General features: G+C 50.4%; 5 protein-coding genes and 1 pseudogene across 6 annotated transcripts; 4 read left to right on the forward strand and 2 right to left on the reverse strand.

The window, feature by feature from the left end:
• The first annotated feature begins 753 nt into the window (after positions 1–753).
• Positions 754–17948, forward strand: SH3GL3 (SH3 domain containing GRB2 like 3, endophilin A3). 2 transcript variants are annotated; one of them, XM_049783266.1, is made up of 9 exons: positions 754–922; positions 5010–5078; positions 6144–6216; positions 8806–8949; positions 9940–10073; positions 11230–11388; positions 12261–12364; positions 13244–13353; positions 17387–17948. In XM_049783266.1, the coding sequence occupies exons 1-9, from the start codon at positions 878–880 to the stop codon at positions 17590–17592; spliced, it is 1044 nt and encodes a 347-aa protein (XP_049639223.1). In that variant the 5' UTR covers positions 754–877; the 3' UTR covers positions 17593–17948. The 2 variants fall into 2 exon arrangements, with proteins under 2 accessions (XP_049639223.1, XP_049639224.1); XM_049783267.1 differs by lacking the exon at positions 754–922 and having other exon boundaries at positions 5029–5078; positions 8813–8949.
• A 5880-nt stretch (positions 17949–23828) lies between these two features.
• On the forward strand, positions 23829–60917 carry ADAMTSL3 (ADAMTS like 3). The gene is made up of 28 exons (XM_049783277.1): positions 23829–23923; positions 31242–31361; positions 35528–35655; positions 38685–38730; positions 39710–39946; positions 40434–40554; positions 41121–41195; positions 44337–44494; positions 44809–44920; positions 45391–45529; positions 45612–45662; positions 46134–46338; positions 48429–48576; positions 48824–48905; positions 49366–49652; positions 49758–49887; positions 50206–50386; positions 50469–50648; positions 50818–50971; positions 51246–52260; positions 53501–53628; positions 54266–54394; positions 55531–55716; positions 56612–56795; positions 57649–57853; positions 58841–58932; positions 59693–59907; positions 60281–60917. The coding sequence occupies exons 1-28, from the start codon at positions 23855–23857 to the stop codon at positions 60286–60288; spliced, it is 4785 nt and encodes a 1594-aa protein (XP_049639234.1). The 5' UTR covers positions 23829–23854; the 3' UTR covers positions 60289–60917.
• A 4672-nt stretch (positions 60918–65589) lies between these two features.
• Positions 65590–66789, reverse strand: SAXO2 (stabilizer of axonemal microtubules 2). Its single transcript, XM_049783268.1, has one exon. It carries the CDS (start codon positions 66763–66765, stop codon positions 65800–65802), a length of 966 nt encoding a protein of 321 aa, XP_049639225.1. The 5' UTR covers positions 66766–66789; the 3' UTR covers positions 65590–65799.
• A 6712-nt stretch (positions 66790–73501) lies between these two features.
• EFL1 (elongation factor like GTPase 1) lies at positions 73502–110365 on the forward strand. Its single transcript, XM_049783279.1, is given in 21 exon segments — positions 73502–73592; positions 74810–74877; positions 76250–76334; positions 76530–76663; positions 77629–77766; positions 79028–79242; positions 79623–79746; positions 81451–81527; positions 82656–82792; positions 83456–83578; positions 83873–83972; positions 91865–91898; positions 91900–91917; positions 91919–92018; positions 92329–92511; positions 94426–94566; positions 103103–103234; positions 104289–104436; positions 105559–106526; positions 108134–108318; positions 110120–110365. Coding segments are annotated over 21 exon segments (3390 nt in total). The 3' UTR covers positions 110309–110365.
• LOC126022869 (PRELI domain containing protein 3B-like) lies at positions 88330–88886 on the reverse strand (annotated as a pseudogene).
• A 5364-nt stretch (positions 110366–115729) lies between the features above and the next one.
• On the forward strand, positions 115730–119124 carry MEX3B (mex-3 RNA binding family member B). The gene is made up of 2 exons (XM_049783255.1): positions 115730–115982; positions 116919–119124. Exons 1-2 carry the CDS (start codon positions 115730–115732, stop codon positions 118367–118369), a joined length of 1704 nt encoding a protein of 567 aa, XP_049639212.1. The 3' UTR covers positions 118370–119124.
• The last annotated feature ends 22167 nt before the right edge of the window (positions 119125–141291 follow it).

Consider the following 141291-nt stretch of genomic DNA (forward strand, 5'->3'; position numbering starts at 1 on the left):
AGGTGGTGGTGGAGGAGGAGGAAGAGGAAGAGGAGGAAAAGGAAGAGGAGAGAGGAGAAAGAAGGAAGAGAGGAGATGGAGTAGAGAAGGAAAGAGGAAGAGGAAGAAAAGAGGAGGAAGAGAGGAAGAGAGGAGAAAGAGGAAGAGGAGGAAGAAGAGGAGGAGAAAAAAGAAAGAGGAGGAAGAGGAGAAGAAAGAGGAGGAGAAGAGGAGGAAGAGAAGGTGGAGGAGGAGGAAGAGGAAGAGAGGAGGAAGAGGAAAAGGAGGAGGAAGAGAGGAAGAGAAAGAGGAGAAAGAGGAAGAGGAGGAAGAAGAGGAGAAAGGAGGAGGAAGAGGAGAAGGAAGAGGAGGAGGAGGAGAGGAGGAAGAGAAGGTGGAGGAGGAGGAAGAGGAAGAGAGGAGGAAGAGGAAGGGGAGAGAGGAGGAGGAGAAGGAGGAGGAAGAGAGGAGATGGAGGAGCAGAGGAGAAGGAAAGAGGGAGAAGAGGGAGAAAGGAGGAGGGGCGGGGGGGCGTCCTGGGGAAGCCTCTCCCACGCCCGCGTCTGCGGCCCATCCGTCGCCCTTCCCGGGTACCACCGGGGGCGCCCGCGGTGCCCGCGCCCGCCACGCGGGGGCGCCCCGCCCCGGGCCACGCAACAATGAGGCCCCTCATTTGCATGCCGCGCCTGGGCTCCTCGGGCGGCGGCGGCGCGCGGGCCCGTTGCGTGCGCGCCGGAGCGCTGCGCGGGGACAGCGGCGGCGGCGGCCGGGGAGGCCGGCCCGGAGCCCAGCGGCGCGGCGCGGCGCGCGGGGACCGCCCGGCGCCCGCTGCCCAGCTCGAAGCTCCGGCCGGGCCCCGGCCCAGCACCACGGCCCCGGCGAGCGCGGCGGCCCCGCGATGTCGGTGGCGGGGCTCAAGAAGCAGTTCCACAAAGCCAGCCAGGTGCGCGGCGCGGGCGCGGGGCCTGCGCCCCAGAGCCGCTCCCAGAGGGGCGCTGGGTTGGGGAGCCGAGTCGGGGGTCCCAAGGATCTTAGGGGGTGCTCCACCCCACCCTCCTGACATCCACCCACCCTCCCGTCCGTCCATCCATCCATCCATCCATCCATCCATCCATCCATCCATCCATCCATCCATCCATCCACCCACCCACCCACCCATCCAACCACCCATCCAACCACCCATCCAACCATCCATCCATCCATCCATCCATCCATCCACCCACCCACCCACCCATCCACCCCGTCAATCCACCTACCCATCTGTCTACCCACTCACCCATCATCCACCCACCCACCTACCACCCACACATCCATCCACTCACCCATCCATCCATTCTTCCATCCACCTATCCATCCATCCATCCATCCATCCATCCATCCATCCATCCATCCATCCATCCATCCTTCCTCCTTTCCTTCATCCACCCACCTGTCCCTCTCTCCATTCTCCCTCTCTTCCTCTGTCCATCCATCTGCCAGTTCATCCATCCAATCCCCCACCCAGGGTGTATTCCGAGGTTGCTTGTGATTCCTGGGTTGCTCTCGGCTCCCTTGTGCTCCTGGGATGGATTCTTCAGGTTTGCGGGACAGCTGCCTACACCCGCAGCTCCACTGTTGCTTGTTCAGTCTTTAGTGGAGATGGAGAAAGGTCGTGTAAAAAGCTGGACACTGCCAGCTCTTGCACACCTAGGGTCACCAGGTCCCAGGTCATCGGGCAGGGGCATCCTGGAGGAGTGGGTGCAGCTGGGAAGAAGGTAGTGTGAGGAGGTGGAGGCAGTGTGTTTGGGGTGGGGGTAGCTGGATTGTCGCCCAGAAAACAGGAATAGAGGAAGGCAAGAAGTGTAAGTGTATGAAACATGAAGCATGTGTAAAGCATGAAATGTGTGTGTGTTCTGTGTGTGTGTGATTGCAAAATCTGTTCCAGTCCTGCAGAGCCCTCCATTCCCACATCACTGTTTCTTTCCCTCCCCAGGACCTCTGTTTTTCCCAGAATCAAAGGGGATCAATTTTGGATTCTTCCTTTCTTCCCCTTGGAATGTAGTTGGGACATGCACCTTCTCTCAGTGCAAAGCTCATGGTGTTGGGGACCCTCCCTAGTTGTTCCATGGGGAGATGGGACAGAAGGAGAGGCGTGCTGTTTCCGGTGGTAGGGAGCCCCAGGGTGGTGGCTGCTGCTGTGACAGTCTGGTCTGTGGATGGTCACGTGTGAATACTGGGCTGGGGGGGGGAGGGCAGAGGAGGCTCTGAAGGTTTGGGAATTTCCAGCCTAACAGCAGGTTTGGAAACAGAAGAGCAAATGAAAGGGAGAGAATGCAGTGGGTGTCATATGTATTTGCATGGAGATTAAGAGACAGATTCAGGGGCAATATTTGGGGAGCATGCCTAGCAGTGCACTCAGGCCAGTGAACATCTGGCCTGCACTCAGGAGTGACTCCAGGGGATGCTCTGAGGACCCCAAACAGTACAGAGAATAGAGCAGGCATTCCCCCATTTGGAAGGCAAATACCCTGCCTAGGGGCCATGATAAACCTGGTGTCTGAGAAGTGGGACTTGGGGTGATCCAGGAGGGAGAAGCGGCAGGTGTGCAGGGGAGGGTTGTGGAAATCCCAGAGGGGGAGTATTGGGGCTCCCCTGCCTACCCCCTGAGTCAGGGGTGCTGAGTACGGCCTGAGTTTGCTGATATGGATCCCAGAGCCACGTTTCCACTGGGGAAGTGGTAGGGGGATGTGGCCCTCCCACACTGGCAGTGATCACAGCCATGTCGCCCGTGCAGAACCTGTCTGGTCACTGTGAACAGAGCGTCCTGCCCTTCTGCACGCTCAGCTTCTTAGAAACTTCACACGTCATCACATGGACCAGATGGTACCTTTCGAGTTGCCAGACGTGCATAATTTGGAAAAATGGGGTTTCACTCTCTGTGAACTGGGAGAATTGGGAGGCATCTCAGGGAAGGGATATCAGCAGAAATTTCCATGCCGCCCACACCCTGTCTGTGCAAACACTCTTTGGAGCCGGACTTCCAGGCACAGGGTGAGGATGGTGGGGTGAGGTCGTCAGAGATGAGACAGAGTGGAGAGCGTCCCTGCTGGGCTTCCTTCCTGTATTCCCTCGATTGCCAAAAGCCCCAGAAGCTTGAGCACATCAAATAGAACCCCCCAAAGCCAGTTTCTTTTTCTAATATATAATTATGTTAAGCACTGTGGTTACAGAATTGTTCATGGTTGATTTTTTTCAGTCATAGAACGCACACCACCCTTCACCGGTGCACATTTTCTGCCACCAGTGTCACCTCCCACCTACCTTCTCCTGCCTTTCTCTTTCTCTCTCCTTTCTCTCTCATTCTCCCCTTCTCTTCCTCTCTCTCCTTTTTTGATACTGTGATTTGCACTTTGTGTTAACTAACGAAGGGGTACCGTGCATATTACTTTATCCCATTTCAGCACCCAGTTTTTGTTCAGAGTGATCAGTTCCAACTACTATTGTCACCGTGGACCATTCACTGCCCTAACTGCATTCATTCACTATTCTTTGTTATAAGCTTCCTATCATGGGCTGATCCTCTTGATCCTCATCTCTATTGCGAGGACTCGTATCTTTAATGAAGCAATTGTTTTTCTCACTTTGGGGTGCTTTGGGGTTAGTATGTGGTCCATGGTGGAATTGCACAGCCAGAGCAGGATGGGGAGGGATCCCTGAGCTCCCTACATGCTCCAGAATCAGTTCTTTCTCTCCCTCTCTGTCTCTTCCTCTCTCTCCCTCCCTCCCCCCCTACATTCACACACATCTCTCACTCTGTCTATAACATAATTGGAATCCCACATGACAAAAGTAACAAGGAGGTGCTTTTCTTGCCCATGAACAAAGTCGTTTTATTCATATGTGAAGCGATTCTGCGTCGCTCTTCAAAGAGGTTTCAGTGCCAGGCACAGCCCTGACGGGACAGCGGCACTGCTGGGGACGGGGGCGATGGCTCCCACATGAGCAGGCGCCTGGGTCACCCTGACATGCCAACTCCTCACACTGCAGGCCAGGACCCCTTTTCTATCCCTGGGGAGGTTGAGGCTGATGGCACAGGCTTCCTGGATCCCAGAGGACATCCAGATTATATATATATGTTTCTTGATAAATTTGACTTACATTTTGGATGAGGAAGGATTTGGATTTCTTGCATGGTGCTCAGGGACTACTCCTGGCTCTGGCTCTCTGAGTTTGGGGATCACTCCTGGTGGTTCTCGGGGAACTCTGAGGTGCCAGGGATCAAACCCTAGTTGGCCACATACAAGGCCAGAGCCTTCCCTGCTGTAGCTTTTCTCCAGCCTTCATTTCAGAAGCTCCAGTTATTTAGATTCTTCTGTACCTTAGAGGATATGAAACAGCTTTCAGGAAAATTTTAAAAATAAATGGGGTTGGGGAGGAGAGATAGAACTGCAGTAGAATGTTTGCCTTACACACAGCCAAATCAGGAAGGATGATGGTTTGAATCCCAGCATCCCATATGGTCCTCTGATACAGCCAGGAGCGATTTCTGAGTGTAGAGCCAGGAATAATCCCTGAGCGCTACCAGCTTTGACCCCCCAAAAAAACAAAAAATAAATAGGATGGGGGCCAGAGTGGTAGCATAATGGGAAGGGCTTTTGAGTTACACATGGGGCTACCCAGGTTTAATCCATGGCATCCCATAGGGTCCTCCAAACCTGCCAGGAGTGATTCCTGAGTGCAGAGTCAGGAGTAACCACTGAGCACCACCGGATGTGGGCCTCCCCCGCAAAAGAAGGTCATGAACTGGGAAAATGCATACAGGCTATGGGTGTCTGTATGTGTCTCTGTGGCTGCCTGGGTCTCTCGGAGACCTTAGCCTGCAGGTGCGGAGGGTCCTCAGGTGTGGAGCTTCCATTGGGCTTCCTCCTCACCGCTCCATGCAGGCCTGCAGACCTTCCAGTTGTCTTGAGGCAGGAACACAGCTGGGCTTGCAAACCCGAGTGTGCAAAACCTGTATGTAGCCACTCAAGAATTTCCATCTTATCCCATAGCTGTTCAGTGAGAAGATAACCGGCATCGAAGGAACCAAACTGGACGATGATTTTCTTGACATGGAAAGGGTAAGAGCGTGTTTCTGTGTCTGTTTTAACTGCAAATCTGCTTTGCTGGAGATGCGAACTCCACTAGGGCAGGGACCAAATGTAGACCCCTGGTGGAGGCTGTTTGCAAATGGTTTTGGAGCATGGGACCCCAGTTTGGTGGGCTTCCATCTCTAGGTTTCATCCAGACCCCACTGAATCACCTGCCCATCCCCAAGATACAGGTATTGTTGTTTGTTTGTTTGAGCCTTGACAGTGCTCACTTCTAGCTCTGCACTCAGAAATCACTCCTGGCAGGTTTGGTAGACCCTATGGGATGCTGAGGATCAAACCAGGGTCAGCCTCGTGCAAGGCAAATGCTCTCGCTGCTGTGCTATCACTCCAATTCCGATACTGGTTTTGTTGTTGTTTATACCCCAAATATTAATCTTACTTTTAAGTATAGATAATGTTCTGGATGTTTTGTACTCACACACACTCATGCATGCACAAATGTACACACATAATACACTCAACTCATGCAGACTCCTACACACATATACATTCACATATCTACATGCTCACATTTATACACACACACACACACACACACACACACACACACACACACACACACACACACACACACCGGGAGCTGTGGTTTTCAACCAAAGGAGTCTTTAGTCAGCCATGTCCTGAATATGCCTGTTTCCTTTAATCCAGAATATGGGTCTTCCAGGTCTGGGTCTTAGGCTGGCCCAGGATGTACCCTTCAGAGTTACTTTGAGTAGGACATGCAAAAATCAGTCCTGGATCTAAGACACCAGGGGACACCCAGTGTACAGTGGCTTGGATTGACTACCAGCTTCCCTGAAGAGTGCCTTTCTACTTGTCTTGATGTGAAAGGGAAAAAAAATCCACCAACCCCTACTCTAAGGAATGATGTCCCTCAAATCCCAAAAGTGACAGAGATGCTTCCTAAGTACGGAGACATTCCCACAGACTGTCACCATCCCAGGAGGGCTGATGGCCACGAGTCAGGACATGGATTTCTGCAAAGCTACTGCAGTACTGAGTGATCCACATTTCTCCATGTTTCTCTTTAAGAAAATAGATGTCACCAACAAAGCTGTCACAGAACTTATTTCCAAAGCCACAGAATATCTCCAGCCAAATCCAGGTAACGTCACAGAATGTCTTAAAGCATTGGTAAATGCCCCCTGCCCTGCTAGAGATCCCCCAACACCCCATGTTTATGTGCTCTGGCAGGGGTCAGCTCTACTTAGAGTTAGTATCCTCTGAGCCTGATGCAAAACCTTCTAGTTTCAGACCTGAGTTATCCTTGTGTGGGGGCTGGGATCTGAGCAGCTTCTGAAACCTGAGGAAGATACAGGAAGGTCCCTGGCTCAGCCCTGTCATCTCACACTTAGTGTCACATCTATGTTCCTGGAAAGGCTCCCACTAACTGAGCTCGGTGTTGTAAGTTAGAAGGACTTATTTTACCCCCAAGAAAGAATGTAGATTTTAATTTGCATCTCAATTGATCAAAGGAAAGGGTAAGATAAATGAGAAAACTAAACAAAGCAAAACCAAAACAGGAAGACTTGGTAGTGGACTCCCTAATGGTAGGCATCTGAGTACAAAAATGAACACAGGTGGTTCGAGTCCCGGCATCCCATTTGGTGCCCCGAGCCTGCCAGGAGTAGCCCCTGAATGCCACCGGGTGTGACCCAAAACAAACTAACAAAAAAGAAAAAGACTGCTCGCCCTCCCCCATGGACTTGCTTTCCCGGTAGTACAAGGAAGGATTGAAGGTCCAGCAAGGCAGATAGCCCAGCTTCTTGGACTCATAGAAGAAAGAAATGAGATCAAAGGTGGAAAATGTGTTGTGCAGCTAGAAATTCCTTTACATTCTAGACCATTCTAGATTTGTAGAGAACCTTTAAAGCTGCTTGGGGCAGAGGAAGAGTTTTACATATCTTTGTCCCAAAACAAGCAATCCTTCAACTAAAAGGAAATCAAAGCACTGTTATGAAGTCTAAGATGTAAAATGCAATGACATCCTTGAACACAAAAATTTCCTGACCTTCTAGACACGTTCTGTACTAGAAGTTTTACTTATACTAGAACCATGTATACATGAGAAGCATGTATACTAACATCTACTGGGGAAAATAAGATATATTCCAGTCTTTGGTTTATAGAAGCATATAGAATCTCAATGCGCCCTAGTCATATGGAGTTTTCTCTCTCCACATCAGTGACAACAATGGGGTAGTCCAGAGGAGAGAAAATAATAGGGGTTGAAAATGAGCAACAAATGGGGATAATTTGTTATCTTGGGATCTTAGGGTCAGGGTTCCTAGGAAGGGCCCCAGAGACATGGTGTGAAGTGCTCAATGGAAGCACAGAAGGATAAAGATATAAAAATGGCATCCTGGGGAAAATGAGAAAATAAAGATCTTTGCTGTGATGAGCAGGCAGAAGTGACTTTCAAGCCACCAACAGCATTCTTGGCACTGAGACATGTCATCTCTCAATGGAGCTTAGATGCCTTTGTTATCCTGTTGACAGAAACCTCAACACTCTAAGTCAGCACTTGGACGCATGGCCCTGCCTTGTGCATGGAGACAGCAGGGGGCTCTCATGTCCTGCAACATGAGGCACCTGAGCCTCCCTCAGCTCTCCTAATCCTTCTTCCAAAAACTTCCAGAGCATGAGCCCTGAAGTGATACTCTCCTAAAACAGATGTGCAGGGAGGGCTTGGCAAGCACTGCAGAGTGGGGCAGAATATTAGCTAGAGGGCCGTAGAGATAGCAAAACGGTAAGGCATTTGCCTTGCATGCAGCCGATCCATAACCAATGGTGGTTCGAATCCTGGCATACCATATGGTCCCCTGAGCCTGCCAGGAGCAATTTCTGAGAGCAGAGCCAGGAGTAACTCCTGAGCACTGCTGGGTGTGGCCCCAAAACAAAAATAAATAAATAAATTAATTAAATAAAAAATTTAGCTAGAAAGAAAGACTTTTGTGACTTCTTGTGGTTGTTGATTTGGTTTGGGGGGCCATACCCAATGGTACTCAGGACTGACTCCTGGCTGTGCTCAGGGATTCCTCTGAGTGGGGCTTAGGGAACCATGTGAGATGTCAGGGCTTGAACCTGGGTTGGCCACATGCAAAGCAAGTGGGGAAGGCATTTGTCTGGCCACTGGGGGTGAGGGTTGTGGTAAGCTCTGTCTTAGATCCCCAGTCAGGCTGGTCAATTTGGAAAATGGGGGTCCTTCCCCTGCAAGAGTGGGGGCACTGAGCTCCCTTGCAGGCCCCAAGCTCACTTGTTGTCTCCCCCTGGGCCCCTGAAGAGTCTTTCACTTGGTCCTGACTTCCTGTCCTTCCTGTGCAGGTGTGAGGCCTGGAAAAGGGGACACCCAATCAAGCATAACTGTTCATCCCTGTGATAACACCCTGAGAAAGAACGCGTAATCAGGAGTGTAGGGTTCAGAATGGAGGAGCCTCTACCTAGCATCTGTGAGGCCCTGAACATTGCCAGTGTGATCTAGGAGGGTCCCAGATGTGCCAGGGCCTGAGCCACTAACTAGCAGGCCTGACCCCAGAGCTGAGGACCATGAGAGGATCCCTGAGTGAAGGACTCCAGAGCCAGAGGGCAATGGAGCAGTGGGAAGGTGACACTTTGAATGCTGCTGAGCCATGTCCCATCCCTGGTACCACACGGGCCCCAAGCATCACTGCCGCTGCCAGGCACCTGTCCTTAGCTTACAGGGCGAAGTTGGGCATGCTTAGCACCGTGTCGAAGCTTCGGGGGCAGGTGAAGAACACCGGGTACCCACAGACCGAGGGCCTGCTGGGCGACTGCATGCTCAAGTATGGTCATGAGCTGGGAGACGACTCCTCTTTTGGTGAGTGCCTAAAGAAGTAGCCCTCTCCATGCAGGGCCCTGGGCGTGGGGGGGGGCAGGGGCCTATTTCTATAGGTTTGCATGAGCCCTAGGACAGGACTAGTCACTGCCAACTGCACAGAACTGGCCCCTCCATGACATGGCACCACCTTCCATAACACACAATTGCGTGTTTCCCATGACATGCGAATATGTGGTCCTCTGACATGTGGCTGCATGGGCCCCATGACACATGGCTATGTGGCCCTCTTGTGACTCTGGCTGTGTAGTCCGCATGACACATAGCCCTTCCAACTCATGAGTGGCTGAGTACCAGGAAATGGCTGTACATTCCTGTGTGGATGACATTGGCTGTCCTGGGTGATGGTGTGGCTTCTTGGATCCCCGAGAAAACTGAGTGGAAATGTCTCTGCCCAAACCCACTTGGCCCTGCCATCTTACAGGAGATGCCTACCCGTTCCTGGTGCGTGTGTCTGGTCAAACTGCCAGGTGCGTTGTGACTCCTCCCGAGATGGAGCTGCCAGCTCAGGGTCAGGGTGTGGCCTGCACAGATGTGGTGGCCACATGCTGAGAAGAGGTTTTGTTCCCCAACTTTGCTGTAGTCCCGACTCATCACTGCTCAGCCCCTCACACTCACGTCCTTCTGTCGTTTACAAAGAGCAGTGTTGTTTTCCATCCTCCAACAGGCTCTGTGCCAGGCCCCCCTTTCTGGAAAGGAACGTTACCTCCATCTAGCGGCCTGAGTGGCCTCTGTGTGCCCTGGTCCCTTTTCTGAGTCTGAAAGTGCAGAACCCAGAGATGCAGGTGGACAGAGACATTTCTCTCAGCTCCTGAAAAAAGCAAGTCAGGATTTAAAGGTCCCAGACACCCTTGGCCTGCCTCGCTTGCACCCTCCACCAAGGACAGTGTTTTGGAAAAAAAACAAATAACAGTATTTGTTGACCTACTGCTTGTGGATCAGGAACCCTTTTAATTCCTATTTCTGTCCAAGGCAACGCCTTGATAGAAGTTGGGGAATCCCTGAAGATGATGGCTGATGTGAAAGATTCTCTGGATATCACCATCAAGCAAACGTTTATTGATCCCCTTCAGCTGCTGCAGGACAAAGATCTGAAAGAGATTGGGGTAAGACCTTGCCTTGACGGCTGTCTTTCCTTCCCACATTGGACTGGGTCATGCAGATAGTGAAAGATCCATCCTGGGGGCCCTCTGCTCATTGGGAAGGAGATTTGGCATCCATCCTGATTTATTATTTACCACGTGTTTCATTCTGTTTTCACTGAAGCCAGCCAGAAGCCATAAAGTGCACTGGGCCTGGCCAGTGGGGTCACTGGCCATTAAAACAAGTGTGAATCTCAGTGGCAAATGTGAGAAATGTATAAAATCCCCTCATTCTTCATGCACATGCATCTATATCCTACATACTATTGCTATTGGACATAGGCCTTTGGTATATATATGGAAACTGTACCATATATGCATATACCTAATCATTTATACACACAGCCACTCATACCCACCCATCCATCCATCTATTCATACATACATACATACATTCATACATCCATCTATCCATCAGCCATCAACCCATTCATCCAATTGTCCATCAACCATCTTCCTATTTTCCTGTCTGTCCATCTACGCATTCATTCCTCCATTATCCACCCAACTACCCATTCCCTAATCTATCAGTCATCCATCCATCCATCCATCCATCCATCCATCCATCCATCCATCCATCCATCTATCCACCCACCTATCCATCTACCTGTCTATCCACCCCTCCATCCATCCATTCATACATAGATCTATTCATCTATCCATCAGCCATCAACCCATTCATCCAATTGTCCATCAACCATCCTCCTATTTTCCTGTCTGTCCATCTACGCATTCATTCCTCCATTATCCACCCAACTACCCATTCACTAATCTATCAGTCCATCCATCCATCCATCCATCCATCCATCCATCCATCCATCCATCCATCCATCTATTCACCCACCTATCCATCTACCTGTCTATCCACCCATCCATCCATCCATCCATTCATCATCCACTGACCCATCCATCCACTCATCCCTTCATCATCTATCACATGATAATCCTTGAGGGTTAGCCATGAAGTGAGTATCTAACAAATGTTGAGGTACCCACCTGAACCCTATGAAATGCATTCCTGCTCTCTAGAATTTAGACTGTGAGGTAGCCTTGGATGCTTCCATGGGAGCTGCAGGTTTCTTGGTGCTGGTTTCCAGTGTTACGTGTTTCTCACTTCTAGCACCACCTTCGAAAACTGGAGGGCCGGCGCCTGGATTACGATTATAAGAAGAAGCGAGCAGGTAAGATTCCAGACGAAGAAATCAGACAAGCTGTGGAAAAATTTGAAGAGTCAAAGGAGCTGGCTGAAAGGAGCATGTTCAATTTTTTAGAAAATGATGTAAGTATTTGAACACCAGAGATTTCTGATATAAATAAGAATCCTTGACCAGGATTAGGGTGTCAGCAGACACTTGAACCACAGTTGTAACTAGAGTTTCCAGACTTCATTAGCCAGTGTCTCCTGCTTGGAGGTTCTGGGAAGGACTGCCCGCTGCTGCATTCCTTGGAGCTGCTCTGTGATGGCTGGGTTGGGGTTTTAGGGAACTTTGGAGTGGGGAGGTTGGTGCTTGTGATGTGGGAATGGAAGGCCCATCAGAGTGGAAAATGGTCAACCAAGAAAATGCTCAGTCTTGTTGCTGGATGCCTCCACCTTGTCTGTGTGGCCTCCCGCTGATGGGGAAGCAAAAGCTACATTCTCAGCTTGGTTCGGAATGCAGACATGGCCCTCAGAGATGCCAGTTTTTGTGGGTCAGAGCCACATAGGACCGTAAGGAGGTTGCTTGCCTTGTATGTGGCCAACCCAGGTTCTACTCTCAGCATCCGTTAAGGTCCCCTGAGTACCTACCACCAGGAGTGATCCCTGAGCGCAGAGCCAGGAGTAAGCCTTAAGCATTATTGGGTTTTGTCCAACCTCCCCCAAATGCCAGTTGTGTTGAGGTTTGTCACCAGACTGTACTTCCTTTACCCAAAGGGAGTCAGATTTCTTGGGCACTGTGGGGGGCTTTCCCCAAGCACCATTAAGGCAGAAGGCATCTTTCTCTTTTGGGACTGAATAACCTTAGGCATGTCCTATAGCTTGTGTGCAAGAGCCCGGGTTGCCCACTCTTTGTGCCCCAACCCACCTCCAACCCACCCTAGTACTGCTGCATAGAGCAGTTGCATCAGCCCTTCCTCCAGGCCCCCGTGATAGACCTGTATCTGTCTACATAGATAGAACAAGTGAGCCAGCTGGCTGTGTTCATTGAGGCGGCACTAGACTACCATCGACAGACATCCGAGGTGCTGCAGGAACTCCAGGACAAGCTGCAGCTTCGGTGAGCACCGGAGGCCCCATGTTCACCTGAGTTGTCCCTGCTGGCTCTCGGGGCTTGAACTAGGGCCCCTTGTTTTATCCATCATCTCCCCAGCTGGCGCTCGGGTCTGCGCTGGGCTCGCACTGGGGCCTGATGCTAAAAAAGTCCCAGCTTTGGCCGAGGGGAGCAGAGCCTGGTAGTGTCTTTTCCCCAAGCTGGGATGTTACCCACTGTAGACATGCCCCTCATGACTCCACGGTCAACTGTGAGAAGTCACGCTTCCCACTTGCAGCCTGGGGTGGCCATCGCATGTGCCCCTCTTACTGTAGACTGAGATGGGAAGTGAGGATGTTCGGGAAGTGACGGGGTCCCTCCTGCTCTGTTACTTCATGGCCTCAGATTTCATGAGGAGTGGGAGAAGCAATGTGCTCGAGTAGAAGGAGCCCGAGGGATCCCAGAATGCCCTGTGAGGACCTGTGTCAGCCCTGGCTGCCAGCCCCTCCTGTAGGCAGGGCCCCAATGCTGGACTCTCTTTTTTCTCTCTTCTCTTCTCTTCTCTTCTCTTCTCTTCTCTTCTCTTCTCTTCTCTTCTCTTCTCTTCTCTTCTCTTCTCTTCTCTTCTCTTCTCTTCTCTTCTCTTCTCTTCTCTTCTCTTCTCTCTTCTCCTCTCTTCTGTCTCTGTCTATCTCTGTGTCTGTCTGTCTGTCTCTCTGTCTATCTCTGTCTCTGTCTCTGTCTCTCTCTCTGTCTCTGTCTCTCTCTGTCTCTCTCTCTGTCTCTCTCTCTGTCTCTCTCTCTGTCTCTCTCTCTCTGTCTCTCTCTCTCTCTCTCTGTCTCTCTCTCTCTCTCTCTCTCTCTCTCTCTCTCTCTCTCTCTCTCTCTCTCCTCTCTCTCCTGCAGGATACTGGCTGCCTCCAACATTCCCCGCCGGGAGTATAAACCTCGGCCCATCAAGAGGACATTGAGTGAACTCAGTGGGCTGCCCTCCTCGTCCTCCACCAAGACCACAGGTGAGAAGCCCCCCCCCCACCCCCCGCTTTGTGTGGCCATTGCCACACCTGCCTCTGGGTGGTGTCTTACCTGTGCCCCTGTTCCCCCTTCTCTGCATCCTGCGTTATGTGCTCATGGCTTGTGCTGGAAACTGGGCATCAGAAGCCCCTGCTACACGCGCGCTCGCACACAGACACACACACACACACACACACACACACACACACACACACACACACACACTTCTTGACTATGGAATGACATGCATGACATATGGAAATTGTTCTGAGAATTATCGATCCTTCAGAGGGTCTCCCCTGGTTTCCTGACAGTGGGACAGAGTCAGCATGGCAGAGTTGGGGACCCAGTCGGGATCTGCCCTATCTGGACCTGCAGGGCACTTGACAGAGGGGCAGTGGCTACAGAGAAGGGTCTGGGACTTTTGAATTCTGTGGGACTTTTTTTCCAAGGGCTCTGCAGATGGAGTCTCTGGTGTGGGTGAAGAAGTGCGGGTGCTAGCCTGGCATTTCCCATGGGCGCCAACGCCCCAGTGGGTGCAAGTGGCTCACACAGCTTGTTTATAAAACCCAGGAAAAATGTCAAGCGTTTTGCTAACAATTTTAAATCTGAGCTCCCTGGTCTCTGCCAGCGATGGAGTCCAAGAACATTTTCCTCATCATTTCTCATCCCAAAAAGAAGAAAGTTGTGGAGCTGGGGGTGGAAGGTGTGTCCCACAACAGAATTGGAACATGCACAGAAGGGCCCCTCGGTTCTGGAAGGGAACGCAAGAGGTTGGGGTCAGAGAGTGGAGCCTTGAAATGCTGGCAGCACACGGCTCCTGGGGTCAGTCCTGGCTGGGGCGGTGGCCACCTGGCCAAGCGCCTGCGCCCATGTCCCCGGAGAGAAAAGGCAGCCAGGAACGTCCTTGGACCAAGCGTCTGCCCGGGGCACTTCCCAGAACTCAGCAACTTTGGAGGAATGAGCCGAGAAAGCTGTGGGCGAGCCTGCAGGGGCCCCAAGTACCCCGGCGGACAGCAGCTGCTGCTCCTTGCACTGCTCTGCTCTGGGAAGCTTTTGTTCCCTCGAATTCTCAGCGATGCTGCTGCTTGGTCTCATCACTGCCCAGCACTGGTTGGCCCTGAACAGGGTCAGCTTTGAAACCACATGGTTCCCGGACATGGGGCAGTCACTGTTTTCTGGCGAGGCCAGCCAGCCCCACCATGGGTTCGGCTCCTTTTCCGTGAAGAGGCTTGTGCTGCCTCCAGGTGCTTCTGTCAGAGCTGACTGCTAACTTGCCTTTATACGGAGCTAGAGCTCAGCTTTTGGCACTTGGGGGAAAGGCACAGGGCAAGCAGACATCCAGGCGCTGTGTCTTCAGTCCCTGGGGCATTCGGTGGCATTCAACAGCGGTGCAGTGGGTGTCCTGGCCCAGCCCTGTTACCTCTTTCTCTGCCTACACTCCCATCTTGGGGACTAGAAACACCCCTGCCCCTCAATGCTGGCACCTGCCTGCAGATGGGCCCATGCAGATGGCCCCAGGATGCATTTCTCACCCTCTTCAGACTGACTGGACATGCTGTTTGTGCTAAGATGAAGGGATTGGATGTGGCTCAGGTGGGTTCTTTTCTGGCCTCACACCTTTGCCCCTCCAGCACACTCAGACCTCCAAGATGGTACTCAATACATCTTCTGAACTGGAAACCATCATTTTCTAAGACGAGCTTGAAAGTGTGCATGCGAATGACGGATGATGGGTGGAGGATAGGGAGGGACGAGTCCCTCTCAATTTCCTAATGGAGGAAGTGCTAAAGGGAGGGTCCTCTCTGCAGGAAATGGTCTCTGTGACTTAACTGGTCTGGAAAAAGAGGGATCTGAAAGCAAGACTTTCCAGTTGGTGGAGGGGCCTGAGCTCTGCCTGGTCCTGGTCTTGATCATGGGCATGGCCACAGTATGTTGGGCCCAGCCCTGTAGTTGGAAATGTTAACGGGTGTTGCACTGCCAAGAGGTTTGGTGTGGGTGCTCCCTGGCCCTCACCGTTGCTAAGCTGAATGGGATCCCAGATAGAGACCTGAGCCTCTTGTTTCTGGGTAAAGTAAATACATGGAATGTGGCCTTGGGCACCCCAGCCTAAAGCCATGTCTGGGCAGACCCAGGGCTGATGTTAGGACTACAAGGAAGCTCTCACCAAGGCAGGAGTCACCAGAGATGGGTGAAGGCACCCCAATGAGAAAGGCACTCCACTTCATCTTTGGGGCACTAAAGACCCCCTTCCTCCTGGGCACCCCTGGATTGTGGGCTCCTCCCAGGAAGGGGCCTCGGGGCCTGTCTTTGGCCCCTGTGGCTCTGTGGCAGGGCCCGGTTAATGCCTCCCTGGTTGGTCCCCAGCCTACAGCCGCCTGCAGGCCTCAGACTAGGAAGCCAGGAGCCGGCCTTGCACACAGCGAGGTAGAGACGAGCTAGCCGAGCAGCAGCGAATGCGGGGTGTGTAGGGAGACGAGACTCCACAGGTCAGTGTCCCGGGGACTCAAGAGATGGGACCCAAGAGGTGTGGGCACAGCTCCCGCCCTATCTGGCAGGTGCCTCTCCAGGACTCAGTGGGGAGGAGCCTTCCTGGGGCCGAGCTGATCAGATGCTTCAGGAGCATGAGATTCCCAGATAGGAGCTGGGAGAGTGCAGCTTTCTGGAGTCTCAGAACCAGCAAACCCTGTCCTGCTGCTGCCCCATTGACCACCACTCCCCCCTCCCCCAGGTCCAGGAAACACTTGGCACACTCACTTGCCCCTCTAATGCCCCTCACCTGGGCTCCAGATTCCTGTAGGTCATTGATTTTTTTTTCTCACTTTTTTGGTTGTTCCTTGAAGCAGGAGCTCAGAGCAGAGATCGAACACCTCCCAGGTGTGAAGTCTCAGACATAGTAAGGGAACTTGGGAGCTGGGGTCAGGGTGGGATGTTGGTGCCCCCACCAGAGGGCGCCATGCTTTATGCTGGACATCAGCTCTGCATGGCCCTGGCCGTTGGCCCTGGCTGGCTCAGAAATTGAGGATTATCCCCCCACTCAGCTGGTATTAAAGCAGACATGGTCTCACCTAGATGGAGACTGAGTCTTGGTCCTTGGTATTTGATTGCTCTGGACCCCTGACCCTGGCCTCTATTTCCCTGGCTGTCAGAAGGATGAAATGATGACAGAAGGGAGTGGATAGAGACCTGAGAGAAAGCTGGAAGGTGTCACAGAAGGAGCCAGCCAGAGGCTCAACATTTGAGGTGGCATTGAGATGGGGATGCAAGTTGGGGGTCAGGGAAATCATGTTTTCCTTTGCTGGTGCCACAAGTACATGGCCAGTTTTGGAAACTGCATGGAAAGGGGTTTGGCTAGGGGCTGAGAGTTTCTGAGAGCCATGACTATGACCCCCTTTCCAGAAAGGAAACCCCCCTTAATGCCCCCTGAAAGGGACCTAATTTAAGAAACAAACAAAAAGTCGTCCTACACTCCACACAGACTCCATTTGCACCTAAGGCAGCTGGATCCTTGTAGCACCTTTTAGAATACCCTAATTTAGGCAGCACTGAGAGAAAAGCCTCAGTTTCCCATGCCCCAGCTGTAGGCAGTCTGAGGGTCACCGTCCTCTGGGGGCTCCCTCCTGTGTGCTGGCTCTTCCTGTTCAGCCTCAGTTTCACTGTGACATCCAACAGATCCCATAGAGCCTTATAGCGTGGGGGGGTCCGCCCACTCAAGGTAATGCCCCCTTCCCAAAGACTGGTGCTGCATAGTGCCCACCTGCTCACCCGACTCCTGTCTCAGATGCGCCAGCACTGCATCCATGGGCAGAAACAGGTTTGGGGTCAAGCTCATGACTTGATCTGGGGCGGAGCTGGGTAGGACTGAGGGGGCTGGAGGGTGTGGAGAGGGCAGAGCTCCACGGGGGCGGCCACCATGTGCTGTTTCCCAGCTCCTGCCCTTTTAGTCTCTGTTCCTCTCTGTGCTGTTCCCCAGCCCCTAGACCCCCACTCCTGGACTCACTGCTCCGTGTCCTCTGTCTCCATGTGCCTCGGCAGGTTCGAGCACTGCTCTGGACCAGCCCTGCTGTCGGGGCCTCTACGACTTTGAACCCGAGAACCAGGGTGAGCTGGGCTTCAAAGAAGGGGACGTGATCGTGCTCACCAGCCAGATCGATGAGAACTGGTACGAGGGCATCAACCGCGGGGAGTCCGGCTTCTTCCCCATTAACTATGTGCAAGTGATTGTGCCTTTACCTCAGTAAACCAACCCGTGGCTCGGCGTCTGTCTGTCATCCATCCATTTGTCCCTGGCTGCTGTGAGTCCTTGCGCTCCGTCCCCCCGCCCCCCCCTGCCCCATGCTCTGCCTACCCGTGATGTTTTGTACGTGCACTCTTTATAATGGATTTTGTACTCACTGACTTTGTATACTCGGCCTTCCTGCCGTGGCCACCTTAAAGTAGTCTCCTGTACTGTGCTGGTTGTTCGGCCCGTCCTCGGCAGAGCTCGGGATACAGAGAGCCCGCAAGGCTGTGGTAGCACTGGGCCCTGTTGATGGCCGTGGCTGTGTCCTTCCTCCAGCTTGTGAGCACCCAATAAACATGAGCACTGTGTTGGCAAGAGGCCTTGGGGTTCTTTTTGTCCAGGGGCCCATCCCACACAAGAACTTTCTGGCATCCCTCCTGTCCACAATCGGACCCCATTTCCCTGCTAGGGGTGTCACAGCAGCTCCCCTGAGCTCTGCTGCTCATGGTGCTGTCTTTCCAGTGGATTCTGTACAAAGCATGTGGGGTGCCAGGGAAACTGGCCACTCAAGAGCAGAGTTGGCAGATTCAATGTCTGGAACCTCCCTGACCTGGGGCAGGGCTCAGCATGTTGGTCACTGCTCTGTCTGGGGTTACGGAAGGGAGGGGGGGGGTGCTCCCAGCTTACAACAACTGATTTAATCTCCCGCTGTGGCCCAGATGCTTCTGCAGTGAGGAATAGAGTCAGGGATTAACACATGGGTGCCCGCCATCCTGAAATCAAAATTTGGGTGTGGGCTGGAAAGGACAGCAGGGAAGGCATTTGTCTTGTACTCAGCTGCCCTGGGTTTGATCCCCAGTAGTTGATATGAGCCTCTAGCCCCACTCTGAGCACAGAGCCAGGAATAAGCTCTAAGAACCACCAGACGTGCCCCCCCCAAAAAAAAACCCGCTCAAAAATAAAGCATAACTGGGAGGAGTCTCCAGTACCTGGGGGTGTGGGGGCTCAGCAGGATTCTCTGAAGTTCACAAAGGAGCTGGAGCTCCTGGGGCAGGGCCTGGCTCACTCCTTCATCGGCTAGAGGGGGCTGGCAAGAAAGTGGGTGCGGCAGCCCCCCAAGGACCTGTAGGAGGCTGAGTCTGGGTTTGGCCGAGACGGGGCTGTCTGCCCGCTGCAGGAAGACGCGGTTGCTCAATTGGAACCTTCATCTCTGGCCTTCACACGTTTTCCGTTTTGTCTGGAATTCTGACTTCACACCCAGACCTGTTCATGAATAATTCCTGCCCAGAACTATTTCTGTGAAGGAATGTGTGAGGATGCCAGGCCAGATAGAACCTCGTCATTGGGGGGGGGGGGGGGACGGAAGCCAGAACTGTCTTCCAAAAACTGCCTCCCTTGTCACCATTTCTTTTTTGGTTTTGGGGTGTTTTTTTTCCACTATTTTTTTTGAAATTTTTTTCTTTATTTAAACATCTTGATTACATATATGATTGTGATTAGGTTTCAGTCATGTAAAGAACACCCTCTTCACCAGTGCAACATTCCCACCACCCTTGTCCCAAATCTCCCTCCATCCCACCCCACCCCCACCTGTACTCCAGACAGGCTTTCCAGTTCCCTCATTCATTCACATGATTATGGTAGTTCTCAGTGTAGTTATTTCTATAACTGCACTCACCACTCTTTGTGGTGAGCTTCATGAAGTGAGCTGGAAGTTCCAGCCCTCCTCTCATTGTCTCTGAGGATTGTTGCAGAAATGACTTTTATTTTTCTTAAAACCCATAGATGAGTGAGACTATTCTGCGTCTCTCTCTCTCCCTCTGACTTATTTCATTCGGCATGATAGATTCCATGTACATCCATGTATAGGAAAATTTCATGACTTCATCTCTCCTGACATGGTTTTGGGGTTTTTGAGATCAGAGATCACCCCTGGCAGGCTCAGGGGACTATATGGGATGTCAGGAATCAAACCACTGTCTCCTGGGTTGGCCTTGTGCAGGGCAAACGCCCTACCACTGTGCTATCTCTCTGGCCCCTCCCTTGTCATCATGGTGTGAGATGTGACCTATGTCGCTCAAGATCTAATGTTCCTTCCATATGAGACACGTTTACAGGCAGTCACATCCGTCTGTGGGACCACAGACATGTTTAGATGTTTCTGAATTTCTGGAAGTGAGCTGTTTCCCAGCCCATTTCTCAGTTGGTACCCTTGAGACCATTCTGGGAAAGAAGGATGTGGACAAGGAATGCATAACATGTATAAATGCACTTACACATAAACATTTGCATGGTCTGTTCATGCACGCGTGAACATGATAGGGTAATCAAGACATTCAAGAATTTGCAATCCATTACTCTTTCCGAAATTCCCTCACTCCCCTCACTCCCCAAGTTTATCACAGTGAATTGCCATTCTGGTTCCAGAACTCATTCCCCCCGGGTCCCCTGTTTCCAGATGGCTGTGTGAGCTCCAAGAAGGGGCCATAGCCACCCCACCCACTGCTCCAGTTACTCCAGCTCCTTCCCCGCCAGGGCCAACAGCCACACCCCGCTTGCTCCTCTGAGGATGGAGCTCAGCTTCTTGCCCTTCTCAGGAAGTTTTCAATTACATTGTGTTTCAATGCATTGACCTGAAGGCAGTTCGGACCCGTGCTGTCCAGAAGAGGTCGGTGGGTTGGAGGAAAACGGATTCCCCGCTTAACAAAGGACGTTCTTGCAGGCATCTGAGTGAAGATGGGACACGCTTGCTTAGTGGCTGATCACACACGGCCCCGGCGATGCATGCATGACAGAACCTAATACATGGAAATGTTTTGATTAAACTTATATTTGAGGAGGGACTGTGGGGCTTCCAACCCAAATACTGTTCGCTGGGAGGGAAAGGCACAGAAGAGAGGCAAACTAAACAGGCAGAGGGGCGGTGGAGGGTGGGGAGGAGGAGTTGGGCTTCGAAGCCCCTGAAAAGCACCCCAGTCTGCAGTGCGGACTGGAAAGAACTGGTCATTAGCCAACAAGGACATGGCTGGAGGGTCCTTGTTTGGGGGCCAGTTTTGCTCTGATTCTCATGGCTGAACCCTGCCTGGTCTCTGACAGCTACACAGAACCCACCGGAGATTTGGTTCTGGATTTGGTTCTTGTCTTCAGCCACATCCTATGAACAGCACTTTTTGAACAGCTGCACGGCTGTATGCCCTGAGTGTCCTTCCCCACTCTGGAAGTCACCCCCTCTTACCCCCACTTCCTGGAGCCCAGCATGTCCACAGGCTTAGAGCGAACGACCCCAGAAAAGCATCCAGATAAGAAGTGAGTCCAACCCGCCAAGGAATGAGTACCTAAAGGTGGGGGGCTTGGGAGAGAGACTGCAGGGGGCAGGACACTTGCCTGCTGAAAGCCACTTAAACCCCATATTGTTCCCCCAAAGCACTCCCAGGAATGACCCCTGAGCCACTTAGGGGGAGCCTGGGAAGGGGGAGAAACGGGAGAGAATGAGGCCCCCAAACCAGTCTGGGTCCTGTGGTGACTAGATGGGGCTGCCCACCCAAACCACCTTTGGGGGTTCAGACCCCTCCCAGCTAACTGAATTTTCCCCCGAACCCCACCACGAGAACCCCAGTATCTGGGCTCTAGAATGGAGTGGGAGTGGGAGGTGCCTGGGAGCTAAACCCCAGAGACTGGAAGGCGGAGAACCTTCTTCCGTCTCCGTGAAGCTGGACAGAGTGTGGGGACGCTCCCCGCCCGTGGCCCACTGTCTCTCCCCCCCAAAAAAAACAGGGGTCATGCAGCAGCCACCCCACTCTGCAAGCGCCTGCAGTCTCCAGAGGCCGCTCACTGGACCTTCTGTCCCCACTTCATGCTCTCTCTGCGAGCGCAGCTTCCGCCCAAAAACACGTGTTGGGGAACTTCCGGCCACGCCCCTCTCAGGGCCTCCTCTGACGGAGAGGAGAGTGGCAGGTCGTGTCCTGCGCATGCTCAGTCAGGGCCAGACGGCACTGCTTCCATCCATTTGGCACGTGCTCATGCGCAGTTAGAGCCCAGCACGTACTTCCGGCTGCCAAAGCACGTGCATCCAGGTACACGATTCTGGCTGTCACATGCACGTGCACCAAGTAGAGTGCGGCCCAGACACTTCCAGTCATTGGTGCACGAGGGCTGTTGGTACGGATTTCCAGTTGTCACGACGCGCACGTGCCCGTGTTTCTAGTGGCCAAGTGCATGTGCACATGCGAAGCTGCGTGCTAGGTGACACCGCGAGGGCACCTGGTCAGCCACGTGCCCAGCACTCTATGGGCGGGCTCTGAAGCGCCTCAGAAAGAGGAGTGGCGTGCATCCGGTTGGGATTCTGGCTGTCACATGCACGTGTGGGTGAGTGAGAGCGTGTGTGGCCCAGACACGTGTAGTCACCGGTGCACAAGGGCTGGTAAGTATGTCTGGTTGTCACGAGCACATGTGCCCAGACACGTGTTTCTAGCGCCCACGTGCACGTGAGAAGACCACTGCGCCTCAGAAGGTTCCCGTAGAGCCCTGAAGTGCTTCAGAAAGCAGAGTGGCGTGCATCCGGATGTGATTCTGGCTGTCACATGCACGTGCACGTGAGTAGAGCAAGGCGCAGCCCACGTGCTTCCAGTCATCCGGTACAGGAGGGCCCTGCGGGATATTTCCGGTTGTCACGAGCACATGCGCCCAGACACGTGTTTCTAGCGGTCACGTGCACGTGAGAAGTGCACTGCGCCTCTGAGGCCCTTCAGAAAGAGTGGCGTGCATCTGGATGTGATTCTGGCTGTCACGTGCACGTGAGTAGAGTGCGGCCCAGTCCACATGCTTCCAGTCATTTAGTGCACGAGGGGCCATACGGTATTTCTGTTGCCACACGCACATGCGCCCAGACCGTGTTTCTAGCGGCCACGTGTACCTGCAAAGCCGCTCAGCAGCCTTCTAATGAAGGCTCCTGAGAGCACCTGGCCGGCCACGTGTGGGGGCTCTGAAGAGCTTCAGAAAGAGCAGCTGCATCGGGATGAGATTCTGGCTGTCACATGCACGTGCACGTGAGTAGAGCACGGCCCAGCCCACGTGCTTCCAGTCATCCGGTGCACGAGGGCCCTGCGGGACATTTCCGGTGGTCACGAGCACATGCGCCCAGACACGTGTTTCTCGCGGCCACGTGCACGTGCGAAGGCTCCCGAGGGGGCACCTGGCGGGCCACGCGCCACGCGCTCTGTGGGGGCTCCGAAGCAGGCGCCCGGGGCGAGCTCGGTGTGAGGAGACCTGAGGGGGGGCTCCGGAGCGGAGGCCTGGAGGGGCCGGGCCGCGGCCGCCTCAGGCCCTCGGAGAGGGCGGGAGGGAAGGAGGGCGGGCGGGCCCGGGGCGCGGGCGGAGGCGGGGGGAGGCGGGGCGCGGCTGGCTTCCCCGGACTCGGCCGCCGGCCGCTGGCCTCGAGCCTGGCGGCGCCTCAGGAGGAGCCGAGCTGCCTCCGGGAAGCGAAGCGGCGCCGCCCGCCCGCACCGCGCTGCACTTGCCGGCGGGGCAGGTGGAGGCGCCGGAGCCGGGGCGCGGGGCTCCCTCAGGCTCGCACCCCGCAGGTGGGTGCGGGTCGGCGCGGACCCCGGGGCCACCCCGGCAGGCGTTCCCCTCGCTCGCTCCGGGACCGTTCGGAGAGCCTGCCTGGGGCGCGCCCCGCGGGAAGAGGCGGCAGAGCTGGGGGCTCCGGGGCGCGGCGCGGGGGCGGCCCGGCCCCTCCTGGCCCCTCCTGGCCCCGTCGTCCGCGGCTGGCCGCGCGGGTGGGAAGCGGCCCATTTGCGGATCGCATTAGGCGGCGATGCCTTCTCCAGACGCGCCCCGCCCGCCCGCCCGCCCTGGCGCCCGCCGGGAGGCCCCGACCCGGGCTGCTGCGGCTCCGCCAGGCTCGGGGCGGGGAGCCCCTCGTCCGGCTGCAGCGCCCCCGGCCCCAACCTGCGCCGCACACCTGCCTCCGAGGCCCTCACGGCCACCCCAGGGAGCAGAGGCCAGCGGTTGCCAGCGGTTGGGACCTGGCCCTGGGGGGCCCGGGAGCCGGCTGAGAGGCTTTCAGCGCCTCCACACAGGCCTGGTGCTTCCCCCCTCTGGGCTGACCTCCCTCCCCAAGGGGTGTGCTCCTTCGAGGAGAGCCCCACAGGGGCGCGCGGGGCTTCAGGCTGTCTTCCTCCTTCCTTCTCTCCCTCCCAGGCGCGCAGCCCTGCAGCTAGAGGTGTCTCGAGGGCCTTCTCTTGCAGACACAGACACCCCCCCCCCCCGGAGCGACCCCCATGGCAGCCTGGCTGAGCCCCCAGCGTCTACGCGCGTGGATGGTCTTTCTGAACCTGGCGCTGCTGCAGGTAATACGGTGCAGGGCTAAAGGAGGAACGGAACGGAACGGGGTGTGCCCCCAGCCCCCGTCAAGCCAGGGTGCCATTTGTAGTCACCCTGATTGCAAAGAGAACTGAACTCTCTGATCTCCTATCACGTCTCTGACAAGTGAGTTTTCTGACCGAACTGTGGGAGGGATCCAGGGCTCTGCGGTCTTGGGGTCAAGCCCCAACATGGACACAGAGGTCTTGGATCCTAGACGGGCAGAAAGCTGGGCCCAGAAGAGGTGGGACTGCACGGGGCACCAGTTCTGGGCCAGTCGAGGACGGTTTTGCGACTGCAGCCCCTTGGCTGGGTCCTTTCACCCAGCAGGAGCAAAGCCTCCCAAGCATGGCCTATCCAGTGACTCACGTGAGTGAGGCTGGCACTGGTGGACGGATGGTGGGTGAGGTGGGCATTGCTGTCCACAGGCAGCCTTGTCCCACCTAGCTCCAGCTGGTGATGCCAGTGGAGAACCAAACCCTGGAGGGCTAGAGGGTCTGATGCTTCAGCAATGTCGGCCCCGTCTCGATTCAGCAATGCTATAGGGAATCCCAATCCCAGAAGGTGGCATCCTGGGGACTGCTGGCTCAAGCGGGGAGATCAAGAACGTGCGGATACGAGGGCTGTTCTCACTCCATGTGAATGGGAGCATGCTAGTCTGCCCAGGATCCCTGTGGACAGGCACACTCTGTTCTATGTTCCCGAGAACAGGGATACGTGCAGTTCCCTTGCCCAGGTGCATGGTGCCCACTTGTCTGTCTAGCACTGCTCTGAGGAGGCTCCTGCTCACTAAAGGAGGACTCTTTAGTCCAGGGGTCTCAAACTCAATTTAACTGGGGGCCACAGGAGGCAAAGTCAGGGTGATCCTTGAGTGCAAAGTCAGTAGTAAGCCTTGAACATTGTGGGGTGTGACCCAAACAACTAAAACAAAACAAAACGAAAAAAGATTCCTCTAGGACAGGGCCACAAAATGTTGTACGGAGGGCCGTTTGCGGCACTCGGGCCACGAGTTTGAGACCCCTGCAGTTTAGTCCCTGTGCCAGTGAGAACCTAGCAGCCTCCTTCCTGGGCATCACTTCCCAGCACGAGACTGCAACCCCTCAGTTTGGCTGCGGGCCTGTTTTTACTGGGAGCAGGGCCCCTGTCCCTACTGTTGGGGTGTGCCGAAGTCGTTGGTTGGCCACACTGGCAGACTAGCTGGCTCATGGTCCAGCCTACCCAGTGGTTCTGGTGGGAAAGGCTTCCTAGGCCCACGGAGCAGTCCTTGGGACCCAGCAGAGTTGAGAACCTTGCACTCTCCTCGCGGGTATGGTGGTGCCGTGGTCTCAGTGGGGTGGGGATTGGTGGGGAGAGGCTGTCCTCTCATCACTGCCCTGGATGGGGAACATGCCTGCAGGCCAGCCGTGGATATTGAGCCAAGGGCAGGCTTGCCCAGCTGGAACCACTCCCGACCTCTTTTGGCTTTTTCCACGCGGCGCCTTCGCTGACTTGTCCATGTAGGGGCAGCGAGTGAGGAAGAAGTGAAGGCCGGCGGCTGTGGGCTGTGCTCTCTCAGGCTCCTGCCAGGGTCCTTCCCCATGCCTGTCACACCACCACCTGGGCTGCCTGGGTTCTGGAGCACTGTTGGGGGGAGCTAGTCAGAGAGCTCTTCAGAAGAGGAGCTTGTCACTCCTGATCTCTTGTCAGGAGTGCTGTGGCTGTGGGGGCCACTTAGGAGGCACCCAGCACCGGTTGGGCTCAGAATGTTGGGCCTTGAGATTTACAGGTTCCTCTCCCTCTCTGTTGCTCTCTGACCTGGGGGTACCTTTGAGCCAAAGGTCTCTGGGACCAGCTGTTCATGCAGAGACCTGGATTCTGAGGATACCTTGATGGAGTTGTGGGTGTAGGTGAGAACAAGGCATGAAAACCCTTTAGGAGCCCAGAAAGGGTTGTGCCTAAGGAGCACAGGGAACAGGGGACAGGGGGAGGCCCTGAGGTTCCGGGCTGCACGGGATCGACAAGCCCGGGCCGGTACTTCGGAAGCTTCAGACACTTGGGCACCAAGTGCGGAGATGAGTTGCACTCTAGGAGGGAGACATGGGGAAGGAAGGCAAGGAGGCTCAACACTGGACACTCAAGGCTTGTGGAAACCACATTTTGCCATTGCGGTGGGGCTTGTGAGCTTGATGGCTCTCCGTTTATTTTGACAACACACTAATTTCCATAATAGCAGGGAAGCCTAAAGCCAGCTTCCTTCCCCGTGTTTGATGCACTTTAACTTCTGGTATTTGTCAACGTTGAACCCACCCCCAACCCCATGGGCAGCCCATGTGGGGAAAACCCTCCTCAGATTCTCAGAAATATGTCTCTTCTACAAGGTTTTTCCTGAACACAATTCACACAGTCCTTTGAAAAGCCACTGATGAGCTAGGCAGAATCACTCTTTATCAGCAAAAGCCCATATGGGATTTGAAGAGATCCCTGAAGTTCTTGTCACTCTTGAAACGAAGACTGCTTTTTTCTTTCCCTTCTTGATTGAAATATGTAAAACATTTGTTCTGAAAATGTGGAAAGCGCTGCAAAAGGCAAAGGTGTGTAGTGGCATTTGACCCGTGTGAGGCCTGGGCAGTGTAGACTTCTGACCCTCCTATGGAAGAGCATGTGGTCTGGTTGTAGGAACTGCTCAGGCTTCGAGGGCCTCTTCTGTCTTCTCGAAGCAGTGGGGATGGGGATACCCCACCTGCTCGGAGGCAGAGCCTGAGTGTTCACATGTACATCTCTCAGAACGCATGTCTGTGCGTATGAGTGTGCCTGCACGTATGCAAACATGTACTTGTGTGTAAATATGTGCCCGTATGTGTGCTAATGTCCATGTACGAGTGGGTTCTTGCATCTTTGTGTGTGAGTGCGAGGGCAGTAGTAATGATCGTCTCATGTTTTCCCATACTTTTGTAGGCATCAGGTGATCCAGCAGCCCCTCTACTGGGTGTCACTGTGGTTATCCCTGTGGCAGACGATGCTCGGTCCCCTAAAAGAGGTGCTTTTGTGGGGTGAGGAGGACTGGGCTCTTTCCATTGACTCCTCACCTGCACCCACAGATCATGTGAAGCAAATCTAGGACATGGTTGTGGTCACTTGTGTGTTTAATGCCACTTAGACTTTCCTACTCTGCCATGAAAGCCTCATGCCTCCCCCTACCCGTGCATCTACAGGGTGGGTCTCATGGCCATGACTCTAGAAAATGAGCTATCCTGCAGCAATTGGTTCAATTTGCAAAGCACCAGGAGGAAGTCAGTTTTTTGCCCAGCCTGTGACTGTGCATTGTTGATAGTTTGAGTCTGTTTCCTACTTTCTTCTAGGGTGCATTGGTGGAGGTGTGCTCTCCGCTGGCATTCCCACTGTTGCCCATTGTGGGCCTGCAGAGCTGCCTGCCACCATCATTTCTCTAGCTCAGCCTGTGCTTGGTGATTTCCCCAAAGCCAATTGTTATCAGGACTATTCTAGGCTGGCCAGACAGTTATGTTCTTTACTTCTCACCCTGACATGACGAATTATATTAACGGTTTTCTTAAAACTGAATCATCCTGGTGTTCCTGGCATTAACTGTGCTTGGCGACAATCTACAGCCTTTTTTTTTTTTTTTTTTTTTTTTTTTACTATTCAACTGTCTTTATTTTGCAAGGGCCTTGCTGGGATATTCTACAGCTGCACCCATAAGTCATGTTCATTAGTGCTATTATTTTCAGGTTTTCATATCAAGCTTTTTGTTATCTTCCTGAAAGGAACTGGAGCCCTTCCAATCACCCAATCACTTTTCCTTTTCTGGCTCTGCTCAGATGGCTCAGGAATAGCTGTTTCCTCGAAGGTTTCATAGAATCCACAGTACAGTAGCCGGGACCCCAGGCATCATGTGGGGGATAAACACTTTATTTGCTGATTGGATTATTCCGCTTTTCTCCTACTCTTGATTTCAGTCTTTTGTCTTTTACAGAAAACTTGCATTTTTGTCAAAAGTTTAAAATGTTGTGGGATGGATCAAGTGGAAGTATTCTGTAAGAAAGAAAAGGATGTGACTAAGATTTTGTTCTCATCTCTGATAATTTTCCCTCACCAAAAAAAAAAAAAAAATCAGAGCCTAGAAGTTAAGTTTCAAGCCAAGGGTCAACTTAGCAGCTTTGGTGTCAGGAAGGCTGCAGACCCTGGGCCTTCCTGACAAGTGAATCTCAGTGTTACCAAGAACTGTGCTAAGATCACAGGTCCAGGAAGGCTGCAGGACCATGGGCTGCATCACTGACCAGGACTCTCACGGTGTACATCAGTGCCACCGAGAACCATGTGGTGGTGGTGGCAGGTCCCAGCATTTGGGGTCTAGCCTCCTCTCTCCTAGACCCTCTTCTTTTCTCTACTCCTTCCACATCGCCTCTCCCATTGGCTCTAGCCTCTCCCACATTGGCTCTAACCCCTCCTATTCCCTCTTCCATTGGCTCAAGCCTTCACTCCTCCCATCGGTTCTAGCCCCTCCACAACCTCCCCATTGATTCTGGCTCCTCCCTCTCCCATTGGCTCTAGCCCTCGTCCTCTAATTCCCCTGTTGGCTCTAGCTTCTCTCTCCTTCCTCCATTGGCTCTAGCCTGGTCTTTGTCTTCTGGCAGTGGCCCCAGGAGTGGTTTCAGGAACCCAAGGCACAGTACCTGGTGGGATTACCGACCATGAAAACCTCTCACTTTCTTTACCCAGTGTGCATGAGGACCCATCTTCCCATGTCCTGTCCTGTTGATAACCCTGGGCGCTTCCTTTGGCCCTGGATACAGACCCCTTGCTGTATGCCTACAGTCCACACCTAGGACTGCCCTTTGTGCTGCTTGTGCTTAGGCCGAGAGCTCATTGGGGTTCAGGGTGCAGTGGAGGAAGCCTTTACTGTCTGGGGGAGATCGTAGTATTTCAGGGCAAGGGCCTATTTATTGATGTGGGAGTGTGCTTCCCCCCAGATAGGATGAGGTGGCCTTTCCCAGGCTCAGCGGCCTGTTCTTTCTATAACTTTCTAAGTGGTTGTGGCTGGCCTGTTTATTTTCCTAGCGACAAGAATGTGTTGTTTGTGATTGGGGAGAAAAAAGAATCACGGGTTCTCACTTGCTTCCTTCCAGCATTGCTCCCTCGGCTTCCAAGCCAGTTTATGGTCACAGGGTCCCAGCTGCTTGAGGACCAGTGAATCTGAGTCGAGGGGCATAGGGGAGAGAAGTCCTTGGTCAGGCTGGGATGGGAGAACATCGAGATGGGCCTTGGGGGGCTGGAGAGGTGGCGCTAGAGGTAAGGCATCTGCCTTGCAAGCGCTAGCCTAGGACAGACTGTGGTTCGATCCCCCAGCATCCTATATGGTCCCCCCCCCCCCAAGCCAGGAGTGATTTCTTTTTTTTTGTTTGTTTTTTTTGTTTTTGGTTTTTGGGTCACACCCAGCAGTGCTCAGGGGTTATTCCTGGCTCTATGCTCAGAAATCGCTCCTGGCAGGCTCAGAGGACCATATGGGATGCCGGAATTCGAACCACCGTCCTTCTGCATGCAAGGCAAATGCCTTACCTCCATGTTATCTCTCCAACTTCCCTCCCCCCCCCCCCCCGCCAGGAGCGATTTTTGAGCGCATAGCCAGGAGTAACCCCTGAGAGTCAAACTGGTGTGGCCCAAAAAAGACAAAAAACAAACAAAAAAGGGTCCGGGAAGGTGGCGCTAGAGGTAAGGTGTCTGCCTTGCAAGCACTATCATAGGACGGACCTTGGTTCTATCTCCCGGCGTCCCATATGGTCCCCCAAGCCAGGAGCCGACTTCTGAGCGCATAGCCAGGAGTAACCCCTGAGCATCAAATGGGTGTGACCCCCCCAAAAAAAAACCCCAAAAAAACAAAAAAAATATGGGCCTTGGGGGTCTCACTTTGCATTCATGGGGGCCTTGCTAGGACCAGTATTCACTGCCCCCATGCCATCTAGGGCAGTGGTCGGCAAACTTTTTTTTCAACTGAGCCAAATCTCACCAAAACCACGACTAAAATTTATTTTGAGAGCCACACAGGGTGCGCACTGACAGAGGCTAGGAGCAGAGTCCTGACTCCTGGAGCGGCCACTGGCACACAGAAGAGCCAAATTCAAAGTGTAAAGAGCCACATGTGGCTCTCGAGCTGCAGGTTGCCGACTACTGATCTAGGGTGTCCCCCTTCTCCATCCCTTATTTCTCCCAGCACCGTAGCCCCATTGTGCCTCAGAGAGGAGTGACTTTCCTTCCAAGGTTTTAAAATCTTAAGTCTTTTGTGAGGCTTAGCTTTACCTGCCAACATGTGTGCCCTCATTATCACCCCCAGTGTCCACATTCCTGCCTCTAGCCCCGTCCCTCTCAGGCACACCATGCTGCATGGGCCTGGGCACTGAGTCCTCACAAGGTCTTGCCTCTCCTCACTTATTCCACCAGAAGAGTCATCCTTGGTTCTGCCCATTTGGTCCTAGGACTAGGGAAGGGGGCTCTGCCTGGCCTGCACCCCTGACCTTGAGCTCAGCTGTTTTCCCTCTGGCCCAATTCCATGCACCCCATACAGGTGAGGGTTCTTGGGCACACCGCCTGCAAGGTAGGTACACTAACCACTGGACTTCCTGTCTGTGCCACCCTCACCTTCACCCAAGTTCTCAAGCTAGTACAGCAGTTCCTGTGACAAATGTGTCCCCCACTGTGACTAGGGGGGTCTAGCGTCACTGATCCACTTTGGTATGTGAACCAATAGCCAAGCCTTGTCCTTCTCCAGAGTGTCTAGGAGTGTGTGGTGGACACAGCTGTGGCCTCCAGGGCCATCTGGACCCCTCCTGTCCTGGCCCCATGACTCAGCAGCTGTGGACCAGGCCCATGGGACATTGTTCTGGCAGCTTCTATCCCACCCAGAACCCAGTCCCAGGAAGGCCGCACAGTCTGGCCTTTTTCCTCTGCTCCTACCTTCGCTGTCTTGGCTGTCTTAGGCCCTGGATGTGCATCTGGGGCCATGACTAGGCATCTGGGAACCATTGATTGGGATGTGCATCTTGGGGCCATTGATTGGCATTTGGAGGCTGTGAATTTCTGATCTGGACCTTTAGTCATTTGGTCCCTCCCTTTGCCTCTGAAGCAGGAAAGGTGGGTGGGGAGGGGAGACTAGACTGGTGCATCTGAGGGGCCTGTGTGGGATGAGGCCTTCCAGAGGCCTCTGGAGCTCAGCTTGTCTCTGCTCTTTGGGGTCTGGCCTAGAATAGGGGTCCCTGGCTGAACTCGCCTTCCTCAGCCTTTCTGGCCCGTCCCTAATGGGCTCTTTCCTTGCAGAGCATGGCTGAGAAATCTCCCGGCGCCTACTTCCTGCCCGAGTTCGCCCTCTCCCCCCAGGGGAGTTTTCTGGAAGATACCACAGGGGAGGAGTTCCTCACGTACCACTATGATGACCAGGTAAGTGTATGCTAGGGGAGCTGCCTTGGCTGTGCCTTTTCCTGCTGGGCCAGGAGCATCAGCATCTCACAAAGTCCTTCCAGTTGGTTCACTTCCCTTCTTGGACACGTTGGTGCAGCAGCCTGATAACTGGCGCCTGTCCTTCCAGGCAGCCCTGCTTGTCCCTGTGAGCCTGCCAGGCCAGGGCACCGCCGCACTGCCCTTTTGCTGCCCCCTCAGGATTTATGACTCATGTTCATGTTCACCGCCACCCGCCTTCGTTAGACCCCATTCTCGAGTTCCCAGAAAACTCTCTCTGAGTCAGCATCACTTTCTTGGCTCCCTTTGCTTTGGGCTTGCTGCACTCAGCAGCAACATGAATTCTGCCCCTACCCATTTTCCAGAATGGGGCAGTATGTGCACATGTGTGTGTTGACACCTGTGTGGACACATGAGCATGCATTCTGCAAGCTCCATGTGTCCAGATGTGTGTAGACAAGTGTGTGAGCATGCATGCACAGCCATGTTAGCTGTGAGTACTTGTGTGTGCTCACTCACCTCTGGTGTACATGTGGTCTGTCTGTAGTCTATATGTATACCTTTATCTATATGGATGTGTGTACACATCTACATGCGCATATATATCTCTGTGTGTGCATACATCTATATTGCTATATGTGTATGCATGAACATATCTGCATGTGTGCACACCAGTGTGTATATACCTGCACATAGTCATCCTTGTGCACATGTCTCTGCATATTGTACCCTGTTGTGCATACACTAGAGTTATGCACATCTGTATGGATATGTTCGTGTCTGCATGTGTGTACATGCCAGTTGTAGTCACATACCTGTGTGCATATACATGCACATGTCTGTGTATGTTTCACATGCATGTACACACATATTTATGTGAGAAAACAGCATGTACATAGCTGTACATATACACACCCATGTGTACATGATCGCGCACATCCTGTGTTGTCATACTGGTGTGCATTCACATACCTTGTGTATGCATGGACATGCACACATCTGTGTGTCTCTGTACCTATATGTGTGTTTATACACACATGTATGTGCGCATCAGAGCACACATGTCTATGTATTGTATATGCCTGCATATGTGCTTACACCTGTGTATGTGTGTGCACACCTGTGTATGCATGTTTCTAAACATGGGTACACATTTGTGTGTGTGCATATTCAGTGTGTGCACATGTCTCTGCATGTGTTCATGCATCTGTGTATCTAAGTTAGTGTGAGCATGTGCCTACTAGAGAAAAGGAAAATATTGTATGATTTGATGTATGCCTAGAGACCCCAGAAAGGCCTGGTGGAGTGTTGGAGTAATGTATTTTATTCAGAATAATTTTTCTTTGCATGTGCTTGTCCCTTTTGGATGGGAAGTACCTCAGAACGGGCCCCCGATCCCTACCTGTTCTCCACCCATGGGGGTGGTCCTAACTCTTGCCAATAAAGACCTCAGGTTAGAGAGATTTCTTCTAATTTTGGTCCCACAACTAGCTTGTTTGCCTGCCAGTATCTTTTGCCTGCTTGCAGATAGCTTGTGGTGGAAATACCAGAATTGTTTTATCTCCCTAATCTTGTGTGGATTATTTCCTGTGTTGGTGTTATTTCCAGACCCCAATCCCCCCAGGATGGGGCATGAAGCTTTTACTACAGGAGAGGGGATGAGGACTAGACCAACGTTTTCTTTAGGATCCTCAGAGTGGTCCAGTCCATTAATTAATGAGGAAACAATATCTTTTTTGGAATTTTCATCCCAAATGTTCCCTAGCTAGAACTTGGACTTAGGAAACTCTGATTTCCTATGAGACCGTCCAGCTCAGCCATTTAAACAAACAGCATGAGGCCCTCTTGGCTGCCTGTGGGCGTGTTTTCACAGTCTCCCTTCCAGGGCGTTTGTATCTCCCCTCCTTTAGAAAAATATATTTATGAGGTGTTTTATTGTATAAACTGGATGTGGCCATTGTCTGTCATGAGGAAGTGGAGATGAGCACAGAGTAGAAAGTGAGGTAGGGCAGTGATGTCATGCTTGATGGGAGGATGATGGGGGGCTCTGAGCTGCTAGTCAGGACACCCCAGGGAGATGCTCCCCACCCTGCCCACAGGACTCTACAACCCCATGGTTTGTATGGGGGCGAGAACAGCTGAATGAGGTGTTGTGGTGGATGATGAGAATCTGCACCTGGGTCACCACCACAGTCGTTCGCTAAGTGCCATATTTCATCAGGACACAACAGGGAGGAGCAGCTGTAGCTGCAGGGCAGGAAGGGTGAGCCGGGGTAGAGGCAGGCTCAGCTCCATGGTGCCTGGAGCGGCCACCCACCTGGTGGGAGAGACACAGGCTCAGACGAGGCTTTGCTGCCCTCTTGTATATTTGTTGCTCCACTTCCTGTCCCCAACACTAAGCAGCCTCTGTGCCTGTTACGTCCTTTTGTGTGTGTTTCCTATTAGGAGATAGACTCAAGGATGTGGGAGTTGGCCATGAGTCCCTCTTTGGTCATGGCCTTGGCAGTGACAAAGCCTTGCAGGGGTTGCCATGGGGTGCTGAAGCAGGAGATGCTTCTGTGAGGTGGGGCCACAGTGCAGCTAGGAGGCTGACGAGCTCAAACTGCCACTGCCCCTTGTAAATGTGGTGTCGACCTGTGCTGGGGTTTGACTTCTAATAGGAGAGGTGAGCATGACCAGGGGTATCTCTGCGCTCTGAGGGCTGAGGAGAACTTCGAGAGGGCAGCAGGGCTCAGAGCTCGTCAGGAGAAGATGCCCAGGACCCTTCTGCTTCCTCAGGGGGTAAGGCCTCCCTCCCAGCTAGAGTGGTTGTGAGCTGGTCCGTTTACTCATTTTAGAATTGAGGCAGTTTTTTCTTCTTTTTCCTAAGTAAAGGTAGAGAAGTTATGACAAGAAGTCTGTGTCTTAGTAAGAAACTGAACAGATGGAATAAGGGAGCAAGGACAAATTAAGCAATATTGGAAAGAACGCTGTTTTCATTTTTAAACATATATGATGCTGACAATGATGGTTTTCAACTTTTTAAATACAGACGATTTATGGGTCAGATGACAAAATGGAAGTTTTTGTCCATGTTCGTGTGTGTGTGTGTGTGTGTGTGTGTGTGTGTGTTTGAGAGAGAGAGAGAGAGAGAGAGAGAGAGAGAGAGAGAGAGAGAGAGAGAGAGAGAGAGAGCCTCTGTTCTCTGCTTCCTAAGCGTGGAGAATGGGGTGCATGTTGGGAAGGATATGAGGAGAATCCAGCCCAGGACACACAGACACACACACAACTGAAATGGGACCATTCTCAGCCAGAGATTCTACTCAGGCCAGAACCAACAGCCTGCCTGTGCCGTGCTACATGACTGAGGGTCTAGCAGGTCCCCTAGAGCCAACCTCTGACAGGTCTGCATTCCAGAGGCTGTGCTGGTGATACAGTCATCAGCAGTCTGAGAAATGGAGTTAGTGGCTCTGGCAAGTGGCTCCTCCATATCCTGCTCCCTAGTGCTGGCTTTGTTGGGAATTTAATGGCCCGCTTACATCAACTGCTGCTAAGTTTGCACCTTTTCAGTTGAAACCGTTTCCCACTCACTTCCCTCTTGCAGCATTTTTCCTGGGCCCCTGGCAGAGCCCAGTCTGCCAGCTGGACTTTAGAGCCATTTGGTCGGGTGCCAGAGTACTTCCCTCTGGATTTTAGAGAGAGTGAACATTTTACAGGACTGAGCCTATCATGCATGCTTGCATGTGTGTTTATGTATATACATGTATTTATGTATATACATGCAGTGGTATGTAGATGTATTGGTATACACCTATGTGCTGCAGTACATGTGTGTATACGCAAGAGTATATGCAAGTGTATGTAGGTGTAATTGGTGTGTGTAGTTTATGGAACATGTGCATGTATATACGCAAGTCTATGTAGGCATGTTGATGTGTTACATGTACGTGTGTGTGAGGCCTGTGTGCATGTGCCTGATGTGGGAATGCAGGAAGATTGTGTGTGTTTGTGCATGTGTGGATACATATGTGCATATGTGTGTGTACACTCTGTTTCCATCAGTCAGGCATTTCTAGGGAACTCTGTAAGAGCTCAGCTAAGTTCTGAAGCAGGTGGGTACTGTGGCGGCTCCCTGATGCCCTCCTCTCAGGCTCACCCTTCTATTCCAGACCTCCAGGAACGCCCGTGCAGATGAGGACCCAGAAGGCAGTTGGGATGCCTGGGGCACCTGGAGCGACTGTTCACGCACCTGTGGGGGCGGGGCCTCATACTCGATTCGCAGGTGCCTGGCCAGGAAGTGAGTGTTTCCAGAACCCCACGCTCAGCCTTAGCATCCACCAGGCTCTCACTGGAAGGGAAGGGGCCCTGCTGTGAAGTCTCAGTGAGAGTTGGGGTTCTGATCTGGGCCTGGGCCTGGTGATCTGGTTCATGTCCTGTGAGAAACCGCAGTGCTGTGGGTTCGCTCATGGCTCTGTCTGTCCATAACAGGCATCATGATGCACACATTGCAGTGTGGCTTTCACCTGGTGCTGGCAAACATACCCATCCTGAGCATCACAGATTCATTAGCAGTTAGAGACCCAGCCCCAGATTTGATCCGGATCTTAAGGGTTGCTGATCAGGGGATGCAGCTGCTGCCTGCAAGGTGTGAGGTGCTATCCTTCTCAATTAGGGGAGAGTTTAGGAGTGAGTGAATTTTAATACTGAAGTGGTTTTTAAAAAGTCCCCCATGATGAATTGCATCCCAAGTTTGTTTTGGCTTCACCCAGCAGTGCTCAGGGGTTACTCCTGGGTCTGTACGAAGAATCACTTCTGGTGCCTATGGGATGCTAGGGATTGAACCTGGGTTGACTGTGTGCAAGATACCCTCCTTGCTATCCTCTTTGCTATCCTATTACTCTGCGACCCCCCTCCCCACCCCAAGTCATTGGAGAAAAAAAATTGATGTAAACTCTGTGATGATTCTGTGGTAATCCTAGGGGCCCTAGGATGGGTGTGTGGACCACAAGGGGAGCTGCCTTTAAAGGAAAAGAATCCTGTCTTTGCAATTGTTTGAAATTGCAGATAGACTTGCACATAATCGTTTTCAGCCTTTCAGAATATTCAAGCCTTTGTGGCCAATGAGTATTTCTAAAAGACGGCCCCCCACCCCAGTTGTCTGAATGTGGGGCACAGGGGACAATGATTAAACCATTTGTTTGGTGCCTCCCACAGAAACCAGGAATGAATGTTCGAATCTTTACCCTCCTTCGTGGGTTTAGCTGCTGGGATTCCAAGCCCCGTACTAGCCCACCTGCCTGTCTTCTCTTTATTTTGCTTCTTTTGTCAGGCTGTGTGTTCATATGGCCCAGAGCTCCTGGCTTCCCTCCCTTCTTCTTTGGAAGCATTGTGTGTGGGGTCTCATCACCCAGCACCCGGTTAAGACAGAAACTTGGGTCAAGTCGCAAATTCCTTGGGGCAGTTTGAGAGGCTGGTGGGTCAGCTTCACCCCTCTTTCACGGTGGCTCTTTTGACCCCACTGTGCAAGGTAGGCAACTGTGATCCTGAGTTCCTCAGGGCAGAAGACCTCCGCAGAACTCGATTCAAACCCACGGGCCGGGCCGTGTGGTCTGCAGCAGCCTGGCGCCCAGCCAGCCCCTCGTTCTCTTGCAGAATCCTGCAACCTGATACTCTAGGCTCGTGCCAGCCATGGGGGAGGCAGGTCTGGGTTAGCTCCTATTTTTAAAAATATCAATATATTTTTTATCCCTCCAGACATATGCCTCTAAGTCTCCCAGACCCCAGTATTTGAGTCAGTATATCATTGAAGGAGTGCAATAAATTATAGAATGCATACTCCAGGGAAATTTTATTAATGTTTTTCATGTACCCCCATGTGCAGTCAACATGTGTTTTATATATATATATATATATATATATATATATATATATATATATATATATATATATATACATATATAAATTTATGACTTTAATACCTTCCACATCAGGGTGTTACAAATGTTGTAATGGCAAGAAAATCCATAATTGTGAGATGATGTGCTTGTGTTTTCCTTGCACCCGTCACTGATGAGAAGGAAAGGGCCATTTCTATGGCTCAGCTGCTCCAGCGTCCTTAGCCGAGTGTCCAAATAAGTGGCCTCTGGGTCTCTGATCCGGGAAGAGGCTCTTCCAGCCCTGCTCAGGGCTGGGAGGCCAAGGTCAGCAGAGACCCAGGACTGATGCCGTGGCTGCCACCTCCATCAGACCAGGCCCCTCAGGTCTCTTATTTTTTTCTAGTGCCTCCCAATCTGCAGTTTGCTCCCCTCATCTCAGGCCAGGCCCTCACTAATACCTTTCTCACCTGGGGACCCTCGGAATGTCCAGGGACCCAGGTATGTGTCTTAGATGGCCCCAGGTTCAAAATGAATGGGCAGAAATGGTGCTGAGGCCTATGTGCATTTAGAACCCCTCCCACCAGTGTGCTCACATGTCAGTGTGTCCCCAATGTCAGGCTGCCAGCCTGGAAAAGAGACTTATAGGAAGGGCAGGGAGTGGCTGTCTCAAAGTACTGTTGAAGCCAGTATAGCACGTTCAGTACAACCCTCAGAGCTTTGCTCCTGGAGCCAGACTCAAGTTTTTGGCTGACAATTCCAGGCGTGGGATGCAGGAGGTATGACACAGTCAATAGTACTGTGGTGTAGACAGTCTACACTGCACTGCTGGCTTGACATAGGGCTACAATCGAGTATCTTTTCTCCTTTTCATCCTGAGTTTCTTTTTATATAAATGGTTGTAGGGTTTTTTGTGCGTTTTTTTTTTTTTTGACTTGCAAAATTTAAACAGCAACTGGAAGAAAGTATCTGAACAGTGACATTTGACATTCTCTTCTGCTTTAAACGAAATGTCATTCTGAACTCTCATCAGTTCAGGGGTTTCTAATATTTACACCAATTCAAATCAATTTTATTCACTCCCAGGAAATTGGAATGGAAGGTTTCCTGGGTGCCGGCCCACCCTGGCTCCATCTGGGCCTTATTTCTCCTGTGTACCTCTCCTGAGAGGAAAGCAGATAGGAACAGCATTATCCCCTGCTCTGGCCTGTCTATCTGCCCTCTGCTCCCCAAGGCCTGAGCTGTGGGGCCGACCTTCCCCCATCAACAGCCTCCTGCTGGCACTTTTTGTATCTCTACAGTCTGCGGAGATTGGGTCATTTCTGACTTAGTGTCAGAGTTGGGTCCTGGACCCCAGCTCCAATTTGAGCATAGCTCTGGGCACACTTTCTTGGGACTGCCCGCCATCTTCCAGGCATTGCTGCTGAGGCATCTCTTTCCTTCTCTACTTCAGGAGCTGTGAAGGGCAGAACATACGGTACAAGACGTGCAGCAACCAGGTAGGTTCTGCCCTAGAAACTTCTCTCTCTCTCTCTCTCTCTCTCTCTCTCTCTCTCTCTCTCTCTCTCTCTCTCTCTCTCTCTCTCTCTCTCACACACACACACACACACACTCTTGCATATACACAAAAGGTTTTTGGTTCTTCTTCCATGGTTGGGTGTGTGGGAGGGATGGGGGACCATTGGTCTGAGTTGACCAGACCTTCATTCTTAACACCTCTGAAGTAGCTCAGTCATGGGAGCTAGAAGCCCCTTCGAGCACCAGGCCCTTCACTTGCTCCTGTGTACTGTGTCTGAGACTGTGCAAAAAGGTGGGGCCCAAGGCTTCAAAGTGGTATAAATTAGTTTTAGCCTTTCTAAAAAGAAAGGACAGAGAGTGAGTGCACAAGTGAGGTGACCCCCAGGTGGACCATTATGATTACAGGGTTCCCCTAGAACCCCTCAGTGTGGCCTGGACTTGCTCAGCCCCTGTGCCATAACCCCCTTCCTTCCTCGCCTTCCTTCCTTTCTCTTCTTCCTCTCCTTCCTTCCTTCCTTCCTTCCTTCCTTCCTTCCTTCCTTCCTCTCTCCTTCCTCTCCTTCCTTCTTTTCCTTCCTCTCCTTCCTTCCTCTTCTTCCTTCCTTCCTTCCTTCCTTCCTTCCTTCCTTCCTTCCTTCCTTCCTTCCTTCCTTCCTTCCTTCCTTCCTCTTCTTCCTTTCTCTCCTTCCTTTCTTCCTTCCTCTCCTTTCTTCCTCTACTTCCTCTCCTTCCTTCCTCTCCCTCCCTCCCTTCCTTCTTCTCTTTTTTCCTTTCTCTCCCTCCCTCCCTTTCTTCCTTCCCTCTCGCCCCTCCCTCCCTCCCATCCTCCTTCCCTCCCACCCCTCCTTCCCTTCCTCCCTCACACCCTCCTTCCTTCCATCCCTCCTTTTTTCCTTTCCTCCCTTCTTCCCTTCTTCCTTTCCTCCCCTTTCCCCCCTCTCCCTCCTTCTTTCCTTCCAGGACTGTCCCCCCGACGCTGAAGATTTTCGAGCTCAGCAGTGCTCAGCCTACAATGATGTCCAGTATCAGGGGCATTACCATGAGTGGCTGCCCCAGTACCATGATCTTGCTGCCCCCTGTGCCCTCAAGTGCCAGGCACGGGGCCAGAGCCTGGTGGTAGAGCTGGCGCCCAAGGTGCTGGATGGGACCCGCTGCCACATGGACTCTCTGGACATGTGTATTAGCGGCACCTGCCAGGTGAGCACACCTGCCCCCTCAGGCATCTGCAGGTTAACCATACTTGTCCCATCAGGCAGCTGCACATGAGCCACACTTGCCCCTTCAGACACCTGTCAGGTGAGTCACACCTGTATCCTCAAGCACCTGTCAGATGAACCACACCTGCCCCCTCAGGGAGCTGCCTGAGGAGGTCATATGCCTCGCTAGTACCAAACAGGTCCCCCAAACTTTTCAGTGGGATCTTGAACCTGCACAGTACTATAGGGAATGAGCAGCATCCCAGGCCTGGGCATTGAACCCCAGCTTAGAACACACAGTGTTCTAACACACACACACAAATCAAAGCTGCAAGAGGATGAGATGCTGCCACCCCCTAGGGTCCTAACAATGTGCACACATGCATGATGGATGTGGGAACAACACCCAGGGGCCCATTTGGGGGTGTCCTGACACCTGAGCCATGGGCACCGGCTTGGCCCACTCTGCAGGGTCCTTCTGCCTGCAGGCAGTGGGCTGCGACCGGCAACTGGGAAGCCAGGCCAAGGAGGACAGCTGTGGCGTGTGTGCTGGGGACGGATCCACCTGCAGGCTCGTGCGGGGCCAGGCCCACGTCTCCCCACAAAAGAGTAGGTCTGAGTCTTCCTGTCTGCTTGAGAGAAGGCTAGGAGCAGAGAGGGGACCCCACTTATATGTACAGACCCCAGACAGGCGAGCCTAGGCAGAAGGAGGGAAGATCGGTGCTTCCTGAACAAACTGCTGCTGCGACAGGGCCTAGGCCAGGGCAGGAGGGTGAGGAAACTCCTGGTTTGTCTCGAGGCTCCTGTCCGGGGGATGCCACATCTCCAGCTTGGGTGGGGGACAACTGTTCCCCCAGAAGTAGTGGTTTTCAGGACCTTTTGCCTCACAATCACTTATTCTACCCCCGTGACACATCTGAACCCCTCCATCCCTCAGAGGCAGAGGGCAAAGCTCACTTCCTGACTGCTGGGTTTCAGTTTCTTGGGTCCTGAGCACAGGACAAGATGTGGATGTGCTGGGTCCTACACACATGCTGCTCAGGGGGTGTCCAGGACTAGGCTATGGGGTCACCTGGCCAGGCTTGAGAAGGGTCACGTGTGTGTATGCATGCCTGTAACTGCATATGTATGTGCATGTGAGCACATACATGCCTCATGGCCTCTCTCCTGTGTAGGGGAAGAGAATGTCATCACTGTCCCTCTGGGGAGCCGCAGTGTGAGAATCACAGTGAAAGGCCCCGCACATCTCTGTGAGTAGCTGTCACCCTACCTTGTTCTGTTGCTTTACCAAGTCTTTCTAACTGAGAGAAATGTCTTTTCGGTATTTGAACACAGGGCAATGGCCTCATCTCAGGCTGACCCACGTCTCTCTACTGCTGGCTCTCTGCGTGGAAAGCTGTGCTCTAGGGTCCTTTTTTTGGCCTGTGCTGGGGACACCACAGTTTGACCTACGTCTCTGCCACTGGCTCTCTGCAGATAAAGCTGTGCTCTGGGGTCCTTCTCTTAGCCAGTGCTTGGAACACCAGCTAGTTTGTGAGCCACACTGGAAAGACAACACAGTCATGTGTGAGCTGAGCTCAAGTGGGGGAGTCTGGAGTCCTCCCCTTGCCTCTGGTGTCCTCCCCTCATCTCGATGTAAAACCCAGCACTGTATAAGGAGTACAGTTAGCCTGTTGGGGGGTGTGTGTGTGTCTCTGTATTTGTCTGTGTTTGTTTTTCTCTGTTGTCCTCCCTTTGCCTCACTGACACAAAACTAAACTAGACTAAACCCCAGCACTGTATCAGGAGTAGAGTTAGCCGATTGGGGTGTGTGTGTGTGTATTATGTGTGTGTGTCAATGATTGTTTTTGTTGTGTCTGTCAGTCTGTGTATCTCTATGTATGTATGTGTATGTGTCTGAGTCTGAGTTTGTGTTTGTGTCTGAGTCTGTGTGTGTCAGAATGTGTGACTGTGTGTGCAGGAAACGTGTGCTGTGGTGTGTTTGACCCCACCTTAGCACAAGCCAGTGGACACTGAGTTTTCCGGAACATGAGGGGGAGCAGGGAGGTTGCAGATGGATTGTTTCCTTGGCCAAAGTCCCATATTAGCTCCTCCGTGATCATTTTCTGGCCTCTTAGGACCTACAGGAACTGGAAAAACCAAAGTTTTCCTCTTTTTCTCTCGAGTCTCCTGAGCCAAAACAGGTCTCTGCCAAGACTGGCCCCTCGGCCTTGATGGGGCTTCCTGAGTTCAGCTCCCTCTTTCCAGAAACAGGGCAAATTGCTATTATAACAATCTTAAAGCCACAAAAATTAACGCCTGCTGGATCAGAGTGTTACACTTTTTTGGCTGAGCAGTTTTTTCTTTTGGTTTGGTAAACCACATTGAATTTTTAGATCATTACAATTTCTCAGGGTCAGAACCATTTTATACTTTTGGTAGCTTTTGAATATATGTGTTTGTATATTTTGGATGCGAAATGAAAAGCTCAGCCATCAACATCCTCTGAGAAAAAGCAGCCATCGAAATGTTTCAGTGAAAATGTTGAAGGTCACAGGAATGCGACTGAAATGGTGAGGGAAGGAAGAGGCCTTGGAGCACAGCCGCAGGGAGACGGATGTGCCTCTTTGAGGGACCATCCCAGGACATTGCCTGCCTTCATTCTCCCGTGAGTTACAGCTGAAAGAATGTGGCTGGTGCTTCCAGCTCAGCTGCAGAGAAGCCTTCGGCCAAGTACAGATCGTTCCATTCAGGGCTATTTCAGCTGAGGCTTGAAAACACTGTGACCTGGACTCTTCTCAGGTGCTGCCTCCTATAAAGCTGCTGCTTGCCTCCGCCTTATCCTTATCCTGAAGGCCCTTGTGGACCAGGACATTACAGAAGTGCCTACATAAATGACACAAGCACATGTTGCTCGGAGAGACTCTGCCATCGCCCTCTGGGCCTTCCACACAGCTCCTCATGGCTCATATCTTAACTGTGCATCTCTTGTTCACTTTTAAAAGGCCATTTTGAACTCAAAATTAGGGAAGCACTGAGGCGCACTAGCGGTGCCTGTGCTGACAGCCCACCCAACCTGTGTATCAACCAATGGCTGTGAGTCCTTGTGTGGCCCTCAGGGATGGTCCCTGGCAGTACTGAGAGCCAGGCACCCATATGTGGTGCCCCAACGGGCACTGAGTCCCTCACATCATCTATGTACCTGCGTCCGGATGAGATGCTTCCTAGATGGGAGGGATTGGGTATAGGGGAGTAGAGGCTGAGGGGAGGGGGCTGCTTTGAAAGCTGACATAAGTGACAAGTGACCTAATGGTAGAGCTCAGGGACCATTTTCCAACTCTGGCACTTGACTGAAGATGAGGGCCTTTGGAAAAAAAATTTTTTTTTGTTTTGCTTTTTGGTCATACCTGGCAGTGCGCAGGGGTTACTCCTGGCTCTGCGCTCAGAAATTGCTCCTGGTAGACTCTGGGGACCCTATGTAATGTCAGGAATCAAACCTCAGTCCATCCCAGGACTACTGCATTCAAGGCAAATGCCCTACTCACTGTGCTATCACTCCAGCTCCAGAAATGGAGGATTTTTATGATGACCACAAGATATTTCCAAAACACCACTGATTTGGGTCTGATTTTCTCATTATGCTCCAGGCAGCCCCCGCCCCCCCCCCCATTTCAGCTCCCAACAAGAGTTATGGAAGTTCTAAAATGGAGCAGTGTGGATCAGAAAGAAATAGCTCCGTGGTGAAATGCATGGTCGGCTCTGTGCCCCCTGCCTGGTATAGCATGTCCAGTGGCCTGTGGCTGCGTGGAGTCCCTGACCAGAATTCATCCAGATCCGTACAGGCTTGAACAAAGAGAGGGAAGGAAAGGGAAAGGGGAAAGTTAGTCTTCTTGAATCAGCAGCACTCCAAGTGTCCTTTGGCTTCTATACTGACAGGTTGGCACCGGGTCCCCCCTTGACTGCTTAGCTGACAGGGTCTATTTCGGAAGAGTGTGCCAGGTCATCTCTGTCAAAGGGTGTGGATGGCGCAGAGGCCAAGAGTATAGCTTTGGGTGAAAAAAAAACCATTTACTTCGCACTGAGCACAGAGCAAAGGAGTTGGCCTGGCACTATATGGGTAGTGCCCCCCAAATCTGCAAAAACAAGTCATTTTCTCAGGCAACAAGGCATGGATAGAGCTGTCTGCAGGAAGAGCAAAGGCACCTTTGTCCTTCCCTGGAAGTGGAACTGGGCCTGGCGGGCCTATGGTGTGCATGTGCGTGTGCATGTGCAATATGCGTGTGTGTGTTCAGCTGGGTGGACACATGTGGTTCCTTTGTCCCCTCTGCTGGCAGTGGCCTCGGCCGCAGAGCATCAGAGCTAAGATGTTGCATAAGCCGAGGCCTTAGTGTGGTTCACTCCTTGAATTACAGTCGTTGAATCGATAACACTGCACGGTCACCACAGTGAGCACACCTTCCCCCATGCTGGTGCCTTTGTGGTGGACAACACGTCTATGGAGGTCCACCACGGCCCCGACAAGCAGACCTTTCGGATCCCAGGACCGCTCATGGCCGACTTCATCTTCAAGGCAGGGCACTGACCCCCTATTTTGAGGGTGGCCCCTAAAGTACTCATCACCCTCAGGTTCCTGCTGACATGGGGCTTCTCTGTCCAGATAGCCCAGGGTAGTTGTGTCCCATCCCACCCTCCCTGCTGCACTTCCCATCTGTCCCAGAATAGGGAGGTACCCCTTTATTCTTTTTTTAAAATTTTCTTTTGGGACCACACCTGATGATGCTCAGGCCTAGCCGAGACAGCTGCGGTCCTGCAGGGGTGTGAGGGGGTTTCCCAGGAGATCCACTGAGGCTATCAAGTGAGTCCTATCCCTGATTCATTCTGCAGGCCCAATACCCCCTGGCCCGGGCCAGCATGGTCCAGTTCTTCTTCTACCAGCCCATTAGTCATCAATGGCGGCAGACTGATTTCTTCCCCTGCACAGCCACATGTGGCGGAGGTGAGCAGGTGCTGGCTCAGAGCTGGGACATCAGGGACAGGCTGTGGGGCAAAGGCCAAGGGCCCACCTCCTTACCTTCCTTCTAGAATTCTACAAGAGGCTGGCCTTGGAGAGTTTTCAGCTGCCAAGGGCAAAATGTGAAGGTGGTGGTGAGAAGAGGATGAGGGAGTTCAGGAAAGCTAAAGAGCAGAACAGGGGCGAGCAGGGAGATCAGCAAAGCCTCCAAGATAGTTGCAGAGTGGTTCCAAATGGGCTGGAGACGTGTGCTCCTGGGACAGCACTCTAAGAGGCTGTCAGAGTCATGAACTAGGCCAAGCTGGTACCTTCTCCAAAGTCTCAGAGAAGGTGCTTCTGGAGCTGGCAAACTTGGGGTGACGGGTGAGGGCTGTGCTGCAGAGCTGGGGTTGGGGCAGGCAACCTCTGCTGGGGAACACTGCACATCCACGGTCACCATGTCTACCGGCACCCAGGCTACCAGCTCAACTCTGCTGAGTGCATGGACGTGCGGCTGGGCCGGGTGGTGCCTGACCACTACTGCCACTACTACCCTGAGAATGTGCGACCCACACCCAAGCTGAAGGAGTGCAGCATGGAGCCTTGCCCGGCCAGGTGGGCACCACGACTCAGTTGCTGGATGTGGGGGACCATAGGAATCACTGCCCCAACTCACCCCCAGCCCCTTCCCCTGCAGTGACGGCTTCAAGGAGATCAGGCCCTATGACCACTTCCAGCCTCTGCCCCGGTGAGTCCCCCTGCATGGTGAGTGACCCCTCCCTCTCCCCCTACCTTGAGGAGTCCCCCTTTCCCTCCTGCTCCACCCACCTACCCCCATCCCTTACATGGTGAGTCTCTCCTCCCTTCACCCTACGCAGCCCCAGTCATGTTCAGGCCCAAAGCCTAGTGTGAGCTGCCTGGCACCCTTTGTGGGAAGCTGTCCTGCTCAGAAACTAGAGTGTTCTGGAGGGAAGTGGACAAAGTGTGCAGGACTCTATCGTTGGAGGTGCCCATCATGCCTTTCCTGGTGGGGCACCCTGAGGGGCTGGGGTGGGACCCTCCTTTCTACCCAGGGTCCTTGGGCCCTTGCCAGCCCAAGAGGTGCCTGCATCCCATTGGCCTGACTGCAAGACTCTTCCACACTCCTGGGACTCTCATGGGGGTCATGGGTTAGGGTGTGGGAACCTCTCTGAGCAGCATGCCTGTCCCTGTCCCCCAGCTGGGAGCACACGCCCTGGACTGCTTGCTCAGCATCATGCGGCGGTGGCATCCAGCGGCGTAGTTTTGTGTGCGTGGAGGAGTCAGCACAGGGCACGGTGCTGCCGGCTGAGGAGTGGAAGTGCATGTATGCGCCCCGGCCCCGCATCCTACAGACCTGCAACCTCTTCCCGTGCCCCCGCTGGGCTGCCATGGATTGGTCCCAGGTGAGGTGAGCAGTTCAGAGGCCTCTCCTACTGGAATTAAGTTGTGTGCTCAGTCCCAGCAATACTGGGGATGCCGCCCAGTACCTCCTTTGGGTCTACAAGGTACATGCTTCACCACTGAGCATCTCCCATACTTTCCTGCACCCCAAACATCTCAAAATGGAGTAAGCTGACATCAGAACACTCCCTTCAGGCAGGCAGGTGGAGACATGTAGTTCCTAGGCCTGTGCACACACCAAGCATCCCGAGAAGGGTGCATAGGGCTCTGGAGGGAAACATGAAGTGCCCTACATAAACTTGGGGCCTCAGGCTCTCTCTCTGCACTGTTTCTCCTGACCCTAGTTCCCCCTGACTGCCCACCTCTGTCCTCTTCTTTGTGCTTGGGGTCCCCTGCACATAGCCCTGAAGAGCCTTTGGACACTCCCTGCCCTTCCTCTTACACATAGACTGGCTCATCTCAAAATTTTTAGTTGGGATTGAGATGAGGATGTTAAGGGGTGTTACTGCTACCCAATGTGTCCAGCAGCCTTTCCGGCTCAGAGATTGGAGCCTTTTACAGTATGCTCCAGGACAGCGGAAATTCCCTCGTGGTTTGTATCCTTTGCTTTGGTTCTATTTTCTTTTGTTTTTAGTCTTTAGGGCCACATCCTGCAGTGCTCAGGCCTTGATCCATGCTCCATGCTCAGAGATCACTCCTAGCTGGATTGAGGAATCTATGTAGTTCAGGACTCAAACTCAGACAGGGCAAGCACCTCCCTACAGTCCTGTTTCTCCATATGAAACACACATACACGTTTCTGAAGCTTTGCCCAACCTGCTCCCCTCAGGCTCATCCTACGGTAAAGCAGTCTCTGTGCCCTGACATCTTTGAACGATTATGCAATTCTCCCTTTCTCCAAAAAATACATATAATAATTGAAATGAGTATATAATTCTCCATGGCCACAAGGCTTCAAGCATGGAAAATGCTCCCTGTTGGGGCCGGGCGGTGGCGCTAGAGGTAAGGTGCCTGCCTTGCCTGCGCTAGCCTAGGACGGACCGCGGTTCGATCCCCCGGCGTCCCATATGGTCCCCCAAGCCAGGAGCGACTTCTGAGCGCATAGCCAGGAGTAACCCCTGAGTGTCAAATGGGTGTGGCCCAAAAAAAAAAAAAAGAAAATGCTCCCTGTTATGGTTATTACATTGGATCTCAGTACACAATCCAGACAACCCAGATATTTTTTGATTTCTTCGGGTCATTATTTCCTTGAAAGATCAGTGCTCACTTCAGTCTTTCTAGAAACTGACAGAGCAGGACTCCCCGGTACCCTTGTTTTCTGTCCCTGCTGCCTCCTTTGGTGGGTATGCCCCCACCAGCAGAGCTTGCTTACTCCACCCTAGAGAGGAGAATATAGTTAAGCCTGAGAAAGGCCTCGTTTCTGTGAACGCTGAGCTGATACCTGGTGCCGGCCCTGCTGTCTGCTGAGTCTGGGCAGGGCTCCTGCAGGCTCCTTCCCATTTTGGCCCTGTCCCTTCGGTGTTCCATGTTTTACCATCATAATAAGCCACTTATACACTACATTCACATCAGGACTGGAAGACTGTGAAGACCGTGATGTTGCCTTTTCAGGGTCACACACGCATCGTAGTGTACTGAGAGGCTTGTCCTCATTGTATCACTGTCCCCTCTTAGGACACCAGCCCATCATATTGTCATTGAAAAGTCTAGACTATGGGTAACTGGGCTGCTTGACTGTCCAGACCCTCTCGGGCCAGAGCTGGTGTGCTGGACTTCTGGCCATTGCACCTCCCATTTCTGAGAATAAATTTGATGTCTTTGGGGAGGGGTCTGTACGCAGCCACGCTTGGAGCTACTTGAAACTTGTGCAAAGGGTTCACACCTGGGGATGCTCAGGGACATATGGTGCAGAGCATGGGACTAGCGGGCAACTGGTCTGCCCGAGCCACTGAAGTGGAAGGACCCAGAACACCAGCCTGGATCTCGATGATGATGACTAAAGAGCTTCAGGCTTCATGCTCCCCTGCTGCCATAGTGGTGTCGCCCCATGGGGCTCGGTGATGTGCTCACAGGGCTGCTTCCCTCCCGATAGTGCACAGTGACCTGCGGCCGCGGGCTGCGCTACAGGGTGGTCCTCTGCCTCGACTATCAGGGTGACCACGTGGGCGGCTGCAACCCACAGAGGAAGCTGCACATTAAGGAGGAGTGTGTGGTGCCTGTCCCATGCCATCGACCCAGAGGTGCGTGGTCCCTGTCCCATGCTGCCTGTGCCATGTCACCAGCCCAGAAGTGTGTGTGCCTTGTCCATATCCTGTGTCACTGGCCCACAGGTGCATTGTCCCCACCTGAGTTACAGGCCCTAAAGGTGTGTGGCCCCTATGTCATCAACCGAGAGATGTCACCAGCCCGGAGGTGCAAAGCATTTCAGGAGTACTCCCCAATGTCTGGATGGTACTGGACTTGCTCACTGGACTTCTTTCCCCACAGAAAAAGACCCTGTCGAAGCGAGGTCATGGCTAAAACAGGCCCAAGAGCTGGAGGAGAGAAGAATCGTGTCTGAGGAACCCACGTGAGTTGAAGTCTGCGGCCGAGGGGACACATGTTCTTATCCTGTCCAGGAGACCCAGCTGGTTCATGTCTGTGTGACATAATTGCCCAGTCCTGCGTTTGTGGACTCCATGAGAAGCACTTCTGGCCATTGCACCTCCCGTGCAATGGGAAGGGCTTTCAGTGTGGGGGCTGTAGTGCCACAGGATATGGTGCTTGCTACACACATCTAACTAGGTTTGATTCCTGCCACTGTAGGGTCCCTCAAGAGTCACAAGTGAGCCTGAGCACAGATCCAGGAGTGATCCCTGAACGCACAGCCAGGAGTATGCCCTGAGCAGAGTTCCGAGCACAGAGCTGGGAATGATTTCTGTTCATAGAGCCGGAATGAGCCCCAAGCACAGCCAGATATCCCAAGCAGAGCAGACTCCTGGTGTCTCTGCCCTACTTACCATTGCTCACCTACACCTGTTGCCCCGTAGGCTCATCGCTGAGCCCTGGTCCCCCTGCAGCACCACGTGTGGGCCAGGTGTCCAGCAGCGGGATGTTCGGTGCCTCGTGCTCCTGACCTTCTCACAGACAGAGACAGAGCTGCCTGCCACTGAGTGTCCAGGCCCTATGCTGGCCACCCAGCGGCCCTGCTTCCTTGGCACCTGTGTGCAGAGCCCAGCCTCCCGCCAGCCACTCTCACCCCCTGCACCCGAGGACCCAGCCACCTACGATTGGGAGTACTCGGGCTTCACTCCCTGTTCGGCCACCTGCCAAGGAGGTAGCTGACTGGAGGCTCCAAGGGAATCTGGGGATGATTCTATCTCTTTTTCCCACCAGGCCTGCAAGGCAGTGTTCCATCCTTTGCGGTTCTTCCCCTCTCCAGGCCACCAGGAGGCCATCGCTGTATGCTTGCATGTGCAGACACAGAAGGTTGTCAGCGAGGCCTTGTGTGACAGGGCACACCGGCCCCCTGCCATGAGCCAGGCATGCAGCACAGAGCCCTGCCCGTCCCGGTGGGTGCTGGGGAGCCCGCAACCTGGTCTGAGCTCAGGCGAGGAGGAGCCAGGCATGCTTCTCAGCAGCTGCATTGTCCTCCCTTCTCTTCTCCTGCCTTTCTCCCCCTCATCCTCTTCTTTTCCCCCTTTCCCCCCTCTTCTATCTCCTCTTGTCTCTCCTCTCCCTCTTCTTTCTTCCTTTCGTTTTCCTCCCCTCTCCATTCACTTCTAATCTTTCCCACTTCCTCCTCCCACTCCTTCTTTCTCTTATCCTCCCCCCTCCCTCTCTTCCTCCTCCCCATTCCCTCCCAGCTCTCCAGCCTGTCTCTCACACAGGTGGCAGACAGGACCCTGGAGCCCCTGCTCAGCCAGCTGTGGGGTTGGCATCCAGACTCGAGAGGTTCAGTGTCTGCATCCTGGGGAGCCACAGGAGTGCCCAGGGAAGAAGCCACATGACCTGCAGGCCTGCAGTCAGCTCTCCTGCCCTCCCAGCTGGCACGTGGAGGAGTGGCAGCAGGTAGGTTGACGGGGCTCTCACACAGCAGACAGTGGGGGTGGGGCACACCCTGGCGCTCTCACCTCGGCATTGCCCCTCTCAGTGCTCCAGGACATGCGGGGGTGGCACCCAGTGGCGGAGGGTCACATGCCAACAACTTCTGGCTGACGGCAGCTTCCGGCGCACCTCAGACAAGCTGTGCCCGGTGCCCAAGGCCTCGACCCACAAGTCTTGTGCCAGAATTGACTGCCCACCTCAGCTGGCTACAGGGCAATGGTCACAGGTAAGGCCTGCTGCAGAGGACACAGAGGTGTCGGCTTATGATTGATGTGGGGGGTGGTGGGAGGGGAGAGGAAGGTGGGAGGCCTCTCGTCTTAGCCCTCAGGGCTCGTTCACTGAAGCCCTCTCTGCTGGTGAGGCAGGCTGATCACATTCAGCGCCTCCCTTTGCAGTGCTCTGTGACCTGTGGTCAGGGGACTCAGCGCAGGAGGCAGGTGTGCCAGAAGCTAACCGCTGGGGGCAAGCGTGTGCCTGCCAGTGAGCAGATGTGCGGGACCCGTGTGGGGCCCCCAATTGTCCGCACCTGCCAGATGCCAGCCTGCCCCAGTAAGCAGCTCCCACACCTTGCCACTGTCCACGGGGAGGAGGGTCCAGGGTATCGATTCTGTTCTGATGGGGATGGGCCAACCCTCACAAGCTGCTGGGGTCTGAGAGATGGGTCCAGCCCCAGTGCTCCTGGCTGTGTCTGAGCACTGAGCATGTTCTGTCTGTCTCCGCCATTTTCGCACACTGTCTGTCTCCGCCATTTTCGCACACTGCGGACACAGCCCGCAGCATGTGGTGGCTCTACCCACTGACCTCCTCCCCCTCCTCCCTGCAGCGGCCAAAGTGAAGGCGGTGGCAGAGCTCGGTGGGCAATTCCCTGAGATCCTTGGTGTGCACAGGGTTTACATCCAGACCCGGGCACAGTCACGCATCACCCTGACAGTGGGTGGTAGGGCCTACCTGTGGCCCAACACGTCAGTGGTCATTCGGTGTCCCGTACGCCGGTTCCAGAAGCCATGGATCCGCTGGACAAAGGACGGCCACTGTCTGCAGACCTCCCCACGCTGGACCATCACCAGCTCGGGGTCCCTGAAGTTGCTCCACCTGGCCGCACCTGACATCGGCACTTACCACTGCATTGCCGGCTCCGCCCACAACTCCCTGGTCCTCAAACTCATCGGGTCCAATAACCGGCTGCTCCTGCCCCCGGTCATCAGGGAGCAGAGCAAGGACGCCCCTGGCCTGGATGACAAGGCTGACTGCCTGGGAGCCACACTGCATAAAATGCAGAAGCTAAAGGCCAGCAGAAAGAAGCGGGGCCCAGGTGAGGGCCAAGTGGCCTGGCAACCTTCATTGGTCATGCTGTTGCGCCCCTGTGTGGGTGTCAGTGGCTCCCAAGAACAGCAGCTGGAGGCGGCAGCCCGACTTGGAGCCTGCAGCATGGACATAGCCCAGTTTGAGGAACTGATCCGAAACATAAGCCACCTTATGGGCCCTGGGGAGGCCGGTGATGACTTGGCATCTCAGCTCATCTACCAGCTGGTGGCCCACCTCACTGCAGTGCCCACTGCCACTCTCCCTCCCCAGCAGGAAGAGGAAGTGTCCCCTGTGAGCAGAGCACCTCACAGGGGCACATGCAGGTTGGCCCTCCTGCTCCAGGCACCCACACTCCTGCGGCCCAGCCAAGCACCCTCTGTGTCCCTTAATCAGACAGTCAGCATGAGGATCGGGGCCACAGTATACATCACAACCAGGACCACAGCAGTCAACATCCTGTGTGAGCTGCTCACCCCCACAGAGGCCACGTTTGTGTGGACCAAGGATGGGGTGCCTATCCAGCCTTCTAACAGGTAAGAGCCTCAGAGGCCAACCTGGACAGCCTCCAACTCTCTTCGCATGTCCATCAGGTGCCAGGAACACATAACACTCGGAACCCTGCTCTGCAGGGAGGGTAACATTTAGGAATGAGTCTAGTGTCAGGCCACTCATGCCAGGATCCGCTAGTTATATCTCTGAGGCACACACATGGAGATTGCTGAGGTGCTGGGTGGTGGGTTGGGGGCACCACTGTGGGTGGGGTGTACCTGGGATCAGAGACGTGTCTCTTGAGAAACCCCAGCTCATAGTCATCTGTCGGCTATCCTGGAGAATCCCAACACCAACTCGGCCAGCAAGGGGGATCAGAAACTCGGGGAGTTTGATTGCTCTCCAGTAGCACTGCTGCTGCTAAAGTTACAGATGCTGCCTGCCTGCTCTCGGCTCCCCCTCCCCTGTTTCCTGCGTTTTACGAGCTGCTCCTGTGTGGCCCACCTACTCAAAAGTCTTAAAATTTAAAATCTTCTTATCTCCCACCCTCGAACACAGTTCTCCCACATCAGTGCTCATTCCTGTTTCTCTCCAAAGTTGTGCTTTAATAATAAAAATGCAGCTGTCTCTTTAAAATTTTATATAAAAAAAACTAGTTTAAAGTCTCAAAGTCCGCAAACCTCTTCTCAGCTACAAAAACGTTTTCAAACCCTAATCAATCAAAAAAATAAATCAAAACTCACTTGCATCATTGCTAAATTTAAGTCTTTTTCATTACTCTGCGCCAGGCAGCTAAAAAAAGGTCATTCAAACCTTACACTGCTAAAGGAGATTTTAAAAGATGGAAAGATTCCTGCCACAGTGTAAGAGCACACACACGGACACAGTGGGGGTTCTGTTGAAGCAGTCCCATCTTTAATGAGTAAAATGGATTTAAATAGGGTATATAGGGTTTGTATAGGGTATAGGTATATAGGGTACAGGTGGCCGAAGCTGGCCAAAAGGGATAATGTCAGCTGAGCTTGTTAGACTCTAAGGAGAGCAGCGTACTTTCTATATCTTAGGTATGCCCTGTTTTTCTAAGTGGCTGATGAGTTGGCTAACCTGTCTTTGTAAAAATGTCAGGACTAGACACACAACTTGTGCCTTTCCCTTCTTTTACTGAGCAAGGGTGGGGCCAGGAGATGGAAGACTAATATCAGATTCTCTTTGCTTAGCAGGGGTGAGGGCTAGAGATGCAAGGCTAGGGGTGCAACAGCCATCTTCTCTTTCAAACTGTTCTAGAATCATCTGGGATGGAGAGAGGAAAATCCAGATTCAGAATCTGACAAGGGAAGATGAAGGGCTTTACGGGTGCTCTGTGTCCAACCCTCTGGGCTCTGACACAGAAATTTCTCCAGTGCTATTCACAGGTAATGTTCACACACACTCAACCCTGGGCAGACTGAGTGACCCAGAGGAGGGGACTACAGTCACCCAGTATCCCTGAGCTACGTTAGGAAACTTCCCCTGATGTGTGTGCCTCCACCTGCTCATCAGTCTGGCTACCACTGCTATCTGTCTCTGTCATCTAGTCAACCCTCCACCTGCCACAGATGCGGCCCCCACTCCATCCACCTCCTATCTGTCCATCCCTTTGTCTGTTGGTCCCCCATCTATCCATTCCCCTCATTCCCTCCTTCCATCTGTTCATCCCTCCATCTGTACATTCCCCTCCATCCCTCCCTCCTTCTATCCCTCTCTCCATCCATCCACCTCTGTCCCATTCCTCTCCTTCTCCTCTCTCCCCCCATCATTCTATCTCCCTCCATCCTCACATCTGTGCTTCCACCCACCCACCCACTTACTCACCATCTGTCCATCTCTCTGTCACTGGGTGCTGCCAGGCTGTTTCCCTGTAAGTTCCTACGTGCTCTGTCCGACACGGGCCATTGTCCTGAACTGCCCTAGTGTTCTCTGTTCTGGACAGACTCGAGGGTGGACTCGCCCTTAGAGCTCTGTCTGGGGACAGGGGGATGTAATTCAGCTCCCTCACTCTGATATGTCCAGTGGCCCCTGCCATCTCATCTGTGGAGAGAGTGTTCACTGCACCCAGGCACAACCACCCGTCAATCACTGTTGGGGGCATTGTGGAGGCTGCTCCAGGAGCTGATGTGACCATCCTCTGCCCAGCACAAGGTGAGTGTGGATGTGATGGAGCCATAATAAGCCAGGGCCGAGGGTGTGAGTCATGTCTTGGCAAGCCCTGTTCATAATAGGTGTAATGAATCTTTGCTGTTAAATCCTTTGTTGGGTGTTTGTGAATCCACAAACAGTCCCCAGAATGAGAAATTACTTCCCATCCCCTTGTCCCCTTTTGGGGGGAAACCTTGGTAATATTTATCCGTAGCAAATAATAATCCACACAGACAAGAAGGTTAGGGTGTAAAAGATTGGGGGGGGGGGGAGAGAGAGAGAGAGAGAGAGAGAGAGAGAGAGAGAGAGAGAGAGAGAGACCTTGCAGCCTGCAAACAGCTTTTGCAAAAGGACCCCTCTTCCCTGTCCACAAGCTATTTATTGCCAACTCCACAGCGCCCCCACCTGGAAGTTCTAGGTGGGGCAATAGTCACAGAACAATCCTAAGGAAATATTTTTATATACAACAATTCCAAGACTAATCTTAAGGAAACTTTTTCATATACTACAATAGGCACAAATTGTCCTATGTTCCTCCCAAAGTGAAAGAATGGCCACCCCACTCCCATTCCAGCTATAGGTTGATAGTCAGATGATTGAAAACATGCTCAAATAGAAACTAGTTTGAATGCTCCAGACAGTATCCTTGGCAAAAGCCAAAGCCAAGAATAAGGCGTAGGGACCCCCTATTTCCAGCTGAGGCAGAGGTAGACCGAATGTGGTCCCCTTCATACACAGGGTTTCCTGCCAGATGTCTTCAGGTGTGAGTGGGCTGCAGGTCTGAAAACTCCAAGTGGAGGTAACTGTGGCCAGGAGAAGGTGGGCAGCAGAGTCTGGTTCATGCAAGGCCATTGCCCTCCCCAGTATCGTGGCTCTAGCCTTTGGCTCTTCCTTCACATCCTGACTTTTCATTGTCTCACCTTCAAACCTCTCACGTTTGGCCTCTCACCCAAACGTCTTGTGAATCAAGCCTGCCAGCTGGGACGCTGGCTAGGGATGCATAGAGGCTCGAGACCCCTTTCTGCCCATACCTAGCTGGGAGGATCTTGGCCTGTCTCAGATCCATCTACTCTTGTCCCAGGGTTCTCTGGTCTACTCCTCCAGGTACTTACTTCTGTCCTGTGATCTTGATCCCAAAGGTGTCCCCAAGCCTACTGTGACGTGGGAGAAGACTGGAGTAGGACTCCTGAGGAACAGTAATGTCACTGCTCGTGGTGCAACCCTGCGGCTGCGCAGTGTCAGCCTCCAGGACGAGGGCACCTATATCTGCACAGCCACCAATGCCCTGGGGCAGGTGATGGCCAGGACCCAGCTGCGCCTGCAGGGTGAGAAGTGGGCCCACGCTCCACGGCCAAGTCAGCTTGCTACTCCTGAATTGCTGCCTGGGTCCCAGTTCCTCCTCTGCCTGCTCATAGCTCTCCTTTGGCTACTCTGCCAGGGAGCCCACCCTGGCCATTCACATCTCCCTGACATCCAAGTCCCTTCGATTCCTCCCTGCACCTGTCCCTTCTGCTCTGGATCCCTGACTCGGTTTCCTCCCTGCAGCCCAACACGTGTATGCACCTGTATTGGGGTGCTCCTGCAGACACACATGCTCACACCACATATTTGTGCACATATGTGAATGCACATGTTTGTTTACAAAAACACTGAATTCCACAGATAGACATCTGCAGTATATGTGCCAATCACACATTCACGCACACCAGCATACGTGCAAACTACACATAGAAAACTCACATCACACACATGCATAATATGCTTACTCACATAACATGTACAAGCATGTGCACTCACATGGGATATCCCTCAAGTGACACATATGTATGTGTACACGTATGCATGGGCTCAACAGCTCATAACATGTAGAAGCACATTGTCAAGCTAATTTCCATCCTCAGAACCACAGAAGGTTCTTGAGCTCCACCAGATGTGAGCACTGAGCAGAGAGCTGCGAGTGAACCCCAAGCACAGAGCTGGGAATGATCTCAGAACACAGAACCAGGAGTTAGCCCTGAGCTAATGTGTCCCTACAAGAGAGACAAACCTTGGTGGTGGCTCAGATTCTCCAGAGCTCCTTCCCTGGCCATGGTCTCAGAGCTAGAAGCCTGTGACGGGAGTGAATGTTTGTAGCCAGGCTGAGGCACCTCCCATGGGCCAAAGGTATCTCCAGAGCTCCTGTCTCACACACACTGCCCTGACTCTATGTCCATCCCCCAGAGTCTTCATGGAAGCTGGGACACTGGACACCATGTTCAGCCACCTGCGGCCCATTGGGGAGCCGTGTCCAGAGAGCTGAATGTGTGACAGCCACAGGGCAGCGCGTGAGTGAGGCCCTGTGTGCCCATTTGCAGAAACCACAGGCATCTGGGCAGCCGTGCCACCGCCAGGACTGCCCCCCCAGGTATGGGTCCCACCTGTCCCCAGGGTTCTGAGATAGCCAGGAGCCATTGGATACTACTATGGGGGCCTCAGGGTTGAAAGGGCCCAGGTCACAGGTCATAGGGCCCAAGTCACACAGCTCCAGTCCCCAGAAGTAGGCTCCCTAACTCTCCTTCCCACCTGCTGTGCCCCCATCCCTGAAACTTTCATTCCACTCAGATCCCAGGTCCACTCTGGGCCCCACTGCTCTGTCTCCAAACACTGAGGCACAGCCCTGAGCTCTTTGTGGCCATTTCATGCAGCTGCCTCATCCCCAGACAACACTGGCCTCTGCAGCAACCCCTATTTTGCAGTGCTCCACAACTCTGCAGCAGCACCCTAATACTCTGCAGCACCCCAAACCCAGTTGTATCCTAAAACTGTAGCACCTCCAAAATTCTTTAGCACCTTGAGACTGCAGTGCCCCAACACTGTTGTGCTGCTTCCTTGCTTGTTTCAAACCTGTGGACACACCTTGGGCCTGCCTGCAGCCTCCTTGGGCAGATTGGACTTACCAGGCAGAGGCGGGCCCCAACATCTCCATGACCTGCTGCAGGCGGAGACCCACTGCAACAGGCTAGCCAGGCACCTGCTCCAGCCCTGCCACGGGGACCCCTGCAGTGAGGGAATGGTGCAGCAGTGCAAGCCATGTCCCCCTCTGCTCTGGGAGGGTAGTGGTACTATGAAATGGCCTGTGGCCTACTGTGTATGACTGTGTAAGTACATATGTATGTATACATGTATACACATTTTGTGTGTATGTGGATATGTCTACATGTGTACCATTCTTTCCTTTCTCCTCCTTCCCATCTGACCTGTCTGGGCTCTATTCCCAGGTGGGTGACAGGAGCCTGGTCCATGTGCTCAGTGTCCTGTGGTGAGGGCCTCCACCATCGCCAAGTGATGTGCTGGCGTACCCGAGGCTCGGGAGAGGTGCAGCTGGTGGCTCCGCAGGCCTGTGCTCCCAGGGATCGGCCCCCAGACAAAAAGGCCTGTGCTGGGCCCCCGTGTGACCAGTGGGATGTCAAGCCAGTGGACCAGGTGAGGCTAGCCATGTCCCGTCTGGCCTTCCTATAAGGGCGCTGCTGTTGGATTCAGCCCTAGAAGGCCAGAGTGGATTGAGCCATTAAGTGGGATGGGGACAGTCCTCTGAACTGGCCCTGCAGGGAGATCCCATGTAGTGCCAGGATCAGTACATAAGCCCAAGACTGTGGGCAGGTGGTGAGTGGAGGAGAAGTGAAGATGTACTGGGAGGCACTCAGTGAGCACAGCCACAAGCCATGGTGGGTACTGGTTCCTTGAGAAGCCTCAAGTATGCCAGAATGAATGGGGTCTCCAAATGGAAGGTGATGATGGCTCAGTGAATTGAGTGCAGACTTTTCACACAGGAGTACTTCCTATTTTCCCCAAAAATATCTGGGACTAGCGTCTGAGTGCAGCCAAGAATGCAGGAGTGAAAAGGCAGGTGTCCAGGAGGGAGTCGGAAGGGCTGAGCACAGACCGTGTGTGCTGAGGCCGAGAGTCTGATCCCAGCACTCCATTGTGGTCTGAGAGAACCAGCACCACTGATGTTGGCTGGACCATCAGGTCAAGGAATGCCCCCCACCCTGCACTCTTGGAAGGGCTCTCAAAATGGGAAATTTGGGGCTGGGGTGGTGGCATAGAACATAAGGCGTCTGCCTTGTGCATGCTAGCCGAGGATGGACCGTGGTTCGATCCCCCAGCATCCCATATGGTCCCCCAAGCCAGGAGCGATTTCTGAGCGCATAGCCAGGAGTAACCCCTGAATGTCACTGGGTGTGGCCCAAAAAACTCCCCAAAAGTGGGGGGGACTTGGGGCAGTGACCATTCACAGATGGTGAGGCCAGTGCACTGGGCAGTCACTCCAGCTGACCTCATGAATAGCTGATGTTCATGGGGAAGCAACCATAGATCAGGACAACTCTGCCCATTGAGTACCAGACCCCTGCCATCACTCCCTAAACCCCTCAACCTTGCCTTGCTGACCCAGCCTTGGCTCTATTCCAGTGCCCTGCGCAGTGCCTTGGCCATGCCGTGAGCTCACAACCACTCCAGGGGCCATGTGTCTCCCACAATGACTCCAGCTGTGAGGACAGTAGGTAGGTGCTGCCAGACCCCTCCCCACCCAATTCCCTCTCACGCTGCAGCATTCCAGAATGTTCTCTGATGTACATACATGGACTAGTTGCAAGAGCCCCAAGAAGAGAGAGAGAGAGAGGCAACTGCTAGAGGAGTTCCTCACAGCATGTGACCTCTGCGCTGCTGTAGCTGATTCAAGGTCATCCCAATTGGGCTTTGGTTCTGCTGGGATAGTGCTTGCGGTGCCCCCATCCGCAGATCCGAAGTAACATCTCCCTCAGCCAGGAAGCCTTGCTTGTGATTGCTCAGGGCCAGGAAAGGACACAAGGCTGCTACTGCTGCTTCCTCCTCCTCACCTGTCTTTTGTCTTGGCTGCGGGACCTGATCCCCCATCCTGGGGTACCTTGGCCTGTAACTGAGCTCATGCTGCCTCCCCAGACATTCTGCACAATCAGTATCTGATCCCCTAAGATTCTTGTCCGCCAGCAAGTCCGCAAGCTGGACAGACTCCTAGGAGGAGGCTCCCCCTACTGGCTAAAAGCCGCATTGCCTTGACCCTGCCTCAAGCCCCTGGAGCTCTTGGCCTATCATCCCTCCAGACCTCTTTCAAGGGAAGGACATGGGGCTCACGACAGCTCCTGCCTTTCTGCTTCCTTCCTGCTCTTCCTGGGGTACACCCCCCTCCTCTTGCCTGGCTGTATAAAGAACTGTGGTGGTGCCTGCCCCCACAGTCTAGATTGTGCTGACAGAGTCCTATCCCTGTGGGGGCTATTATTTCAGAGCCTGTTCCAGGAGGAGCCCCACACCACGGCACTGTGTGAGCTGCTGGCTCCTGCACCCCTGGGGGCCCTGTTCTGCAACCTGTGGTGGGGGCATCCAGGCCCGCAGGATAGACTGTGTGCATCCCCATACCTGCCTGCCACTGGCTGAGGGACGCTGCGTGCAGAGAGACAAGCCAGCGTCCTGGAGACCCTGTTTGGGCCCCCCATGTGAGCGTATGTAGCCCCACATCTGCCTGCCCCTGCTCTGAAGCCCACACCCTCTTGGGTTCCTCCGTCCTCATTCCCAGGGCCTAAATCCTCTCATTCCTGGACACCTCCATCCTCCCATTTCTGGGGATCCTGGGCACCCAGAGAGGAGCAAGAGCACCCTCACCTGTCCTTCACTGCCCTGGAACCACCACTCAGGACCTGGGACCACCCAGTGACCCCAGTGACTGGACTCAACTATGCAGTGTTCGATGCTGGTGGTTATTAGGGGCCATGGAACCCATTTGGGGCAGAACTGTGGCCCAGTGGCACTAGGATGGATGCAGGCCCCTGTGGCTGCTGCTTCCAACAGCTGCTGCCTCTTCTTTGCTGCCTGCAGGGGACTGACCACTGGAGCGTCCACAGCTACTGTGCTTCTGAGACAGACGCAGGGCCCTGGACCTGCTGGGAAGTGGAGGCAGGTCCCGTCCCGTGGCTGTTCAGGAAAACTCCAGTTTCTGCACTCTGAGGCGAAGAGTGACATCATTGCACAAGTTGGGCAGAGCAGGGACACCCCTCAGGGTGCTTTCCACAGGGCCTGGCAAGGTCCAACACTGTCAGAAGACCAGATGGACCTGGCTCTCTGGAGGAAGGACCAGCGTTCGCTGGAGGGACCTTTACGGAGCGGCCTGAGCACTGGCCACAGAGCCACCTACTTTTCTGCTCATACTGACCGGAACTCCTGTGGAGTGTTCTGGAAGTGCCAGAAGGAAGTGACTATGAGGGACTGTAGGAAGGGGGTGTCCTGGGAAAGGGACCACTGAGATCCTGCAGCATTTAGGCTGGGGTCTGGCAGGCTGTGGCGGGACAGGACTGGAGGGATTTGGGAAGGAGTATGGATGAGGTGAGGCGCTGTTGCAGGGAGGGGTTCAGTGGGGTCAGGTGCTAGATGGTGTGGTTGGCCTGGGGGAGTCAGGCAGGCTGGGTCCTACAGGGAGCGCTGGCAATGATCCGGCCAGAGATCTTGATGGGTGCTTGATCCGGAGCTGAGTCACAAGTTCTGAGGTTGATCAGGCGTGGGGCTCCAGCTCATGTTGGAGAGACTACCTGCCTCACCATGAGTGATGGTCTGGGAGAGATAGTGCTGGGTGTGCCCACATTGGGGCAATGAGGTGGGTGTGAGCAGGCACAGGCCCACAGCCAGTGAATCCCTCCACTCGGCACTGGGCCGAGTGTGAGTGGAGAGGCAGAGGGTCTGGAAAATGCTCCAGCGCTGCTGTAGTACATATCAAGGTGCAACATTTGACCAGTAGAGATGCTGCACCAAATAAAGAACTATTTCTCCTGGGAGCAGCCTTTCTAGTCTTTGTGCCTCTGCCGGAGAAGATTCGAGTCTTAATACTCTCAGGTTCTGCTCACCTGGTGCCTGGTGGCCATTCTGAAGCTGAGACCTATCCCTGTGCAAGTGGCTATCAGCTCAGGTGATGGTACCTGTGTGTGGTAGTTTCAGCCCTTCAGATGCTCCTATGTGTCCACAACCCTGGAGTCTGTGCCCAGGACCTTCCTGGATTGGGGGGTGGGGTGGGGAAATTGGCGAGTACAGAGTAGCCCTAACCTGCAGAACCATGCAGAGGTCAGGAGTACAGGTGGGCCCTCTAATTACTGCCTTACAGGGGGGAGAGAGTACTTCGGAGGTAATAGGGGTGGGACAGGTACTAGAGCAACTGGGGAGGGGTGCTGTGTGGTGTTAGGGGTGGGAAGGTAGAGTGCTCAGGGGGATACCTGCCTGGGAGGGGGCCCTGGACCATAACCTCCTAAGTCATCTTCCTGATTGTTCCCAAGAGCCTTCCTCCTTCTCCGAGATCCCCCAGGGTTTCTGGGGTCACTTTCTGAAGACATAAATCATTTCATAGTAACAGGCCACTATGGTAACAGTGGTAGAGCCTGAGAGATCAACAGTAGAAGCTCAGATAGTAGTACTGCCCTCCAGGTAATAGTGGGCTCCTAGGTAGCAATAGGACATTCAGGTAACAATGGGACATTAGGTTACAATGGGGACTTCAGTAACAATAGGACCCCTAGATAACAAAAGACCCCCAGATAACAAAGGGGCTCCAAGGTAACAATGGGACATTCAGGTAACAATGCAGCTCCCAGGTAACAATGGGGAGCTCAGATAATAATGGGGTTCCCAGGTAACAATGGTACATTCAGATAACCATGGGGAGCTCAGGTAACAATGGTATATTCAGGAAACAATGCAGCTCTCAGGCAACAATGGGACACTCAGGTACTAATGGGATGCTTAGGAAACAACGGGATACTCAGGTAACAATGCAGCTCCCAGGCAACAGTAAGACTTACCAGGTGACAATGGGGCACCTTGTAACAATAGGATCCCCAGGTAACCATGGGACCCCCCAGATAACAGTGATACCTTCAGGCAGTGGTCCTCAAACTATGGCCCACGGGCCACATATTGTATTTGTATCTGTTTTGTTTCTTCATTGCAAAATAAGATATATGCAGTGTGCATAAGAATTCGTTCATAAGTTTTGTTTTTACTATAGTCAGACCCTCCAGTGGTCTGAGGGACAGTGAACTGGCCCACCTGTTTAAAAAGTTTGAGGACCCCTGCCTTCAGGTAACAATGGGACCCCTCAAACACTGCAGTGGTTTTTTTCCCTCCTCCTACTCAGGCCCACAGGTACACAGGTTCTTGTGTGAAGGGCAACACCTTGCTCTAGGGCTATTCCTCTGTATGGGACAGTCTGAGTGCTGGTTGGAAATGCCCAGGTTATCCTCCCTTGGTTCTTAGAGGCCGGGAGCCACCCAGCATTGCTTCCTGAGGAGGCAGAGAACCTGTGACCCCCAGCTCCAGCCTCTCAACATTGCTTTCATCAGGGTCTTCCTTTGCCGGTGACACTGGCTGAGGGTGAGGAAGAAGGATGCACCTGCTCAGGAGGGTCAAACAGCTCACGAGGTGCAGATTAACTTTCTGCATTTTCCAGAGAAAACAGGCTCAGGTACAGCCATTGTTTCATTGATGCTTCTTTGTTCAAGTTGCAGAGAGATCAGACATGGACCCTTCTCCCCGCTGTGGATGCAAGTGCAGGTGAACCAAGAGACACCAGACATGGACCCTGCTCCCTGCTTGTGGGGCAAATACAGGTGAACCCAGAGACAGCAGGCATGGCCCTTCTCCCTACTGCTTTCAGATACATGAGGCTCCTCACGCACACATTGCTGAACTTCCTGTCAGTTAAGGCATCACTGGAACACTGGGAGCCCCAGAAGACAGTGTGAGCCAGTGAGTCATGCTGTGCTGTCCTGCACGCATTATCCAGGGAAACTCAGCGGGTTGGTGCCAGGTTCCTTCGAAGCATTAGCAGCCACTCCACGGTGGCTGTCCTCTCTCAACCTCTTCCCACATGCCCATTTTCCTGTCCAGCTCCTCTAAGAGGAAAATAGACCACTAACTGTCCATCCTGCAACATGCAGAGTGGCCTGTGGATCAGCAACATCCCAGAGTCTGCTGCTCCAGAAGCAGCATCAGCAGCCTTCAAGGAAGGCTGGACAGAGTCAAGACACAGGGGCCTGCCATACCTGCCACAGTGAGATGTGCATGCCCATTCCGTGCCACTCGGAGGCCTTCAAGGAGCCAGGCAGGTGCCCATAGGAGTTAGGCAGCCAGTTTCCAGACTACTCTTTACACTTGAGAAACCAGGCATGAACATAACTGTGAAGAGGATTCTGATGGCCACATAGCATATCGGGGCTGAAAGCAGCTGTGGGTAGGTGGTGATGATACAGGGTGCAGGCACTTGCACTGACTGCAGTTGACCCTGGTGTGGTCCCAAACACTGCAGTTGTATCCCCGGCACCACCAGGAAGGATTTCTCAGTGCAGAGCCAAGAGTCAGTCCTGAGCCCACAGAAAGAGAAAACTGCAGCTCAGCACACAGGAGCCTCAGAAAGACTAGATGTGTCCAGGGACTGATTCCCTGTGAGAAATTAAGAATCAGGAACTCTCTTTTCTTTTTGTAAATTTTTTTATTATGGAAGAAAGTTGTATTTAGTCACCATGAAATAATGAAGTTCTTTCTGATTGGGTTTCAGGCACATAATGTTTCAACATTGATCCCTTCACCATTGTCCACTTCCTCCACCCATGCCTCCCACAAACTGCTTCTACAAGAGGCAGGCATTTGGGGTGGGGGTGGGGTTGGCCACACCTGTTGACACTCAGGGGTTACTCCTGGCTATGTGCTCAGAAATCGCTCCTGGCTCGGGGGACCACATGGGACTCTGGGGAATCAAACCGTGGTCTGTCCTAGGTCAGCTGCATGCAAGACAAACACCCTACTCCTGCACCACCACTCTGGCTCCAAAAGGCCCCTTTTTAAAAAACAGATTTTGTACTGTGGTTTACAGGACTGGTGCTGCTGGTGTTTCATATATGACACTTTCAGCCCTCCAGGATCCCCTATGCATAGTTGAACACTTCCCTCCACCGTAGGTGCTGCCCCATTTGGTCCTGTCCCCCAACCTCCATAGTGGCATGTCCGTACCGAAGACCAGTTCTTACATTGTTTCCACTGTCTTTGGGCATTTGTGTTTCTTTATATATTGAGTATAAGCGAAATTATTCAGTGTCTATCTCATTCCCTCTGACTACCTTTAACTCAGCACAATACTCTCCAGATCCATCCATGTAGCAGAAAATGCTTGATTTTCTCTTTCTCTATGGCCAGGTCATATTCCATTTGTGGAGATATGCCATAGTTTCTTCATCCACTCATCTATTCTTTAACACGGGTTGTGTCCAGATTTGAGCTGTTGTGGGTAGTGCTGCAAGGAACAGAGAAATGTCTTTCTCCAGTGTGTTCTTGGGCCCATGGGATAGATACCAATAACTAAAATCTGTGGGATCAAATAGACACTCAATCCCTAGTTTTTTTGGTTGTTTCTTTTTTGGGTGGGGGGAGTTTGGGCCACACCCAGTGATATTCAGAGGTTACTCCTGGCTGTGTGCTCAGAAATAACCCTTGGCTTTGGGGACCAAATGGGACACTGGAGGTTTGAACTGCAGTCCGTCCTAGGTTAGTGTGTGCAAGGCAGACGCCTTACTTCTTGCACCACTGCTCCATCCCCAATCCCTAGTTTTTTAAGGAATGTTTGTACTGTTTTTCAGAAAGGCTGGGCTAGTCGGCATTCCTACCAGCAGTGTATGAGAGTCCCTTTCTCCCCACATCCACATCTACATTGGTGGTTTTTATTCTTTAGATTCTCTTTGGAATGAGGTAATATCTCATTGTTCTGGTTTGCGTTTCCCTGAAGAATACTGATAGAATTTTTTTCACATGTCTTTTGGCCATTTGTATTTCTTCTTTGAGGAAGTTTCTGTTCATTTCTTCTTCCCAAACCTTTTTATGAGGCTTGGATATTTTTTCTTATAATGTTTTATTAGTGCCTTATATATCTTTGATGGTAGCCCTTTATAGTAACCCCTTAACAGTCTGTGTGCTGTATTGTTTGGTTTTGGGGCCACACCAGAGGTGCTCAGGGGTTACTCCTGATTCTGCACTCAGGAATCACTCCTGGCAGTGCTTGGGGGGACCCTATAGGATGCTGGGAATCTAACCCGGGTTGGCAGCATGCCAGACAAGCACCCTCCCCACTGTGTTATCACTCTGGCCCAAGTGCTGTTTGTTGTCTTTGTGTTCTGGCTTGCATTTCCTGAAGAGGGGAAGAAGCTTCTTGGTCTAATGTCATCCATTTACTGATCTTTGTTTTCATGAGCTTGACACAGTCTTCTATTTGGCTGTCTCAGAAGTGAAGGTGTGCTCGATTTGGGCTCTCATTCTCTCTTACCTACTCTGTGGAGCTGGTCTCACCCCAGGCAGCTGGCTTTTGGTCCTCAGAAGGCCTCCACCATGGGGGTCAGCTGGCGGAAGAAATGGTGGCCACGGGAGTCCGTTTTCGTGAAGATGTAGCCAGGGGGCGAGGAGAAGCTGGCCGGACATACTGCTGGCCGTTTGGGGATGTACTCAGTGGCATACACAGTCGCAGCATGGAAAGGCACCTTGCTTCGTGCAGGGCCTGGTGGGGGCCTGCAGCTCTGCGTGGGGATCAGGGCATATGGCACGTAGTGAGACTTGAAGGTGCTCAGGCCCTCGAACTTCCCCGATGGGCCGGGCAGCAGCTGCTGCGGCCGCACAGGCTCCTGGCCTCTGGCCTGCCAGGCGGGGAAATCATGGTGTGTGGTGCTGGTGCCCTGGAAGGGGCCCTGGCTGCTGCTCCTGTGGGCCGCTGGCTTGGCAGGGGGCACACGTGCTGCCTGGTGGGGGACGTAGTCTAGGTGGCTGGTGCTAGTCTGCTGCATGGTGCCCACAGGGGGCATGTACTCAGGTGGCACCTTGACCTTGGGGGGCGCCACCTGCCAGGGCTGGAAGCTCTCCCTGAACTCCGTGCTTCCTGCAAAGTGGGCCTTGGGGCTGGCCCGGGTGTCCGTAGGTCTGTAGGGCTTGGCAGCTGGGCCAGCAAGGCCCCGGAAGGCCCCACGATGGGTGGTGAGGCTCTCCATGGGCTGACTGGCGGCCTTGTACTTGGCCTGGGGCCTCACCGGCCGAGGCGGCAACTCATAGGGTATGTAGTCCCGGCGGTGGCTGGTATCGCCATTGAAAGGGGCAGTAGGGTATGGGCCCACCTTGTGGGGTTTGAGGCTGGGCTGCAGCGCGATCTCGTGGGGAATGAAGTCAACCTGGCAGGTGGTAAGGTTCCCGAACTGTGCTGTGGGGGGCTGATACATGTGCTCCGGCTTGTGCAGTTTGCGCCTTGGAACAGCCCAGACCCTGTAGTCATCTGGGGCAAACAGAAATGACATGTGACCAGAAAGTCTGCATGAAGGTTCCTCTACCTCCGTCCCACTCTTGGAGTGACACCCATGCTGGGGCTTGGGACACAAAGAGCCTCTAGTTTCTGTCAAGGCCTTCCTCATGGCTCCCTCATCTTGCCTATGAATTACATCATTTTGTAACCAGATCCTTCTTCGTTCAGCTCAGCCAGCCCGACAGTGGGTACACAGGTAGCCCAGCATCCACACCATAAGGGAATTTCTGATGTATTTTATTGGGGGGAGGAGTGTCCCATACAGTGCTCCATGGAGCACCAAACCAGTCTCGCTCCTCGAGCCTGGATCCAGCTGGGCACCAGAGCAAAGCCAGAAATGCCTCTGCCCAACCACCTGGATAGGGCTTGGCTCCCGAAGCCAGGCCTGATGGGCCGTTCCCCTTGGCGGCTGGGTCACCTCTATGAACCTGTTACCTTTATAGGTGGGGACAGTGTCCAGCTTCCCTGTCTTTTCTGGCCGCCTCTCCAGGGGCTGCACCATCACCACGGGCTGCACCTGGTGTGGTGTGAAGTCCCGAATGTAAGTGGTATCATGGTCCATGCTCCCTGCTGGGGGCTGGTATTCCTGCAGCACATGGCGAGGGGGAGGGCTCATCTTGTGGGGACGGTAGTCTGACCTGGAATAGACGCGTACGCATGGCCTTGCCAACATGCTTGGTCCTGCCGATGTTAAGTGTGGGGCTCAAGTTTATGTCCTTTTGTTTAAAGCTTGAGAAGTCTTAGGATCAGGGGTACAGCTGAGGAATCCGTATGCAAGAAAGTGGTTCTGATTTGCTAAGAATCAGAGTGCAGCTTATGTTAGCGAGCAAGAGAATAGAGACTCTCCCTAGCATGTGGCCAAACCCGTTTGATGACAGTAGCTGCATGTGGTCCCCCAAGCACTAATGGGTCATTCCTGAGAAAGGACCCAGAAATAGCCCGTTGGGAGCCAGGAAGTACTGCTCAAATCTGCCCCTCCTGGCAAAAATAGTTGGGGTGTCTCTCACACAGCTGGAGGGCCATGTGTGTGGAGGGCCTTTCCCAGGGAGTAGATGGGCTTAGAATTTAGATGAACTGCACAGTCTGAAAGATGTTCAGGCAAGTTCAGGCAGTCAGATCAGAAATGCAAACAGCGTGAACCCAGAAAAGCCCTGCACAGTGAGCCAGTGTGTTGATGCAGCAGGAGGGGAACCCTGTGCTGCTCTACCTCGGGCCCCTCTCCACTGTTCCTGACGCCTCTTTCTCTCCTCTTCAGACTCAGTTTTGCCTCCTGGACTTTGCTATGTGAACTGATTAGCTCCATTTAAGCAGGAAGAAAATACCTAGAGCAGTTTAGGGGAAGTGAGCTGCGGGTTCTCACTATTTACTTAAAGGTGGTGATGTCTTCCATTCTGCCATGCTCTGTAGCCAGCGCTGTGCAGGGCTGGAATGACTTGGGCGGTACCACTGTACCATATGCAGGGTACTTCTCCAAGTACTCGGTGGAGGGACAAAACTTGCCAGTGTTTTCATAGATCCTTGTGGGCCCAGATGGGCAGTGATGGCGCCTGTGCAGAGACAAACTAAAGGTCACATTTGCCTTCAAATTCATCTGCAACCAGAGACATGGAACAAAGGCAGAATTAGAGCTGCATGAGGGACCTTTTGGGATGCAAGGGAACGAACCCAGGTCAACCACATACATGCAAAGCAAACACCTTCCCCTCTGCACTTTTGCTCAAACCTCTCGCATTGAATTTTTTTTTGATTTTCGGGTCACACCTGGTAAGACTCATGGGTTACTCCTCCTGACTATGCAATCAGAAATTGCTCCTGGCTTGGGGGACCATATGGAACGATGGGGGATGGAACTGCGGTCCATCCTAGGTTAGCACATGCAAGGCAAATGCCCTATCATTTGCAGTACTGCTCCGGCCCCTCTCTTGCATTATTTTAAGAAGATACGACAAAACTAGTAGCAAACCCAAGCAAGTGTACTAGTAGGAATGGCCCATCCCACTGCTTTGAAACGTCACAGTCTAGTGTTTCTTGGGGCTGACATCTTTGAGGTTCCATACTATGTGGAAAGAATGGCCAGGGACAGCTGGGGTTAGAGGAGAACAGCTTAGTGTAGCTGGGAGGAACAGGAAGGAGGCACAGATGGGCAGAGCAGAGGGGCTGCAGGACCAGACCAGCTGGGAGTGACTCAGGAAAGAAGCCACCCGATCATCCTCTCTGTGACACCTCCAGGAAGGAGCAGCAGACGGGGATGAGGGGTGGAGGAGGGAATGGCTGCAATCTTGTCCCCTCCGGGCTGACATCGGTGGCCTCAGACCCCAAACTTCCTAACTTTGTAGGAAAGGGCATTTTTTTTTTTTTTTGGTTTTTGGGCCACACCCGGCATTACTCAGGGGTTACTCCTGGCTGTCTGCTCAGAAATAGCTCCTGGCAGGCACGGGGGGGGGGGGGGTACATATGGGACAATGGGATTCGAACCAACCACCTTTGGTCCTGGATCGGCTGCTTGCAAGGCAAACACCGCTGTGCTATCTCTCCGGACCTGGACAGGGTATTTCTTCCGTTCTTTTCTCTGCATTACTCACTTTGTAGACGGTGGGGACAGCATTAGCTTTCACTGTTTTTTGTTTTGGTTTTTGGGCCACACCCAGCGATGCTCAAGGGTTACTCCTGACTCTGCTCTCAGTAATCGCTCCTGGCAGGCTTGGGGGACCATATGGGGTGCCGGGGATCAAACCTGGGTCTGTTCCAGGTTGGCCACATGTAAGGCAAATGCCCTACTGCTGTGTTATCACTCGGGCACCTTTTATTACTATTATTATTGGTTTTTGAGTCACACCCAATGGTGTTCAGGGTTACTCCTGACTCTGCTCAGAAATTGCTCCTGGCAGGCACAGGGGACCATATGGGATGCTGGGATTCGAACCACCGTCCGTCCTGGATCAGCTGCTTGCGCTGCTTGCGAGGCAAACGCCCTACCACTGTACTATCTCTCTGGCTCCTTAGACCCCTTTAAAAACAAAAAAACTTGACCAGCTTTACCTTTTTATTGAATGTGGCAAGTTTGCTTTTGTCTTTCAGCATCATGGTCAGCAGCTTGGAACCTGAGTCTTGTCTCAACACTGTGAACCCCAATTACCCACCCCATCCCACCCTACCCCCATAATGCCCTCAATAGCAGGCCCTCTCAGAGAAGAGATACTATGCTTCCCAATGCCTGGGTTCCAGTTTCTGAGCCGAGGGGCGCTGGGAATACCAGTTTCTGCCCCAAGGTGGAGTCATAGTCTCCAGGCACTGATCCTTACAGCTTACCCTGGGCTGATTCAGCCTCGGAGAATGCCTGCCTGAACCCACAGATCAGAGTCTACGCAGTCTCATCAGTTGGCTGAGCCCCTCTAGCAAATGAGAAAATGGGGGGTTGCTTTATTGGAGGGTAGGGAGGCAGGAAATGTCCTGCTCAGGGTGCTCAGCTGCTGTTCCTGGCTTCTTGCTTAGGAGTAAGACCTGACAGTACTCATGGAAATGTCAGAGATGCCAGGACCAAACCAGCCTGGCTGCCTGCCCACAAGGCACTTTTTTTATTATTATTAATATCTTTATTTAAACACCTTGATTACAAATATGATTGTGGTTGGGTTTCGATCATGTAAAGAACAACCCCCTTCACCAGTGCAACCTTCCCATCACCAATGCCCCATCTCTTCCCTCCCCCACTCCTGCCTGTATCCTAGACAGGCTTTTTACTTGCCTCATTCATTCACTGTTAATAGTTCTCAATGTAATTATTTCTCTAACTGCATTCATCACTCTTTGGCACGACACTGTCTTGTGTCTCTGTTCCTACATCTGACTATATTTCCGAGCCACACATTTAATATCTAGTTTTTCTGCCACCAAAGCTGAAAGTAACCTTGACCCCACTTCCCCATTTAGATACTCAGCGTGTTACCCAAAGAGAGGCATTTGGCCCCTCTGGCTTAGGGAACACTTTCTTTTTCCTGGTGGTCTTCTATAACCTGAGTTTTCACTTTCCCCAGACAAGCCATTTAAGCAACTTCCTCCCCCCCCCAACATCACCCCATATATACACACTTAGGGATCACTCATCTAGTGGGACAGACCAGATCATAGGAGACCAGGAGAAAGCAACATAGTCCTTTTGAACCAGAAGACAGACAGACACACCCACACACATATACACACACTTATCCACCCCCCTCACACACCCTATTTTAACATAGCCCAGCCGCCCCTGTGCTGGGCTCTGTTATGGCTTCAGGGTACTTACCTCAGCTTACCTGTACATATCCCTTGCAGTGCACACAGACCCTTTGCAGCCTTTCACAGCTTGAGAATTTGGAGATATGTTCAAAGAGCCCCCCAGGACAGCCTTCAAGTGAGGCCTGAGCTCAGGTGTGGCCAGAAAACAACAACAACAAAAATGCTGGAATGTCATAGGTTAGTAGGTTAGTACAGCCCCTCCAGACCTCCTCAGTACCTGAGGTTGGTTTCTCCTGGGGGCAGGTCCCTTTTAGCATCTGGGCTCCTTGAACCCATTTTTCTGTGCAAGGCCATTGGATAATTCTATAACCTCAGCTGAGGTTCATGGAACATAGGCACAGAGAGGCAGGGCACAGGCGAATGTAAGGGGAACATGTGTCCCCCTTCCCTTCCCTTCCCTTGTGGAGGCTGGTGAGAGCTGCATCATGGCCTGATGCCAGCAGGAGTGCCCAGTGCTCACAGCTGGGTGGGACTAACTGGTAACCAAGATACCGTATTTTCCAGCGTATAAGACAACTTTTGAAACAAAAAAAAAGTCAACCGAAAATTGGGGATCGTCTTATACGCCGAGTATATCCCGAAACATGTTTCAATATGCCGCTAAACAGAAATTGTCTGAATATTGCTACAAAACGAATTTTCCAACTCGATCCTGCACCAATCACGGCAAGGCTGCTCGGACTGCCTCTCTAACTCGGCCAATCCAAGCAGGCTTTTTAGGCACGCAAATTAGACACTGTTCTGCACCAATCACTGCCAGGCTGCTCGGACTGCCTCTCTAACTCAGCCAATCCAAGCAGGCTTTTGATGCATGCAAATTAGACAACGTTCTGGACCCGAATCTACACTGTCAAAAGCCTGCTCAGATGGGCCAGAGTCAGAGAGGAAGTCTATGACAGTAGAACCTTTGGACCTTTGCTTGTTGGGATTGGCTCACTGTGGTACATACAGTTGCAGCACAGGAACGTTCTGTCTGATACAGCGAATATAGGCCTAAACCTATGTTTTAACTGCAAGATTAGGGGGTCGTCTTATACGCCGGAAAATACGGTACTGTGGCAACAAAAACAAAGGATTTTCTTGTACACGGGTTCGTAGATCCATTTCATTTCACCTACCTGTGTTAATCATAAACAACAACCATGTAACTGAGCTTTGCAACAAACATGCAAAAAATATCTCCATGGGGGCCGGGAAGGTGGCGCTAGAGGTAAGGTGTCTGCCTTGCAAGCGCTAGCCAAGGAAGGACCAAGGTTTGATCCCCCGGTGTCCCATATGGTCCCCCCAAGCCAGGGACGATTTCTGAGCGCATAGCCAGGAGTAACCCCTGAGCGTCAAACGGGTGTGGCCCAAAAACCAAAAAAAAAAAAAAAAAAAAAATCTCCATGGGACCATAGCAATAGCACAGTGGTAGGGTGTTTGGCTGGCACAGGCAGACCTGGGACAGACCTGGATTCAATCCCCAGCATCCCAAGTGGTCCTTCGAGCCTGCCAGGAGCGACTTTTGAGACGAGAGCCAGGAGTAACCCCTGAGTGTCGCCAAGTGTGGTCCCCCAGAAATAGAAAAGAAAGGGGTTGGCAGACAGGGCCTGAGAGCCGCCTAACATTTACTGAGTCTCCAGTAGACCGATCCCTGGGTCAGCAGTGAGACAGGAAGGTGGTGGCTGAGGAGGAGTGACTCGGCAGGGCTGGAGTCCTTGGGGGTGGAGATGGGGGGAAGATGGGGAGCCGCGCTGGGAGTTGGCCTTGCACTCTAGGTAGACTGGTGTTTGGTTCCTGGACATCCCCTAGACTAGAGCGAGCCTGCCAGGAGTAGGCTGCCAGGGGTGCTCTCTCCCAAAAACAAAACAAAGAACCAAAAGTTCCTAGCCCCAGCTTACCTAGAAGATGCCTCGCCCCGTGCAAGCAACCATTCCCTCACCTCGCCTCACCACCCTTCTTCCTCCCCCCAAGTCTTTCTTTCCCTCTCACTGTCCCCGTCTTTCTTTCCAAACCCTCACTGTCCCCGTCCATTCCGGGACCGGGAGGCGACACCCGCGGCCCCGCTGCCGCGCGCCCTCACCCGCAGGTGCAGATCTGACACAGACACCGCGTCCCCATCTTCTCGGCCGCGCTCCGGTTCAGCGAGTCTCGTCCGCTTGGACGCGTCGCCGTGGCAACCGCGCGGCGCCAACTTCCGGCTTCCGGCAGCGCGCCGCTTCTGGCTGCGCAGGCGCGCGGGTCAGAGGTCAGCGCGGCCCCGCCCACAGACGCTCCAACTTCTGGCTGTGGCGGCGGCGGCGGTGGAGAGCCCGGGGCGGCGGCTGTGAGCGAGGGCCGGCGGGCGGGCGGGTCCCCTCTTGCCCGGGAGGCTGGAGCACCTTCGTGGGCCCCGGCGGGACCGGGACCGGGGCGCGGGCGGGTGCGGGACGGCTCCCCCGGGCTGACGCCGGCCGCCCTCCGCCCCGCAGGCCATGGTGCTGGCTGCCGTGGAGCGCGTGGTGCGGCTGCAGAGGGAGCCGGCGCGGATCCGCAACATCTGCGTGTTGGCGCACGTGGACCACGGTGAGCGTGTGTGTGTGTGTGTGTCTGTGTCTCAGTGTGTGTGTAGTGTGAGTGCGTGTCCTGTCCCGGGACATTGCTCTCCGGGCTGCCTCGCGTGTGAGTATGGAGGCGAGTGTGTCCCAGAACCTCCGTGTGCGTGCTGTCCCCGTGAACTGTGGTGAGGGACACTGCGTGTGTGAATGTGAATGTCACTGTGTGCCTCCATACCCGCGTGTTGGCATACATGGGCCAGGGAGGGCCGGTGTGTGTGTGTGTGTGTGTGTGTGTGTGTGTGTGTGTGTGTGTCCTGGGACATCTACAAGCTGGTGCATATGGAGCCCCAGAGAGAGTTGGCATTCAAATTCAGGGCGTGCGTGTGTGTGTGTGTGTGTGTGTGTGTGCGTGTGTGTGTCCTGGGACATCTACAGGCAAGTTCAGGGCTGGTGTGTGTGTGTGTGTGTGTAGAAGTCAGTTTTAAAGTTACTAAACTGACCCTCTGACCTGGAAGACCTGTTGTGATCTGATCGCCCAAGCAGGTGTTTTAATGGGTCTCCTCTGTACCAAATGTTGTTCCCATTCTGGTGCTTTGCATAAAGCAGAGTCAGTAGTATGGGCAATTGGCCCTGAGCCTTTATAGCATAATGCACGCACAGACTCCAGCATTGAACTTCTGCAGTTACCACCCATATTGATGTATAAGGTAACACTCCTTGAAGTCACCTGTTGTACAGTTTGAAGTGGTGTGGGCGTTAGTTGTGGTCTGTGGGAAAAGCTACTGCAACTTTCCTGGACTCTGGCATCGTTTCTAATTGGAGACTAGTTTGTATTGAGAGCTGCAAGTATGTGATGCTTCACAAACTGAACCACTCGGGATAGCGACAGGTCAGTAGGCTGAATTTCTTTCCTAAACAAATGTTTTCTTAAGGAAAGGTAGTTTTACTGGAAAATGCCAGTCAGGGTCATAGAAGGAAATATGGTCGGTCAGTGACAAAGGTCAAAAACCCTGCTCCGTCGCACTATGTAGGGCTGAGGCTTATGCTCTTCCTGATGGTGAGAAAGATCTAATGAAATGCTTGAAATTGTCTCTTAGATCTTGCTGGCCTCAGTCTAACAGGAAGTTTTTTGTCACAGCAGTTCTTAGGATCAGATATTAAGTTTGTTGGTACATTTTCCATCCTCCTTGTCCTGCCTCCCCTTGGAAAAACAATAATAGATTTGAATTAACATTGTTTCAACAGGAAAAACTACTCTGGTTGACTGTCTCATATCTAGCAATGGGATCATTTCCAGCCGGTTGGCAGGCAAGGTATGTTGCTTTTATTCAGAACTTTCAGTAAAGTACTGTAATAAACTGTTGGCCTGGTATACCCTTATGAATCATAGCTCTAAGGTGGAGTTGGCCTATAGTTTAGAATATAGATCATTAACCTTGCATGTGGCTGATCTGAGTTCAGTACTCAAGAATAAGCCCCAAGAACCACTGGGTGTAATCTCCCTACCCTAAACCCCTCCCCCCTCCCAAAAGAAACCCTAAGAGTAATTTGTGTATCTGAGATCCTGAGAAAAAGTTGCTTGTCTTTGCTTTGATTTTCTTATTATTATTTTCCATATCTCTCTTATTTGATTTTGGGCTATACCTTGTGGTTCTCAAGGCTTTTTCCTGGCTCTGTACCCAGGAATCACTCCTGGCCATGCTCAGGGGACCAGTTGGGTTCTGGGGATTGAACCTGGATCAGCCATGTATAAATCAAACACCCTATCCACTGTTACATCTCTCCAAACCATATCTATTATTTTCTGAGTGTAAGAAGAGGTTTTTTCTCAGCCAGATGATAATGGCATGATGGTGAAAGTTTTCACTGAGAGGGAAAGTTCTCAGGTGGATGAGTGGGGTGGCTTGAGAAGCTAGGCTGACTGGGATCAGCCCTGAGCACATTTGGGTGTGGCCCTAAAATATACAAGCAACAAAGCAAATATGATCAGTTGGAATTTACCCTCTGTTCAGACTCGCTGAACAGCCTCTGTCTGCCTCCTTACCGTGGCTGCCTTCTGTAGCCTGTCCCAGGCCCACCCTGTCATTTGGGCTTGGCCCTGGAGTGGGCAGCACTCTGGGGAGAGTGTGCTATGTGGGGGCTTCTTTGGAATGGGCTACAGAAAATACAACTCCCTTTCTCACCCCCTTTATTAGTGGTGTTAGTTTGAGCCACATCAGCAGTGCTCAGGGCTTACTCCTGATTGCCCTTAGGAATCAATCCTAGGAGCCTTGGAGGAGCATATGTGGTTTTTGGATCGAACCCAGGTCTGCTGCGTGCAGAGCAAGTGCCTTACCCTCTGTCCTGTCGCTCTGGCCCTCCCCTTCTCCCTTTTTAAAATTCAAGAGACTTTTTAGTTTAAAGACATCAGAGAGTCCAGAGTGATAGTACAGAGGGGAGGGCACTTGCCTTGCACATGGCAAGCACTACCAGCAGTAGCTGGGTGTGACTGGCGCACACACACACACACACACACACACACACACTCTCACACTCTCACACATACAACTCCCCCCCCACACACACACACTCTCACACTCAAACACACAACTCCCGAAAAAAGGTGTCAAAAACAAAAAGTATCCATATGGGGCCTCTCCCGAATACTGTCTGATTCATGGCGTGGGGCGTATGTTGCCTTTCCAGTTGCGGTACATGGACAGCAGAGAAGACGAGCAGGTCCGAGGCATCACCATGAAATCCAGCGCCATCTCCCTGCATTACACAGACAGTGAGTCACCCCTCAGCCCCAGGCAGGATGTGTCACTCAGCCTTCCTTTCCCTGAACTCCTCGCCTGCCTGAGTTTCTTTCCATTTTCCACACTGGGACTAGTTTCAGAGTTGTGGGTCTTGTGCAGGTATTCTCAGGTGAGGAAAGTGTCATGTGTACCCAGCATTGAGATCATGATGTAAACTTGCATTCCAGGCAGAGAGGAATACCTCATCAATCTGATAGACTCCCCGGGGCACGTCGATTTCTCCTCTGAGGTTTCCACCGCTGTGCGCATCTGTGATGGCTGCATTATTGTGGTGGATGCAGTGGAAGGAGTATGCCCACAGGTAGGGAGCGGAAATGGGGGAAGGGACCAGGCTTCACACTAGGATCAATACATTTGTTTTATCGTGTGTTGTTTTTTTAAATAAATTCTCTCATTGAGTCAACGTGAAATATACAGTTAAAAAGTTGTTCATGATTGAGTTTCGGTCATACAATGTCCACAAACCCCCAGGACACATTTCCCTCTACCAGTGTCCCCAGTTTCCCTCCTGCCCTCACCCCTGCCTGCCTCTGTAATAGACTTTTCTATCTCTCTCTCTTTATCTCTCTCACTCATTCGCTTGCTCACTCGCTCGCTCACTCTTTCCCTTTTAAACACTTGTAGGTTTGCAGTATGGTTACTGAAGGGGTATCATGCTATCTATCACTTTACCTCCTTTCAGTACCCAGTCCTTATTCAGAGTGATTATTTCCAACTATCACCAGGACATTTTGTTGTTGTTGTTGTTGTTGTTGTTGTTTTGGGGCCACATCCAACAGTGCTCAGGGGTTACTCCTAGCTCTGTGCTCAGAAGTCGCTCCTAGCAGACTCAGGGGACCATATGGGGTGCTAGGGATTGAACCTGGGTCCGTTCCAGGTCAACTGCGTACGAGGCAAATGCCCTACCACTGTGATAATACATTTGTTTTTTACTTCACATCTAACTGTCCCAGTGTTGTCATGAAAATAGGGAATTATGGAATTAGGGCCAGAAGCAAGGAAGGGGCGGCCTTTCTGGGGAATGTTCTGGTTTTGAGCTGATGGTGGTGGTGATGGTGTAGCGAGAGAGAAACATCTGCCCTTTGGAAACAAACCCTGGCACCGTTTCTTATATATATATAGTTCTTTAGTATATGAGTGTCTCATACATTCCTGTCTTATGTATAGAAGTAAACCTGACTATGAAAATGAGCTCATTATTAATCCAAAATTCTACTGCCCTGTTTAAAATTATGTCTTAACCATTTTTTCTTTTGTTTTAATTAGACACAGGCAGTTCTGCGGCAAGCTTGGCTCGAAAACATACGCCCAGTCCTAGTGATTAATAAAATTGATCGCTTGATAGTAGAGCTGAAGTTCACCCCACTTGAGGCCTATTCTCACCTCAAGAATATTTTAGAACAGGTAATTTAACCTTTCTTGTTTTTTTGTTTTGTTTTGTTTTTGTTTTTGGGTCATACCTGGCAGCGCTCAGAGTTTTCTCCTGGCTCCACGCTCAGAAATCGCTCCTGGCAGGCTTGTGGGACCATATGGAATGACAGGATTCACACACACACACACACACACACACACACACACACACACACACACACACACACCTCCCCCCCACACACACACCTCCCAAAAAAAGAAAAAAGTGGAGTTTCAGGTCCTGAGTGGAGTAGAGCAAACCATTGCCACAGAAAGTGAGGCTCTAGTGTGCGGAAGTTTTCCTGCTGTCATAGAAGTGGGCAGGACAGGAACCTTTGAGGGCACCTTCCCACTGCTGCACACAGATGCAACAAGCCATGGATGATCGGTTTGATGCTTTCTGGCCGATTGTTTGGTTTTTTGATTTTAAAGCAGAGTAGTATAGGCGCTCATCTGCAGATGGATTTCCCAAGCATGCACTCACATAGATGGTTGTGGAGCCAATGAGCTCCTGGGTGTTCATCATGAGTACAGAGGAAAATGATCTTAACTTGCAGAGTGTAGTTGGAGGATAATGAGAAGTCCTGAACATGCTTGGAGAGTTGTGGGGGCACACTAGCTTGAAGGATCCATTTTCTGAAGGGAGGAAGTGATGGTGGTAGGACAGCCTCTGTGGTCTCATTTCCTGCCAGGAGGTGCCACACCCAAACCTGCCATGTGAAGAAGATTGGTGATGTTTTCCCAAGGAAATGGGCTTATTTCCTACAATGTAGGGCATGTACATGACTTCGAAATAATTGGTTCTGTGTGTCTTTAAGGTGAGATCAGATCATTGATTGGGAGTGGAAGCAGTTGGGTAGAGTTGGAAAATGCATCTGGAAAGTGGTAAAGATCTCAAGGAACTGATGTGGGGCACAGACAGAAAGTTGAGTGAGGGCTCAGAGTAGGATTAGAGCGCAGGTGCTCTAATGACACAATGACGCAAGTCCCTATGACAGCAAGCAGAAGTGACGCAGGCATGTTTGCACAGACTAATGAGAGTCTCAGGTACTAGGTGATAGGCCTCACAGTCTGGGGGTTTGGAAAAATGAAGCTAAGTTTTTGATGTGGAATTTAGTCGTGGAAAATCAATGTCACCTCCCAGCTGATAGCTCTGATGTCCTGCTCCTGGGCTTGGTCAGGATGAGGCATGTCTCCAACCACAAACGCACAAAATTTCAGAAGGACTGACTCTGCCATTTCACGTCTCTCCTAGATAAATGCACTCACAGGAACTCTTTTTACTTCTAAAGTCCTAGAAGAGAGAGCAGAGAGAGAGTCTGAATCCCAAGTGATCGCAAACTCTGAGCAAGGCATGCAGGTGTATGACTGGAGCACCGGCTTGGAAGACACGGATGACTCTCACCTTTACTTTTCTCCTGATCAGGGCAATGTGGTGTTTGCAAGTGCCATTGATGGCTGGGGCTTTGGGTAAGCCTGCTTCGAATTAATTGATTGTATTGTGTATACAGAAAAAATTGTTTTGTATGTTAGTGGGGGAACCATATCCAGTGGTGTTCAGGAATCATTACGGTGCTCATAGGACTAACTAGGGTGCCAGAAATTCAACCTGGTTGGCCACAAGCCAGGCAGATGCTCTCCCCTTGGGACTATGGCTCTGGCCCCATGGACGGAATTTTTACTGAGCCTTTTATTTTAAAATAAAAAACCCTTTGCCTGTGGTGGCATCTTGTAAAACTATCTGCTATAACCATGTGTATTGGCCCAGTCCACTGCCCCCTCATCCTGCCTGCTGCTCTGCTGTGGCTGTGCTCCTTTCACTCTGACTTGAATGCTAATGCTTCTTTCAGAATCGAGCACTTTGCCAACATCTACAGTAAGAAAATCGGCATCAGAAAGGAAGTTCTTCTGAAAACCTTGTGGGGAGATTATTATATAAACATGAAGGCTAAGAAGATCATGAAGGTGGACCAGGTAATAATGGTGCACATACCTTTCTTTTTTTAGTATACAGAAGCGAGCACAAGGTGCCCATATCTTTCTGTGACAGTAAGACTTTTGACTCTGAGAACCTTGAGGGCTGTAATTTGGCTCTGGTTCATGTAGGTCACTCCAGGAAGGACTCAGTAAGCAAACCTTCGAGCTCATGAGGAATATCTAGTATTGGTTAAGAGTTCTTTGAGTAAAATCTATGACGTAGGGGCCAGAGAGATAACATGGAGGTAAGGCGTTTGCCTTACATACAGAAGGGCGGTGGTTTAAATCCCGGCATCCCATATGGTACCCCGTGCCTACCAGGAGCGATTTCTGAGCAGAGAGCCAGGTGCGACCCAAAAAAAACAAACAAACAAAAAAAAATCTATGACATAGTGCCTTTATTTTTCTTCCCCGAAAGAAGCAGAAAACTTAAGATCCAGGCATTTGAAAGACGCGCGCACACGCACGTGTGTGTGTGTGTGTGTGTGTGTGTGTGTGTGTGTGTGTGTGTGTGTGTGTGCAGGGCCATTTCTGGTGACTCAGGCCTTACTCTTGCTCTGCACTTGCACTCAATGATCATTCCTGGTAGGCTGGGGGTTGGGGGGAACCATATATGGTGCCGGGGATACATCCCCATGGCCATGTACAAGGCAAACACCTTACCTGCTGTACTGTCTTTCTGGATCATACATTATGCATTTGTTTGACTATTCTAAACTTCTGAGTACATTGGGTTTTGGACCATACTTGCCAGTATTCAGGGCTTACTTAGGGCTCTGTGCTCAGGGATTATTGCAAGGGTCAGGTTCCCCCCTCTACCTTGGCCAGGTACAAAGTCCACTTTTTACCTGCTCAGCTTTAGATAATCATTCTACTAGCATTGGGCATAGCTTTTCTTCCTGTCTCCCCCCTACTGTCTCCCCTATGTTTTGATACTATCAGTAAAGTTCTTTGTATGGTGGTTTGGGGGTTTGGTTTGGTTTGGTTTAGGTTTTGGTTTTGGGGCCACAGCCAGTATTGCTTAGAGGTTACCACTGGTTCTGTGCTCAGAGATCATTCCTGGTAGGCTCAGGGAACCATATCCATATGGGATGTTGGAGATTGAACCCAGGTCAGCCACATGCAAGGTAAATGCCCTATCCACTGTGCTATCTCTCTGGCCCTATACAGTGATTTTTTTTAAAATGTGTTTGGAAGTATAAATTAATTAGCTATCAGAGCCAATTGCTTACTTTCCTGATACAGGTTGTGGGGAGTTCTAGAGTGTAGATATCAGTTTGTTTCTCAGCTCTCTGGGCTAGTGAGGAGATTCTTCCATGGCCGCTTCTTTTAGTCTTTTCCATGGTTTGTAAGAGAAATGGGACTTCACCAAAATATGTTTTTTTCTCTGAAATTGAGCTTTTCTCCTGCTTGCGATTGTTCTACAGAAGGGCCTTTGGAAAGGGTCTGCACACAGCCCCAGCCTCATGGGTGATGGGGTTTGCTTGTTCCATTCACACCTCCCATGGGAGCTGGACTCTGGGTTTCTGTTGATGGCAAGTTAGTGGCTACTCAGCACTTTTCTTCAGCGTGTCTGTGCTTCTGACATTCGACTGGCAAATTTAAAGTTAAATGAGTGAAAATTAGTCAAAGACAGAAAAACAGCAACAAAAGGTACATTTGAAATACTCAGAAACTTAGTATCTTTTTGTTTGTTTGCAGGCAAAAGGAAAGAAACCTTTGTTTGTACAGTTGATCCTGGAAAATCTATGGAGTTTGTATGATGCTGTTTTGAAAAAGTAAGACTATTGGGCAGTTGGTAGTTGGAGGTGTCAGTGTTCCTCCCTCTGCAGGCTGAGAAGCCAGTCTGGAAAGCTGAGATGGGCTGAAGAGATGGGAGAGCGGGCCGGTGCTTGCCTTCCATACATCTGGTTTCAATCTCTAGTATCCCATATGGTCCCTTGAGCACCACTAGGAATGATTCCCGAGTACAGAGCCAAGAGTAATGTAATACCTGAGCATTGCCAGTTGTGGGCCCCTACCTTGGGTGGGGGGGAATCATCTGGAACACTGAAAGATGAGCAAAGACGGGATGTACAGTGAGCTGACTGCAGGGCTGAGACTGGAGAGGCGCCTGTGCAGTCCTGGGTACTGGTGAGGAGCACAATCCCGGGTAGGAGGGGAGGCCAGCGGTAAAGGCCAGAGACCACCACTGAGCTTTTTCAATTAGAAAAGGGCAATGTGGGCCCAAGAGATAGTACAGGATAGACGCAGCTTGCCTTGCATTTGTCATCCCCTGTTCCATTCTCGGCACAGCATTATGTTCCCCAGCACCATCATGATCCCTGAGCATAAACTGGGTGTGGCCCAAAAACATGTGAAAGGAATTGTGGTCGGAAACATGTTTGATACTAGGATGTTCCATGAGCAGCTCAGGAAAGAGACTGTCAGATAGAAGTAGAAGAGAATGTTTGTTTCAGTGAGTTTACCCCTCATTCTTTCTAGGGGTGGAGTAATAGCTTTTAGAAGCCTTTGTTGATAGGCCTTCCTGCCTCAGCATTGTATAAGGGACTGTGGGTTAGTGCCTCTGGGGGACACTTTAAAGAAAGGGACAGTTTGTGTTTTGCTTTTGTCTTATTTGTATGTTTTGGGCCCACCAGGGGATGTTCTAAGCATACTCTAGGTGACCTATGCTCAATGATCATTCTTGGTGAGACCTGGGGACCACATAGGGTGCAGGGCAGAAAGAGGTAGTTTTCATTTGAAGGTACAGTGTAGAAACTGGAGGAGCCCCCATCCATCAGATTTCGTTTTCTGTGCAAAATGTCATAGTTAGGAATGGGTGGGTTAAAACATATTAACTTCCTTCTTCCTCATTGTCCCCTTCATAGCTCTGACTCTCCTTCACCTTGTTTGTTTGCTTATAGAGACGTAGAGAAGATCGACAAGATCGTGACCTCCTTAGGACTGAAAATGGGAGCTCGAGAGGCACGCCACTCAGACCCGAGGGTCCAGATCAATGCCATCTGCAGCCAGTGGCTGCCTGTGTCCCGAGCTGTGCTTGGTATCCTTTAGAACAGGCTGAGTCAGTGCTTGCTCTCACAGCATCAGGGAAAACTTACTAGCTTGCAGGCCAGTAGGAAAGTTGGTCTTCTGAGTTCACTTAGCGAACCCTCAGGAAACTCATTAACTGGCTATTTTGTGACAGGGTCACAGCAGAACTGGAGCAGGTGTTTGTAGGCATTGGCTGAGTTAATGCCTGATGTGCTCCATAAAGGGCTGCTCTTTCTGGTCCATCGGTACTTCCCACAAACACATTTGATTGAGTTACTCTGAAGTCGTGTCGTCTTCTTTCTAGTGGGTCTCGAGTGGACACGGGCTCCACCAGCTGTGTCTATCACAGAGGGACTGTGGCTGTCTTCATCACAAGTTCCATGTACTGCATCGAGGAAGAGTGTTGAAGACTTGGGGTTCGAAGGGAGCAGATTAGTCTAGCCAACTAGACTCCCATTTCCTTCCTCTGTCCCATGATCCAGCCAGCGTACTTTCAGGAGGGTCTTCTCTGGCGTCTGGATAGTCTGTTTTACTGTGTTTTAGATGTGAGGTGAAAGGTCAGTTTGCCTTCTGCGGGATCTGGGCACTTCCTGTCAAGACAGAAAATCCCCATAGTGGTAGTGCCTCAGCCACTCTGTGTCTAGTGTTCTAAATCCTTAACAACAGCTGTCAGCTATGGTGTGCCAGAAGCTTCCCAGTCCCCTGGAGATCACAGCCGAGAGAGTGGAGAGACTGATGTGTCCCGGCTCCCAGCCCTTCGACACTTTGCCTTCCGAGACCCAGGCACTGAAAGCAGGTGAGCACAGTTGTGCACAGTCTGGGAACTCCTGTTTCTCCTCTCGTTTCTCTCCTTTTGGGGCCTCTCTGGCTTTATGCTCAGAGATCATCTGTGGTTCCAGGAATCAAAGCCAAGCCTCCCTCATACAGGACCTGAATTTAGTCTGTCTGTCTGTCTGTCTCTCTCTCTCTCTCTCTCTCTTTAGTCTCTCTCTCTCCCCCCCCCCAGTCCCACCCCATGTTTGATTGTTTTACTGACATTCCTGCTGTTTTAATAATGGGAAAATGGTCACTTTTTTCCTTGTCTCTTTAGCTTTTATGAAATGTGGAAGTGAAGATACCGATCCGGTTATTATCTTCGTTTCCAAGATGTTTGCGGTGGATGCTAAAGCACTTCCTCAGAACAAGCCCAGGTAAGAGGAAAGGGAAGTGGGGCTTAATGGCACACAACAGGCTCTGGTGCCCTTCATCCAGGCTTCCTCCTGGCAGCACCTTTGCAGGAAAGACTTCAAGCTGTTAGCCCTGGGGCCTGGGAAAAGGCCTGGAGCAAGAGGGAGAAGCCACAGGTGACTTGTAATGTTATATACTTCCTGGGCAAGTGTCTGTGTCTGCTTCAGTGCCCAGACAGCAGAAGCCTCCCTGCCAGTGGTTGTGGAGATAGGACAGGTCCCTTCATCTTCTGGAGTCTCTCCTGCATCCCCTCTCACTGGCTGCCTCCCATTTGGATTCTGGGCATTACTGTAGTGACTGCCTGACTGGCCTTGGCCTTCTTGGTCTCTACCTGCCTTTCCACCTGTACTTGGCCTTCAGTGTCATCTTTGTGCTGGACTCTAAGGCATTGGCTGTCTCTTCTGCTTTACAGTCCTTGATTCTCATTGCCTTGGGCTCTTTGATCCCAGACTGAAAGGTCAATAGTGATGATTTGATTTCAGTTTTACTTTCTCCCAAGGTTCCTCCAAGCAAGCTTTCATTTGATACCACAAAATACTGTGCATTTTGTATAAACTTTATATTGATATCAAGTGGCACAACTTTTCTTTTGTTAATAACCATAGTTAAAATTTCATGTAACAAAAAAAAATTTTTCATGTAACATGCTGACCCAGGTATGTACTGCTGATGGCTCCCACTTTAATGTGACTTAATGCAAATAGCCATACCGGTATCAACATTGAAATTATAATATTTAAATAAATACTGAATACATAATGTGCAACTGTCACAGAAACAAAAATACACGGGCAAATGAAGTTTGTATACCACGGGAATGTTAAGTACACTCAGATCATTCTAGTGGTACTGGAGACCCAGCATAGCCTTAACTACAAGCAATTTTTTAGTTTATGGATTTTTTTAAAATTCCTTCTGCCCTTCACTCCTCGATGAACAGCAATTCTCTCTTCTTTCTCCATCTGTAAAAGATCCTGTTTTCTTTCATTTTTCAAAAGAAAAGCCATATTTTATTCAGTGCTTTCCTCACGATTATTAATAATTAGTTGGATCATTTTTTATTCCAAGGATGTCCCAGGACAAAGAGTTGAGTGAATGAATGGGGAGTGAATAGCAGAGAGCGAATGTGCGAATACGGTCTGCATTAGCTCTGCAGCCCATTCCCCATTGCTGTTTCAGCATGCCAGGGAGTCTCCCAAAGATAGAGTTAGTTGATTCCAGAAATTTTGCAGAATTGGAAAACTGCTCATGGGTTTTAAACACTATATCATTTAAAATTCCTTTGTGAATCCATCTTTTATTTCTGTGGTGACAATATTCTTAAACGCCTATTACCAATTATAGGTTCCATGAATATTTTTCTTAAATACCATGTGTTTTGCTGATGTGAATCTTATTTCTGGTAATGCTTTCTTGTTCCATTATATTGTTTTACTGAACTTACTTGATTGGTAATCATTGTCAATTTTCACAATTCCATTATGCATTGTTAACTGTTTTCTTAATTGCTACTGTGTTAGATCATAGTTACCTGCTGTTTTCTATCTGTTTCTTGATGGTCTTTTGTCTGTTGTGTGTTTTTCCATGTCAGCTTTGTTGTATTTGTATTTGTATTATTTTGTTTTGTTGTTTTGTTTTCAATATGGGGAAAGACTCCCTTGGGATCTTGCTTGCTGTCGTTTTACCCTTCTTATATTGAATACACAGTCCAGGAATTTCACAGAGCTCTTTTCTCTCTGTCACCTGGAACATGAGGTTATATGATGACATCCAACCCAAAACAAAGGTGTTCCCCCATCTTTCTCTTTCCTTTAAACCTCTTCCTTTGATATGTAAAAGCCCATCTGGATCTCTTGACCTTTCCCCTCGTGGTGAATTGGTATTGATTTCATTTTAAAAATGAGCAGTCTGGCTTTGGTGGGCTTAGAGGGACTACAAGGTGAAAAGCAGAGTGCCTCCATGACTCTCCTGGTTGCCTTGGTTTATTAATCCCTCATGGCTACCCTACCTTCATCAGACCCATCCACCTGGGGTTAGAAATACATGGTGCATGGGGTGATCTCACACCATGAGATTTATTTTGCAACTGGCACTCGAACAGCAACCCAAGGACCCAAAAAGACCCCCAATGATGGTGAGTGGCTCGACCTTCTGGTGCGTAATCATTATGACAACCTCCTTCAGATAGACTGAATGTGCAGTGCCCTTCACCAGAACATCAGTGCACATGCCCTTGTTCTGGACCTGGCAGAGGCCCCCACAGGCAGGACAGAGTAGGCAGTGACTCAGAAGAGAGAGCAGCATTTCAGAAGCCAATGCCATTCGCCTTCTACCAAAGGTACTTTGTGCAAGGACCTCGGCACCCCCAACCTTCAGCAGCTCAGCAAGGTCACTGATGGTGTAGAAGCAAAAGAGAAAGCCCCTTTAGAGGGGGACGACAGCAGGGAGAGGAACAGGTTCCCCCACCCAGATTCTTGCCCAGGAACTGAAAGTCTTTCCATCCCAGAAAACTTCCATCAGTCTGCTGTAGAAGGAGAAGATGGAAATCCAAGCCCAGCTGTAGCCCAATTGAGAAGCTGCTTTAAGAACCTCCTGTAAACTTTCCTCTTGATCCTATTTGCAGTGGTCATTATATTGCTGCTTAAACTGTGTTTTACCTGTATAGATTTTAATAGCTACTATTTTGTTCTATGCCCCACTGCAAACAGATAATTTAGTATCCAACTTCAGTGGTTTTAAAAGTATTTTGCACAGTTCCAGAGGAATGCATATTGTTGTTAGATTCGTTGTTTGTTTGTTTGTTTGTTTGTTTTGATGGGAGGTTGGGCCACACCTGATGGCACTCAGGGGTTACTCCTGGCCCTACACTCAAATCACTCCTGGCAGGCTCAGAGGACCATATGGGATATGGGATGCTAGAGATCGAACCCGGGTCCATTCCATGTCAGTCACACTCAGGGCAAACAAATGCCCTACCACTGTGCTATTGCTCCAACTCCTGTTGTCAGATTTTTAATGGTTCTCAGCTATCCTATTGGAAATGTTTTCTCAATTGCTGCAATGCAATAAGTAGCAACTTATTTTTAAATTATGTCTGCAAAAATATTCTAATGCCTTTGTCCACGGAACTTGATGTAAAAGGAATACAGTGCTCATAAGAATGTTTTAGCAAACTTATTTTCAAACTATATATATATATATATATATATCTGCAAAAATGTTCTTGCAATTTTTTTTCAGTAATAACTTTATTTTTTCAGTTAGCATAATCGACCCACAGTATAGCATATTAAGTCATAAAGTACAAATCCAAGGAAGGTATAACTCTAAGTTACAAAATGTTGGCAGGTCAATACAGTACTCTTTTAATACAATAAATCTTTTTTGGTTTGGGTCATGTTTTATTTGACAGTGATAATTTTCACTCCAATGATGTCATTTTTCTTTTTATTTTTGTTTTTGTTTTTGTTTTTTGGGTCACATCCGGCAGCGCTTAGGGGTCACTCCTGGCTCTATGCTCAGAAATCGCTCCTGGCAGGCACGGGGGACCAAATGGGATGCTGGGATTCGAACCACTGTCCTTCAGCATGAAAGACAAATGCCTTACCTCCATGCTATCTCTCCGGCCCTGAGGTCAATTTTCAATACCAAATCAAAGCATTGGCTTTTAATAGTGATTTATAGAAGAGCAAATCTTAGACGAATGTTTTCTGATTAGACATTTTCTCTATTTAAAGTAAGCTCCCATGTGCTAGCTCTCTTCCTGAGGCAGGAAAACGGGTGTGTGAAGAGGTGGCTCTGCCCTGTTTGGTCTGCTCCAAATCTGGGGGATTTCCTGGGAGTGGAAAGCTTTATGACAATTCTGCCTCTTGGTTCATAAAGAAACGGCTGCATTTATGCATAAACACTTGAGAATCCTCAAAATCAGGTGCTAATTTCAGCAACACTGATGGACAATTCCTTTTTATTTAGAAGCCCTGCACCACTTTATATTGATCAAAAGTCACACAGACTTATTAGGTTATTAGAAATTTTGGGGGGTGGGGGGGTTGGATCATGCCCGACAGCACTCGGATTACTCCTGGCTCTACGCTCAGAAATCATTCCTGACAGACTTAGGGGACCATATGGCATGCCGAGATTCAAACCACCATCTGTCCTGGATTCGATGCATGCATGGCAAATGTCCTACCGCTGTGCTATCTCTCTGGCCTTAGAAATTTCTTTTTTTAAACTAGACCATAGTAATCCTTTTCAAAGAGCAAATAAATATATTGCCAGTTTGCTGACACCTGGGAAAAAGGCTGCTATGGCTGATTCTCATTTCTCTGCATATGCCTTGCCTGCCATGGGCATTCTAATGCTTTTTTCTTGCCAATTTCTCAGTCTCAGTATTCAATTTATGAATGACCCATTCCACTGTTTCATGCCCTTACTGGCATTTGAGGAGATGGTGGTTGCCATAAGCCTTCAAAATAGTTGCTGAGAATGATGCCCTTCACAGCAATGATGGCTTCTTGTGTGAGAGTAGTTTTTTTTGAGTGTTGAGGATGTGGATTGTATATAAATCTTTCATCTACTGCCATCATATTTGTAAATGAAATAATGGTGGATGTCAGCTCCATTGTTTCCTCAACAGGATCAACTACAGAATGTTCTTACTTGTATATCTTGGTTCTCACTGCACAATAAGAGACTTGACCTGGCTGACAGGCTCCACTCGGTGTTGAGCAAGTACAGGCTGTGCAGTTTCCCCAAGGTATCAACATGCTTGCACAGCACATCCACGCCCACCACCTGGGGTTTGTGGGGTTCCGGTACTTTTGCATGGCAGCCTTCAACACAGTCTCCCACTGGTGGTCAATCCAGATCTTCATGGGGTGACCCAGAGAACACTGAAGCCAGAATGGCCCCCAGCTGGCCAGCGACACAGTGCACAGACACTGTTGAGCCCGATGCCAGAGCCACCCAAGCACCTTTCCTTCAGCCAGCTCATCTAGTGATTTTGTTTAGAGAAATTTATGGAAAAGCAACTTGGATGCTATAGATTTGAATTACAGTGTTTAGTGTAAGAGTATTTAAGAATTTTCAAATTAGGGGCCGGCGAGGTGGCGCTAGAGGTAAGGTGTATGCCTTACAAGCGCTAGCCAAGGAAAGGACCACGGTTCGATCCCCCGGCGTCCCATATGGTCCCCCCCAAGCCAGGGGCAATTTCTGAGCGTGTAGCCAGGAGTAACCCCTGAGCATCTAACGGGTGTGGCCTGAAAAACCAAAAAAAAAAAAAAAAAAAAAAGAATTTTCAAATTAAATATATCTGCAGATGGGGCCGGGCGGTGGCGCTAAAGGTAAGGTGCCTGCCTTGCCTGCGCTAGCCTTGGACGGACCGAGGTTCTATCCCCCGGTGTCCCATATGGTCCCCCCAAGCCAGGAGCAACTTCTGAGCACATAGCCAGGAGTAACCCCTGAGCGTTACCGGGTGTGGCCCAAAAACCAAAAAAAAAAAAAATATATATCTGCAGAAAGGTGTTCTAATCTTAATGTTTCAGAGAAGTCAATGAAAAATTATAATATGTATAAGACAAATATTTGGAAAAATGAATATGTATGCACAACCTTACCTTTGATGCTTTCACAGCCAACTTTTACTGTGCCTATGCAAAATAACAGTCATGCTTCTAAGTTCTGATCTGGGATTTCTGCCTCTGGTGGAGAAAAGTAGAACAAAACTTTTGTATTGTAGCCTTTCACAGTTTTTTTCTTTTGTTTCATTTTGAACAGAAAGGATGGAATTGTAAGATGGTGCCCATCTATTAACCCAAAACAAAGTCATTCAACATCTTCCTCTTTCCTTTAAACCTCTTCCTTGAATATGTAAAAGCCCATCTTGATTACTTGGCCTTCCCCCTCCTAGTGAATTGGTTTGATTTAATGTGTAAAAAAAAGGGGGGGGGCAGTCTGTTGTCCCAACACAACTGGTCAGCCACATGCAAAAAGGTAAAAAAGGTGAACTTGGACTCCATCTAACACCATGCACAAAGATCAAATCCACATGGATTAAAGACCTTGATATCAGACCCAGAACCATAAGATATATAGAACACGTAGATAAAACACTCCATGACATTGATACTAAAGGCATCTTCAAGGAGGAAATGCTACCATCCAAAACAAGTAGAAGCAGAGATAAACAAATGGGACTATATTAAACTGAGAAGCTTATACACCTGAAGGAAACAGTGATTAGGATACAAAAGCCACCTACAGAATGGGAGAAGCTCTTCATCTAATACCCATCAAATAAGGAGCTAATATTTAAGATATACAAGGTACTGACAAAATTAACAAGAAAAAAAATCTAACCCCATCAAAAAATGGGGAGAAGAAAGGAACAGACACTTCCTTAAAGAAGAAATACAAATGACCAAAAGACACATGAAAAAAATGCTCCACATCACTAATTATCAGGGAGATACAAATCAAAACAACAATGAGGTACCATCTCACACCACAGAGACTGGCACATATCACAAAATACAAGAACAATCAGTGCTGGCAGGGATTGGAGAGAAATTCTTATTTACTGCTGGTGGGAATGCCTTCTAGTACAGCCTTTCTGAAAAACAATAAGAAAGTTCCTTAAAAACTGGAAATTGAGCTTCTATATGATCAAGCAATACCACTCCTAGGGATATACCCTAGAAATACAAAACAACCCTTTGCACACCTATGTTCATTGCAGCGCTATTTACAATAGCCAGAATCTTGAAAAAACCCAGATGCACTACAGCAGATGAGTGGCTAAAGAAACTGGTACATATACACAAAGGAATGCTATGCAGCTTTCAGAAAAAATGAAGTCATGGAATTTTCCTATACATGGATGGACATGGAAACTATTATACTGAGTAAAATAAATCAGAGGGAGAGAGATAGACACAGAATAGTCTCACTCATTTGTGGGATTTAAGAAAAATGAAGGACAGTGTAGTAATAATACCCAGAGACAATAGAGATAAGGGCTGGAAGGACCTGCCTATGATATGAATGAAGCTTACCACAAATATTGGTGAGTGCAGTTAGAGAAATAATTACACCAACAACTAGCATGACAATGGTAGTGAGTGAGAGAAATAGAATACCTGTCTTGAATACAGGCAGGGGGTGGGGAGGAGGAAGATGGGGGGCATTGGTGGTGAGAAGGTTGCATTGGTGAAGGGGGGGTGTACTTTTTATGACTGAAACCTAATTACAAACATGTTTGTTACCATGGTGTGCTTAAATATTTTTTTAAAAAAGGCAGTCTGGCTTCGGTGGTCTCAGAGGTACCACGAGGTGAAAAGCAGAATAACACCGACTCTCGCCCGACTTGGCTTGGTTTATTTATCCTTCGCAGCTACCGTACCTTCATCAGACCTGTCCACCCTGGGGTAGAAATATGGAACGTTGGGTGATCTCACAACTGGGGAATTTATTTTTTACAGTAAGTGGGGGCTCTACGTCAAGGTGAACAGCAGGGTAAGAAGAGGGAGCTTGGCCCAGAGAGCAGCGCCCCTCAGCTGTCTCTCAGCCACCTACCTGCACCTGTGCTGCACCTGCCTGTGACTTCTGGTTATCCACTTTTCACCAATTAGACAAATCAGTCTCCACAAGGAGACTCAAGGTAAAACTTTCAGGAATGACTCCTCCCCTCACAGGATGACCGGTCCGATGGCTGCTACTCCAGAGGGTACTTGGAAACACCTTCCAGGCAGAAACATGGAGCAGCCTGCAGCTCTCTGCAGCCCTCTGCAGCCACATTTGGGACTTTCCTTCAAGTGCCAGGTGATAACACCATTCTGATTCTGATGTCTTGCAGGCCCCTCACGCAAGAAGAACTTGCACAGCGGCGGGGCCCGTGCCCGGCAGCGGCAACGCAGAAAAGCTGGCAGCTGTGCAGGGTAAGGCCACCTCAGAAGCCAACCTGGAGGGGCACACCCCGGAAACCAGTCCTCAGGGAGAAGAGCCAGAAGGTAAAAATCTCAAGATTGTGGCACTCACCTGACATGGGACACTACCCCCAATTAGCTCCTGATCCTTTAACTTGTTTGCTTTTGTCAGTGTGCCACTTTTTTTTCTTTTGGTGGTGCCAGCTGTAAAACCCAGGTCTCCTGTGTGCAAGGCCTGTGCTTTGCCACTGCATTATTTCCCTGGCCTTAGATCCTTTCATTCTGGATGTTACTTTTCTGAAGCAGATGCTGTTCAAGGATTGTCTTTTGATTGTAGCTGCTCCTGGATTAGAAGGAATGTTCTGGTACTCATCCTCCTCTTTATTTCTGGCAGTTAAAGAGCAGCAGTTAGAGAGTCTCACCCCCAAAGCTGTGACCCAGGAAGAAAACAGCCAAGAAGAGTTCTTCATTGCCTTTGCTCGTGTCTTCAGTGGTGTGGCTCGAAAAGGAAAGAAAATATTTGTCTTGGGACCAAAATACAGTCCTATTGAGTTTCTACAGAGGGTAAGACCTGTATGTCAGCTAACCTGGACGTCAGCTGGCTGGGTGCTATTTCAGATTTGGGCATCTCTGCTGGCTGGGATTGGTTATTATCTCCTTGGCAACTTTATTTTGCTCTAGAGAACACAGTTGGATAAGTCCATATGTCTTCTGCAATGCTTTGTGACATTTGATAAACCTATTTCATTAGTGTGTAGGACAGTAAACCTAAATGTTATAAACTAAACCAGAGTGAGTCAGTTCCCACTAACTGGGCTTTGCACTTCCCTCAGCCACACTTGTTTCTCTGCTCTTGCAGAGCAGACCTTTGCTCCCTTGTGCAAGAGGTTGAATGCTTACGTGTCTGATGACTCAAGAATAGTAAGAGAAATTTGACAGTGCAAATTGCTCCTTATTGCAGTGGTCAGAGCTCAAAAAAAAGTGAAACCTTTCATAATCGAGAGATGTACAAGCTGTTTTTTAAGTGGAAATTTTATGTTTAATCCTTTTGTATTATTTTTGCTATTCTTTTTGGGGGTTTAGGGGCCACATCTAGCAGTGTTCAGGGCTTATTCTGGCTCTGCATTCAGGAATTACTCCTGGCAGACTTAGGAAGACCATAAAGGGATGCCTGGGATTGAACTCAGGTTAGCTTTCTGCTAGGCAAGTGCCCTACCCGCTGCCCTGTCTCTCCAACCCTGTATTATTTTTCTGTGGCTGTATATTACAGATTATCACCAAGTTGTCAACTAAGCAGATAGTATACTTTGCCATCTCAGTTTCTGCAGGTTAGGTGTCCACCATGGGTTAGCTTTTCAGCGTTACACCTTAGCTTAGCCCTTGCAGTAACAAAGCTGTTTGTGGCTTTTGGGGAGGGAGGGGGTGGTTGGAGCTAAACCCAACAGTGCTCAGTGTCTACGACCAGCTGTCTGCTTAGGGGTTTACTCCCAGTGGTGCTCAGGGTGGAGTGCTGTCTGTATTGCTGTATTTGTTTCATTAGGTTTTGTGGTTCTGATTCTGCCTTTTCTGTGTGCCATGTTTATCTCTAACTCTTCTGTTTAAAGTTCATGGGCATTTTGTCAGGTTCTGTTGAAAAGTGCCTTGGGTTTCTCTGTTGCTTAGAGCCTCTGGTATGTGACACCATGTTGTCTCCAGATTGGCAGCATAGCAGCTCTGAACAGCTGTCTGGGTTGTGTTAAGGGCGTCTGTGATCATCCTAATTGTCCTGTGCCACTCAGCACTAGCTTCAGCCCTGTTAGTTGCCTGTAGACAAGATCAGGACATTAAGCAAAAGAATAATGGTGAGTGAAAAGAGTAACAGTGTGAGAAGAGTAATATAATGGGAATGGGAAGAGTAATGGTAAGTGAGGAGAGGACTGAAGGTGAGGTGAGAAGAGTAACCGGGAAGAGTAACAGTGAAAGTGAAGAATAATGAGTGAGAAGAGGAATAGTGAGTGGGAAGATAATGGTGAATGAGAAGAGTAGGTAGGAGTCTGAAGAGTAATGGTGACGTCGAGGAATAATAATGGAGGGTAATGAGAAGACTGAACGGTGAGTGAAAAAAAGTAGCAGTGTGTGAGAAGAGAACTAATAGTCAGGAAAGTACTACTAGTGAGTGAGGAGAGCACTAATAGTGCACGAGAAGAGTAGCGTTGAGTGAAGAGTAGAGATGAGTGAACCCCAGTGATCATCAGCACACAATCTCCAGAACTGGTGTGTGACGTGCTTCACATGAACATCTGATTCGTGGTTGTTCCTCATGTGTGGCACAGTCATGATAGGCCGTGTCTATAAAGTGTTTATTGTCTGCATCACACCATTTTAAATTGGTGTTTTTTTGGATTTCTATGAAACGTAACTGCATCGTCTTATTCACAAAAATAATTTGCTGGATGCTAGCACGTACCTAGATGTGTGCCTCCTAACGGACCCCCACTTTGTCCTCTGCCAGGGTCCCCGGAAGGCTTCTCAGCTTCGTTCGAGGACCTGCCCACTGTGCCCCACATGTCCTGCTGCACTCTGGAGAACCTGTATCTACTGATGGGCCGTGAGCTAGAGGACCTGGAAGAGGTGCCTCCGGGGAATGTACTTGGTAGGTAGCTTACTGCCCTACACTGCACAGAGCTCGGGTGCATGGGAGGAAGCTTGAGTTTAGTTGTTTATTTCTCAGTGTCCTTGGGTGCTAACTCAGCCCACTTGAGAGTTCGTATGGAGGTCAGTGGGAGCAGGGAGCTAACTCAAGAGGTGGGACTCTGCTGACATTTGGACACCCTTAGTATGACCCCAGGCACCTCTTGGTCCCCTGAGCACTTCGAGGTCCGACCATGGCAGCCCCAAGCAATAAGCACTGTGGGGTGACCATGTTGGAACAGCACTGTGTCCCCAGACTGAGAATTAACCTCAGGCCTATTCAGCCAGATGGACCCTACAGAGAATGGCCTCCGTGGGGCCACTCAGTGTTGCCACAGGGGGTCCTTGACCCATGGAAAACACCCAACTCCATAACTGGCTGTGAATTCAAGTCACTGTACTATTTGTAATTATGTTTTCCTTTAACTTCTTTAAAAGAAAATGTGCCACTGGTCCAGGCAGGTCATGATTCATTCGTGAGCTCTAATACAAGAACTTTGCCCAGCTATTTGCTGTTCACTGTAACATAAGAAAATATTTTTTGAGGCCGGATAGATAGTATGGAGGTAAGGCAATTTGCCTTTCAGGCAGAAGAATGGTGGTTCGAATCCCGGCATCCGATATGGTCCCTGTGGCTGCCAGGGGTGATTTCTGAGCATAGAGCCAGAAGTAAACCCTCTGTGACGTTGCCGGGTGTGACCCCCCCCCCCCCCCCCCCCCCGCAAAAAAAAAAAAAAAAAAAAAAAAGAATGAAAATATTTTGTCATGAAGTTAGTGGTTGTCTCTTGGAAGATGTTTAGGTGCTGAGTAGAACTATGCACCAACCAATCCTTTTACCAGGAAGGCCCTGGCAGAGGACCAGCAGCCTTCTTTGACATTTTTTTTTTTTTTTTGAGGGTGGTAGCACGTGACCCACATCCAGCCGACTCAGGCTATTCCCGAAGGCCTGGAAACTCCTACATTTCTTCTCGTTAACTTGAGGGAAAGGTGGTTGTACTTCCTATTTTAATAAGGAAATGGCAGTGCATGATAATGATGGATTCCCATATGTTTTTCATCAGAAGTGACACCATGTCAGATTTATCAAGTACAGATGAAAATGTTCATTGGGGAAAGAAATGAAAACACGAGCTGGCGTTTTGGGCAAGCGGGTGTGGCCTCGCCAAAGTCCGATCTTTGATTGGCACCTGAGGAATGTAGCTTTTGCCTTTGAACTCATCTGTGTCTTACTTTAAAGAACTCATGCTGACTGAAAAGTGTGAAATAGATAATGTGGCTTGGCAATGGTTGGTTTAAAGTTGAAAATATTTAATTCCAACCTGATGTGAGGGAAGTGGGTATAGAGTTGGACCAGAGAGACCTCCCCATGTTTAACACACAATAAATAGCCTTTTGTTCAATTCCTCTCAAGATCTCTAAAAATAAACCTTTGCTACAGGCTCCTATTAAAATGGGAGGGGAAATTGAATTAGGATTCCAAATCTCTTGCCTTTCCTCTACACTTTCAGATCTCTTCCATATGGTTCAGTCTGGAATGTTTCAAGGGCATGTCTGAGAGGAAGCAGGAGGTTCTTTCTACAAGATGGAAAAACGAAAAGTTACCAAGACTTACTGAACTGGTTGTAGTTCTGCTGTGTTCGTTTTCTGGGTTGGCTAGAAGTCAGTGTAGATTGAATGTGTGTATGTGTGTGTGTGTGTGTGTGTGTGTGTGTGTGTGTGTGTGTGTGTGTGTGTACACATGTGTGTTTGCAGTTCCCTTGTCATGGTTTAACTGATTGTGTAAACTGAGAAGAGTTTACTAGCAGATTTTGTTGATTGCGGGTACCTTTCAAGAGTATGTGGCTCTTTGCCTTGTGTTACTTTAACTTTTAAATATGCTTATCTGCATATTGGAAATAATTGGAAATAATCTATTTTAATGGTAAATAACCTGCAGCCTTACGAGTACTTTCTCAATTTTAATAGTTTCAGCTGCTTTGAATCATTTCTAGTGGGTAATAACAATATTCTTTTTCTCTTAATCGTTACAGTGTCTTTTCTTTGTTTCTGTGTTGTGCCTGTAAGAACATGGTTACTGGGATTGCTGATTCCTTCCTGACCTGAATGAAAGTCTTTGTGTTTTCTTTTCAGGTTTGCACATACCTACTGATTTATATCTCCTATTTTTCATGCTAAAGAAGTGTTCTTTTTTTCCTTCTTTTAATCAGAAACAAATACTAAATTTTATTCTTGCACTCAGCATCTGAAGAGACTTTAAAACTCTTCCTTGCTCTCCTTGACATAATGAATTTGTATTTATTCCTGATCCTGATTATTCTTGCGATTCTAGGGATGTACAACAGCCCTGGGGAACACTGAAGATTTCTCTTCACACCGCTGGTAGATCAAAAACTGCTATTTTACCCGGAATTTCCTTGTAATTAAGTAAAAATTGACCCTCAGTTTCTAATACCCTGCTAACTCAAAAAGGAGCCATTTCTGTCTTCTCGGCCCTTTCCATTCACTCTTGCCATCTGGAGCCACAAGCCATGGGGAAGCTGAAAGGGACCGAGGAGATCCAGTAGCATCTGTTTCTTTCTTTCTTTTTTTTTTTTTTTTTTTTTTTTTTTTTTGGGTTTTAGTTTTTGGTTTTGGTTTTTGGGTCACACCCGGCAGCACTCAGGGGCTACTCCTGACTCTATGCTCAGAAATCGCTCCCAGCAGGCTCGGGGGACCATATGGGATGCCGGGATTCTGCATACAAGGCAAACGCCTTACCTCCATGCTATCTCTCTAGCCCCAGCATCGGTTTCTTGATGAGATGCACAAGTCACATTCCACATCTCAGGCAGTGCATTGACAGAGCCATTGCAGAGATTTTCCTGTCAAATGTGGTGAATGTGGGTGGGTCTTTTTTCTTTTTTTCTTGGCAGCTTGTTGTATCTCTTTGGCTCCCATTAAGGGATCATCTTCTCATAGTTTTCTTTAGTCATAAATTTAGCTTTTATTTGAAGCCTTTCCTCCCTCTCATTATTGATTGTCTCCCATTCTCTTTTCTGTGTTAAAGATTTGGCTTGTTCCCTTTGTCTCTGTTCAATGGAAAGTGCTGGTGTTGGCGTGGGAGCTGCCAAGTGCCCTCTGTGGGGCCCAATATACTCCACTTTCTGGCCCAGTGCCTGTTGGTGCTCCAGCTCCTTGCTCCTGTTCAGGAATCCAGGAAAGCTGGGGAGCTTTACAGCCCCTGAGCATTCAGCAGGTCTGTGGGGGTGGTTTGGCCCTCCCCACTCCTACCTGTGACTGGCAGTGCTTTTGGATGGCTAATGCAGTTTGTCTCAGAGGTAGAGCTCTGTGGGGACTGTCAGAAATCTCTCTCTGCCAGCTCCAAGTCATGTTCATGTCTAAAAGGTACTTCTACAGTGTGGCCAGATTGTCGTAGACTTGAGGGATGTTTAGTCATTTGGTCTTTACTGGGTGTTCAGAGTGTGAACAGTGAGCGCAGTGAAAAATCAGAGTCTTTAGTGGCAATAGGTATGTGGCTCTGTATAATGGATAAAGACAAAGGGCTGATGGGATATCGGCATGGAAGGTAGGGAGGGCATTTATGAAATAAAATGCCATAAATATATCTGAAAAGCATTTATGGAGGTTGGTGCGAGTGTTTATCACCTAGCTAGAATTGCAGTTTCAGTCAATTAGGGAATGTTCTTGACACTTTCCTAGTTAAGGGTTTCAGTAAGATTTATTTTCTGGGGCCGGAGGAGATAGCATGGTAGGTAAGGTGTTTGCCTTTCCTGCAGAAGGTCGATGGTTCGAATCCCGGCATCTCCCATATGGTCCCCTGTGCTGCCAGAGCGGATTTCTGGAGCATAGAGTCAGGAATAATCCTGAGCACTGCCAGGGTGTGACCCAAAAACCAAAAAAAAAAAAAAAAAAAAGATTTATTTCTTTCTCTATACGTGACCTTGTGGCCGTCAATTAATGCCAGTATTTCTGTGGAAGCAAGGGTAGTGACCCATGTGCCTCCTGGGGCTGGGGTCTCACAACTGGGCCCAGCTGAGTCCTGCACAGAGCTACCTTTCCTGTCATCCTGGCTTCACAATATCTTCCACACTCAAAATGGGAGGCCTTGAGCTTGCAGTTTGTTTCTGAAGCTCCTCCTAACACCATCCTAACTGGATCCAACTCTCATCCTTTCTGCCCCACCAACTTCTTTTATTGTTTCCTCTTCATCTTAGAAATGCAATTATGGGGCCGGAGAGATAGCATGGAGGTAAGGCGTTTGCCTTTCATGCAGAAGGTCATCGGTTTCAAATCCCGGCGGTCCCATATGGTCCCCCCGTGCCTGCCAGGTTCAATTTCTGAGCATGAGCCAGGATGTAACCCCTGGAGCACTGCCGGGTGTGACCCAAAAGCCACAAAAAAAAAAAAAAAAATGCAATTATGGGGGTGCTGGAGTGATAGCACGATCAGATAGGACTCGCGATTTGATCCCTGACATCCCATACGGTCCCCCAAGTGTGCCTGGGGCGATTTCTGAGAGTAGAGCCTCGGAGGTAATCCCTGAGTACCACTGGGTATGGCCCCCTAAAAAAGAAATTGGAGTTATGATTCCTGGATTTTGGGCTATATAGGGGATGGTGAGCATTGTTTATGTCATTTAAACGTATTTGCTGCTCAGGGACAGCGAATGCAGGATGTAAAATATCACTAATCTACCATCATCCCTGCAATGAGAGTTTGCGTTGTCGCCAGCTCTGTTTTATGCTTCCCCAGATGACTGTTTGTTCGTTATGCACCAGCTCAGTGTAGAACTACGTTGAGGATTGTATTTCACAGGTTAGGAGCTGTTGCTTCCAGGGCAGAGCTGCAGGAAGTGTCCATGTGCTTTTCCCCATCGTATCTAGAGCCGTCCTTCTTGTGGGACTCTGCAGTGACTGGAAGAAATTAGATCTGCTTTGAAAATGAAAGGCAAAGCCCCTCTCACCCAGAGTGGGAGTGGGGTAGGGAGTTGCCCGTTTTTCTTGGGTCTGCTGTTGCAAGCAATTACTGAGATTGATTGTATAATAGCAGGGTTTCTTCCAAAGCAGCAGGCCTCCAGTTTTTCTAAATGACAACTGTAAAATTCCATTTTCTCAACAGCTCCTTGTGATCCGTTTCATTATATTCGTATGTCTTTCAGGAAGGGCATGAATGAAGGCCACATTGATTACTTGGTTGATAATTTGCAGGTAGATCAAAGTCAACTTCACCAGTATTATAGGACCCCATGCTCTGGCTGGGTGCATGCGTGGCCCCTTACTGCCCTGCAACCCCCAGCAATCAAGAGCTGGATGCTAACTATCTTTTGTGGTAGCTGAGAAAATTCAGCCTGACTTAGCTCTTTGCAGGCCATGACCCAGCTCCCTATTGCTTGAGAATCTTCTCCGTACAGTGGGTGGGGCTGAGGTGAGAGCGTCATGGAGCCCTGGGTTTCTGTCCCTGGCCTTGTGTAGTCTCAGGTATGGACCACTTTTTTTTTTAACTTAATTTATTGATTGATTGGTTGTCTGGGACACAGCCAGCAGTGCTTGGGTCATTCCTGGCTCTGCACTCAGCAGTTGCCCCTAGCAGGCTGGCGGTCCATATACGGAATGCCAGAATACCAACCGGGTCCCTCCTGCGTTTGGCCACACGCAAGCAAATGCCCCTATTGCTGTGCTATCTCTATGGCCCCTATGGACCACATTTTAAAAAAATGTTAATAATGGTGAAAAAACAAAACCCATCGATAGGAAAACTGTCACAGATTCTCCTTATTTCACTGATTGGTTTCAAATGAGAGGATGCTGTGACATTTGGGGACTGTTCTTATATGAACCTTGTCCTGGGGGGAGAAAGGGAACTCGAGCTTGGGGACAGAATTGATGAATACTCAGGGCCCAGGGCCTCCCTGTAAGAATGAAAGGATGAGGAGAGAACCTGAGAGTTGGCTCCATTGGAAGAGGAGACATCAGCTGTGTGGTCTGCCATCACAGGAAAGGTGGGGTGACTGAGTGGGGGGGGGCCCCTCCACCCCACCCAGTTCTGCAGACATTCAGGGACCCCACACTCGAGGCATCAGTACCCAGTAGGGGTATGGTGATGAACAGTGATGTGAACGGGCTTGTGGCCTTGTGTCTGGCCGGGGCTTCGCAGCATGAAGGCTTGCTGACTGCATGTTCAACACAGGTTGGCTTGGATCTGTTCAGTTTGTCCTTTAGAAATGAGTGGTATGTGTGCCTGTAGGTAGAGGTACATAGGTCTCCCCATTTTACCTTTCAGGGGAGTTGATTGGATATCCTTTGGCTGCCCCTTCACTAGGCTGCCCTCTCACCTAGTCCAGAAAGCTGGGCATCTACTTCGTGGAGTGTGTGCTGCGGTGTGGGCACATCTTCAGATCCACAGCTGTTGTTCCATCCCATTGTCCATTTACCAGGACTCCCCCACCTCCTGTGTCACAAAACCAAGCGAGGTCGCGTTGAGCAGTAATATGTGACACCCACTCAATCACTAATAATTATTTGTGAATAATTTCCTAGCCTTCACAATGCCTGAAACACAGTAGGGTTCAACTGTTTGTATCTTAGTTATTCCAATAACTTGCTTGTTGCTTTTCATGGTGGGTCTCTTCATGTGCGCCGTCTCTGGAGAAGTCCTAATCTCCCATAGAATGAGGCTGTACTGTCCCAGGTGGTTAAAGGATTGGGTGTGGACTTCCCTGTCAGTCAGCATGCATGCACCAGAGTATTCTTAGGGTTATTGCCTCTGTTGTCCAGAGTATTTTGTCACCAGAATCTTAGGATCAGAGATCGTAAGTCGAGGCAACACACATAAGAACTCTTCTTTGTCAATGAGTGGTCCACATGCAACTCTCAAAGTTTCTATGAATTCCATCACTTCATTTCCATGTCCTCCATAAAGGGGACTTGAAAACCTGTGGTGCTGGACTGAAGCCTCTTGGTGTGTTTCTGGAGTACGGAGAAAGGGGGGTGTCATTCGATTCAAGTCAACCGACCCTGAAGTTGATCCGCCAGCCAAATGCAGAACTGGATCAGGATTAAAGTTTCTGTTTTCTGACCCTGTCCAAGATTTAAAGGGGTCATTGAAATGAAGGCAAGTTTGGGGTTTCAGGTCCAAATCCATTTTTAATACTACCACCTTACGTTTTTATATAGCCCTGGTATGCTTTTCAAATGCTTTTTATCTGTAGTATTTGATCTATCCCCCGTCTCTTTTAGTCTTCTATATTCTCAAAGACAAGTAATTGGTAGGTTGGAAGTAAGTAGCCTATGAGAATTGTGACTTTGAAATCATTTCCAGGTGTTTTAGATAGTTCCCATTATAAATGATGAAACATGAAACTTTCCTCCTCTGTAAAAGGGAACTTTACTGTCTTAGAGTAATTGTGAGAAATTTCAAGATTTCATTTATTTTGTTGTCCTTTTTCTTTTTAAAACAATAAGTACACCTAAGTTGTATGTAGGTGAGTAATACATGTGCAAGGGAAGAGCTATGATTACAGCCATGAAACTCAGTTTCCCTGAAAGACCTGAGATGGTGGACATTTAATTTAAAATCATTTATATGACAAGAAAAAATTAAATCTCAAGTTTTAATTACAGTTGACCTACAAACCAAAAAGGAAGAAATGTTAGTCATTGAGAAAATTAAATAGTAGCAGGACTGTGTGTATTAGATGGACTTGAGTGAGAGTTTATCTAGTGTTCTGTTCACTTTGGAAATGCGTTGCAGGCATTAAGGATGATCGGTGCTCAGGCACCTAGCCACTCCATGAGTCTGGATCATGGATTCAAGTAGGTGAGGCTTAAAATAATTTTATTTTAGGCGCAAGCAAGCTCTACTCTGTTGTAACTTTCTGATCCCTGTCGTACAATCACTCCACATAGTTAAAGAAGCTTATGGTTCACTGTTGTGTATGTAAATATTTGGGGGGATTACTATGTTACTCATCCTAAACTGATTGGTGATTGTGCCCTACCCTAGGGTGTGACCTGGCATTCTGCCCCCACCCTAGGGTAGTACCTGATTCTGCTTCCATCATTGGTTGGTATCTGATCCCACCATTGGTTGGTACCTGACTTTGGGGGATAAAAACAAGGACCTGTGGAAGGCGAGGGGCTTTTTGGCTGGAACTGAAGCTGAATCTTGGGACTTCAGTCTTGTCCACTGAATAAAGCGAATTATTTCCACAAGTCCTGCACTGTCTGAGTAGCTGTTTACCCACCGTTTTCACCTCAGAACCGTCGGTCTAGACTGGGTGGGGCAGACACGTCTGCTCCGTAGCTGGAAGAGAAAGGCCTCATCCTCCATCCACCATCAGTCAACCTCTTCAGGGGCTGACTTGCTACAGTTCACTAAAAATGTTCCTCTCAAAATCTCATTAAGGGATGGGGGCTGCCTCATCCCTTGTAGCACTGTCCAGTACAGTTCATGTGTGGCCTCATCAGCCTTGACTGACCCTTGACTCTTTGCCCCTGCAGGAATAGGAGGCCTCCAGGATTTGGTGCTAAAGTCGGCAACTCTCTGCAGCATGCCCTGCTGTCCCCCATTCATCCCGCTCAGCTTTGAGGCGGCCCCCATCGTCAGGGTTGCTGTGGAGCCCAAGCACCCAAGTAAGACACTTTGCTTTGGACCCAGGAAGGGCTGGTCAGAATTTAGGAGTCTAGCATCACGCAACCTACTTAAAGTGCCACCTGGGCCAAGCAGTGCAAAGATTCTATCTATCTCCCATACGCTTTGTTGGGGACTTGGGGTCATTGTGGTAGCCCTCAGGGAACCCTCGTGGTTGAGTTCAGAGACCCCTCATAGGCTGCAGCCTCTGTTCTCTAGGGTCGTGGCTAGTGTTGGTAAGGCCAATGTCACTCTGAGGACCCTCTCCCAAGACTATTCAGGGCTCAGGTCCAGGGATTCATTGTCGCTTGGGCCTGATGGCTGGGACCACACCCTTGATGGTAGGCTTCATGGCCTATACCTTGACATGCATGTGTGATGTTGGCTTTAAAATCCAGGCCCTCACATCCCAGACTGCAGGGCTCTCTGGTTCTCTCTCCTCTCTCTCTCTCTCTCTCTCATCTCTCTCCTCTTCTCTCTCTATCTCTCTCTCTGTTCTCTATCTCTCTCTCTCTCTCTCTCTGCTCTATCTCTCCTCGGTTCTCCTCTCTCTCCCCACCCCCTCTCCCTCTTTCTCTCTGCCCCTCTCCCCCTCTCTCTCCCTCCTCCCACCTCTCTCTTGTGTGCACCCCAGGTTTTTTTGTTTCTTGTTTTCAAAAAATTTAGGTTTGCATCCTAGATTTTTTTTTTACTTAATTGATGACAAGGCCACGAAACATCTTGTCATTATTTTGTTGTTCCCTTTTCTTGTTGCTATATATCCATTAGTTTGAATAGAAATTCTTTCCTTTCCTTCGCTTTTGGGCCACACCTAGTGGATCTCAGTGTTCGCTCTTAATAGTACTCCAGGAACCACCATAGGGTTGCCAGGCATCATAGCCAGAGCTGGCCACGTGCAAGGCGAGTGCCTTGACCCCTTTTATTATCTGTCTGGCTCTCACACCTTTTGAGAGCAGGTCTCTTGCATGCTTCCCTTTGCTGGTGTGGACTTGGTCTTCAGGCTGGATGAGCCTTTCCCTACTCACCTGATTTCCACTTTGTGTGTGCTTGACCTAGGTGATATGCCTCATCTTGTCAGAGGCATGAAGCTGCTGAACCAGGCGGACCCCTGCGTCCAGATTCTCATCCAGGAGACAGGCGAGCATGTCCTAGTCACAGCAGGCGAGGTGCACCTCCAACGATGCTTGGATGACCTAAAAGAAAGGTGAGGAGGTGATGAGACAGACACATGCATGCTCTAAGCTCGGGGAGTGAGACTGGGATTTGTTTTCAGAGGAAAAAAAAAATGTCCTCAACTCAGATGCATATTATTCTCATTACTAGGTACAGATTTCATTTATTCATTAATAAGAAGCAAATAACATCTTCCTACACTTGAATCATTTTGCATTGAGTAGACCTAACAGAATTATTGAGTGTAGGGACTATGTGCTTAAGTAAAAAGTAGTAAAAGAAGGAAAGGGCTACTTTAGAGCACTGGTGGTTACCACCATGCAGTTAGGAGACAAGTGTGATTGCTTTTCAAGATAGAGTCACTGAAATGTCTTCCCCAGATTCTTGGATCCACAAACCTTATTTGAAAGAATCGAAGTATCAGATCTTACTAAAACACTTCTTTCTGCTTCAGGCATCTTTATTTATGGCTGGTAGATAATCGGTCAGAAAGGGCACTTTATCTTGCATGTGGCTACCTCAGATTCAACCCCCTGTATGATCCCTCAAGTCCACCAACCAGCACTGCCAGATGTGCCACCCTCCCCAAAAGTCTTTAAGTAAATAGGTGGTGGTTTATTTTGCAAACGAGCAGAGCTGTTGTAAAATCACCCCCATGCACCATATCTTCAACCCCAAGTGAACGAGTCTAAATCAGGGTCGCACATGAAATAACCCAGACCAGGCTGAGGGTGAAACACATGTGGTCCGGCAATCTTATATCTCATATGGAGAGCCAGTTGCCTGCCAGAACAGTCTTTCTTATTGAGTACAGAGATCACCCTCAAGCAGGGGAATAAGGACAGATAGCTTGGCTATTCTGAGCCAGTACCACCCAGGTTTACGTGTAAGACAATCTTTTGTTTTGGGTGAAATAAAGTCTAACCTAACAAGCTGTGACATTTTTACGTATGCAAAGAATTTAGAGAGTCTCTCTAGTCTTGAAGGCAGTTTCTGAATTCTGATCATGTGATTGGCCAGTCTTCCATACATACATCAGTGGGTTTCTCTGTGTTTGCAAAATCTCTATAGCATTGTGCCACCTGACGTCTTCCCTGTGAAAGTTTAGGTGGCGTTTCGGTCGTGACCTTTTTCTTTTCTCTGGAATTTGTAGGTTTGCCAAGATTGATATCAGTGTATCTGAACCCATCATCCCATTCAGAGAAACAATTACAAAGCCCCCCAAAGTGGACATGGTCAATGAAGAAATAGGCCGGCAGCAGAAAGTTGCAGTCATCCACCAAACAAAGGAAGAACAGAACAAAGTCCCCGATGGCGTCCAGGTCGACCCTGATGGCCTCGTCACCATCGCCACTCCCAACAAACTTGCCGTGCTCAGCGTCCGAGCCCTGCCCCTTCCAGAAGAAGTCACCCAGATTCTAGAAGAAAGCAGTGACCTGATCCGTTCCATGGAGCAGTGGACGTCCTCGTTGAATGAGGGCAAAAATTTGCCACAGATGGACCAGAAGACCCAAGAGAAAATGGGGGAATTCAAAAGAAAACTGGAGCAGCACCTTACGGGGAGAAAGTGGAGGAACACTGTTGACCAGATCTGGTCTTTCGGCCCAAGGAAATGTGGACCCAACATCCTGGTGAACAGGAGCATGGACTTCGCCAGCTCCGTGTGGACTGGCCTGTCAAGTGTATCTTCCCAGGAAACCCGGAGCTACCGGGACCTTAGCAACAGTGTTGTGAGTGGCTTCCAACTGGCCACTCTCTCAGGCCCCATGTGCGAGGAGCCACTCATGGGTGTCTGTTTTGTTCTAGAAAAATGGGATCTGAGTAAGTTCAAGGAGCAGGGAGCCAGTGAGGCACAGAGACCAGAATGTGGTCCCACGGAAGAAGGACTACAGGGAGGTGCCAGCACGAACTATGAGCCGATGAACAACTGCACTTCAGGAGCGGTTGAAAAGAGGCCAGCCCCAAGGGGAGAATCCTCCCTCCCAGACTGTTATGGGCCCTTCTCAGGGCAGCTTATTGCCACCATGAAGGAGGCCTGTCGCTATGCCCTTCAGGCAAAACCACAGCGTCTCATGGCAGCCATGTACACCTGTGACATCATGGCTACGGGCGACGTGCTGGGTAAGGAGCTGGCTGGGGAGCAGAGCTCTAGCTTCACTTGCTTCTTGCTCTCCTCTTATTCCTCCTCTTCTTTTTGGTGTCCCAGGGACCTCTGCTATTTTGGCTCACCAGGCCAGATTGTCTGGGAACACCAATAACACAACCTGAAGTTCCTACAGGCCTCCAGGTTTTGCCCACAGTTCCGGGGTCCGGGATGCATGTGGTATTGAGATTGAATTCAAGTTCCTGCACATACAAGCCATGCGCCCCTACCCAAGTGTCTCCCTAGCTTTTTGTCCTTGCTCCAGAGTCTTCAGTATCATGTCATGTACCAAGTACTGACAGTCTTTGAAAGCCAGTGGCCTCAAGTCTTAAAATGTTGGGGTGGGCAGGGAGATAGATGACTTGGTGACTGAGCCCTGGGACCATGTTGCAGTTCTCCTATGGGAATGGAAAGTGCTGTGTTAGCCACCTCAGCTCACTTATGACACATCCTCGGGCATCTCTGTATCAGCCCAAGTAACAAAATTGTTCTGCAAATGATCAAGAGACACCTCTCGTGCTCCAGAGACAAAGGGCTTCTGTGGGTGCCGGGCTCCTTCTGGGGAGGAGGAGTAGACTGTGTTTCAGCATTGTCCTTGCTAACATCTTACCCCCGCTTGCCTCTCTGGGGAGCAGCAGCCTGGCCCTTTGCTGTTCTTGGCCCTGTGCTCTAGGTGCTATGAGGGCTCGAAGGAGCTGAAGTACAGAGCTGGACCTCCAGGTCACTTCCTGTCACTCCCCGGTCCTCTCCATTGTGTTCTGGTTGGCCTTCTTGTCTGAAAGGTTCATTGGTCATTGAAACCTGAAAGCCAAAATAGACTTGAAGAAATTTAGCCTTGCCTTGAGACAGTGTGTGCCAAGAGCAGCACTTTGGAAAGCTGGTGATGCCTATTTCTTTTGTGTTTGGGTTGAATTGAGATGGCACCACAGGTTGTACCAACAAGAACGGGAGCCACAGATGGGGAGAAAACTGTCCTCTGAATTGCCCGTCTTGTTTCCCTGTCTTAGCAGCTCTATCTTTGCCACTGCACTCTATGGTCCTAGGAGCTAATGCTTCATTTTTTTATTAGAATCTTCCATTTGGCTGCTTACGTTGCTGCCATGACCACACCCATCTTCCTCATGATTTGAAAGGACAGAGTATTTTCCCTGCCCTGTCTCCTAGCACACCAGGTCCCCCCCCCCCCCCATGCAGAGCTGCGTTCTAGCCCTCTGGGCCATTGCCTCCCACCTACCCACCCCCGTGGCTACACTGTTGCTTTTTACTTCTTGTTTATTTGGTTTTTTGATCACACCCAAGGGGTCACTCCGGACTGGCTCAGAAATTAATCCTGGAAGGCTTGGAGGCCATATGGGATCTGGGGATCAAACAGGCTTGCAAGCAAACACACCCCTGCTGTGATATTGCTCCAGCCTGCTGCTTATTTCCGTTCCCTGTCAAATTGCCTCCCTGCTTTCTCTGCGAAGAAACCCGTGCACCTCTCCCATCTTCCCTGGGTTATGTGACTCTTTGTGGGTCATCACGGGATCATGAGGGGCCTCTGGTCACTTGGCCGGCCGGTGAGATAAACAAGCTGTGCTTGCAGGCCGGGTGTATGCCGTGCTGTCCAAGAGAGAGGGCCGCGTGCTGCAGGAGGAGATGAAGGAGGGCACGGACATGTTCATCATCAAGGCCGTTCTGCCTGTTGCCGAGAGCTTCGGCTTTGCCGATGAGATCCGTAAGAGGACCAGCGGGTTAGCTAGCCCGCAGCTGGTGTTTAGCCACTGGGAGGTAAGCCAGGCTCACAGCCATTTCTCCCTGCCCATCCGCCGGCTGCCATGGACAGCAGAGACCAGAGAAACCCTCGGCACACATGCCCATTTTTACCCCCTTTTAAGACACAAAATTTTTCCTTGAAGGGCTCAGACATTTATTTAGGGGTAGGACTTGGTAGTCATTTCCATAGGGCTGGAGTGCTGTGGCCTGATAAAGTTCTGGTATGGTCAGGTCTGAGGCAGCAAAGGGCTTCTGTGCATCAGGCTCTGCTCAGGTGACAGTCACTCCTGGCATTCTTTGAGGGCGATATATGGTGTCAGGAATTGAACTTGGGTCAACTGTGCAGAGCACAAGTCCTCCCCACTCTACTGTCTCTGGCCCCTTAGTACCTGTGTGAAAGGCACATCATGTCTGCTGTGGAAAGTCAGTCTCCTGGGCGCGAACTGCTCCTGCACTCCCTTTGCCACCTGTCACAGCCCATCCTCGGGAAGCTGCAAATCTCTGTTCTAATTAAATGTCATTGATCAGATCGTTTGGGGCCATCTCGCCCCCCCTTCCCATCAGGTTTAGAAATGACATACTTGCTGGGACCTGGTTTCTCCCATCGCAGCCTGTTTTTCCATTTGTGCTCTACCATACCATATAATTTACAATCAAGAGCTTTTGAGAGAAAGTGCTTCAAAAAATAGAGAAAATAAAATTACAGGCATTTTCCATGAGGAAACATTTGAAGTCAGCAATCTCATAATTTCTCTTTCTATGTTTTTTCCCTTCCATGAACAAGGGGGAATTGCAGCTAATAAGAGGCAGAGAAAGGAAAGGCGCCTTGCCCAGTGCTACCGGACTGGGTTCCTCTGCCCCAGCTGGCTCTGCTCACTGGAGGAGCCTAGGGGTGAGCCAAAACTGGAGCTCATAGTAGAGTGGGGGGAGGCTTACCAGTGGGGGGAGGGGCTCACTGTGGGCACAACCACCTGTGGGCAAAAGCTTGGGGATAGCAGACACCAGGTTCCCAGGTGGTCTCGGGCTTTTGGTGAATGTGGAGGCTCCAGCTGGCCCTGCAGGCAGATTCCATGCAGGCCTTGGGGGTTATTCTAAGGCCTTACCCCAACTCCCTGTGGCTTCACAGTGCAGAGGGTCCCCTTGGTGACAAGAACATCAGAAACGCCTCCCTCACTCCAGCTTCCCCTTGTCCCGCCACATTCTTTCTCTTCCCGTTCACAGAAAGTTCTCTCATGGCAGGGATGACTTTGAAATTACTGTTTCCTCTTCCTTCTGCTTTAGCTGAGAAATTTGTGAGTCTGAGGTTCCCCCACCAGTGAGGAGCGCCTCCTTTTCTCAACCTGTGGAGGATGGCACCATCGGAACGAGACAGGGCTTTGCCCTGAGTCCTGCCCTCTCCACTGTGCGGTCAATGACCCCCTGGACACTGGCCAGCTGCCTTCTGGACAGGCTAGCCCATCTGTTCCTCCTGTGGTCCCCCCTAGTGTCCAGTAGGCCATGACTGAGCGGACGGGGAGATGCTCGAGTGTTCCCCGCCTCTGAGACAGGATGTCTGGAACTCCTGCTCCAGTTCCCATCCTGCTTTGATGTCAGAGTTCAGAGTGGCCGGAACATGCTTAGATGCTGACCAGGCCCGAGACAGTGTGAGGTGGATGCAGAGTCTTATCCCACAAGCTGTCTCTTCCTATGCCTCAGGGTGTGCTCTCCGTGGGACAGCATCCCTCGGGCCCTGTCAGGCCTCCTTAGACTCCCTCAGGCCATCACTAGGGCCTGAACTAAAGGCCTAGCCTAAGGTAGTACCTTCTTCTCCCACAAGGTCATCCCGAGTGACCCCTTCTGGGTGCCGACAACTGAAGAGGAGTATTTGCACTTCGGGGAGAAGGCAGATTCAGAGAACCAGGCCCGGAAGTACATGAACGCCGTTCGGAAGCGGAAGGGGCTGTATGTGGAAGAGAAGATCGTGGAGCATGCAGAGAAGCAGAGGACCCTCAGCAAGAACAAGTAGCAGCTGCTTTGTGCTTTGGGCCCTGCTAGCGTGTCCAATAAAGGTCCTGTACTTGTTTCCTCTGCTCTGGACGACGAATACCAGGTGTTCCGGTGCTTGATTCGGACCCATGACTGGAAGAGAGTGTGTGTGAGTGTTTGTAGTGGGGATGGTTCAGGGAAACCCAGTGGGGTGAGCACTGTGGCCCTCTGAACATGCTTCATGCTCCCTTGGAGGCTCTTGGCATTTCTGCCATCGAGATACCAGCAGTGGGCAATGGCTGAGCTCTGGCCTTCTCTGGGCTTGGCTGTCAGTCACCCAGCAGTGTGGCCAGGGCCTGGGCCAGTCCCTCTACCGCATCGTGGACAGTTGTGAGCCAAGGACACCTCGCACCTCCTTTAGGAAAGCAAAGTCTGAGACCCAGTCCATAGGACAGTGGGGAAGACACTTGGCTTTCACATGGGGGGCCCAGAGTGATTCTTGAACACAGAGCCAAGAGTGAACCCTGAGCATCACCAGATATGGCCCAGAAATCAAAAAAAAAAAAAGGCATGTACATGTCATGCTGACCGTTCTGGGCTGCTGAGGCCAATGACGGTCGCTTTCATTGCACTGTCCTTCCTTTGTTGCCCACTCGGAGAAATCCCCATATAAGGAAGGAACAAATGTATGTTCAGTCAGATCTTGGTCTTCTGACTTTTTTATATTGAACTCATAATTTTTATGACCACTTAAAATAAGGGATTCTTTCCCTGACCACATAAAAACAATCAGGCCAGACGTTTTTGAATCGCTTTCTTGAGGTTTGTCTGTCCCACACACTTGGTTGTCTCTGATACTGCCCTGGGCATTTTCTTCATGGTGTTAGGTTCTTGCATGCTGGCCCTGTGTGACTGGCCCAAGTGTAAGCTCTAGGTGACTGGCCATCAGTCGCTTAACCAATGGCCTCTCTAGAGCAGTTGTTTTTGGGGGTGTCAGTGTGAGAGCTCGTGGGAGAAGCCAGTACAGTGCTCGGCCTCACTGCCACTGATGCCGATGACATGAGGGGTGAGCGTGGGCTACGGAGCATGGCCAAGAGTAGGGACAGCAGGGCCCGGAGAGATAGCACAGCGGTGTTTGCCTTGCAAGCAGCCGATCCAGGACCAAAGGTGGTTGGTTCGAATCCCGGTGTCCCATATGGTCCCCCATGCCTGCCAGGAGCTATTTCTGAGCAGAGAACCAGGAGTAACCCCTGAGCACCACCAGGTGTGACCCAAAAAACCAAAAAAAAAAAAAAAAAAAAAAAAAAAAGAGTAGGGACAGCAGGAGTTTCTGGCAGTGGAAGAAAAGGAAGAGGCAGGCATAGAGCAGGGAAGGCCCACAGGTGTCAAGGCTGTGTCCCCTACCTGCATCTCCATGAGAGGCCAGGGGTTGAGAGGGCTGGATTCTGTCCCCCAGTACTTCTACATAGCCTTTCAGCTCCTATTTGAGGTTCTGCCTTGGTGCCTGCCATCTTGCCCTCTGCTCCCTAGAGGTTGGCCTTGGTTATTTGTTGGTGGAAGATGCCCTCAGGCTTCTCAATTGAGTGACTTTGCCTAGATCCCCTACAGAGTCCTGGCTTTCCCCTGGGGTCTGTGGTCCTAGAGTGGCCTCACACAGACCCCAGCCTTGTGCCCAGGGAGTATGCCCAGGGAGTGCTCCTAGGGCCCACCTTCGTGGGTTGTTTCTCAGATGGCACTGAGGGTCTGTCTACAGGGACTCAATGTCAACCTCATGTCCCCCAGCATCTGTGTGTGAAGGTCTGCACCTGTGTGCTGTGGACACATGTGTGCTTGTGCATGACACGTGTTTGTGTGCCATGTCTGTCTCTGTATGCCTTGTCTGTGCCGTGTCTTTGTGTATGTGTGCCATGTCTGTCTGACTTGCCTTGAATGTGTCTCTTGTCTATTGTGTGTCCGTGCCTTTGTGTATTGTCTGTGTGTGTGGAGATAGGACCTACCATGTCTGTGGCTACGGGTCCTACATGATGGTGTGCCAGAGGTCGTGTCCAGGCCAGGTGCGGAGGGGTAGGTAAAGTTTTCAGTGAACTTAGGCAAGACATACCCTGCTCAAGAGCAGCTGGGCTGTGGGACCACAGAGGCCCCTGTGCTCAGGGCTGGGCATGTGTTGGGCAGTTGAGCCAGGGCTCTGAGCGCTTGTTCCCCTCAGCCTCACTCCTGCAGGGCATTGAGGGGTGTGTCCCTGCCAGCTTTCAGGAGATAGTGCCTGGGAAGGGCAGCTCCTTCCTCTGCTCTTGCTCCCCGAAAAACTAAGGCAAGCCCAGATGCAGCTGGTCAGCTCCCCAGAGGAAACAAATTGGAGCAGTTCTCCCGACAGTGGTCTGGCCCTCCTGAGGCATCTGAGGATTTAAGTGCAGGGCTAACACGCACACACTGCCTGTGCCCTTCCTGGGCACCACACCCATGTGGAGGGAAGTGCAGGGATGCATATGTGTAGGCTAACGTAGTTGGGCCTTCCTGGCCCACATCTAGCGTGCACTCACACACCCAGTCACACCTGCATATCTACACATAACCATACATGCTCTCAGCTGCACACACACCTGTGCAGTCACACCTGCACATCATACATAACTGCATATACGATCACATTCAGGCACATAGGGTAACAGCTACACATACACACCTGCACTTCCATTTCTGTGTGCACATTTGTACATACCAGCATATTTACAGTCACATCACATACACTCACATTTGCACACACACCTTACATTCACATGCTCACACACTTGCCCTTGTGCAAACTTTCATGTTCACGATGAGGCGCCTTTCTCCACAGTGGGCTGTGGTCTAAACAACCCCAACCGAGGTAGGAGGGAAGTTAGCAACCAGCCCATGTGTCCAGTTCTGGTCTCAGTTTTCTCCATCAGCTCAAAGTAGATTCTAGGCATTGGTCAACTTAGGTGCGCAGCCCAGCTATTTGTTTGTCGTCCAGCATACAGTTTCCAGTGCCTGGGCACTACTGCCCCTTGCTTTGCTCTGCTCTGTTGTCCTGCCCTGCCCTGCCCCGCCCCACCATGCTGTTTCTCTGCTTTTTCTCTTGCATCTTGATCTGGTACTTAGGAGTGGCGTCCTGCGGGTGTCTACCAGTAGCTGTGTTGCTGTTTCCCCAGACCCTCTTCTGTGCCCAGGCACTTGGGGGTGTTCCCCACCCTCAGGAACTGTTTCAGAGAGAACCCCACCCGAGATCCAGTCCATCAGATGTCAGAGCTGGTCCTTGGCTCTCAGGTTGCCCATGGTGGCCCACCTGACCTATCTGAGTTTGGCCAGGCTGGCAGGTGCCTGCATGAAACCAGACCCCCAGGACTGGCTCGTCCCCATCAACCCCGAGGCCAGGGGCTTCTCCTGCGCCTGAGCTGGTGTCCATTAGGGACAGACACAGGCCAGGTGTCAACGCCCCAATGTTGCCTCCACCCGGGAGACACTGAGCTGTTTAGTTTCAGTTTCTGCAGGTCAGATCTCCCTACAACTGGCGAGGGGTTGGGGAGGTGGACACGAGCTTTCCTTTCTTTCTGACTTTACCTGTGACCAGCCCTCTGCAAGGGGCACCAGGCAGATTTACCTCCGATTCCTTCCTTTGAAGACCACCACCACCACCCCACCCCACCCCACCCCACCCCGTTGGTTTCTCTGGAGCTGGCTCAGTCCCTGTCTGGGGACCGATCTGGGCTCAGAATCCAGCCTCGTCCCTTGCGCAAAGCGCAAAGGTGGAGGTTTGGCGCGGCCCTTGGGTCTCTGGGAGCCGCCTCTCCTGCCCCTCGCTCACAGATGGCGCAAGGGTCCCAAGCCAAGGGTGGGGGACGAAAAAAGGACTCGCAAGAACTGGCGAGGGGCGCCGGACTACCTGGCCAAATCTCCCTGGTTTCCCGGGGAGATCAGCACCTGCGCCCTAAACAGCACCAGGTGAGCGGTGCACGCGCCGCGTCCCCCGTCCCCGCCCATCCTCGGGACCGCACGCACCAGTGCCCCGGGCGAGCATCCCCTCCCCAACCGGCGGACCCAGCGCAACCTGCCCACCCCACCCGAGTGTCATTCGCTCACTGTCTCCGGGGGTCTATCGGGGAGCCCCCGAGACCCCTGATCCCCATCCCCGGGATCCCCCAGTTCCCGAGCGCGCGGGTCCGAGCAGGCAGGCGGCCACATGGTTGGTTTCATTGTCCCCGCAGACTCCCGCTGCGTCGACGGCGTGGGTCCAGCCCCCGGCGCCGGGAACAAAGAAGCGTCGCGCGTGGTGATGGTGGGGGGGGGGGCCGAGCGGACGCCCCCAAGGGCTCGGTCGCGGGCGGCCCTCGGAACCCCCAGAAGCGTGGGCACCTCCTCCCGCCGCCCCATCCGGCCGCCAGCCAGCCAGCCCTCCGCGCCACCGAGCGGGGCCCGCACAAAGAGCCGCGGCGTGGGCGCGCGCAGCGGAGCTCGGGCGGGCTGGGGTGGGGCCGCGCGCGCCTTAAAGGGCCGGGGCGCCCTCGCCATGGCGCTAGCCGGCCGGCCGGCTGCCCTGGGGCTCGGGGCGGGAGGAGGCGCTCGGGGGTGTCCCCCCGCTCTTCCCTGCTTCCCCAAGTGCCGGCGGCTCTGCCGGCCGCGGGGATGTGAACGATCCGCCTGGGGCGCGCCTGCAGCCTGCAGTGGGGCGGAGGAGGGGGGCCTGCACAATAGATCCGCTGCGGGGCTCGGTGCCAGGCCAGGACTGAACTAACGGGACCTCGGGGCTGCCGCTCCTCCTCCTCCTCCTCCTCCTCCTCCTCCCAGGCGGGCGAGCGTGCGCGCGCGCGCGTGTCCGTCCAGCCAAGGCCGCTCCTCCGGCACGGGCGCGAGTGTCCGCTCGGCTCCGAGGCCCCGCAGTGGCCGTGGCCGTGGCGCGCCCACAAAAGCGCGGGGCGGGGCGGGGCCGGGCCGGGCCGGGGGCGGGGGTCTCGCCGCGCGATCGATCGGATCGCCGCCCCCCGCGAGCGCCGGGCATTGTAGTGGCGGCTCCCGCCGTGACGTTTGCGTTGCGTTGCGTTGCGTTGCGCCGCGCTGCGCTGCGCCCAGCCGGTCCCCTCTCCAGGCGCGTCTGGCTGGCCTGCGGACGGACGGACGCTCGCTCGCTCGCTCGGTCCCGGGAGCGGGCGGGGAGGAGCGGCGGGGCCGGGGAGGGGCTGGAGGGCGCAGCCGTAACGCGCTCGCTCGCTCGCTCGCTCGCTCGCTCCTGCTCGCGCTCTCCGGCTCGGCATTGTGGCCAGCGAGCCGGCGCGGGGGGCACGCGCGCTCCCTCGCTCCCTTCTCCCGCCGGCCGCTGCCCCGCTGACCACTCGCTTCCCGGCCGCTTTGTGTCCGCCCAGCCCAGCCCAGCCGAGCCGGGGCCGGGGCCGGGGGCGCGGCGCGGCGCGGCTCGGGGGACGGCACGGCACGGCACGGTCGAGCCATGCCCAGCTCCTTGTTCGCGGAGCTGGAGCGCAACGGCAACGGGGGCGGCGGGGGCGGCGGCGGCGGCGGGGAGACCCTGGACGACCAGCGGGCGTTGCAGCTCGCGCTCGACCAGCTCTCCCTGCTCGGGCTGGACAGTGACGAGGGCGCCGCGCTCTACGACAGCGAGCCGCGCAAGAAGAGCGTGAACATGACCGAGTGCGTCCCGGTGCCCAGCTCCGAGCACGTCGCGGAGATCGTGGGGCGGCAAGGTGGGCTCCCGGCTGGAGGGGCTCGGGGGTGGGAGGTGCGGAGAGAAGGCTGGAGCAGCAGCCGCCGGAGGAAGAGAGGGAGGAGGAGGAGGAGGAGGAGGAGGAGGAGGAAGAGGAGGAGGAGGAGGAGGAGGAGGAGGAAGAGGCAGAGGCAGAGGCGCGAGGGGCCAGCGCTCCAGACAAAGAAAGTGCAGGCAGGCTGGCCCGGGGCGCCGCGCCTGGGCCGGGCCGGGCCGCCTCGGTGGCTGCTGGAAGCACCGCCTGCTGCCCCCGTGCCCCCCACCGCGCCCACCCCCAGGGAAAGGGGATTTAAACGCTGGTGTCTGGGGGAGGGGTGCTCGGGAGGAGGAGGAGGAGGAAGAGAAGGAGGAGGAGGAGGAGAGGTTTCTCCTGCACGGTGGAACACAACGCCAGCCAGCCAGCCAGCCACCGGCAGGGAACAATGAGGCTCGGCATAAACCCCCCCCCATGTCTCCCCTTCGCACCCGGAGTGGCCACCCAGGCTTTGCCGGTCCCTTGTGGTGGGTGTCGTGTCCCCAGGGACATCAGCTCCCCGCTGACTTATTTTTGGGGGGTGTGGGTCGGTGCAGGGGTTGGGCTCTGGGTGACTGCGGGTGGAACCCGCTTCTCAAACCCAGGCGAGACAAGGCAAGGCGAGGCGAGGCGAGGTGAGGTTCCTGAAGGGTCCACGAGGGTACCGCCCCCTTTCCGCCCAGCCCATCGTATGTCCCGCTGCCCCCCACCTCCCTGGACACGCCACGGTGGCCCTAAGATAATGGGCGTCTCTCTCTCTCCCTCTCTCTCTCCCCCCTCTCTTTTTCTCTCTCCCCCTCTCTCCTTTCTCTCTCCCCTCTCCACTCTCCTCTCTCTTCCCTCTACATCCCTCTCTCCCTCACTGTCTCTTCTCCCACCCCCCTGCACCCCTCTGGCTCCCAGGTTGTAAAATCAAAGCGCTGCGAGCAAAAACCAACACTTACATCAAGACCCCCGTGCGTGGGGAGGAACCTGTCTTTGTTGTGACGGGGAGGAAGGAAGATGTGGCCATGGCCCGCAGGGAGATCATCTCAGCTGCCGAGCATTTCTCTATGATCCGCGCCTCCCGGAACAAGAACACGGCACTCAACGGCTCAGTGCCAGGGCCCCCCAACCTGCCGGGACAGACCACCATCCAGGTGCGTGTGCCCTACCGCGTGGTAGGGCTGGTAGTGGGACCCAAGGGCGCCACCATCAAGCGTATCCAGCAGCAGACACACACATACATTGTGACACCCAGCCGCGACAAGGAGCCTGTGTTCGAGGTGACCGGCATGCCCGAGAATGTGGACCGCGCTCGGGAGGAGATCGAGGCCCACATCGCCCTGCGGACAGGTGGCATCGTGGAGCTCACCGACGAGAACGACTTCCATGCCAACGGCACGGACGTGGGCTTCGAGCTGCACCACCATGGCACGGGCACCGCCGGCCCAGGCAGCCTGTGGAGCAAACCCACGCCCACCCCGGGCCGCAAGCCCCTTGCCAGCTTCCGCAACGACAGCTCCAGCTCGCTGGGCAGCGCCTCCGCTGACTCCTACTTTAGTGGCAGTGCCAATGCCACCCCGCGCCTGACGGACTACAGCCCCCCCAGCCCGGCACTCAGCTTTGCTCAGGGGGACACCCACGGCTATACCTACCCCCCTGGGGACGCCACGGCACCCTCGCCCCCTGATGCGGTAGGTGCCGCCACGGAGCTGCCAGCACCAGCCTTCGACCCGGCTCCCGCACCCCCTGCCGGGGCGCTGCCACCGCTGCTCTGGGCCCAGTTTGAGCGATCCCCGGGGGGTGGCCCCGCTGCACCCGTGGCCTCGTCCTGCTCCTCCTCTGCATCATCTTCGTCCTCCGTGGTCTTTCCAGGGGGCAGCACTAGCGCACCTCCCAATGCCAACCTGGGGCTGCTGGTACACCGGCGGCTGCACCCTGGTGCCAGCTGCCCTCGCCTGTCGCCACCGCCACCACCACCTCCACTGCACATGGCCCCGGGGGCCGGCGAGCACCACCTAGCCCGGAGGGTGCGCAGTGACCCAGGTGGCGGGGGCCTGGCCTATGCCGCTTATGCCAACGGCAGCGCTGGCACACAGCCTGGAGACACGTCTGGCTCATCATCCTCATCTGCCTCTTCTTCCTCCTCTTCCTCCTCCTCCTCCTCTTCCTCCTCCTCTTCGTCCGGGCTGCGCCGCAAGGGCAGCCGCGACTGCTCCGTGTGCTTCGAGAGTGAAGTGATCGCGGCGCTGGTGCCCTGTGGACACAACCTCTTCTGCATGGAGTGTGCCAACCGCATCTGCGAGAAGAGCCAGCCCGAGTGCCCCGCGTGCCATGCAGCCGTCACTCAGGCCATCCGCATCTTCTCCTGAAGCCACAAGCCCTGGTCCCCCAACATACCCCGCCTGCTGCACCTCGCTGTGCCCTGACGCTCCTCATCCAGCCCCAGGTTTGGGCTTTTGCTGCAGGCTATGGCCCAGGAGACCACTCTCTGACTGTCCCCAGTGGGCAGCTTCCCCTGAAGAGGCCCCATTTCTCCAAGGACTAGGAGGAGGAGGACCAGGAGCGCCCAGCGTGTCCCCGGGCAGGTCCCTGCTGCCGCCTGTGCGCTCCAGCGCCTGAACAAAGGATCCTGCCGCGAAATGTTAGTGGAAGGACCACGGAGTTCCTGGGAAGCCCAGGCTACTGCAGCTTTATTAATGGAAAAGAAACTGTAACATATCTCTTATATATGAAAAAAGAAAAGTAAAGGGGGGGAAACATTTCAAAGTTTTAAAAGAGAAATTGCATTAATACAGATTGAAGTATTTTATTCTTTTTTGACTTGAAAAATTATATTTCATATCGCAAAGATGTTTACAAGTATTTTAATTTAAGTTCAGTGAACTTTTTTGTAGCTGGGTTAAATCTTTTTATTTTAGTATGGCCTTATGGCACAGAACACTGTATTATTTTAATAACCACACAATCGTGACAGAATTACAAACCAGAAAATGTGTCATGTTTCAAACAGGATTCTGTTGGGATGGGGATTTTATAGGTGCAGACAAATCTAGCTCTGATTCAGCCAACATATTTTCTATTTGGTGATACAAAGCATATTTTATTCTATATTACTACAACCCCCCAAAAACATAACCATGTCAAAAGGAACTCTTGAGCTTTTTAACATTTGTATAAACAGAAATTCAGTGCAAGTTAGCAGAATTCTGTTGCACCACATTCTAGTTTTAGTATTTCTATTTTAATACATTTGTTTATCACTTGTTTCTGTATATGTAGGTGACGTTACTTGAGCTTAAATGTACTTTACTGAGCAAAGTTTAAAAAAAACAAAGTATATTTTATTTTATGATAAAGGGTCTTTAACCTCATGGTCAAATACTAATATTATATTTGCTGAGACAAGATTTGAAATTGTATCAAGAGTTTTATTTTTCTGACATTTAAAGGTCTACATAATAAAGGTAAAAATTAAGTAATGGTGCTACTTCATTTTTTTAAGTATTTCTATATAAATAAAATATTGGAGAAAATCTACTCTGTGGTGGCTCCATTTCTTGCTTCAGCTTCTTAAATTAAGTCTTGGGCCTTGTGGGCCCAGGGCCAGGGGTCTGTGGGCAGGTCTGTGACCTTGGGGTCTGCAGGAGAACATGGCCAGACAGTGTATCCAGTATCTCAGTCCCTGAATCTTGGACAGAGAGCAGGCCTGAACTGTGGGCCTGTCACTCTTGGGGGTCCAAGAAAACATTTGTTTTCTGTTAAATGAGACGAAAACCCCAAGGCTCGCTCTCTCTCTCTCTCTCTCTCTCTCTCTCTCTCTCTCTCTCTCTCTCTCTCTCTCTCTCTCTCCCCTCCCTCCCCTCCTCTCTCCTCTTTCTCCCCATCCCCCCTCAATATTTAGGCCCAACCTATCACTTTCACCTAAAATACCCATAAAGTCACATCAAAAATAAGTGGTAGGGCTGGAGAGATAGCACAGTGGTAGGTGTTTGCCTTGCACAAGGCCAACCTAGGACTGACCCGGTTTGATTCCTGGCATCCCATATGGTCCCCTAAGCCTGCCAGGAACGACTTCTGAGCGCAGAGCCAGGAGTAACCCCTAAGCATTGCCGGGTGTGCCCCCTCAAAAAATAAGGCAAAAAAATAAGTGGTAGGCCAGAGCGATAGCACAGCAGGGAGGGTGTTGGCCTTGCACCCAGCTGGCCCAGGTTCGATCCCTGGCATCCCATAGGGTCCCCTAAGCCTGCCAGGAGTGATCCCTGATTGCAGAGCCAGGGGTAAGCCCTGAGTACCCCCAGGTGGGCCTCAAAACCAAAAATTAGAAAAAAGTGAGAATACAGACATTGCAGAGGAAGCCAGAAACTGACTCCTTCCTACCCACATGCCCCATAGGGTCTGACTGCCAGTCCTGGGGTTGGGGGCAGATTGCTCCCTCTCCCGGGTCTTCCTTACTGATTCTCTGGTTGAGTTTTTGCTTGCTCATGGCAGATTCACCTGCTTTCTGGATAGGCACCTGGTTTGAGACCTGAGCCTGGGCCTGGGACTGCACTGCAGCACTGGAGGCTGGAGAGGACTGGGTTTGGGTGGGGAACTCCTCATGACAGGATCCAGGGGCTCCTGCCCAAGGCCTAGCCTGTCACCCATTGCTTGGTCTTGTTGACAAAAGAGAATGCACATTTTGGGGTGGGGGAGAAGCAGTGCCACTAAGGAGGGAATTTCTTGATGTCTCCCACTCCATAGTGCTGCAGGGGAGCTGAAGGGATCATATGGGGCCATGGCTGGGGATAGGAACACCGAGAGGGAGATGAGGACAGGCTCAGGTGGGAAAGGAGGGCTTGGAGTGGGGGTGTGGATCATAACCAGTTGCATCCAGAAGTCTCCTTCAGGACCCTAGGCCCGACCTTTGTCTCCAGTAAGGGATAGATGTGAGGTGCCTTTCCCCGGGGCACAGGGAGAGGGACCCCAATGTTAGCCTGGCACTAAGTGGGGTTGGTACAGGGCACACACAGAGGGTCTGGCCAGACCGTCCAGGAGGCTCCCTGACCCAATGCACTGGCAGGGCCCCGAAGCCCCTGTGAGACTGCCCAGAGGAACCCCCAGACCTCAACCAAACCTTGATCCTTCAGGGCTCAAGCGGCAGAGTCGGGGCTCTCCTGAACCAGACTGTGGGCAAAGGGTACCCGCGTTCTGGACTACAGGGAGAGGGGGTGTGTTTCCCAGATCTGTTTCCTAGACTTTTGTGGGGGGAGGGAGGCCATTCATGGTGATGCTCAGGGGACCCTCTGAGGTGCTGGGCATGGAACCTCAGGGTCTGTGCAAGGCCTGCATCCTTGTGGTATGCTCCCATCTCAGAGGCAGCTTCTACCCCTGCTGGAATCAGGGGTTGAATCACCCTTGACTTCTGAGAAGGCCTTCCCAACCCGCAAAGTGCCCTTTCCCTTGGGGCCCCCCACTCATCACCTGAGCCTTTCCTCTGTGGACTTTCTGTGGCTTTCCTCTGTGGACTCCTGACTGTCCTGGGAAGGTATACTATTGAGAAGTTACTTCAAGGTTGGGCTGACCTGGTGCTTGGGCTGACCTAGGCTCTGCAGTGAATATTTGCTCCTGTGGAGGTGCCGGGGTTGGTGTAGAGGCAGAGCGAACCTTGGTTGGCATAAGCATAAGACCCTTGGGGAGGGGGGTGTCACTCCCACCCTGGTGCTAGTGCCCCTCACAGCTCTCTGACTTCAGAAGGAGCCTTGGGTCCGAGGGATGTTAGTTCCAAGTGTTAGTTCTGAAGGCGTGTTTGTTCCAAGGGAGCCTTGCTTCTGAGGGAGTGAGGGAGTGCCAGTTGGAAACAAGAACACTGTTGCACAGTCCTGGTGCTGATAACACAGGGCAACATTTCCCGTGTCCATATTTGTTCCCCATCATCATGGGATAATGGGTCAGCAGACTCCAGAACTTTCTTTGCAATCATAGCAGAGATGCTGGAGAGCCGTGATAGTTCTGCATTGAGAAAAATAGTTTGGAATTAGAAAACCCGTTTGCAAACTCGGGGATTGTGAGTGTCGCTGTGAGGCTGGAAGCAGGTCCGTGAGGGGACATGAAGAGGGTCCTGCAGCCCTTTGTGCCCTCATGGGCGACCTGGGCACTATATGTGCTGTGTGTGTGTGTGTATTGTGTGTGTGTGTGTGTGTGTGTGCGCGCGCGCGCACACGCATGCACATTCGAGTGCTTGCTGTGTGTTTACTGGGTGCTGTGTGCGATGTGTCCCCAGTATGCATCCATAGCACATGTGGTCTGTGTGGTCTGGTGTGTATATGTGACACGTCCCCAAGACACAGTCTGTGTAGTATGTCTGTGCTGTATCCCAGTGCAAGTGCATATAGTATGTGTTGGCATGTAATGGTGGTGCTGTGCATGTCCCCACTGTGTGCATGTGCCGGAGTATGCCCCACACATACAGGAATAGCCATGGCCAGCCCCTTGCAGGCATCCCGCATGCCGGCTATCCTGGCTGCCGGGCCTTGATGAGCAGATTGAGCGATAATTTTAGGTTCTAAACGAGTCTGGGCCCCTTGTCATGTGGTGTCAGAAGCAGCTGGTGTTGCCTTGGCAACTTCAGACTCCAAGTGCTGCTTTGGGTACAACTTGGGGTCATGTGACGAGCTCTGTAACCAGGAAGAAAGCAGAATTTTCCTTCCTGCCCCCAGAACAAACTCAGACCCCTGAGCAAGCTGGATGTGGAGGTCTCAGTGTCTGAATCCAGGTTGGTAGGATCCTCTACCCATTGAGAGTGGAGTCAGTGGATCTGTGCGGAGGAGACGCACTGTCTGCCCACTGTCCTTACTCTGCTGGAATGTGGGGGGCAGAGTTGGCTCTTCCTCAGGGGCCCACAGCTGGCAGGGATGACTCCCCACCCCACCTCACTGTTGAGTTCCCTCAGGACCAGCTTTGGAGTTGCTCGAAGGATGAACCACGGAGTGTTTGTTGCCATCTGAAAGCGGCCCCAAAAAGCATCTTTGAAAAATAGATCAAACCCAAAAGATCAAAGTTACATAAGCCTGTTTAGCTCTGCAGGAAACTTCCTTTGTGTTGAAGATCAGAGTCTCTGGACATCCACACCCACACAAACATACATATATAGACATGGGCATGCACAGATACACAGAGACACACAGACATACTTAGAGACACACAGACACAGATTTGGGCACGCACAGACAGAGATACACACAGACACACAGACATGCACAGACACACATAGACACGCGCAGACGACACACTCAGACATGGGCACATATAGGTGCCTCCTTCACCTTCCCGAAACCCTCATCCTAGACACAAAGGTTAGTGGGCCTCACAGCCCTGGGAGTCGAGGACTGGTGGGAGAAAAAGTGGGTGCGTGGATGGCTTGGGCATGCTGACAGGGTCGCAGTCAGGGGGTGGCCTGTTCCTTGTCTGGGATCTTAACAGGCTGTTCCCCATCCCCAGTCCTCTTGTCCCCTTGTCCACCTGAATTTGGTGCCGCAGCCCTGGCCCATCAGGCTGATCCTGCAATTAAGGCGGGTAGCCACTAGGTGGCAGCAGTATCTCAGTCTTGCAACTCTCCACCCCAATGCCACACACTCCCTGCTCCTTGACCCCAAATGCTGCCCCAGTATGTCCTGCTTACAACCCAGTCACTCTGGGTTCTTTGCAGCCGCCAGGAGTCAGAAGTGTGGTGCCCAGTATTAAGAGTGAACGTGTGCATTTCCCTGAAGGGTTGCTTTCTACAGGGCTCCTGGGGGCCAAGGAGTAGGACTGAGAGCTCCCCGTATGCTCAGCCATGCAGAACCCATCCATCCGTCATACACTATCAGACTAAGCCCAATGTAACAGGTTCTTTCTTTCTCTTTATTCTTCTTCTTTTTCTGGTTTTTGGGCCACATAAGCTGTGCTCAGGGCCGACTCCTCTGCTCAGAAATTACTTCTAGTGCCACTCCAGACCCTATAGGCTCCGGGGATAGAAGGCAAGTGTGCAAGGCAAATGCCCTCCCCACTGTGCTGTTGCTCCTGTCCAGATTTCTTGTTCATCTTTCCTGAGTACTCCCTGGGCTCACCTATAGATAGTATTATTGATTTCTGTGCTTAGGAGACAGGGTGGGCCACGTTCCTTCCTTTGTAAATCAGAAATACTGAATAAAGGTAGAAGAAGCTGGGCTATCTCCCCATGAGACTCTCTCTCTCTCTCTCTCTCTCTCACTCACTCACTCACTCTCAGCAGCTCTGACCCAGTGTCCAGACACCCTGCCACAGCCCCAGATTATGTCCCCAACACAGCCTGTGTCCACTCTCCCATCCCATATTCAAAGGGAAAGCTGCAACCTTGGGTAGGTGTATTACTCCTCCAGACTATGGACAGCCCTCCATCTCCATCCTCTGCCCTCCACCTGGGTCTCTGCAGGCCAGGCCCATCCCAGTGGAATGTGTTGGGTGGTGACACTAGGCAAGCTGGGTTTTGCTCAGCTGCCTGGTTCCTAAATCCTCCAGGAGCTGCTGTATGATGAGCCCACAGAAACCCCTCAGAGAGGAAGTCAGGGTGCTGTCCTGCAGATGCCCTGCATCCTTGAGCAGCTAGTGCCCCCCAAAGGCAGCAGAAGGCCGCAGTCCTGGCACAGGCTGGGGCAGGGGAGGAAGGACCCTGCACTCAGCTGGCCACTAGCCTGAACCTACTGCATGGGACTGCTGGTCCTGGTGGCAGATTCAGCTCAGGACCCAGAGGGTGGAGACAAGACCTGAGGTGTGGCTGAGGCGGAAGGTAACATGATCCCTGAGGAGACACTCGGTGACAGCCCAGCACTCAGTTGACTGAATCACACAGAAAGTGGGGTGCACATCACTATTGAGGAAATTAAAATGGTAATCAAATGTCTGCCCAAAAACAAAAGCCCAGGCCCAGATGAATTCACTAATGAAGTCTTTCAAACCTTTCAAGAGGAACTACTACCAATCTTTGCCAGGCTCTTTCATGAAACTAAAAAAATTGGGACACTTCCAAATAGTTTTTATGAAGCCAACATCACCTTGATACCAAAACCAGATAGAGATGCTGCCAAAAAAGAAAATTACAGACCAATATCCCTAATAAACACAGATGCAAAGATCCTCAATAAAATTCTGGCAAATAGGATCCAATGCCTCATCAAGGTCATTCACCATGATCAAGTTGGTTTCATTCCAGGAATGCAAGGATGGTTTAACATCCATAAATCAATCAACATAATACACAATATCAACAAGAAAAATAAAAACCATATGATCATATCAATAGATGCAGAGAAAGCATTTGATAAGGTCTAACACCCATTCTTGATAAAGACAAGATGGGAATAAAAAGAACTTTTTCAATATAGTTAAGTCCATCTACCACAAACCAATGTCAAATATTATTATCAATGGAGAAAAACTAAGCCTTTCCTCTAAAATCTGGTACAAGATGAGGCTGTCCTCTCTCACCACTCCTATTTAGCATAGTACTGTAAGTACTTGTTATAGCAATTAGGCAAGAAAAAGATATCAAGGACATCCAGATAGGAAAGAGGTCAAGCTCTCACTATTTGCAAATGACATGATACTATATTTAGAAAACCCTAAAGATTCTACCAAAAAGTTTCTAGGAACAACAGATTCATATATCAAAGTGTCAGGCTACAAAATTAACACACAAAAATCAATGGCCTTCTTATACAACAATAATAATAGAGAAGAAATGGACATTAAAAAAAACAACCCCATTCACATTAGTGTCACACAAACTCAAATATCTTAGAGTCAACATAGCTAAAGACATGAAGGACATATACAAAGAAAGCTACAAAATCCTGCTTCAAGAAATAAGAGAGGACAGACAGAAATGGAAACACATACCTATTGAAGAACAGTCCTGGATGGGGCTGGATGTTGGTGAGATGAATGGATAGGGGCCTTTCTCCTCCAGCCTGAGCCACTCTTCTGCAGTTCTCTAGAGCCAGAGGGTCTTAGCGTTTCGATGAGGAAAAGACTTACAGCAATCAGGTTTCATGAGACATCAGCTTTATTCAAGGTCCTAGCCACCTAGGCTAACCATTTAAGCATGCCTATTTCAGCTGCCCTATATTCTTAACATGTTTTTTCTCCCTCAACCTGTTAGCTCTCTCTTGCTGAATCTCTCTCCAAACTTGAATCAGTTCCCTTCCTGCCCCCTCAGGCAATCCTTTTGATACCTACCAAAGACCCCTCCCAGAAATGAGCAGGTCTTACCATCAGGTAAGTTACATAGGAAGATGGAGGGGTTGACACTACCCTGCTCATGAATTGTCAGAATCAGCATTATTAAAATGGCAATACTCCCGAAAGCATTGTACAGATTTAACGCGATCCCTCTAAAGATACCCATGACATTCTTCAAAGAAGTGGATCAAACACTTCTGAAATTCATTTGGAACAATAAACACCCTAGAATAGCTAAAGAAATCCTTGGGAAAGGAATATGGGAGGCATTACTTTCCCCAATTTTAAATTGTACTACAAAGTAATAGTTATCAAAACAGCATGGTATTGGAATAAAGACAGATCCTCAGATCAGTGGAATAGGCTTGAGTATTCAGAGAATGTTTCCCAGACATACAATCATTTAATTTTTGATAAAGGAACAAGAAATCCTAAATGGAGCAAGGAAAGCCTCTTCAACAAGTGGTGTTGGCACACTTGCAAAAAAGCAAACTCAGACCCCCAGCTAACACCATGTACAAAGGTAAAATCCAAATGGATTAAAGACCTTGATATCAGGCCTGAAACCATAAGGTATATAGAACAACACATAGGTAAAACACTTCATGACATTGAAACTAAAGGCATCTTCAAGGAGGAAACAAGTGGAAGCAGAGATAAACAGATGGGACTATATTAAGCAGAGAAGCTTCTGCACCTCAAAGGAAATAGTGCCTAGGATACAAGAGCCACTCACTGAAGGGGAGAAATTATTTACCCAATACCCATCAGATAAGGGGCTAATATCCAAAATATACAAAGCACTGACTGAACTTTACAAGAAAAAAACATTTAATACCATCAAAAAATGGGGAGAAGAAATGAACAGACACTTTGTCAAAGAAGAAATACAAATGGCCAAAAGACACATAAAAAATGCTTCACATCACTAATCATCAGGGAGATGCAAATCAAAACAAATATGAGGTAGCCTCTCACACCACAGAGATTGGTGCACATCACAAAGAATGATAACAAGCATTGCTGGTGGGGATGTGGAGAGAAAGGAACTCTTACTTACTGCTGGTGAGAATGCAGCCTTTATGGCAAACAATATGGAGATTCCTCAAAAAACTGGAAATTGAGCTCCCATTTGACCCAACTATTCCACTTCATTCAAAAATTCCTTCCTCACATTTATATTCATTGTAGCACTATTTACAATAGCCAGACTCTGGAAACAATCAACAATCAACAGTGGAATGGCTAAAGAAACTGTGGTACATATACACAATGGAATATTATGCAGCTGTCAGGAGAAATGAAGTCATGAAATTTTCCTATACGTGGATGTACATGGAATCTATTATGCTGAGTGAAATAAGTCAGAGGGAGAGAGATAGACACAGAATAGTTTCACTCATTTATGGGTTGTTGTTTTTTTTTCTTAGAAAAAGTAAAAGACATTATTGTAATAATCCCAGAGACAATAGAGTTAAGGGCCAGAAGGACAGGCTCACGATATGAAGCTCACCACAAAGAGCAGTGAATACTGTTAGGGAAATAACTACACCAGCAACTAGCATGACAATGTTAATGAATGAGCGAAGTAGAATGCCTGTCGTGAATACAGGCAGGGGAGGAGGAGGAGGAGGGAGATGGGGGCATTGGTGGTGGGAATGTTGCACCAGTGAAGGGGGTGTTCTGTTTATGACTGAAACCCAGCTACAATCATGCTTGTAATTATGGTGCTTAAATAAATATTTTATTTTTTAAAAGTTTTAAAGAAAATAAAGCGGGGGGGGCAGCATTTTTGTACACATTCATATACCACGAATCCCCACACACTCTCACCACTCATACACACAATAGTCCACTCACACCAGACACACACACACATTCACACTATGGTGTCCAGAGTCACACACACTTATCACACATTAGAGTCCAATTCATATCACCACTCATAATCTGCAGTCACACCACACACACAAGCACACCATAGTCTATATTCACATCACACACTCAGACTTACACCACAGTCACACCACGCATCACACACGCACACATTCACACACTATAGTCTACACTCACACCACACACTCTCACAGACTCATTTTCATTTATGTCAGTCATGCATACTCACACCACACACTCAAATACATGCGCCATAATTACCACACACACATATCAACACCTACTCATATGTTGGAGCGACCAGTTTTCATTCTGTGCTCAGGAGACAGGGTGGACCACGTTCATTCCCTTGTAATCAGAAATACTGGATAAAGGTAGAAGCTGGGCTGTCTCCCCATGAATGCTCTTTCTATCTCTCTCTATCTCTATCTGTCTCTCAGTAGAGATCATTCTTCTTTATTTGTGCTTGTCACTCATGGACTGAAAGGACCTCTGAATTGGTCCCTTACCCTACCTGTTCTCTACCCAAGGGAGTGGTCTTTCTCTTCCCAATAAAAACTTCGGGTTTCAGGGAGAAGCTGCTTGCTTGCGGTTTCGTTTTCCACACTAGTCTACCTGCCTGCTGATACGTTTTGCTGTTGAGCTGAAATCTTGTGGTTGAATTTTCCTGAACCTATTTTATTCTCTTTAATCGTGCATGGATTATTTCACGTGTTGGTGTTTGCTTCCAGGCCCACACTCCCCAATCCCTTGGGATTGGAGCATGAGACTTCTGCTTCACCAGGTGCCTGAAATAGGCATCGTCTACAACTAGTGAGATGTTCTCTGGGGTGATTTCGTGGTTACTCTAGTAGATAATTCCACATGGGTAAAAATTCTAGTTCCGGGCCCGGAGAGATAGCACAGTGGCGTTTGCCTTGCAAGAAGCCGATCCAGGACCAAAGGTGGTTGGTTCAAATCCCGGTGTCCCATATGGTCCCCCGTGCTTGCCAGGAGCTATTTCTGAGCAGACAGCCAGGAGTAACCCCTGAGCACCACCGGGTGTGGCCCAAAAACCAAAAAAAAAAAAATTCTAGTTCCTATTTGGTTCAAAGTTATGACAATGTCTTGGCTTTGGGCCAATGAACCCTGAGTTTTATTGCATATATTATTATATATTATATTGCATATATAATTATGTTATTGCATATATATTGACTTTTATTGTATATTGCTACGTTCTTTATTCCAACAATCAAGACCAAAAAATACTGAAGTAGTAATTTTCATATTGGTCATTCTGATATTGGTCCCAATTGACATTATAATTTATATGTACCATGCAATGTGAGATGCACAGACCAAACTTTCCAAAATGCCTCCAACTGTTTCTGAAATGCCTCCAACTGTGGAAAACAAAAACGTTTTACAGTAGTGACACATGCTCAAGCCAAGAGCCCCAAGGCTGGTAACTCGCCACCCTCCACTGGCAGTAGGCCAGAGGAATCACCAGCTGCTGAGATTAATATACCAGATGAAACAAATGCTGAAAGTGATCTAGCAACAGTCCAATCAGATGCTGAGTCAGAAAGTGGGTTTATTCGATTACCCCCACCTCCCCTGCTGCAACTCCTCAGAGAGTGCAGGACAAGTACAGAACCAGACCTAGCACCTTTCATCAGGAAAATAACCAAACTCCAACCTGTGTGGGTTTAAACGTGGAATCTCTTGGTCAATTTAAGACGGTGAGCTCAGAGTATGGTATACTTTCTCTGATTGTGTTTGTTTGTTTTAGTTTGGTTGGTTTTTGTTGTTTTTTTTTTGTTTTGTTTTGTTTTTTTTTTTTTTTTTTGGTTTTTGGGTCACACCCTTTGACGCTCAGGGGTTACTCCTTGCTATGCACTAAGAAATCTCTCCTGGCTTGGGGGACCATTTGGGATCAAATGGAATCAAACCCAGGTCCTTCCTGGGTCAGCTGTATGTAAGGCGACCGCCCCACCACTGCGCTATCGCTCCAGCCCCTACTTTCTCCATTTTGTGTTGAATATCTTACAACCTGGAGTGAAGGTGGGCTTTGGACTCTTCAGGACTTTAATATTGTTGCTAAGACCTACCTGACCTCTTCCCAACTAATGCAGTGAAATATGGGATTTTCTGATGGAACTAAAATCAAGCTTAATAGCCTATATTATTCTGGAAGGAAGGATGGTTGCAGGAGTTCAGTTGTTTTATGAACTTTTAATAGGGCCAGGGGATTTCTAGGACCCCCACAAGTAGGGCAACTTTATCCCGTGCTGTTTTGAAACTGGTCAAAGAGATTGCAGTGAATGTTTGGGAGAAGGTTAATGTGGATGCAGAACTTAGAGAAGTTTTAGAAAAAAAATTCAGGCTGCTTCAAAGCCCTATGCAGTATTTCTGGGGAAACTGACAGATGCTATCTGGAAGTAGGTTAAAAGCAAAGAAATACAAAAGCTCCTGACAAAAATGTTAGCGTTTGAAAATGCAAGTGAAATTTTTCAGGCTATTTTATGTCTCATTAGAGAGAAAAAGAGAGAGAGGGGATGTCATGGGATGTCTACATGCTTGTAGAAATATTGGGTCATTCGGTTTCAGAGCTTCTATAAATTCTAGGAAGACAGCTTTAGTGACCTCCAGAGTACAGAGGCAAATTCTAGGGAACCAGAATGGATCTTATTACCCTTTTAGAGAGTAGGCTAAATCCAAGGAGACCACCTGGAATTTGTCCAACATGTGGCAAAGAAATTTCATTGGGGAAGGAATTGTTCCTCATATTTTTCGTTTGTTTTTTATTCTGTTTTTGGGTCACACTCAGTGGCTCTTAGGGGTTACTCCTGGCTCTGCATTCAGAAATCACTCCTAGCAGCTTGGATGACCATATGGGATGCCGGGATTCAAACCACCATTCGTCCTGGATTGGCTGCATGCAAGGCAAAGACCCTACCACTGTGCTATCTCTCCAGCACCTATCTTTCTCATCTTATCATGTCTCAAGTAACTGGGGAAGAGGTCCAACTCCATACCCATGAGTTCAGGTCAGATGCCTTAACTGTGGCAAAATGGAACTTTTTTTTTTTTTTGGTTTTTTCGGGCCACACTCATTTGATGCTCAGGGGTTACTCCTGGCTAAGCACTCAGAAATTGCCCCTGGCTTGGGGGGACCACATAGGACGCCGGGGGATCGAACCACAGTAGCAGTCCTTCCTTGGCTAGCGCTTGCAAGGCAGACACCTTACCTCTAGTGCCACCTCACCGGTCCCAAAATGGAACATTTATGCAGAGACTGCTAGATTTCTCCCAGACATGCCTCATCTAGGCCAAGACCTAATCATCCAGTGTCAGGAAACTAGGTCAGGGGCCAATCCCAGGCCTGACAAAATTAGGGAACTTTTCGATTCTGACTCCCAATCTGGGCCAAGAGAACTCCAAAAACCATAAACTTATTATAGCCTGCTACTTCAGAAAGCTGTGCCCTGGATATTTTCTGCCCTGAAGAAATTACAATAATGCCATCCCAATGCTCTTACAAGTTAAGATCTGGCATAAAAGGGCCAATTCCTTCAGGAACTGTGGGCTTGATAATGGGGAGAAGCAGTCTGACTATTAAAAACATTTCTGTTCATCTTGGAATTATAGATTCTGACCATGTTGGAGAAATAATAGTTCTTATTTCCATGTCCACAGTTTGGGCTTTTAAGAAAGGTGAAAACATAGCTCAAGTTTTCTTTCTTTTTTTTTTTTGTTTTTGGGCCACACCTGGCGGTGCTCAGAAATAGCTCCTGGCAGGCACGGGGGACCATATGGGACACCGGGATTCGAACCAACCACCTTTGGTTCTGGATCGGCTGCTTGCAAGGCAAACGCCGCTGTGCTATCTCTCCGTAGCTCAAGTTTTCTAAAGCGCAAATCCTAATGCCTCTTTTAACCCTTTAATAGCCTTTACTGCTAAGCTTGAAGAATACCCAATGTTAACCCTTGAAATTTGAGGCAGGAAATTTGAGGGTATGTTTCATTCAGGCTCTGAAGTATTTGTGATAGCTTCAAAACAGTGGCACTGTAATTGGACACCTTGCAAGACATACAACATGGCTTGGAAATAGTAGGTACTTTGTCTTCAGCATCTGTCCAATAGAGCTCTTTTAAAAGACTTTTAAATAGACTTTTAAAAGACTTGTAAAATGGATTAAACCAGAGAACCAACAAGCTGCTTTATTTTTCTTTTTTGTGCCATATATGGCTCCAATTTTCTTGAACCTCTCGGTGTGAATTATATGGACAATGGAGGTGCGGAATACCACATCCGTCGCCTAACCACCTCCTAGATCACCAGCTCAGACATTTTGCTTTCTCACACAAACCCCCCCTCCAGCCTACCAGCTCAGAGGTTTTACATTTTAATTGGAGCCTCTGGCTTACAGCACCCATGACCCATTCCAAATGAATGGAAAGCAAATGTCCCAATTTGGATTTCCCAGTTGCCCATGAACAACACAAAATAATAGGCACTGAAAAACATGGTTGATGAACAACTAAAATTTGGGCACAATAAAATATCTTTTTCTGACTGGAATTTCCCTGTTTTGTTATTCAGAAGAAATTAGTTAGGGCCCAGAGAGATAGCACAGCAGCGTTTGCCTTGCAAGCAGTCGATCCAGGACCAAAGGTGGTTGGTTCGAATCCCGGTGTCCCATATGGTCCCCCATGCCTGCCAGGAGCTATTTCTGAGCAGACAGCCAGGAGTAACCCCTGAGCATCGCTGGGTGTGGCCCAAAAACCAAAAGAAGAAGAAATTAGTTAGCTGAAGACTTTTATCTGATTTAAAAGCTGTCAATGTGAGCACAGTTCCTATGGGAAAATTACAGAATGGCCTCCCTTCACTAGTAGGAATCCCAAATGACTGGCCTTTGATAGTAATCAACTTGAAAAACTGTTTTTATAACATTCCCATTCAACCAAAGGACAGAAAGTGTTTACCTTTTCAGCTACTACTCTCAACAATAGAGTTCCCATGTGGCAATTTCTTTCTTTTTTTTGGGGGGGGGGGCACACCTGTGATGCTCAGGGGTTACTCCTGGCTATGCACTCTCAGAAATTGCTCCTGGCTTGGGTGGCCATATGGGATGCCGGGGATTGAACCGCTGTCCATCCTAGGCTAGCGCTGGCAAGACAGACAACTTTCTGTTTCGTGCCACCACTCCGGCCCCACCATGCAGTGATTTCCATTGACTGTTTTACCTCAGGGCGTGGCAAACTCAACCACAATATGTCAATATATTTTGTTGATGTGGTCTTGCATCCAGTTTGCAATAAGTTTCCCCAAACATGTTTATTACATTATATGGATGATACCTTGCTTACCTGCTCAATGGACAGAGAATTACAGTGCCTGTATGCATATGTTATCACTTGCCTGCAGGCTACTGTTTTAAAGTGGCCACAAAAATTCAGACTTCGGGGGCCGGAGAGATAGCATGGAGGTAAGGCGTTTGCCTTTCATGCAGGAGGTCATCGGTTCGAATCCCGGCGCCCCATATGGTCCCCTGTGCCTGCCGGGAGCAATTTCTGAGCCTGGAGCCAGGAATAACCCCTGAGCACTGCCAGGTGTGACCCAAAAACCAAAAAAAAAAAAAAAATTCAGACTTCGCCCCATTCCAATATTTGTGTTTTATTTTAAAGCATACATCATTATGCCCCCCCAAGAAGATCTCTATCAGAAAAACCTAAGGACTTGTAATTATTTTCAAAAACTCTTAGGTGGCATACATTGGATCTGTCCCTCCATTGGTATTCCAAACTCTGAACTCAGCACCCTGGAAGGAAATCTAGACTTAAACAGCCCCAGGTATTTAACTCAAAAAGCCAATAAGGAATTGGATTTCTCCATGGACCTGTTCAAAAGCCCTGTCTATCCAGGTTCACACCAGGAGACAAAGTGTGGCTATTAATTTTCATGACTCCTCTATCTCCAATAGAAGCTATTACTCAGTTATCTGGGCCTTTAGAATGGACCCATTTTGTACAACAAACAACCTTGCACATTTGTGCCCTATTTATAATTGATTACTGCTCTTATCATGAAAGCAAGGCTTGTGCCAGGAGCCATTTCTGAGCTTAGAGCCAGGAGTAATTCCTGAGCGATGCAGAGTGTGACCCAAAAACCAACCCCCCCCAAAAAAAAAGCAAGACTTGGTTTTGGTTTTTGTTATTGTTGTTGTTAGATTTTTAACCTGAAATAATTGTCCTTCCAATTCCAAAAAAGGAAATAGAATGCCTATTACCTCTCATAGTACCCCTTCAAAGAGCCTTGTCAGACTTCACAGAAGAGGCATCCTCCCATTATCCTGCTGTAAAGGCCTGGGATTTTTTCATAAGAAGGCATTTGGCATCTCTTTAATAATCCATTGCTCCCCCATGTTTTACATTGCCAGGTCATCATCAGGAAAAGGCGGTATCACTGGCCCTTCACTGACCACAACAGTGTCTACAAATCCCCTCAACAAGTGGAACTTACTACTTTAAATGACTTACTATCCCATGTTTCAGAACCATTCAATGTAATAAGTGATTCAGCTTATATGGTATGCTTGTTCCTGGGCATCCTCACTACCTCTTTATTATTTATTTATTTACTTACTTACTTACTTACTTACTTGGTTTTTTGGGCCAAACCTGAAGATGCTCAGGGGTTACCCCTGGCTATGCCCTCAGAGATTGCTTCTGGATTGGGAGACCATATGGGATGCCAGGAATTGAACCCTGGTCCTGGGTCAGCTGTGTGCAAGGCAAATGGCCTACCACTGTGGTATCACTTCAGCCCCTACAAAAGCTTTCTCAGTCAAATTTCATCACTCACATAAGAGTTTATTCTGGCTTCCCAAGGCCAATGGCTCAAGGAAATGAAACTTCTGACCTTTTAGCCAAGCCAATATTTAAGTCACCTGCAAAAGAATGTACAACACTACATACAAATGCCCATCGCCTTCATGTGAATTATCATATTCCAAGTAGGCAAGCAAGCCAGACATATTGCTGATAAATGTACCATTTCTGCACCTTTGTATAAAAGAACACATGTAGCTGGGGCTACTCCCAGGTTTGCAAAAAAAATAAATTATGGCAAATAGATATTACACATGTTAACTTCTTTACAAAGAATCTCTATCTCTATGTGGTGGTGGACACGTATTCTCATTTTATATGGGCAAATATGATAACTTCTGAAAGATCTAAAGCTGTTTGCACCTTATTGCTATAATGCTTTTCTATTTTTCTTTTTTTTTCTTTTTGGTTATTTTTTGTTGTTTTGTTTGTTTGGGTCATGGCCAACAGCACTCAGAGGCTTTGCCTGGCTCTATGCTCAGAAATCACCCCCAGCAGGCTTGAGGGACCATATGGGAGCCAGAATTTGAACCACCGTCCTTCTGCATGCAAGGCAAATGCCTTACTGCTGTGCAATTTCTCTGGCCCCAAAGGGAGAGTGTTTTCCTTTCTTTTTTTTTTTTTTGTTTAGGGGTCACACCAGACTGCACTCAGGGTTCCTCCTGGTTCTGCACTCAGAAATTGCTCCTGGCCAGCTCAGGGGATGATATGGGACATTGGGATTCCAACCACAGTCTGTCTTGGGTAAGCCACATGCAAGGCAGCCGCCCAACCGCTTAACCCATTGCCACTCTATTATTGCTATAATGTTTTCTGTCATGGGCAATAATAAAAACAGATAACACCAGTAAAACATTTTCAATCATTTTGCAAAGAATGCTAAATCAAATATATATAGATATATATTGGTTTTTGGGGCTACAACCACTTGATGCTCAGGGGTTACTCCTGACTAAGCACTCAGAAATTGCCCCTGGATTGGGGGGGCATATTGGACGCCAGGGGATCAAATTGTGGTCCTTCCTTGGCTAGGGCTTGCAAGGCAGACACCTTACCTCTAGTGCAGGGGTCTCAAACTCAATTTACCTGGGGGCACAGGAGGCAAAGTCGGGGTGAGGCAGGGCCACATAAGAGATTTCACACAAAAAAGTCCTCAAACTCATTATTAACAGTTTTAATTATTTCTTCTAAACATGAATAGAACATTGAGTGAAGATCATGAACAGTTCTTCTGAACATGGCATCTTTTGCCTATTCCTTGCTGCCAGAGACTTGACAGCGCTTTTGCTCACAAATCTGAACCACATTTGGCTTTAGAGAAGAAGCAGTTGAGACCCTCAGTATGGCTTGAAGATGATCATCATTAAGTCTAGATCTGTACTTTGACTTATTGAAGTTCAAAGTGGAGAATAACTTTTCACACAAATATGTGCTCCCAAAAAAGGCACATGGTGCACTTGAACATTCAGGAAAGCTCAGGAAGGCGGAGGACAATTCTCTCAAAAATTGCCCATGCATGTCTGCTTTTCCACTAATCTCCCTGAACTTGACTTTGAGATCAGAGTTGCATTGCAGGTCAACGAGCTCCATTTGAAGCACAGGAGGGGCATCTTGCACATCAAAGGAAAAGGGGTCCACAAAATTTGGAAAGTGGTTCTGTGCTTTTTGAAGTCTGCAAATCTGTAATCAAATTCCTTCTCTAGCTTAAAAATAGCATCAACATATTTCTCACCACTGAATGTATACCTGCATCCACAAGTTCCTTGCATGCTGGGAAATGGCAAAGGTTTGTCTGAGAGAGCTGGGATTTCCATAACACAAGTTTTGTGAAGAATGCTCTCACGTTTTCATAGGCAGCACTGATAAGCTGCCCCGGGACTTGTAACATCTTGTTTAGTACATTCAGCTTATGTGTGATGTCAACAAGAAAAGCTAAGTCCATGAGCCATTTGTGATTACTCAACTCAGAAACAGCATTCCCATCCTTCTCCATGAAGGCTTTCACTTCTTCTCTCAAAAATCTTTTCAGGACATTTCCCCAGCTGAGCCAACGTACCTCGGTGAAATAGAGCACATCTCCATATTCCATATTTCCTCTAAAAAAGCACGGAACCTCCTGTGCTTTAAGCCCCTGGATCTGATTTGGTTGATGCATTTCACAACAATATGATGCATTTCACAACAATAGACATCACATTGTCACACGGCAGGCATTTACTGCAAAGGGCCTGCTGATGGATAATGCAGTGAAGAGCAATGGCCTTCTCTATACCCTCCTCTTCAAGTTTTTATGAACAAGTGCCACCAGTCCATTTTTCCTCCCTGTCATTGATGGCACTCCATCCGTTATTATTCCAACAAACCTCTTCCATGGCAAACCTGCATTCTCAATGGCATCACACAGATGCCGAAATATCTCATTAGCGGTGGTCTGGCCATGCACTGAAATTATTGTGAGCAGCTTCTCTGTCAATTCAAAATTGCAATCAACACCACGGACATAAATTGTGAGCTGCGCAGTGTCTGTTATATCTGTGCCCTTGTCAAGAGCAACTGAGTATACATCAAAACATTTGGCTTTCTCACACAGTTGATGATAAATGTCACTTGACATGTCAGAAATGCGCTCTGCCACAGTGTTGGCAGAAAGGCTGATTTTGCTAAACTGACCTTTCTTTTCCGAACAGATAATACTTGTAGCCTGTAACATGCATTTTTTTTTTAACAAACTCTCCTTCTGTGAATGGTTTCCCTGCCTTAGTAATCATCTCACTAACCATGTAACTAGCTTCAACTGATGCAACATTCTCTTTGGTTGTTTTCTTGAAGAAATCTTGTTGCCTCGTTAGACATAATGGCAACCCGCTTGGCTTTCTTATTTCCTTGATATTTTGCACATTTCTCAGCATGTTTAGTTGAATAATGGCGTTTCAAGTTGTATTCCTTGTGCACTGCAACTTTCTCTGAGCAAATAAGACATGTGGGGATGCCCCTGTGCTCAACAAAGAAATACTGCGTCTCCCACTTTTCCTGAAATTATTTGTGCTCGTCATCAATCTTTCTCTTCACTGCAGGCTTTAATGAAGTCATGATGAAGGTATGACAAAATCTAATTCTGTAATAAACTTCTCTCCCTTCTCTCCTTTAGGCCTCCAATAATGCAAGGGACAGCGGGCAGGAGCAGTGGAAATGACGTCTGCAGTAGGCACAAAGTATTCGCGATTATTCGCTTACCAAATATTCGCAATAAAAAATCGCATTAGTAAGAAAAAAATCGCAAAAAATTGCATTAAACATTTGCATATCCCGAACAGAACTGCTCGCGGTATGCAAATGTTTAATGTGATTTTTTTTCTTACTAATGCAATTTTTATTGTGACTATTTAGTAAGCGAATAATCGCAAATACTGCGATATTTGAAGGCCGGACGTGGGCCACAAAATGTTGTACGGAGGACCGCAAACGGCCCGCGGACTGCGAGTTTGAGACCCCTGCTCTAGCGCCACCTCACCGGCCCCTAAATCAAATATATTTGTTATATATATGTTATCCCCTACAATTCTCAGAAACCAGGCATAGGGGCCGGGAAGGTGGCGCTAGAGGTAAGGTGTCTGCCTTGCAAGCACTAGCATAGGACAGACCGAGGTTCGATCCCCCCGGTGTCCCATATGGTCCCTCCAAGCCAGGGGTGATTTCTGAGCGCATAGCCAGGAGTAACCCCTGAGCATCAAACGGGTGTGGCCCAAAAACCAAAAAAAAGAAAAAAAAAAGAAAAAAAGAAAGAAAGAAAAAGAAACCAGGCATAGTTGAAAGAGTTCATAGAACTCTCAAAACTCAATTATTTAAATACAGGAAAAGGGGAATGCCATCAATGAACATTTTATCCTTAACATTATTTTCACTAAATGTCTTAAATGTACCCCTAAGGAGAGCCCTACAGAGCTGCAGAAAGACACTTTAAAGAGGAGGCACAGGAATAAAAAAAAAAAAAAAAAAAACAATTAATTCACCTATTGGGTAAAAATTGATAATTAATGAATTGTTGGTAATCTCATTCAAGGAAAAGGATATGCTTATGTTTCCACAGATGGCAACCTTGCCAAAAAAAACTGTGGATCCCACTATGCCTTGTCAGAAGCAGGATTCTCACAAACAATGAAACTCAGATAGTGGTATATGATAAGAAAGAACCTTCCAAACCGAAGACTACATGCCTCCCCGCAGACCCAACACAGACTATTCGAAAAGATGAGAGTAGAAAATCAACTGCGACCTTAACAGGTAAAACGGACAATAAACTAACACCTCACACTGGGACAGAGACTACTAGGATTGGATATGACCAGATCCAGAACCTTGGTTATGTAGATGAAGGAATTGGTCTGGCTCTCACCAGACTTCATAATTTAGGAAACACTTGTTACATGAACTCAATATTGCAATGCCTGTGTAATATTTTAAGTTTGGTTATTTTAACTAGAACCATTACAAAAAGGATATTAACAGGTCAAATCCATTTGAGACATAAAGGCAAAGTGGCAGAAGAATTTGGTAAAGTTATAAAAGCATATGGGCAGGACAACCAGGTATATTAACCCAAAAGACTGTAAGATAACCATTGGGAAGCTAAATGACCAATTTTTAGAGCACATTCAACAAGATTCACATGAACAATTTCTATTTCTTTTTTTTTTTTTTTTTTGGTTTTTTGGGCCACACCCGTTTGATGCTCAGGGGTTACTCCTGGCTATGTGCTCAGAAATCGCCCCTGGCTTGGGGGGACCATATGGGACGCCAGGGGATCGAACCGTGGTCCTTCCTTGGTTAGCGCTTGCAAGGCAGACACCTTACCTCCAGCGCCACCTACCCCGCCCCAACAATTTCTATTTCTGATGGATGGTCTCCATCAAGACTTGAACAAAGCTGATAGGCAGGAAAAATAAAATGTAAAGAGGATGAGGGGGGCTGGAGAGATAGCATGGAGGTAGGGCATTTGCCTTGCAAGCAGAAGGACAGTGGTTTGAATCCCGGCATCCCATATGGTCCCCAGAGGCTACCAGGAACAATTTCTGAGCGCAGAGCCAGGAGGTAACCCCTGAGCACTTCTGGGTGTGACCCAAAAACCAAACACCATAAATAGGATGGGCCCAAACGATAGTACAGGTTTGCCTTGCATGTGTCTGACCCAGAACAGACCTCGGTTTGATCCCCAGCATCCCAAATGGTCCCCCAAGAAAGGCGTGATTTTTGAGTGAATAGACAGGAGTAACCCCTGAGTGTCACAGGATGTGGCCCGAAAACAAAACAAAAAAAAAACAAAACAGAAAACAGAAAGAGGAAATAGTGATCATCTCGTTGACGTAAAAGCTGCAGCACAAGCGGTGGCAGAGACACAAGCTGATTAATGAGTTTACTATTGTTACACTTTTCCAAGGCCAGTTCAAGTTCACAGTCCAGTGCCTCACTTGTCACAAAAAAATCTTGGACAATTGATTTTTGTTTTGTTTTTCAGGCCACACCCGTTTGATGCTCAGGGGTTACTCCTGCTAACCGCTCAGAAATTGCCCCTGGCTTGGGGGACCACATGGGACACCAGGGGATCGAACCGCAGTCCTTCCTTGGCTAGTTCTTGCAAGGCAAACACCTTACCTCTAGTGCCACCTCGCCGGCCCCGACAATTGATATTTTTATGCATTTATCTTTGCCTTTGACATCCACAGAAAAATGCACACTGCAAGATTGCGTTAAGTTATTTTTCAAAGAACTGAGAGACAATAACAGGGTTTATTGTAATCACTGCAACATACAGCAAGATTCTTTAAAAAAGACAAAAATTTGTAAACTGCCACTTGTGTTTTTAATACATTAGAAGCATTTTTCTTACAACAGCAAGCAGATGAGAAAACTATAGACCTACTATAGACCTTTTGTAATTATAAAAACTATAGACCTTAGAAAAACCTTAACTTGTCACAGTACGTTATGAATTCTAGGAACAACCCTGAAGAATACAACTTATTCTCTATTTTGAACCATTATAGGAAAATGGAAAAGGGTCATTGCACAGCCTATTTAAAAATGCAACAAGACAACGTTGGTTTAAATTTGATGAGCAAGAAGTTTCAGAAATCTCCACCCATGTGTAAACTATCCAGCAGCATATGCTCTTTTTTATAATGTAACGAGACCTGTAACAACAGATACAACAAGTTAAGCAGATGTTCAACTCACTACTATTTATAGATGTCTATAATAATGTTCTTTTTTTGGGGGGGGGTGTCACACT

Source organism: Suncus etruscus, chromosome 11 (assembly GCF_024139225.1).
Source record: "Suncus etruscus isolate mSunEtr1 chromosome 11, mSunEtr1.pri.cur, whole genome shotgun sequence".
Classification (NCBI taxonomy): domain Eukaryota; kingdom Metazoa; phylum Chordata; class Mammalia; order Eulipotyphla; family Soricidae; genus Suncus; species Suncus etruscus.

What these genes read in the sequence shown, in the direction of transcription:
- ADAMTSL3 (XM_049783277.1), top strand. Translation starts at nt 23,855, where the DNA reads ATGGCAGCCTGGCTGAGCCCCCAGCGTCTACGCGCGTGGATGGTCTTT. An exon ending in CCAGATGCCAGCCTGCCCCA is followed by an intron (nt 50,972 to 51,245) that starts GTAAGCAGCTCC and finishes TCCTCCCTGCAG; the next exon opens with CGGCCAAAGTGAAGGCGGTG. An exon ending in CATCCTCTGCCCAGCACAAG is followed by an intron (nt 54,395 to 55,530) that starts GTGAGTGTGGAT and finishes TTGATCCCAAAG; the next exon opens with GTGTCCCCAAGCCTACTGTG.
- SAXO2 (XM_049783268.1), bottom strand. Translation starts at nt 66,765, where the DNA reads ATGTCATTTCTGTTTGCCCCAGATGACTACAGGGTCTGGGCTGTTCCA.
- SH3GL3 (XM_049783266.1), top strand. Translation starts at nt 878, where the DNA reads ATGTCGGTGGCGGGGCTCAAGAAGCAGTTCCACAAAGCCAGCCAG. An exon ending in ATATCTCCAGCCAAATCCAG is followed by an intron (nt 6,217 to 8,805) that starts GTAACGTCACAG and finishes ACCTGTCCTTAG; the next exon opens with CTTACAGGGCGAAGTTGGGC. An exon ending in AAGATCTGAAAGAGATTGGG is followed by an intron (nt 10,074 to 11,229) that starts GTAAGACCTTGC and finishes TCTCACTTCTAG; the next exon opens with CACCACCTTCGAAAACTGGA.
- MEX3B (XM_049783255.1), top strand. Translation starts at nt 115,730, where the DNA reads ATGCCCAGCTCCTTGTTCGCGGAGCTGGAGCGCAACGGCAACGGGGGC. An exon ending in GGAGATCGTGGGGCGGCAAG is followed by an intron (nt 115,983 to 116,918) that starts GTGGGCTCCCGG and finishes TCTGGCTCCCAG; the next exon opens with GTTGTAAAATCAAAGCGCTG.